This window comes from Anolis carolinensis, chromosome 1 (assembly GCF_035594765.1).
Source record: "Anolis carolinensis isolate JA03-04 chromosome 1, rAnoCar3.1.pri, whole genome shotgun sequence".
Lineage (NCBI taxonomy): Eukaryota > Metazoa > Chordata > Lepidosauria > Squamata > Dactyloidae > Anolis > Anolis carolinensis.
In genome coordinates, this window is record NC_085841.1 from 225,487,160 (window position 1) to 225,616,883 (window position 129,724).

At 40.8% G+C, this 129,724-nt stretch overlaps 1 protein-coding gene across 1 annotated transcript; it reads right to left on the bottom strand.

Moving 5' to 3' along the window:
• Positions 1 to 3,182: 3,182 nt before the first annotated feature.
• Positions 3,183 to 120,124, bottom strand: kif5c (kinesin family member 5C). Its single transcript, XM_003224979.4, has 26 exons — positions 119,707 to 120,124; positions 94,832 to 94,922; positions 85,454 to 85,527; positions 74,682 to 74,786; positions 68,969 to 69,017; positions 68,228 to 68,283; positions 63,190 to 63,277; positions 61,674 to 61,798; positions 51,797 to 51,901; positions 43,728 to 43,876; positions 41,854 to 42,002; positions 37,204 to 37,379; positions 35,346 to 35,414; positions 32,287 to 32,493; positions 29,142 to 29,288; positions 26,596 to 26,784; positions 26,350 to 26,467; positions 24,850 to 24,926; positions 23,316 to 23,425; positions 22,782 to 22,883; positions 20,844 to 20,904; positions 17,235 to 17,306; positions 16,287 to 16,391; positions 14,961 to 15,177; positions 12,870 to 12,968; positions 3,183 to 9,486 (listed from the first exon to the last, which is right to left on the bottom strand). Exons 1-25 carry the CDS (start codon positions 119,830 to 119,832, stop codon positions 12,877 to 12,879), a joined length of 2,859 nt encoding a protein of 952 aa, XP_003225027.1. The 5' UTR covers positions 119,833 to 120,124; the 3' UTR covers positions 3,183 to 9,486; positions 12,870 to 12,876.
• Positions 120,125 to 129,724: the final 9,600 nt, after the last annotated feature.

Here is a 129,724-nt window from a genome sequence, read left to right on the forward strand (position 1 = left end):
TCTATAGAGAAAAAGATTAGTCTGGCATGACTTGCTTTTGAGAAATCCATGTGTTTAAAAAAAAATATTTTTATTAAAGAGGTGTTCAAGTGGAGGAGGTAAAAAGCTTCACCCTTGGCAAAGCTGAAAAAAGTGATGGGGGAGGGGGGGGGAAACAGGGAAAGAAAAGGAAAATAAAGGAAAAGAGAAGTGCTTCCTTTCTTCTTTATAGTGGGGTCAATGGCCATGTCTCTTGTGTCATTATTTGCTCATCTGTAATCTCTTTAGTCTACTCTTACACTATTTAAATTAGGATCTTTAGCTTATTTTCTTTCATCCATTCTCTGAGAGGGGACCAGTCTGTTCTGTTTCTGATCTTACTCTGTGATTTGGCTATCAGGGAGGCCAGTTGGTCTATATTTATGATATCCATGAAATCCATATTGACTTTTAATTATTACAACATTCCTTTCTAAGTGATTGCTGACTGCCTCCTTAATGATCTGCTCCAGAATCTTTCCTGATATTTATATCAAGCTGACTGGACGGTAATTGCTTGGGTCCTCCTTTTTCCTCTTCTTGAAACATTTGCCTCCTCCAGTCTTCTGGGATTTCTCCTGTTCTCCAAGAATTCTCAAAGATTATTGCCAGTGATTCTGAAATTAATTCTGCTAGTTCCTTCAATACTCTTGGATGTAGTTCATCTGGCCCTGGAGACTTGAATTCATTTAGAGTAACCAGCTATTCCTGGACCACTTCTTTACCTATTTTGAGTTATATTTCCCCTATGATCTCATCCACTCCTTATTGCTTCAGTTGAAAATTGATTTCTTTTTGTGAGAAGACTGAGGCAAAGGTGGTGTTGAGCAGCTCAGCCTTTTCCCTGTCCGCATTCCACCATTTTCTCCACGCAGAGGCCCTACAGTTTCCTTGTTCCTCTTTTTTATACTGACATAACTAAATCACCCCTTTTATTGCTTTTAATCTCTCTGGCAAGCCTAGCTCATTTTGCACATTAGCCTTATAACCCCTGTCCTTACATATATTGGTTATTCATTTGAATTCCTCTTTGATGATTTTCCCCTTTTCCATTTCTTGTGCATGTCTTAGCTCAGTTAAAAGTTCTTTGGACATCCATTCTAGTTTCTTTACACTTCACTTTTTTTCTCCTTGCTGGCACTGCAATTATGCCTTCAGTATCTCACTTTTAAGAAACTCCCATCCATCATCATTAGCTCCCTTTTCTTTTAGTATTCCTGAGAAAGCAGCATGGTTTCTACCTCTTCATTAACTGGACAGAACCAGGCAGTTGCCCTGTTAATCAAAACAGAACTACTGTAACCGTGTTAGTATTGTGAGGGATGAGAAATCATACCACAGGCAACAAAAATCTGGATCAAGGTCAGGCCATGTAAATGTGCAAGAAATGATGATGGTGATCTAGAGTGGGGTACTCCATATCAGTGCCACCAAAATCCATATGGCCAGCCGCAGAGTTACCCAAGGGCTGGAGATTGTCCACACTGTATGCTCCCCAAGTCAGACAAATGGCTGAATGGTGTCCTGTCCAGATGGTGTCTGCACAGCCCAGTAAATTAGTAATGGTTCAGTGCTCCTTAACCTTCCCTCACAGTCTGAGAATAGCAGCGACCAACAGGCATTAATGTGTTGGTGGTGCAGCATCCTATGTCGCTGCTGTCCCAGTTGACACATAGAGCCCTGCCAGAAGTGAGGCTGTATCATGTGATGGGCAGTGTGGATCTCTGTGAGTCAATTCCACCCCAACCCACAAACAGATACTAAAAATGAGAGAAGAAAGCCTTTGTTAATACAAATAGATTTTTAAAAACACTTTCTAACATGTGTCTGTCCTCAAGACTCCTGGAATGACATATATGTGGGAGAAAGGGTGGGGTTAGGGTTTAGTCGTGGCGTTTGTGGAGATACTGGGCTGCTTTAATGATTGTGCATTCATCATTCCCTAGACTATGCAGATTCCTTTTTATACCTTCGCTGCAAATGTTTCATACCGGTATGTGTCACCATCAAACAGAGACAGGCAACAAATGAATGAGTGAAAACCCTGCTTTATCTCATTCGTCTCCCAGTGCAAGGTTAAGAGATTTAGGCAAGTATTACAGGAACATGGGAAAAGAGAACAACGAGGTCATTAGATATATGGTATAACAAACCCACTATTCACCCCACCCATGTTATTTTAATATTTGCTTAAATCTCTTAACCTTGTACTTGGAGGGAACAAAATGTTCCTTTAAGTCAACAGTAAAGAACCTCCATATTAGTCTCTGTTAATCTCATGATCTGATCCAAGAGATAAAGTTCAGGTAACTGAAACTAATTTAATTAAACGATTTCACAGTTCGTGCTGTTTGTGATAAGAAACTAATTTCCCAGTTGCCAAAATGTAACATTATCAAATTGATTTTCAAAGTCTCTGCAAAGTCCTAATGTGTTGCTTGAATATTGGGGAAGACAGATCTAATCCTGCCTCTTTTCAGCAGAAGAAATTCACCAGGGGTGTAAAGTTTGTTTGGCTTTTCCAAATATGAAGGCTTTCATTCATAGTCTCCTTATATCTGGTTGTGATGGCTGCTAAGCAAAGATTACCATTCAAAAGGTTGGTAGTCTTGAGCTTTGTGCAACTTGCAGATTCCCACAGAAGACCTCAGTTACATAGAGCTTGTCTTGGGATTCTAACTGTATGAAAGAGAAACAAGCCAGGAAAACCATATACTAGATCAATTGTTCCCAACCATTTTTTGACCATGGACTACTTGATCAGGGACCACTTTGACCAGGGATCACTTTCCAACATTAGTATCAAAAGGGTTATGAATCAATTTTGGTCAACTTTTTAATTTGGTTATTTGAATCGCCGATTCAGAAAATTGCATTGGAAGACCACATCAGCTCTAGTTTCTGATACAGAACATATGCCATCCAGTAGTCGCCATTTCCTCGCCCACAGAAAACCATATTTAATAATAGAGCTGATGTGGTCTATCCAATGCAGTGGTCAGCTCTGTGGAAAGGAGCAGAAATAAAATAATAAAGCGGAAGGAGGTTCGCAGACCAGATTTTCGTTCTCATGGCCCACTTCTGAGCCACGGCCCACAGGTAGAGAACCACTGTGTTAGATGAATGATGATCACTGGTTCCAAACAGGACACAAATGCTATTCATTGGAAAGTTTACTTCCATTTTATTTCCACTTTAACAGTTCTTGGATGATACATCATGCAGTCTGCCAGTGTATCTATACATTTTAATAGATAGTATTTCAGAATCAAGATCAAAAGACTTATCTATGGGGAAGGGAAGGGAGGTCCAGATTTGGTGTTATAGAGTTTGATTTATTCCAACATCGTTTCTAACAGTGGCAGTTTCTCCCCAGGTTGTGTCCATCAGAAAAGTATATCCACGTTTCATTTTTATCCCCCTCAAACAAGCTACGGTACAGATACGTAGATCCCAGAGAGTACACGTCTGGAGTACACATTACACACTTTACAAACTAGACATGTATACTTCTACAGAATGCCTGAATTCCTATTGTTCTTTCTTCTACTATTAAAAGTGTTTCAAAAAATGGCAGACACAGAAGTATTTAGGAGTAAGACACTAACTTGAGAGTGATATGGTGTAAGGGTGCTTAAGACAGACAGTTGTTCAGTGTGTGTTTTAGCTTCATAAAGGCATTAAGTCAAGCTAATTATCAACACACAGGAGAGAACATCATCCTGTAGGCAGATTTTTTAAAAAATTGTGGTGTAAATGGCTAGTTCATATTTGAAAAGCGTTTTTAAATTCCCTTGCCCCAAAGAGGTATGAAGGCAAAAGGCACAGTCCATTACAATCTGCATAACCTCTGTTTCAATGTAGCTTGCCTGGGGAACACACACGCGTAGCACTTTCTAAAACAGAGACAGTTTCTATTCTTTGAGGCCATATGAAATTTAAAGACTAGTTTGAGATGCGTGGTACAGTATGGCCTCGGTACCTGCAGGACTGGTATATAGGTTTTACCTACCCACATCTGACAAAACAGGCCCTCTCTAGGAATTTTCTACATCTTCCAGGTGACTTTATGACATGTTTTCAATGGAAGTCATCACAGAGTTGCTTTAGAGCAGTAGTTCTCAGCCTGTGGGTCTCCAGGTGTTTTGGCCTACAACTCCCAGAAATCCCAGCCAGTTTATCAGCTGTTAGGATTTCTGGGAGTTGTAGACCAAAACATCTGGGGACCCACAGGTTGGGAACCACTGATCTAGAGAACCTAGCAAATTCCCGGAGAATCTGCTAGGCCCTTTAGGTCAGCAATTCCCAAACTGTGTTCCATGGAACCCTAGGTTTCCGCAAAGCACCAAAGGGCTCCTGCAAAAAATAATAAAAAAATAAAATAAAATCTAATTTAAAATAGGTTATAAAATAAAACCACACAAAGCCAACTATTTTATTTACCGCCTTCATAATAGCTATTTTGTACTACAACTTTTGGATTCAGGTATGTAGTTACTGGCTTCACATTTCGACATTGTATTTGTATACATGAGTGATTCATACACAGTCAATTTTTCACGTTGATTCCACATTTCCTTTTTCAATTTTTTTTCTTTCTGGAACAGTTTTGAAATGAAATATGTTTTGGAATATTATTTATAGAATATAAAGCATAAAATTTACTCAAAAGCTAAACATTATATAAATAATTGGAAAAATTTATTTGAATTAGCAAAATTTTCTTTTTTCTTGTCAGGAGCAACTTGAGAAACTGCAAGTCACTCTGGTGTGAGAGAATTGGCCGTCTGCAGGGACGTTGCCCAGGGGATTCCTGGATATTTTGATGTTTTACCTTCCTTGTGGGAGACTTCTCTCATGTCCCAGCATGGAAACATGATGATTAAACAAATCAGGAATAGAATTAGGGTTCCACAGAAAATAAATGCCTTCTGACCAAAAAATGACCAAAAAAGTTTGGGAACCACTGCTGTAGGGCTACTCTGTAATAACTTTCAGTATAAGGTGATCATTTTAATATCAGTCACCATTATGCATGGTTTCCTGTTTCCACCATAGAAACAGAGGAACTGTGGTATTTTGTTATCACAAAGTCAGGTTTATCATAATTTAGACTTCAATTTGGAAGTAAATTTTCTAGTTTCCTACATTTTCAAATAGCGTTCCCCCCAAGTCACTGAGATATGTATGCAGCAAACCTTCAAGGACTATTCAGACTTTATAGACTAATATACTTTAAATTATTTCAGTTTAGCAGATTCAAGACAGTCCATTCTCTCACATTTGCCTGGCAAAATACATCCTTAGCAAACATAGTTTTGATCTTACCTTTTGTCTTAATGGGAAAAATATAAAACAAAATATAAAGTGTACCTGACGATAACTGTTTTGGAAGGTAAGGGAAAAATACAGTGGACAATTTGAAAAACCAACAAAATGTCACACAGAAATTCTCCCTTAAGTAGCATGACATGTTCATTTATCAGATAATGGGTTTAAGTCTTATTTAAAGCAAGATGAAATAATACTTAACATTTTTTAAAAGGCAAGGGAAAAAATCCCTCTAAAATGTCAATCACTTGAAAACAGAATTCTGCTGATTGCATAGCAGAGATGAAATTTCTATTTTAGTGTACAAAAATACTGCAAAAATAGTACTCTAAAAGTATGCTAAAATTGTAATTGAGAAATTAGATTTGGAACTCTGAAGCAAAGAAGTGGCTCTTAGCAGCAAAATAAGACAAAGATGTGAGAACACATTAAAAATCCAGCTTTGTGGACTGTAATGCATCACCCCTTTTGAGCCTTCCAAATTTCAGGAAAACCTGTCTTCTCTGAACCAGGATGGAAAATTCAGTTCTGAGGCGTCAAGCACCAGCTAGATGAACTGACTGGCCGATCAGCAACTAGCTGTTCAGGGCAATTATCCTTAAAGAAGCATTAAAGCTAACTTTTCCACAATGCTTCAGAGACTCGTATGGAAAACGACAAACTTCAAAAGATAAAGGTACCAGAATACATCACTGCACCCAATTCCCATTCATCCTTGTGATGACTGTCCCATGTATAACGTGCTCAGGGGAGTGCATTGATCCTGCTGAATTTTTATTTTGATGGAACACCAAACAATGTAGTAATAGGCAATGGCTGCTCAGCCAGACAAAAAAAATACAAGAAAAAACACTGTACAACATGGTTTGCATTCACCCCTAAGACCTAGGCCCCATCAACACTGCTATATAATGCAGTTTCATAGTGCAGTTTAACTGCACTGAACTGGATTAGATGAGTCTACACCAGCATGGGCAAACTTCGGCCCTTCAGATATTTTCGACTTCAACTGTCACAATTCCTAACAGCCTAGCGGCTGTTAGGAATTGTGACAGTTGAAGTCCAAAACACCTGGAGGGCCGAAGTTTGCCCATGCCTGGTCTACACTGTCATATAGTGCAATTCAATGCAGTTAAACTGCATTCTGAAAATGCATTATATGGCAGTCCAGATGGTGTCCTAGTTTGTATGTTATAATGCTGACTATTTGATTCATTTTTATAACACTGGTATTAGATGCTGTTTTAAATGTAATATTTAGACAATTTCGTATGTAGAATGCTCCCAGTGCGTACGGTTTCTTGAACACTGTTCCACAGAATGCAAACCAAACATAAACAACAAAATCATACCACGTTTCAACGTAGACGTTAAGACCGCTATTTGGAGCAATTCCCAAATAGCGGAAATCATTTCAGGCAGCCTTATTGTAGCTACTACAGCATAGAAACTGGCAATTAAGACCCCTGATGTAGAATCATGATTAACAGGAGGCTTCCTGGCATTTATACATGTAACAAAGTGGTTGGCCATGTTAATTCTAAGTTTGGATATAGCAAATTCACATTTCAGTATACTGGCAGTGCATATACATGTATATTAAAGAGAAAAACAAGATTTACAGACAAAACCCCAAACTCAACAGAATAAATTAAACAAGGATGAGAAATCCTTCATTAAATATATAACAAAAATGTCAACCTCCAACCCCACAAATAGTGCAACTCTTAATAAATTAAACAAAACCTGAATATCTCTGCTACAGTGAGAGCTTCTAAGCAACATTGGGACAAAATGTCTGGAATCAGATCCTGTTTTTTGTCTTTTTTTTTTGCAAAGTATTTGGACCAGATTAATATTTTAATGGATAGCATTATACACACACAAACACATACATTGACTTTATGCGTGTCTATGGTTATTTTCGAGCACTGTGGAGGTTAGCATTCACTCCTGTCACAGATGCCAATCCCAAACTATACCTGGAAGGAAAGAGGGATTTCCTGCACCCCATAGCAAGATGCAAAGAGATTGTCTTGGGGCATCAAAATCTAGACCAGTGGTTCTCAACCTGTGGGTTCACAGGTGTTTTGGCCTACAACTCCCAGAGATCCCAGCCAGTTTACCAGCTGTTGAGATTTCTGGGAATTGAAGGCCAAATCATTTGGGGACCCACAGGTTGAGAACCACTGATCTAGACTATCCCAGTGAAACTCTAAGATATTCTCTTCATATCTATAGCGACACAGCCAGACACTGCCGAGACGCCCCCGACAGCCCTGTTCCCTACTGAGCATGGGATGGCCATGGAGCATGGCTTCAGTATATCTACATTAGGTCCTATGATGGTGGAGATCAATGGCTCAGAACAGTTAGTGGTAGCTCTACACAAGGAGGTATATGCTATGCCAAACCATGTTGAAGTCAAAGCTTATCCACCAAATATGTTTAGAAGCTCCCAAATGTACCATTGACTAATCAATCTATCTATATATACATATAGTCACAGCATCAACCAGGACTGAATGAATGTCAACTCTAATTTTGTCCTTTGAAAACCCATTTTCCTTCAGGACCATACATTTTAATGTGCAGCATAATAAATGTATATGTGAAATATGACAGAAACACAACAGGCATATTTAAATAGCAGATTTATAACCTGCCTACATATTGTATTTTCTCTGGTTATGTTTGCTTTCCACAAAAAGAAAATAACATCCACTGTCTGTCATGAAGAGAGAACTTAAAAGAAGTCTATTAATCTTCCTATTGGTTGAGTGAGCTAAAATTATACTATCCCTGTGCAGACTTGCATATTGATCAGTTCCAGCATATATTGTTATACATTTCAATTTTAAACAAAAAGACACCTTCCATCTTTAACTCCATTTACACTACACACTAAGCATGTATATTTGTTAATGTTGATCACCCTCAAGAGCATTTTTTCATTACTATACATTGCTATCTCAGCTTTCTGGTTTATAGTGGGGTCTTTTGAAATTATAAAGAAATTGAGTTGGGAAGGAAGAGGCGAAACATGGTTTAAACTAGTTTTAATTTAATTTTAATCTGAACCACATTTCTATAGGGTTATTGGCATTTCTGACCAAAGGAACCATGATTATAGATCAAATGCTAAATTATGATATTTGATTATGATGGGATTGCTAAACTTTAATATCTAGAGTAGAGACAAACATCTACAACTGGGGCCAGTTTTTACTCTTCATTGAAAACCAGCAAAAAATGTCTTGGAAGTCTCCTCTGGTTTTCAAGTCCTTCAAAAAAAAAAAAATGAAGTTATGGATAATGCTCAGCTTGTTTTGTGGATTCCTGCGGTGATTTGGGCTGATCTGGGTGACTCTTTTCCCAAAGCAATTTTTACAAAATATTTAAGGAATTTGGGGGCACAGAAGCAGCAAAAAGGGGAATTGGGGGGCAGCAAACTGCCTGCAGGCCACACTTTCCCCATCCCTGACCTAGAGCTATACTAGTAAATTCCTCTACATTCCTAGAGTTTGATGTCTACCAAGTCCAAAGATTTCACCAAGATATAAGAAACGCATCTTTGGGGATTTTTATTTCTGGAAAGCATGTTAGATGGGTTGGGTTTTTTCAAACCATATAACTGCACACATCCTCTAAAATATAAAATAATATGCATATTATACAGGAAGCCAGAAAATCATGATGGAACACAATCAACTGCTTTTGGTGGCACTTGGTTGTTGAATGGTTCATTCTCTGATGCTAGGGTTGTGTGGATGCAACAGAGTCCTTCAGAAGAACAACAAAACAAAGAAGCATCTGTGCCAGGATCAATGCCCCAACCAAACTGGCACAATAGAGTCAAACACGTTCAGTCAGTGGTAGAGATTGAGCAGCAGACTCCTACTGTTAGCCCAGGTGCATGTGTTAGATACACTGTACAGGGTTTTAGAAGAAAAGTTGGGTTTGAGGCACACTTTCTGTACACATAGAGATTCTACAAAGCTGAAAAATTCTGAAACGAGTGCACTGCAGATGGCTATAGGATGCATACAATGAACAGAAGTACAGATCCAATCCGAGGAGGAAAAGATCTAGTGAGCTGATTATGAGTTTCCATATGCGAAATGGAGCCTGGCCTGTCTGGGGAAGAAAAAGTTCAAAATACGTTAATTCCACATCCTGCAAAAGCAATACACACATACTGTAACTCTTAAATAAATTGACGTATTGAAAGCTCTATCTAAATTAACTTCACAGCAGTAGCAGCTGATGGGGTTTACAATGAGGACAACCTTCAATAAGCGAAACAACCTGCATCAAGCTTTCTTTTGTATGTTTTGATAACACAGCCCAAACAAAAAAAATCTTGGTGTCTACATTTTTAAGCTTGTTCCTGGGGTTAATTAGGGCACTGATGCAGAATATTGCATTGAATTGGCTGCATCTAATTTTGTAAATATGGTTATCATGATTTTCTATAGGCAAGCAGATAAGGAGTGGTCTATGGCATATGTTCTGTATCTCAAAAACTAAACCTCATAGGAGAAAATTGGTGTCATTTTTGGAATCAGCAGGTCAAATATATCTTGAAACAGGTCTAACATGTGAGACACCAAAATATGTGTTGGCCAGGAAAAATTAAAAAGACAGCTTTTATCCTTCAACAAAATGATGAAGCATTTTTCCCCCACAAGGAAGCAATCAGAATCTAACATTCCAATAGAATTTCAGCCACCAGTAATTGACAAAAGCAATGAAGCACAGACTGGACAAAGTAACCATGAAAACCCATTGGATGTTGAACTTCTATTGAATGTTGAAATTCCCCTGGAAATCCATTCAGGTCAAAATCAAAGAGATTTAATCTGACAAATGCCTTTGGGAAGGGCATTTTATGGAAATGATACCACCATGGAGGAAACTCTTGAGTGGTTGTAACCCCTAATCTGTTCCTCTTAAAAGAAACATGCAAATAAAAATGTCATTAAAGTCAAGCAGGACAACAAAATTTTCAAGTAATTACTATGAGTTTTTAAAAAAATTAAAGACTTATTAAAGTACACGGGCTAAGTTCCTACGGGATCACTACCATGTATATGTTGAAAAGAAAAAACTCACCATGATTAATCACAATCCTCAGGTTGTGTAATTGGACTAATTAAGGCCAACTATTTTAGACCACTTCCTAAGGGGGTATAACTGCAGGGTGTTTGCAATGTAACACTGGGCTTACTGAATGTTTGCTCCTGGGTGGAAGCTCTTGACTTGCAGCCCATTTGATATTGCAAGTGTTGTCTTCTCTGTTTATCCACATGAAGAAGGAATGAAGCAAGGAAGAAAATAAACTTTTGTAATGGACAGCGTTGCATGAAGGAATGCAAAGGACTATGTGTGAGCATCTACAGGAGGACTGTGACTGCTTATGTTGAAGTTGCTGTGTTAGTATTTTTAAACTCTGATACACAAGAGAAAACTTTGAATCCTTCATTCATTTTGTGTTGCTCAACTTTTGAATATTAAAAGGATTTAGTTTTCTGGTGATCTGCTCACTGACCTGCACGTATACACAAACCAAAAGAAAGACCCCCTTCAATTGGTCTGAGAAACTGACTGGTATACTACTGAGATATTATGAAGACAATATTAGCCTTGAACTAGTAAGAATCCATTAGAATCCCACCCTCAGTTGGGAAGCTCAGTAGATAACCTTGGAAAAGCCACTGTACATTCTTCCTTGACATTTCAGGGATACTAAATAGCAGAGGACCAACAGTTAAGGTTAGCCTATTGGTTTAGAGAATATCAGTTCTGTTCTGATTTTGCAATAAGTATATTGAAGTACACTTTTGTTAAACTAGTTTCAAACAGAATCCAAAAAAATAAGGCTTTTACTTCAAGTGTTTCTTTTTAGCTTGTCACAGTTAGGTTTACAGCTCCATTTATTTTGGGTCTTTTACTATTATTCTTGGGAAACAAATAGCTTCCTTTTATGCCTTTTCAACCCTAGCTAAGTCAAAATAGTTAGCACCATATTAGTCTGTGCCTTGGGGTTTCTCCACCTGTTCTATAGATATGCTGTTGACTCAAACCTTTTCATGCAGATTGTTGTTTTAAGGCACACAAAAGAGATAAACTCATTTCATGTCAGCCTGAAAGATCCTCAAGGAGCACTAGCATAAAGGCTGTTTACAGAGTTTGTGTTACAGGTTCTATCATAAGTTTTCCAGTTTCTTTTCAAGTGCATGTTATTTCATTGGCAAGACCAGAAGATGAAGCAAAGAAATATTGCTGCCAGACAGTCATATGAAAAATATAGCAACCTCTAATCACAGTACAGAAAATATTTTAAAAACACAGCCACCAAAGTCAGAGAATATTTAATAAAGTCAGCTCTTTATACAAATTCACATTTTGTATACAAAACACACAAAGAGAGCGACATTTATCTAACGTGTGCCATCAAGTTGTTTCCTAGTTATAGTTATCCTAAGGCAAATGTATCATGGGATTTTATTGGCAAAATGAGTGGAAATAGTGTGACCTGTCCAAAGTCCCCCCAGAGAGTTTCCATGGCTAAACAGAGATTCAAAACTCCAACACCCAAACTGCAGGCTTTTCTAAAAATGTCCAAAAGAACACAATGAACACATACATAAATCTCTAGTTCTTGCTCTTTTCTGATCATATGGAGTGGATTCAGGTTGGAAAAGCTGATAACATTATTTCAAAATTATCCTTATATGGAGATATGGAGAATTATTATTTTCAAACATCAATAAATTATGTGTAGTTGAGCTTTAATTAAAAAAATTTTTTTCATGTCAGGAGCAACTTGAGTCGCTTCTGGAGTGAGAGAATTAGCCGTCTGCAAGGACGTTGCCCAGGGGACGCCCAGATGTTTTGATGTTTTTACCATCCTTGTCCCCACATGGAGCTGGAGCTGATAGAGGGAGCTCATCCGCACTCTCCCTGGGTGGGATTCGAACCTGGCAGCTTTCAGGTCAGCAACCCAACCTTCAAGTCACTTAGTCCACTACACCATCTGGGGGCTCCAATTTAAAAATATCAAATTGATATAAAATCATAGTTTTTACACCACAGCACAACACGCACACTTGTATGTTAGGAAAATTCAGAGTTTAGGGGGATCATCTGCTTATGATGTTTATTTGAGATGTTAGAAGGGCAGTTTGCTTAAGATTCTTCGATGGTTTTTAAAAATATATCAACAATAACATTATTTGGAAACAGTCATCAAAAATGGATACACATGAATATATTCAGACTAGTATCAGAATAGCATGAATATCCAAAAGTATCCATCTATCGTCAACATTATGATGCATCTACAGCAGCACTGGGAATTTACAGTGGCTCTCAGTCTCTACTCATACCTTCAACCCGCTGACAGAAAACAAAAACAAAAAAACTACCTTCCTTCTTCACATTTTCTATTGAATAGGGGCAATGAGTTGCTAACTTAGAAACACGCACTGAGAACAACAAAATTCCCCTACGCTCACCTTATATTTATTTCATGTTGTGATAATATCCTCCTCCTCGAATGGCATGAATGGCTGTTGGAGAAGATGCTGGATAATGTCCAGGGCGTATTGGCTTGGCTGCAAAGATGATCAGAATTGTTTAGACAAAAGATGTATCGCTTTCCATTTTATTTCAGTACTTATCTGCTACTTTGCCTTCCTGTGAAAAGCTAAGAGTAAACACAAAGTAAAAGTGGAAGGCTCATGAAGTTACTAAATTTATATTGAACATGTTTTGCCATAAACATCAACTATAGATTTTTAGGTCTAGCAGTAAAGTCAATTCGTTTAGAAGACATAAGCAGAAACATCTTCTTTGTGATGGACCTGCATCTGTAGACCATAATCACCATTATCTTGAACTGAAGTCAAGTCTACTGAGCTAGTATTTACTTTGGTATCATTCTCTGAACAAAGACTAGTTCTCTTTCTATAATGTTGGCTGTTCCACCACAAACTGCAGGCGAGGCATAGAGAACTGGCAAGAACACCAGAGAGATGGCAGGGAAAAGTGATAACTCTCCATAATAGTTTTTTTTAATGTCAGGAGTGACTTGAGAAACTGCAAGTTGCTTCTGGAGTGAGAGAATTGGCCATCTGCAAGGACGTTGCCCAGGGGATGCCCGGATGTTTTGATGTTTTACCATCCCTGTGGGAGGCTTCTCTCATGTCCCCGCTTGGAGCTGGAGCTGATAGAGGGGGCTCATCTGCGCTCTCTCTGGATTGGATTTGAAGCAGCAACCTTCAGTTCAGCAACCCACTCTTCAAGTCAGCAGTCTGCTGGCACAAGAGTTTAACCCATTGCGTCACCGGGGGCAAGAAGAGCAGGTGGAAGAGCTTTCGGTCATGTGAACTTTCACCTGCAGCTCGAACTGCTGTATTTTACACACAGGATCTAGAGGATCAACACAACTTAGAGGAGATAACTCCCCCCCCCCCTCCATGCACGAACACACACATTGCACACCCTCAAAACACATATCTAGAGAGCGGAGAAGTCACCCAGAGAAGGTTTTAGGGAACAACACAACAGAAGGAAAGAAAATCTCATTGTGATAATCACACAGTGGGTTTAAGACACCAATTTACTATATAACATATACTAGTTTTACATATTGGAAGACAGCATTCCAATAACATTCACTAGATGTGGTATGCCAATGGTTCTTAACCTTTTCTTTGACAGAGGCTCCCTTTAAATATTTTCTTGTTGCTGAAGAACACCAAGACTTTGGATTTAAGTGTTGATGAGACTGAACTGCTCTCTGCTGGAAAGGAGCAAAGGGAGGAGCAGGTAGAAGTGCAAAGGCTGTCTGGTGCCTTTGTTACTCGGCTGTTCAACCGGCCTCCTCTGTGGTTTAAGTGTTTCTGATCGAAGACTGAATTGCTCCCAGTTGGAAAGGAGGAAAGGGAGATGAAGAGTAAAAGGAAAAGGTTGGATGACTATACTGTCACTCAGCTGTTCAACTGTGATAAGGAATGTGAATGCCCAGCCAGCCAGCCTTTGCCTGGGCTCCTGTCCCATAGCCCCTCTGCTGCAGGAAGAAGATGGGCTGAACAGCCTTCAAGCCTTTGTGGGTCCCCTCTGGGGGTATTGCAGGCCCCAGCGACTGGCCAGACTGTCATGGGACCAATTCCCAGGGCTGAATTTGCAAGCCCTGGATTTGGAGCCATAACATAAACAATCCTGAATGCCTCATGAAAACACCTGGCAGCAGAGCATGGGAACTCGGGGTTGAAAATCTAAACAATTATAATGAGTAGTTTGTGTGGGAATAGTAGAAATGTGAGACAGGGGGTGGGGTTTGGTGATGATATTTACGTGTGATGTTACGTTGCAACCAAGGTGATAAAATTGCTGGTGTGTAAACATTATGTCATTCTCGACTTTTTCCAAGTCAGGTGTTCTTCAATAAAGATTGGTTTTGAGAGCAGCTGTCTTTGATCTGCGTTCATGCTGGTCGTTTGAAGTGAGCGTGACACCAGACCACAGTTAAGAACTGCTGTGCTATGCTTTCCAATAAATGCAGTGCTGTATTTTTCTAATAACTTCTCTCATGCAAGACTTACCAATCTGAGCAGAGTGTGCTCTCCTCGCCATGTTCTTGGCTCTCACTGCCTCTTTAATGCGATCTACCTCCTGCTGGTATCGCTTCCGGTCTCGCATGGCATTTTCTTTGGCTTCCTTCAATGCACTCTCCAAGGCTTTGACTCTCTCTGCTGTAGCCCGAAGTCGTTTCTCCAGTTTAGGAAGCTCACAGCGAAGATCTGCATTATCACGTACCAGCTTTAAAAGATTAAAAATAAGGCTGATGTTTAGCCAAAGGAGAGAGAGGGCGAGTTTAAAGGAATGAATCCCAAAATACAAAAAATATGCTGCTGGTTTATCAGATTATGTTTTTGTTCTGGGGACAAATCTTAACTTGATGGTGTGTTTGATTAATTCCAGTATTTCCACCCTCTTCTTCAGTTTCTCACCCAGATTAAAACTACATCACCAAGTATTGCAATAATAATAATAATAATAATAATAATAAGTCATATATAAGGGGAATAGATTAAATATAACATAATATATTAAAGTTTACTGTTTTCCATATATAAATTTGGTGGATGTCTAAGTTGGAACACAGTTTGTAAGGTGATATGTTTGGGAAAAGATGGAAAACTTGGTTTTTTAAAATATAAAGACAAACATCTTATTATTTGAGACATTTTTATTTCCTTCCTTTTTTAGTTTGAGGACCTTTTGTAACAACAACAACTACTACTACTACTACTACTACTTTATTTTTATACCCCGCCACCATCTCCCCAAAGGGACTAGGGATGGCTTACATATGGTACAAAAAGTCCAACATACAAACATACATAAAAGCAACAATCAATTAAAATAGGACCACCAATAAAATAAAATAAAAACATCATAAAATAAACAATTTGTATAAAACACAATTGCAAATAAGAGAAAAACTTTTTATCCTTTGTATATAAAAAAGAATAATATGCTAACTTTAGGTTTTGATAATCTATAGCTTTGGTTAAGGTGATGAAGACTATGAATAGTATTTAAATTGAAGAAGTTAAGATCTATAAATATCATTAGGTAAGTTGGACATCAATGCTGTTTTGGGGGTCCCTCCCCTTTTTCTCTGCACTCTGTCAATTTTCTTGTTTGTCTACATAGTTTGTTCTCTTTTAATGTCTTAGAAAATGTCTAATTGCTTTTTAAGTAAAGCTGTATACTAATAGCTAGGGAAACTCTTCAGTTAGTTTATATTGTTGACATTAGCTTTTTTTCCCCCATCTACTTTTTCCAAGCTTTCCAATACCATGTTGATCACGTAAGAGCATCTGCCAATATGGGACAACAAGCAACAGCAGTAAGAACCCCACCTGTTTGTGAACCTTTGTAAGTTGTTCAAGATTGTTTTCCAGAAAAGAGATTTTCTGCTTCTGAGCAGCACTTCCACCACCATCATCACTGTCCAGTTCCACACTCTGTGCAGGCAAAGAAACAAAGCATCTAAACACAGGGAAATACATTTTATTTGACCATTTGCTACCAAAATTTCATTTTCCATCTCCCTGACTTTATTTGACCAATTTTTGTCTATTTTCCTGATTATCACTCATAAAAGCTTTTTTTCAAATTACATTATAGCAAATAAAGGTTTTACGACCACATAGATGCCGAAAGATATAAATATTGTGGTTTATTTGTTGTTATTTTACATCAGTGGTACCTCCAGGTGTTTTGCACTTTAATTCCTGAAAGTTGTATCCAATGTTACCAATAACTAGGAATTGGGGGAACTAAATTCCAAAACAGCTGGAGGACCAAAGTTTGGGAATTTTTATTTTACAAAATTGAGTTTCACTATGAGTTCCTTTGAGCACATACAATTAAAGAGAAGAAACATATCTTGAATGTGAACTAACAATTACATCTAGATGGAAACTTCAGTACAATGATGAACGACTGAATATTTTTATTCTTGCTTTAAAGCTTTAATATAATTAACCAAAGCAATGGAATTTCACTGTATTTTTCTTTAAGAAATAGTGTAGCTGAAGCCATGTCATGAAATCACAATATAAATAGATTTTGTGTTCTTCTAATAATAATTAAAATAAAATCTATGCCAAAAATTTCCTTTTTTTGTTTCCCAATTCCCTTACTTTCCGATCAACTTTTTCCCAATCCCCTCCTCTTCTGCTTTGCATTTCAAGGGACTGAATTCCCAGCACTTGGTTTATTTGTATAAAACTAAGATACATTCACACTCTACTGCAATACATAGGTCTCCTATTCTATTGTACAATGTTTGCATCACAACTTACTTTTTTTACTCTGGTGGTGAGATCCTGAACAAAGAGTTTGCGTAAATTATGGAGAGTCTGGAGTTCTCTAGCCTGTAAATATATACATATACATACACATGAATATTTTTTTTAAATACCTTATAGAGATCCATTTCAACTAAGCAATATAAAACTATTATATAAGTACAGTCTTATTATGCAATGGAAATATTTTAAATATGTCATTGTGGCAGTGTGTGTGATGTGAGTTTTCCAGCTGCCTGTTGATTTATGGTGATTCCATGAATTTCATAGGATATTCTTAAGCAATGAATACTCAGATGGTTTTGCCAGTTCTCCTGTCTGAAATATACCTTATGGTTCCTGGTATTTGTTAACTGTTCCTCATTCAAGTACTAACCAGACCTGTCCCTGCTTAGCCTGTAAATCTGATGGGATCTGGTGGCAGATGTCTGACTTGACTATGTTCGTCCACATCTTAGTTTACCTCCAGGTTGAACTACTGTAACACACTCTATGTGAGGCTGCCTTTGAAGACGGCTCAGAAACTGCAGTTAGTATAAAGGTTGGCGGTCAGGTTGTTAACTGGAGTGAATTACAGGAAACGATCAATCTCCCTATTTAAACAGCTTCACTGGCTGCCAATATGTTTCCGGTCTCAATTCAAGGTGCAGGTTATCACCTATAAAGCCCTTAACGGTTTGGGACCTGCCTATCTTCGCGACCGCATCTTCCCCTACGAACCTGTGCGATTTCTAAGATTGTCTGGGGAGGCTCTCCTCTAGCTTCCACCCCCATCAAAAGCGCAGTTGGTGAGGACGAGAGAGAGGGCCTTCTCAGTGGTGGCCTCCAGCTCTGGAACTCTCTCCCCAGGGAGATTAGACTTGCACCCACTTTTCGTGAAGATCTAAAAACGTGGATGTTCCACAGTGCTTTTGATTAGGCAGTTCCCCAGATAATTTTGCCCCCAGCTATGGTCTAAAGTCTAATCCTTCCACTTTACTACTGCTCCCTACCCAGAGATATAGTGCTCTACTTTATACTACCCTCTATTTCTAAATTCGTCATCTGGCTTTTGCACTTTATCCATCAGCCCTGTCCTTGCAACTGACTAGAACTAGTCCTGCCCGTCCTTCAGAAACTGTTTACTATTCAGGCCATTGGTGGTTGTTCGATGGTGTTTTTTACTGTATTATGTTGTGTGTTGTTTTATTTTGTCCTATTATGATGTTGTTATATCAATTTTATTATACTATATTTTAACTATGTTGATTGGGCTTGTTCTCATGTGACCCGCCCAGGTCCCTTTGGGGAGATGGAGGCAGGATACAAAAATAAAGTTGTTGTTGTTGTTGTTGTTATGTTCAAAATGGCAAAACTAATCAATCCCACTATAGTATATATCAATGTGTGACACATTAAATTACTTGGTTCTTTATATTTTAAGGGCACATACTCTGATTTCTTTTCAAATTGTATATTTTATATATTCATACACAATGCACAATTAATAAAACCACAATAAAAGGGGCACCACTCAATTAAAGATCTCTTAGTTGATTAATTTTCATCGATGAATGAACAAATTTAAGCAAAAACAGTAGTTCTAAAGACAAAACTACATTAAAATATTCATGTGAATTCTCTAGCAGGTATTTATGATGTGTGTGAAAGAAAGAGAATGAGAGATAGACTCCCAAAATAGTGCTTGCCATTAAATTAGCTCAAAAATCAGATAATGTAATCTAATCAATCAGAGACACTGGTTACCAACAGCAGTATTAGAAATGAGATAATATTTATAAATGCACTCAATCTATCATGGATCCTTCATTCAATGGATTATCTTTTAAGCTTGGTATTATATAGAAAGACAAAAATAACACAGTATATGGAGTGGAATATACAGCACCATTGATTGTATCTACAAGAACTGATCTCTGATAGAGGAGGCAACTATATAAATTAATGAACATGGTCAGTCTTGACTGTGCTAACCATATTTGGAAGAGCAGAACAAAGTGAATAAGGATCTCTTTCTTTCTTCCTCCCTTGCTATTCCTCTATGGACAAAGGAAAGGATAATATTCTCTGTTCTGATCAGCTCTCTAATGGGTTCCCTGAACCATTGTCTGTGGAACAGGGCCAGAATCTTCCAACACATAGACTCTATTCAGGCATGAGACGGTGTTAGCCTCTTGGCAGGAGACGGGGAAGCAAAATGGGAGAATGTGCCAGATCCTCCATGTGTAAAGGGTGACTGTCGGTTGCACAGAGCCTTTTGTATGCTGAAGTTATCTGGGTAAATCAGAGGTCTGGGTGAGGCGGACGTAACAAAAAATGGGGACATAAATACCATGATTATCTCTGCTCAGCTCCTTATACATATTTTCTACATGCAATCAGAAATACAAGTCATATTCTCATCAATGCTTGGGTGTATAGACTTGGCACTGTGGTCAACCTGTCTGTCTTGATAGTCTTGTTCAAAGATGGCAGACCCTGGAAACGATACACATATCCCTGACTATACATAATCTATTCATGATTCATGAATTTTAGTCAAATTCTATTGTTTCCTGAAGATTAATACTCTAAGGGAAAGTGTTATCTATATATATAAAAGAGTGATGGAATCCTGGCGACCGCCAAAACAACAAAACTAAACACCCCACAAACTTGAAAATTGACAACACAACCCATCATCCATGCCTCTAGGTTGATACAACAAAAAGAAAAGAAAAATAAAGTCCAAATTAGAGGGAGAGGAATAATTGTTTTTATCCAATTGCTGCCAGTTAGAAGGCTAAGCTCCGCCCACTTGATCTACTAGCAACCCACTCACCCAGGGGACAGGTAGAGTTAGGCTTCACTTAGGCCTCTTCCACACTGCCTATAAAATACAGATTATCAGATTTTAACTAGATTAGATGGCAGTGTAGACTCAAGGCCCTTCGACACAGCTATATAACCCATATAATCTTATATTATCTGCTTTAACTGGATTATCTGGACTCCACACCTTTACCCTTTACCTTAACTACCATCAATTCCTCAATACTTTATTTGTCATACCACCATACCTCGCCACAGCAACGCGTGGCCGGGCACAGCTAGTAAAGCAATATAAACCATATGATGAGTATCTTTTTGTTTGACAGAATGCCATAGCTAATGTTCTTCATATTACATGTTAAGCCCATCTGTTGCAATCTCCATCCTATGGAGGGCAGTAGGGAAGTTCACATCATGTAAGACAGTAGTTCCCAACCTGTGATTCACCAGGTGTTTTGGCCTACAACTCCCAGAAATCCAAGCCAATTTACCAGCTGTTAGGATTTCTGGGAGCAGAAGGCCAAAACATCTGGGGACCTACAGGTTGAGAACCATTGATGGAAGACAACCATCACAGTACTTGACCACGCTATTGCCATCTACTTCTCACTTCAGAAGACCTGACTCAAAACTTCACAAATAAAATTGTATACTATTTTTTTAACAAGACCAAGCTACTGGAAGAAGAACAAGAAAACTGTTTCAGAAAACACTTCTAACCACTGCCTTTCAGGATGGACAAAATGTTAGTTTCTTGAAGCTCTTTAAATATAGATTTGATTCAATACATACCACTGTTTCTTCCAGTCCTTTCAGATCATCTCTAGCTTGTTCCCTTTTGTCATTAAGCAATCTAGATCAAACAAAAAATAAGTTGCATTTGTAATAAGGCTCTCAAGAGGGCAAAACTAATTTATACATTACTAAAACTTAGTAGTCATCTTCTAGCACCTGGAACTTCTGCTCCATTGCAAATGCAATCTCAATTAGGGTTGAAGATCTGTTCTTTGGCTGATCCTTCAATGCTTTTTACTTATCATTACAACTATCAAATTTGTAAAGCATAAGACTGAGAAGAGCTAAACTGTTCCCATGTATCCCTGCATTAGTTTTTTTAGCCAGCTGGCAGGCTGATCTCTAAGTAGTTATATTAGCAGATGGTCTGGAAAATGTGAGAGGTGGGCATTCATTCTCCCAGTATTCAAACAAACAAAGAAACAACAACAATACCCAATCCTTCTCTCAAGGAGCAGAACGTTAGAGCATGGAGTGCCCCTGTTCAGGATTGACCTTTTGCAGAAGCATAGTATTGCTAACTCTGCCTGTGATTTCTCTTTTTAAATGGGTAAACACAATACATTCAAATAAATAAATGAAATACAGATTGAGCATTCCCTTATGTGAAATCCAAAATACTACAATATTGTCCACGTGGGTAGCTGAGATAATTCAATGTGCACAAAATTATGAAAAATATTGCCTTCAGGCTATGTCTCTAAGGTATATGTGAAACAGAAATGAATTTTGTGCATAGTATTACTACCCACCTTCTTTATGAAAGTATATGTGAATACAGATATAAACTAACACGGTCTGGATCAAGGATTGTGTGCAAGGTTTTTTGGACGAATGGATTTAAGCACTTTATATGTTTTAAGTTTTGTATATTGTTTTATTTGTTTAATGCCTAATTGTTTTTAATTGCTCTACGTTTTATTCTATTGTATTGTTACTTATTGGCATTGAATCTTGCCAGATTTGTAAGCCTCCTTGAGTCCCCTCGGGTGAGAAAGGCGGGATAGAAATGATATAAATATACACAGATATTCTAAAAAAAAATTAAAATCCCCAACAGTTAAGGTCCCAAGCATTTCAGAGAAGAGATACTCAATCTCTACTGCATTTCTACATGGGATACTCAACCTCTACTGGTTGTACATGAATACACACCATAGATGTTCTGTGGTTGCTCAAGTCTTCACTGGTCCACTTTAGGAGGTGTCTCCTCTACTAAGCCTATTGCTTGCTTTATAACAGCAGTAAACAAGCAAGCAACAGGCATGCTGAAGGAAAGAGCATCACCTGCCTTCTCCTTCTATACAAACAATGCTAAGGTTACTGAGAGGACTTTCCAGAAAGACGGAGATGAGATAAGAGACAGTGTGTTGCAACAATTAGTGGACTGGCCTGGAATTTCTGAGACTTGGGTTCAAATCCAAAGGAAGTTCACTGGGTGACTTAGACCAGTCACTATGTCTCTTCTTAATCTGACCTACCTTTTGTGAGGATAAAAATAAAGAAGAGAGCAGAGCAAGTCACACTGAGCCCCAATGAGGCTAAGTGGGATATACAGGAAATTAAGAGATACAGATATCAATCAACAATTGATACCATGATGCAAAGGACAATAATGAACATCACAGCCTCAACAACTGCCTATGGATACCAGTCCCAGACACCACCTCCACTTTTAAAATACCCTGTTTCAAAATGCAGTAGCCTTTTCCATGCACTTTCTGGACACTGATCCCTCCGTATTTTTGTTTTGTTCTTTGGCTGAGTTTGGCAGAAACAGAACAGGGCATGCATCCCATTTTCATTACATTTCTGCCCAGGACAGGTCAGCCAGGGAAACAAGAGGCCGGCTTGGCCCAGGGAGCCAGGGATGACTACTCTGATGCAGCCCTGTCGGGATGGGAGCTGTCAGTTATAGTATCTTAGTTTATTTACATCAGCTTTTCCAGCTTCTTCTCCCGTTCTTGGTCTTCGATTTTTAATTTTTCATAGTCAGAGCTCAGTTTTTCTTGTTCCAGTTCCAGCTTCTGGTTCATACTGAAAGAAAAAGACCCCAGAATCAAAATGATATTGGATTTTTTTTGTAAAAATAATGCATTTTTGCTGAAACACAGCACAAAAAATGTATAGACTGTCATGCTGGTGTCAGTCCCTTTGATAGCATTACCAGTGCCATTTGCACCCCTGCCCCATACACCACCTTGGTGATGTCACTGGGTACATAGGTAATACCATGGATGTCCTGCACACTCAGAGATTTTAACAGATATGACATACTGCAATTCCTATTTCATATCTGAACATTGTTTATCTAATGGGTGTAAATAAATAATTTCTTTCCTGTGTTCAAATATTCCTTTAATCCCAACCATTTCAATATTGACATTCCCAGAGGCTTGTTAAAGAAAATTATGGAATGTCTTGGGGGGGAAGTGGAAAGCCAACCAGGAGGCACAAGGATATACTTACTCTCTGATTTCATCAATCATTTTCTGCTTCTCCTCAATCTCATCTCTCAGCCGAGACAGCTGCTTCTGGTGAGCTTCCCTGTGACTCTCCATCTGCTGTTCCAATGTCTTCTGTTCACAGATAAGGGAATAAGTGAATAAACAACATGAACCTATCTTTTTAAAAAAAAAAATCACTGAAATTGGATTCTTATTCAAAATATTGTCAACTTGGCTAAGAAGTAGTAAGGGTTCCTCCCCTACCCCCGTCTTTTAAAGCTATCTGACGAGTACAAGCGTGCTTGATCTGTCTTCTTCAGACTGGAGATTCCAGCATGCAGTGCCAGAGGCCAATGAAGTTTTGATGGATTAAAAGCCTCTTTGGATTTTTTTTTAAAAAATTGGATATTAAAAAAAGCTTCTTTGGATTTGCAGCGAGTGATGAACATTAGTCAGCTCCAGTATTAGGAATGTGTATTAATTTGTTGAACTGTATGGCTTGTAGGTCACATGCAGCTTGCAAAAGGCCTTTTGTATAATCCCTGGACTCTTCGCTTCTCCATATTGCATTTTAAAAAAAATGAATAATTGTGCTTCTGGAAAGGCCTAAGCCAGTGGTTCTCAACCTGGGGTCCCCAGATGTTTTTGGCCTTCAACTCCCAGAAATCCTAATAGCTAGTAAACTGGCTGAGATTTCTGGGAGTTGTAGGCCAAAAACATCTGAGGACCCCAGTTGAGAACCACTAGTCTAAGCTAAAACTGGTACCCCACATCTTGTTCCTTTGCCCTCACCATCGCTTTTAACAAAACTAGAAGTGTAGCCTGCAGTCATATTGGAAAGAATAAGGCAAATGCAGCACATTGTCCTTTTTCCGCTCGGGTTATAGAGTACATAACACTCATGATGCTAGAGTGGTAATATGTAGTTTAAGGCCTGGTTTATAGTGCAGTGAATGTTTCAATGCTTTTTTTTTTCATGTTGCACCCACAGTTGACTTGCACTGCACAGATTGCCACAGGGCATCTCTTCACATCTTCACATCCCACGCACTCCATAAAAATATCATGCCATTAAAAAAAAATCTCTAATACATTCCATGTCTTTGCTTTCTTTCATTCATATTTCAGGCCTTGAATACGTGAACATGAATTGGGAAGGGAGATGTTGCATGTTTGTGTGCCCCTTGCTAGCATTGAGTCCAATTATAAAGGCAAAGTGAAATGTACTGCAACTATCCACTGCTCTTTTATACCACAAACCTGTCTCTTCTCTTCATGTTAACATGTGGCACAATGCAATTGCATGAAGCACTGTCACCTATCTCTTTACAATCAAACCAAGACAAGCATGGGCTATCAGATCATAGTGCAATTTCTTAGTACAGGGAGAGATGCATTTGATGTATTGTTTAAAAGTATAGAATTATGTGCACCTCCAAACACAATTTTACCCAACAGATCACTCTTGAGAACTATTCATGATAAAAAAAATAGATCTCATGATAGCAAGGCATGTAGAAACACGGAGCTGGAAGAGACCTTGGTGAATATGTTACCTTCATCTCCTCTGCATCCTGAAGCAAGGTCAAATGTTCCTTCTCTTTATCTTTGACACTGACTTCGTGCATTTTTTCTGTTGACATAAATAGTATAGCTAAGCAACTCTAATTTAACATGATACAATTTTAACAATATACTACCACATTCAGTAAAGATCCTGTGAGTGTATGTGTGTTTCTCTTGGCTTTTTTTTTTTACAGTGGCAGCAAAATAGAAGGGAATCAACTTTCCACAGTGACAGCTGTTTTGAGGAAACAATGTATATTTTGGCCATAGTCCTACCCAATATATTCTTTAAAGAAATAGGGTGGAAAACCATAAGGTACTTAAACTGGATCCCATTGCCTTTGACAGAATTAGCGACCCTTCTCCCTTCTGCAATTCTTGCTAGAAGGACCAAGACCTCAATAACAAGTTTTCACAGTACACAGAGGACGATACGGGAGAATGGGATTGATGAAATATGGATGCAGTTGGACCCAGCTTAAGTAACCAGTTAAATCCTGGATATAACAATCTGTCTACGGTTCCCAACCTCTGGTCCTCAAGGTGTTTTGGACTTCTTGAAGTCGAAATCCCAATCATCTGGAGGATCAAAGGATGGAAACCACTGCTGTATATGATAAGTCATCATTTCCCACATTTTCCCAGCTAATAGCTACTGCTAATTCAGAAGGTAGAAAACATTACAGTTGATTTCTGAGCCCAACTCAGAACATCAGAAGCTGCCCCCAGCATGGATCCCTATAAATTTCGACAAGTAAATGCCAGTAAGCATTGAAAGGTAGGATATAAAGCTAAGGAAGTATACAACTTAACAAACAATTATGTGATGAAACAATGTAGTATTATCACAAATGAACACACCTGTCAGGAACAGTTTCTTAATTTTGCTGCACTGTACCTACTTCCACAGAGTTCACACACAGTTGAGTCAAATGACAGAGGATGCTCAAACAGTGTATTTATTTTACTGGGAACAAACAAGCATGTCCAACACATCTTGCCTGCCCTCAACAACACTGGACTCTGAATTCAGGTTCAGACTAGACTAATTTGAATTTTTTTGAAGATTTTCCTCTTTCCAGGAAAAAGAAAGTGATTGCAGATTCAAATCGGAAGAGAAAAACTTCACCAAAATTCAGCATCCATTGCATGTGGAAGAGAAGAGGAAATCCACACATTCTATGGTTGGTTCTCCACATTTGCAGGTTTAACTTGTGTAAATTTGATTATTTGTGGATTTGATTAATATGTTTTTTCTAGGAATCTCTATTTCGTATAGCATGATTCTGTAGATTCCTAGAGAGAACACTTCTATAAGCATTTGTAGGTCCTCCAGTCAACTTTTGGCTGAAATTGACCATAAAATCATGCTGGGGAACCTAGATATGTGGTCTCTAAGGTACAAAAAAAGTAATATTTGTCACTTTTGCAGGGGTCCTGGACCACTAAGCTGCATAGGAAATATTCCCAAACCTTGAGAACATTAGTACCTTGAGCACGAAGTTTGGCCAGCTCTTCACTAAGTGAGTCCTGTGACTCTTCCAGTTGCCTTCTCTTCTGCTCCATATTCTGCATGTAATCTGTGAGAGACTTGATCTTGGCTTCATGCTTTGAAAGAGATCAAGAAAATAAACAAGGATGCAAAGGGAGATATGTTTAATGAAAAATTGAAGCACGTCTAAAATTAACCAGTGTGAAGGTATGGAGGTGGGAGAAAGAAGATAATAATCAATAACCTGTGAGATGAGAAGCTGGCAACCAGCAAGCTCTCTCTCGCTGGCATTCATCTTCCTATTGCAGTCTATCTGGGCACTCTCCAGTTGCTTGCTACGGTTCACCAGAGATTTCACCTCCGACTTCATCTTACTGATGTAGAGCCGTGCCATGGTGAACTCCTCTTCAATCACTCCATTCACATCTGCTAGCTGAATATGAGAGCAAGTATCACACAACATGTTTACCAATAGATTCTACTTTGTTACTTTAATTGAGATTTATAATTCTGCTAGACTTTTTAAAAATATCAAAGGATAAAAGAGAAAGAAACAAAGGGGGAAATCTGGGCTAGACAAACTAACCAGGTGTTGGGAGGATTTATTTTCTCGAAGCCAATGTCCATAAAATACATGTTCCTACATAACCAAAGTAGTGAGATCTTTTGACAACTGAACAATGCATCATGAAAGTTTATCTTTTCAAGCTTGGTAATAATCAGAATATGCAGAATCCAACCACGTAGACCAGTGATTCTCAACCTGTAGATCCCCAGACCTACAACTCCCAGATATCCCAGCCATGCCTGATACCAAAATTCTGAATCTCCTTCCCAAGAGGGACTTAACTTGGGCAACTCCATGCTCAATATCAGATGCCAAATTATGATTATTTTTTTTGGTTTTGTTAGACATGCTCTGAATGTTTCTGCAAGTTTCTGGACTACCAGAAATGGGGACTAAATTGCTACTTGACTGTGTTCTTCACTGCAAGCATTATATATTGATAATTCATTACAGCCTACATTACATTTTAGTGGATTGCCTTGTTCAGTTTTGTGGTGCTCAAAAGACAAAACAAATGTATTGTGGTATTAGTTCCCATGGGCAGAAAGAGCACTTCAGATGAATCAAGTGTTTTCATTTGGAGTTTCCTCTTCCGTTGCACAACGTGTAATGTATAAACTCCAATGCTCTCTGGATTTTTCATCTGAAAGTGGTCCCTGCTCAAAATAAAACTAGCTTTCAATGCTGTAAATCTGTCTTGTGTTCATTACCACTTCTAAGCTGATTATCACAGCAGGAGCAGAGACGTTGAAGAAAATGCAAAGAAAACATTACATTAATCAAATTATGACTGTATTGGCAGTGCTGAAGGTAAGAATGTTTGTCCTACTACTTGTAAGACTGGAAAAGGCTCAAAACCCATGTATTCTAAACTGCTACAGCCCAATATATTTTTGTTATGATTGCATAAATGTTATGCATAAATGTATAACTCAATCTTCTAATTACTAATACAGGATCTATATATAGATAGACAATACCGTGGCTGCGAGTTTCTTGAGAGAGTCAAGCTATGAATCACACACAATTACTTAATTCATACCAATGTAGATACTATCTAGAATCCACCTGCTGTCCTTCCAGTGACAGGCTAAGACCTTTTTATTCAGACAGACTTTCAAAGATGGAGGGTTTTAAGATCAAGTCAGGGGGTGCTTGGCTCTTAGCTCTGAATCACTTTTAAGGATTTTAATTATTTATAACAATATTAATATTTAATTCTAATTTTAATGTTTGTATTTCTGGGCTTTAAATTTTATTGAATTGGTTGTATTGCAAGCTGCTTTGAGTCTCGTTTGTAGGGAGAAAAAGTCGAGTATAAATATACAGAATAATAATAATAATAACCTATTTTATATAAAATGAATTTCAACCTTATAAAAATGTTTAAGGTAAAGGTAAAGGCTTTCTCCTGACATTAAGTCTAGTTGTGCCCGACTCTGGGGGTTGGTGCCCATCTCAATTTCTAAGCCTAAGAGCCGGCGTTGTCCGTAGACACTTCCAAGGTCATGTGGTCGGCATGACTGAAAGGAGCTTTTAAGCAGAGGCTGGATGGCCATCTGTCAGGGGTGCTTTGAATGCAATTTTCCTGCTTCTTGGCAAGGGATTGGACTGGATGGCCCATGAGGTGTCTTCCAACTCTATAATTCTATGAGTGCTGTTACCTTCTCGCTGGAGTGGTACCTATTGATCTGCTCACATTTGCATGTCTTTGAACTGCTAGGTTGGCAGAAGCTGGAGCTCACCCCGCTTCCTGGATATGAACTGCTGACCTTTTGGTCAGCATGTTCAGCAGTTCAGTGGTTTAATCCACTGCGCCATTGGGTGAAACTTTAGTTCAACTTTATAATCCATTCGTGTATATACGAAGTGTTGCCTGGATGTCGAAGGGGCTGCTGTCCCCCTGCTTTTCCTTTTCCTCCTCTCATACCTTCTTCACCCCTTCCCCTCCTTCTCCCTTTCTTTTCCTTCTTTTTCTCTTTTCCTCCTCCTTTCCTCTCCCCTTTCTCCCTTTCTATAGCTCTGAGAGGGCCTACCTCACAACATCTTCCATGGTAACACGGCTCTCTTTGTGACTCCTTCCTTCCTTCCCCTGATACACATGTCACCTTTCCCAGTGATGCCACAGAGGGACACTTCACCTGGCAATATCCTTTGTAGTAGAGACAGACATAGACATACTTTAACTTTTATATAGAGAGATTTTAAAATATCCAACGCACCGTTTTAACATCATTGGTACCAATAATTCCTCCAATCTCTCCCAGGTCCTTAAGCAGTAAATTCAAGATTTCAGTAGCTCTCTTTTTCTGGTGATTACTGAGCTCCTGCAGTTGTCCCAGTTCTCTTTGCGTCGTGCTCAGGGCAGACTGCAAAACAAAGCATGGGTAGCATTAACCACCAACTCCAACTTTGTCAAACAGTGATCACCTTTTTTTTTTTACAACAACAGGGTTTTCCATCACGATGCTAGTAGTTATTCCAGCATACATTAAAAGTTAAATTCATCTGCCTGAACCCTCAAGGGTATAAACAGTCACAGTCAATCCTACAAAACAGCCCCATGTTTATCACAAATTTTAATTCAGAACATGTACATTAATTCATATCTGTACTTCTATACAGTAGAGTCTCACTTATCCAACCTTCAACAATACGTTTTGTATTATCCAATGCAGTCTGCGTTCACGGGATTGAACTTTTTATGGATTTAACTTCCAACAATCTTGCTACTGTAAGCTCATTTTATGCAATTCTATCTTTATTTGCAGTCAATTTTTAGTAGTCAATGTTTTTGTAGTCAATGTTTTCAATACATTGCAATATTTTGGTGCTAAATTCGTAAATACAGTAATTACTATATAACGTTACCATATATTGAATTGTGTATTTAACTGCTTTTTCTGTGGATTTGTTGTAAACATGATGTCTTAGTGCTTAATTTGTAAAATCATAACGTAATTTGATGTTTAATAGGCTTTTCCTTAATCTCTCCTTATTATCCAACATTTTCACTTATCCAATATTCTGCCGGCCTGGCCCGTTTATGTTGGATAAGTGAGACTCTACTGTACTTGTAAGTTGTGATTTTGGTTCTTGTTTTGTTTTATTGTGGTTGTTGCTAATAGATTCATTTTCTTTTGTCCCTCTCAATGTGCAGATCTCTTTCTCGAATCTCTTCTGCAGACTGGAAATAGACTGAGCATCAAAGCTATACCCATCTGTGTCTGTATTTTATTAGGTATGGCATCTGATTTTATACTTTCGGTGCCCTCCTGTAGGAGTTATTCCTAGCACCAATGTTTCCAGTTTTTCCAGGCTCAAGTTTTGGAGATGCTTATTTTGGAATCCCTGCAGGCGATTTTAAAATTGTACTTCCCTAAAGAAGGCCATTAAGTATTTCTAGGCTGAAATCTGTTGGGTTTTTTTAAGAATAAGGCTACCTTTTTAAACACTCTGACACATTGACTCTTTTCTATATCCCTTCTGTTGGGTGTTACTGCCCTCTTGGTTTTTTTGCACTATTTCTAAAACAAAAACTTGTTAATAATTCCTATTTCGAGATTTTTTTTGTGTCATGAGCGACTTACCTCTGGTGTGACAGAATTGACCAGGGGACGCCTGGATGTTTGATGTTTTACCATCCTGTGGGAGGCTTTTCTCATGTCCCTGTATGAGGAGCTAGAACTGACAGATGGGAGCTCAACCCGCTCCCCGGATTCAAACTGCCAACCTTTCAGTCAGCAGTCCTGCCAGCACAAGGGTTTAAGCAAGTGGTTCTCAGCCTGGGGTCCCTAAATGTTTTTGACTTTCAACTCCCAGAAATCCTAACAGCTGGTAAACTGGCTGGGATTTCTGGGAGTTGCAGGCCAAAAACATCTGGGGACCCTAGGTTGAGAACCACTGGTTTAACCCATAGTATCACAGGGGGCTTCTAGATGATCATTTATAATTTCTACTTTTAGATGATTGAACCAGTTTTGCATTGCAGTTATGTTTCAGTGTCATCCCTTTTTTATTCTACTGACAGTTTTATCTCTATGTACACTGAAAATCTGGCTTACATATTTCAAAACAATCAACTAAACTGGGAACGTAGGCATTTTCATTTCTTTTTGGTTTGTACTATTATGGGATGCAATAGAGGTGATGTGTTCAGGAACACATAACTGCTGGAGAAGAAACTATTGAAGACAATATTCATTTTCTACATACTTCCCACATTTCTACACCATTCTTTATTAGAAAGGGGGGGGGGGGGACTACTGTATGCTTAATAAGAATAGAACATAGTCACCAGTTCTTTTTTATAGAATATCAGTATGAAACAAGAATACAAACAACCATAGTGCAAAGAACAAAAAAAATACTTGAACTGAAATGTCAAGGAAAATATAAAGGTCTCTGCCAAGTGCCAAAAAGACCACAATGGCAAGGGCATTTGCTAACAAGCATGAAGATACATGGATCAACTAGTACTTAGGTGGCATTGTAAGTCAAGCTTAATGAAATTCTCGTTAACCATTTTTTCAGCAAAGAAAAAAATCCTTCCCTATTCTTTTTCCTTGTATTTTTTCTATCTCTGTGTTACACTCTAGGTAAAGTTAAAGGTTTCCCCTTGTCATTAGGTCTAGTCATATCCGACTGTGGTGGTTGGTGCTCATTTGCATTTTTAAGCCAAAGAGCCGGTGTTGTCTGTAGACATCTCCAAGGGTATGTGGCCGGCATGACTGCATGGAGCGCTGTTACCTTCCCCCCAAAGCGGTACCTATTGATCTACTCACATTTGCATGCTTTCAAACCACTAGGTTGGCAGAAGCTGGGGCTAACAGAAGGAGCTCCCTGGGTTCCAATCGCTGACCTTTTGATCAGCAAGTTCAGCAGCTCAGCAGTTTAACCCATTGCACCCCTAGGGTTCCCTCATGTTATACTCTACATGGGCACAAAAAATAAGCCCCATTCTCCAATGAAACACATAGAATACTTCCTTCTCGTATCAGCTCTGGCAAGACATACTTAAACAAATAAGATATAGAAAGAGACACACAATTTCAAGATTCAGAACAAGGACAGGAAGGTCAAAGCAAAATAACAACATAACTTCCATATTCTAATGCTGCAAAAAATGTTTGACTATTTACAACCAATGCATAGCAGCTTGCTAAAACATAAATTTCAATCACCCCAACTGCTCTGAATGTTTGGCTTGTGCCATGTAAAAATAACTCCTTTTATTTAGTTCTGTGCTTACTCATTAGCACAGGGATAAGCAGGCATACCAATGCATCCATGCATTTGCACACACAAACATTCACACTAGAGAAAGAGAGACAAAAAGAGAGATCAAAATGATTAAATGGTTCCTACTGTTTTTTGCGCAAGTTCCTCTGCCAGCTGTTCATTAGATCTCAACTTGTCCTCCACTTCTTGTGACTTCTGGTCATAATTAACTGCCAATTCCTCCAGAGCCTGAAGGACTTCTTTCACTTCTTCTTTAGCAGCTTCATTCTCAATCTGGAGGCGGGTGAGTTCCTCTTGGATCTTCTCATAATCCCTTCTTGTGGAGGCCAAGAGCTGCAAAGAGACAGGCGCATTATAGTACAATAATGCCTGGGTTAGAAGACAAACCAAGGTGAAATAGCCAAAAATATTTAAAATGGCCAGAAGGTGGCAAATGATATGCAGATTGAGTATCTCTTATGCAAAATGCTTCAGAACCAGAAGTGTTTTGGATTTTTTTTTCAAATTTTGGAATATCGATATTTTTATATATGCACATAATGAGATATCTTGAAACCAAATTTAAGCATGAAATTAATTTGTTTCATCGTACCTTATACACATAGGGTGAAGGTAATTTTATACAGTTTTTAAAATACTTTGGTGCATGAAAACAGGTCTCTGTACACTGAACCATTAGAAAAATGGTGTCACTATCTTAGAAATATATGTGGAAAATTTTGGATTTTGGAGTATTTCTGATTAGAGATAAGGGATGCTTAACTTGTACAGCAATGTTGAAATGGGTTTGTGAAACATGAAAAGATGGTTCTTTCAGTGAAGCAGTACAATGAAGAAAAGATGCAAAAAAGGATTATTAGTTTCCTCCATAAAAAGTCTTCTAAACCTGCTTCTTTGCAGCATTTGTTTATTTATCAATATGTATATGTATATGCGGCATCAACTTATTGCCTTTGTAAAGCAGCCCTGAGTCCCCTTCAGGGTAAGAAAGGTGGGGTACAAGTGTGGTAAATAAATCTATACACATAATAAAAGTGAAAATGTGTATGTGTGTATGTGGCAGGGGTGTCTGCAGTGCTGGGGAGCCACCAAAGCCCTCCCTCCACTGACATTGCAGGTTACAGTGTGCACCACATCCCAGGGTGCCTTTCTCTCTCCATTGGTGTGGAATTTGCATGACCCCGTCCACTGTCTCTCCCTTAACCCTTTCCTATTCTTTTCTATGGCACACAGCAATTGAACAAACTAGAGAGAGAGGTTTGGGGAGAATTCACCATGATTTATAGGAGTTGTAGGGACTGAAATGTATAGTTCACCTGCCATCTAAGGGCACTCTGAACCCTACCAATGACTGACCTGGAATTAACTTGGCACACAGACCCAACACAATCAACTTTGCATACTGGGGGACTTTGGGGTGACTGACCTTGGCATTACAGAGTTATAGTTATAGTTCACCCATATTCAGAGAGCAATTAACCCAGCCAACATAGGGTCTGCACCAAACTTGTCACACAGACCCAACATGGCTAACTTAAGGGTGATTGGCCCACAGTTTTGGGAACTGCAGTTCACCCACATCCTTATGCATTTTCTAATGGGAGCATTCATAAAAAACAAAAGGAAAGATTGGTTTTTTTCTAATAACACCCCAAAACAAACAATGCCTTTTTGAAATAACCCGGGCACCGCCGGGTCCCCAAGCTAGTAAATAAATAAACAAAAGAAAACATAATTGGTAAATCTACAAGAAACTGTAATCGAAGCCTTAGAACAAGAATGCTAACATAGTTCTTAATTAAAAGCCCAACAAATGTGCAAACAAGAGAAAGCAGAAATATACATTACATTTAAATACTCTAATCAACATTACAGCAGCAAACCAAATCAAATTCAATCTATTTAGTTTAGCAACATGTTTACACAATAGTAGCAACTTTAGAGGATCTCAATACTATTATTCAGCACTTCGCTCAGCAGTCAAACAATTTGGTCTGAACTATGAACTTCTCCTGCTGAACCCCTTCTGAACCATGAATCCCTCCTGAACAATGAGGCTGGTTGGTTTTGTTAGCCATTTTCTTCCCCATATCTAAAACTGACCTTGGATTGACGTTTTCGGATTGTGTGATTTTAACTGTCTTTACTTGCAATGTTTTAATCTGTTTTTACTTGGGATGTTTTAAATGCTATGGGTTGGCCATTTTTAACATTATGATCATTGTTCATATATTATGTTGTAAACCGCTTTGGGTCCCCTAGGGGAGGAAGGCAGTATATAAATGGTGTAAATAAACAAATACATAAATAAGCACTGTTTTCAAGTAAGCAGTATTGTTTTAGTATGAACATTTTTTTTAAAAAAAGTAAAGGGAGAAAATCCAAATGTTATTTTTGTGGTAAGAGGGCATTCTGTACCCGCTTGTCACTGGACACAGCAAGTGTAGTGAAACAGGACTATGCTATTTCTTTTTTGCAAAGTAAGCCATAATCATTACCCAACAATTTCATTATGCTTAAAGCAAGGGTAGCTACTCCTTGTGCTACAACTATTAAAATGCTGTTTGGCCAACATTTCAAGTTTTTTTAATTGTGTCAGAAGCGACTTGAGAACATACTGCAAGTCACTTCTGGTGTGAGAGAACTGGCCATCTACAAAGACACTGCCCAGGGGACGAACGGATGTGTTAGCTGGGAGGCTTCTCTCATGTCACCGCAAGCTAGAGCTAACAGATGGGAGCTCACCCCCATCTTCGGGATTTGAACCAGCAACCTTCAGGTCAGCAGTTCAGCCGGCTCAAGGGTTTAACCCATTGCACCACCACCGCCCCTAACATTTCAAGGTAAATCAACCTGATCCACACATTCCAGGCCAACTCATGGACCAAAGTAGTCCATTTCTGTATTGACATATCCAACTTTTGCAATTCTGTTTTCAGCTACAACAACTTACCCAAATGCATACAATCTCCATATTTTTAAGATTTTTGAAAACAAATTGGAAAAGACACATTAAAACATTTTTTCTAAAAAAATATATCTCGAAATGGGGTGGAATTGACTTATAGATTAACGCAAAACCAAAACACACTGAAAATTGCTCAACCTGTGTATCTGTACAACTACAAATAGGAGAATTCACCAACGCCATCACAATTGTCTTCATTATTTGCACTCCTATTTACCTCATCTTGATCCAACATCTGTTGCTTTAGTTTCTCAGCCAACTGACTCTGTTGATTGATCTCATCATCCTGTGACAGAAAAAGAAAGTTTCACTTTATATTTCTGCTATATTTTCACTTGAAACAAATACAAAAAGCAGCTGATATATTTTCTAGCTGATTTTAATTTGTTGAACAAAGAAGATATCCAGGAACAGTTCAATTGTGAGAACATGCACCTGCAATCTCCAGTGGTATAGCCCAATGCTTCTCAAGCTATTTGGTGTGTGTGTGTGGGGGGGGGGGGCAATGTTTTTTTCTTGTGCTAGGGAACAGCACTATATTCATGCCAATTGGCTAGTTGTTTTTTTTATATCTTAAAAGCTTACCAGGGAGTGACAGTCAAAGGCTCAGTGACTGGCACTGCTGAATGGACCATCACTTTGAATAGCATGGTAGATAGTCCACACACTGTTTTATAACCACAGTGAGAATGAGGCTTCAGATCAACATCATAATCTATAGTTCTTATGCAAACTGTCTAGCTACTACTACTGTCAAAGTCAGTGGTTCCCAACCTGTGGGCCCCCAGATGTTTTGGCCTACAATTCCCAGAAATCCCAGCCAGTTTACCAGCTGTTAGGATTTCTGGGAGTTGAAGGCCAAAACATCTGGGGACCCACAAGTTGAGAACCACTGGTCTAGGTATCATAGAACATGAAGAATCCTCTTTATTCTTAATGTAAAACAAAGTAGAAGCTTCGTTTAAAGAGGAAAGTCAAGTGAAAGCCTGTGTTTATATTATTTAAACCCCGTGTTGCCCTTGAAGTAAGCAATTGTTTACTATGTTATAACACATATACCTATTATTTGTTCGTTCCTTATATAACAGCAGTGAAGAACATGTTACTTGCCTGTAACTGTGGTTATCTGAGTGGTCATCTGTGCCCTCACATAAATGGGTCTCACTTCTGTACAGACCCACACATGTTCCAGAGATAAACAGCTTTTGGCAGGAACCCTGACCCTTTCAGGCACAAATATGAATAGCACCAAGAGCTGTTCCCCCTCAGTTCTGCTATCTGTGGATAATAAGCCAGACCTGCAGAAAGAGAGTGGGGAGGGAGGGTTGTGTGAGGGCAGTGATGACCACTGGGAGAACCACAGTTACAGACAGACAATCTGTTGTTGTTCTTTGTGTTCTCCATGCCTCACGCAAATGGATGATTAGCTAGCTTACCATACAGGAGAATCAGTTGAGGACCAGTGACAGCACTGCACTTCCAAGGAATGGTTCAACCCAAGCTCTACTATAGTGTTGGAAAAGATTGAAGACTGAGTCCCAGTACAGGAAGTTCCCAAGTTACAAACAACTTATAGTTAAAAAGGGGGTGAAACAACAAGAAGTGAGAGGGATCTACCCCTCAGAAAGGAAATTCACTCCTGAAAGAGTTATCATGGGGAAAGGAGGCTTCCACTCAAGCTTTATCACCAATTCTTGTTTCCAAAACAAGCCAAATTTTTCAAAATCCAATTATCACAGGGATAGAAAATGAGGTGGAATCTTCTGAACAGGAGCATTGATAGCAAAACGAACCAGGCATGGGCAAACTTTGTCCCTCCAGGTGCTTTGGACTTCCAACTCCCATAAATCCTAACAGCATTCTGTGTGTGTATCTACGCAGGTGCAAGACTCATTTGTGTCAGGCACAGAGACCACAAAGAAAAACCCAAGCTCGCCAGGTTTTACAATATAGATTTTAAATCATCTACTGTTTGAGGCATGGGGTGATATTACTGATTGTAAAAATATTATTTGTACACAAGACTACATCAATGTCCGACAAAGAACAATTCAAAGGAAATTGTTTATAGATACCTTATCATCCAACTGTCTATAGAGACTGGTGATCTCGTCCTCAAATTTCCGCTTTTCCTCCGCTGAAATACTGGCAACAACAGGCATAATGTTATCGATGATGGGTGTGTTGTCGCATGGCTCCAAGTTCTTTTGGTCCTTAGCACTGATCTGCTCATCCTCAGGAACAGCCTCTCCTGCAGACATATCACATTTCAATAGAATCTGTCTTAAATTTGGGAATTCATTGAGCACATTTCCAAAGACATTTTGAGAGCTTAGTCTACAGCAGGCATGACCTTCTCATTTTTGCTGTCCTCTCATCATAAAGACACAGTGGTCTTATGCAGAAAGGACAGGGGAGGAAGGCATGCAGCAGCTGAGAGCCCTGTTGAGTGCTCTCAGCTACTACATGTCTCGCCCTCCTCCCGACATAAGCAGCCATCCTTATGCTGAGAGGACAGCCCAAAGAAGGTACAAAGTAGCTGAGAGCCCTCTAGAGCACTCTTGGCCATCACCTGTCTTGCCCCACTTCCGGCATAATGCCGGTAAAACAGCCCGAAGATTAGGGAAGGAGGATCAGGGCAGTCGCCGCATGTCTCGTTTTCCTCCCAGCATGAGGATGGGGTGAGCAGCCCATCTCACCCAGTGCGTGCCTGGCCACTCTTCCTCCTGGCTGGCCCTCTTGGTCGGTCCCACAATGCAACCCCAAGGCAAAAATGTTTGCCATGCCTGATCTACAGGAATTGTCTTTATAGGTCACCATATCTCAAAATGTCATGAAATCAGATTTAAATTCAGTTCACCATAAGGATCGCAGTTAAGTTGTCAGAATTATTTACTGCTGGGATATAAAACATACTTTGGAAATTGCCCCTTAACCAACCACAAATTCACAACACATAAGATTATTGTATTGTAAATTCCTGACACTATACAAATATTTTTCATCTAATAAGATGCCACCGGGGAAATTTCATTGTGCTAATAAAGTAAGATCACATTTATTGTGCTAATAAAGTAAGATCACTGTGATCTGAGTCTCCAGAGGCAACAATGGAAAATACATCACCCAGTAACTGGCTAAAAGAAGCAGATGACTACAAACAATTCAGGAAGAATGAAAAGAAGGTAATTAGAAAAAAATGGATTTCTTTATTTTATTTTACATTTACACAAAACAAATAAAGGAACAAATATAACCAGTGAAGTGTAATGTGTGGTAATGACTAGCAAGGAAACTGAACTGACAGGAGAATATCTTTGTCTCCTAAAATCTAATTTTTGAACTCTGGTACTAAATCACATGTATACAATATAACTATAATAACTAAGCATTTAATGTTTGCTCTGATAATGAGCATCATTTATCTTTATGATCACAAACTCACTTAACAGACCTAGCAACAAAATAGAAAGTAATTTTAAACTGACTTGCAATTATCTACTATGAAATGCATTTGCTATGATTTTTTCCAAAAAAATTTTTTTTTCCACCAACCCTTTTCAGTTTTCAGGTGTGCTTTAGGTGTGCACATTCTGAGAGCCACTTTCATATTGATATCTTATATTTTACATCTCATATTTACAGTAGAGCCCCGGTCATCCGAGATAAAGGGGCAGGCCCAATCTCGGATGACCAAACGGCTCGGATAGGGCGAGGGCTCACTGAGGGACACCCCCCCCCCGGATCTCCCCCAGCCAGAACCCCCCTCCAGCAACGGCCCAGCCAAGGAAAACCCACGGCACGCTCCTCACCTCTCGGAGGGACAGGCCTTTCTGGAGCAAGGGCCTGTCCCTCCGAGAATGGTGGGAGCGCTCCATGGATCTCCCTCGGCCAGGCCCTCGCCAGAGGAAATTCCTTCGTTCCTTATAGAATCATAGAGTTGGAAGAGACCTCAAGGGCCATCCAGTCCAACCCCCTGCAAAAAGCAGGAAAATCTCATTCAAAGCACCCCGACAGTTGGCCATCCAGCCTCTGCTTAAAAGCTTCCAAAGAAGGAGCCTCCACCACTTCCTGGGGGAGAGAGTTCCACTGCCGAACAGCCCTCACAGTCAGGAAGTTCTTCCTGATGTTCAGGTGGAATCTCCTTTCCTGTAGTTTGAAACCATTGTTCCGCGTCCTAGTCTGCAGGACAGCAGCAAACAAGCTTGCTCCCTCCTCCTTATAACTTCCCCTCACATATTTGTACATAGCTATCATGTCTCCTCTCAGCCTTCTCTTCTGCAGGCTAAACATACCCAGTCCTTTAAGCCGCTCCTCATAGGGCTTGTTCTCCAGACCCTTGATAATTTTAGTTGTCCTCCTCTGGACGCTTTCCAGCTTGTCAACATCTCCCCTTGCCCTCGCCCCCTGGGAAGCAGCCCACGAGCATCGCTGCCTAGCAGCGTTTGTAGGGTGCCTCCCAAGGGGCAAGGGTTCAACCCAGGTTAAGCAACTCATGAGCACCGCTGCAGCTGCGATCGCAGGCGCTTCCAGGGCGCTTCCTCCTCCCTCTCCCTCTCCCTCTCTTGAGCTCCCTTTGCTCAAGAGAAGGAGAGGGAGGGGAAAGGGCGCCCCCGGCGGTGCCTCGGATAATACAGAGCCCCAGTTAACAGGCTCGGTTTACCGGGGCTCTACTGTAAATAGTATTTATTTACTGCTTATGCACTTTATGAGGCCTGATCGTCCATCTTCCCTATGGGGTCTATTTTACTTGTGTTTTTAATCCATTTTTTTTTTAAATTATTTCTAGTGTGTTGAGTTTTTATGATTGCATTTGGCATTGAATGTTTGCCTTTTGCTTTGGAAGCCACCCTGAGTCCCTTCAGGGAGAAAGTACAGTAGAGCCTCGCTTATCCATCATAAACTGGCGGGCAGAATGCTGGATAAGCGAAACTGATGGGTAACAGGGTGGGTACTCGCTCACCAACCCTCCCAGCACCGGGACCTGGCAGGGTGAGTGAGTGAGTGAGAGAGAGAACAAGCGAGCGAGGGAGGGCCTTTGCCGCCCTCTTTCGCTCACCCGCCTCCGCCCTCCATCGGCTCCTTCACCACGTTGGGTCCCGGCAGCACCAGGGCCTGGCCTGGCAAAGGAGTGAACGAGCAAGGGAGAGCCTTTGCTGCCCTCCCTCGCTCGCTCGCCTCCGTCCTTCGCTCACTCACCCGGCTGGGTTCCGGCAGCACCGGGACCCGGTGGAGTGAGTGAGTGAGAGAGTGGGGGGGGGGGATTTGCCTCGGATAATAGGGAGTGTCAGATAAACGGAACTCAGATAAGCAGGGCTCTACTGTATTATTATTATTATTATTATTATTATTATTATTATTATTATTATATTGTTGTTGCTGTTGTTGTTATTGTGTATTCCTACATGGCCGGGGGTTGGAATGGATACCCTTGTGGTCCCTTCCAATCCCAAGACTTTAGAATCCCATACTTAATCCTACAAAATTCCAATGTAAATGTTCAATTTTTTAAAAAAAATGAATTGCTCCCCCCTTTTCTTGGCAAATTATCAACTCAATTCATGTTGTTTATTCGTTCAGTCGCTTCCAACTCTTCGTGATCTCATGGACCAGCCCACGTCAGAACGCCCCGTCAGCCGTTGCCACCCCCAGCTCCTTCAAGGACTCAATAACATAATTGATTTTAATTTATTAGTTAATTTTGCAGCTTTGGTATAAGTTAGCATTCAAAGCCATTTGTATGGTAGCTATGTCTGAGCTTCAAAATATACTAAACAACAAGTGAATCGTATCTAATTCCATTCATGTGTTTTGTTTACTTTTGTTCTGTATTTTCCTGGAAAGATCATTTATGTACTTACAATGAAGCAGTTTCTGAATTATAGCAGTAGCTGTAAAGTTTGTTTATCTGTTCAGAAGAACAAGCCAATTTGCAGAACCATGGATTGCAAGCAAATTTCAACCCATATATTTCTGATTTTAGTTTGTTGGAAGACTGCAAACTATAGTTTGCCAGTTCAGACACCATGCCAAACAATAATTTAGTTTCCTTATCCATAGTTCAGCATATCGTTTGCACCCGAGTTTACTGTATAGTGTAGGATGCCACACCAGCAGTTTCAAAACCAACAGTTCATGATTTGTGTGTGTGTGTGTGTGTGTGTCAGAAGCATCTTGAGAAACAGCAAGTTGCTTCTGGTGTGAGAGAATTGGCCCTCTGCAAGGATGTTGCCCAGGGGACGTCCAGATGTTTTGATGTTTTTATCATCCTTGTAGGAGGCTTCTCTCATGTCCCCGCATGGAGCTAGAGCTGACAAAGGGAGATCATCTGTGCTCCCCCTGGGTGGATTTGAACCGGTATCCTTCAAGTCAGCAACCCAACCTTCAAGTCATCAGTCCTGCCAGCACAAGGGTTTAACCCACTGCACCACTGTTGCATCAACTCCAACGGTTCATGATGCCAAGAATATTATTAATATTAGCACAGACATCTCATCTTGTTTTAAACCAGAATTTCCTATTATGTCCAAACTGAAAAGCTTCAATTTAAACCTTGCTAACTGGCTTAGGTATGAAGTAATTCATCACTGTAACAATGCTTTGCCTAATCAGGAAAGTTCATTGTAATTTATTTGCAGTGGTATTGCAATTATTTGGCAATCTCCCTTTTTAATTTAAGAGCTCGACAGCTGCCTAGTCATTAACAGTGGGTCATGATTTCTTACCATTTCTCCACCTGTTTAGCTCCATCTCCAGATGCTGGATAACATTCTTCAGTGTCTTGTTTTTTTCCTTCTCCTTCTCATATTTTTTCTTCCATTCTTCAGCAGTCAACTCAAGATTCACTGAGACAGTATTCTTAATAGTCTTGGCTCTATGCAGGGAAAAACCAAACAAGCACTAATTGAGTGTCCATAACATTTTACAACAATTTTTTTGTTGTAAGTTTACTGTTGTTACTGTGCATCATCGTGTATTATTTTGATGTGTTTGTACTCATTTGAGACATTGAATGTTTGCCTTTTTGTTTTGTGTCTGTAAACCACTCTGGGTCCCTTTGGGGAAAGAGGGTGGTCTAGAAATTTATTATTATTATTATTATTATTATTATTATTATTATTATTATTATTATTATTATTGCAAACAAAAAAAGCCGCCCCGTTTCTTAGTCATGGACTTGGTATGTTTTTATTACAAAATGCAAACCAAAAATATTTCACTCCTATCCCTACTGAGAAATAGATCCCACTGGATTCAATGCAAATACTTCTAAATGCCCCTGCATTAGAATGTAACAGCAGTGAATTTTGCCTTCAGAAAAGGATATGAATAACATCTTTTTCCCAATATGTTTTTATTGTAAACATAGGTAGAATAATATCAAAATCTATCACCATTTCAATATATATATCAAATGTTATTTTCTTAGTATTCTTAACCTTGCTCTAGTAGCTGCTTTCAGTGTTTTGGCTTGTGAACACAATGGGCATACACAGACATATACACACACTCACTCTCACACATTCATTCGTCCTTGAATGCATTGCTTTGGCTGCATATACCATAGCCCACATTAGCCAAGGCTGTGCTGATTTAGTCTGGTCCAAAATAGATCTGCCTACCAAATGCAAATCTCATATTTTGATGTTGAACGCAAAAAGAAAGGGCATTGTCAACAAATAAGAAAATTGGTATGATAATGCAACTGTATTCTGCTTATCTAATCAGAAAGTGGCTCATATGTTAAACCTTTAAAGTGATCTTCATCTTCTGCCCTGTCAAAATACATTCTCAAAGTACTTCCAATTTTAATGCTGTCTCGAAAATCATAAAGAGAAGTCTTTGTGCTCAGGAAGTTTTAGGTATGTTTAGATATACTGTATTTGTATATCTGATTCACACATTTATTGTGAGGACAGCTATTCACATCAACATTGTCCCTGGAAGATCAATAGAGCCACATTAGGCTCCAAGCCAGGAAACCACTGGTGCATAAAATTAATCACAAAGCAAATTCTTTTGCTGTATGTGCAATTTTATTCTTGAGTGCTTTTGAGAAGAACTGTTGCAATATCGCTGTTGTTTGCTGGCAGAAGGCTTCAGATCTAACCCCAGCAATCTTTTCTTATCCAAATTCGATTTATTACCTTTATTTCCTCCCAGTACACTCTCAGTTCATATGAACAATTTCCTTATAATCATTTTCAGTTTGGATTTCTCACTAATACTCTTAGTGAAAGAATGGAGCATATATTCTAACAGCAATAAAATTTCTAAGCCTTGATTAGTGCAGATTATCCTTAAAAAGATGTATAGCACTGCTATATGCGTATTTATTTTAAGAATTAAGTCCCATTGAGCTTGATGAGGCTTACTTTAAGGTAAACATTTACAATTGCTTAGTCAATTTAGTTTTAAGAAATCAAAACAGGCAATTATTAAGACATTAAGTGTTGCTACACATAAGCATGATGTTTCATTTTTATTGAAAGCCATGCCAACATGTAAATCTAATTTTTTTTTAGTCAACTTGGTCAAAATCCAATAATCATGATAAATAACAGATGTAATCTCCTTAGAAACAGACATGTTGGCTTACCTTTGTCCAAACATTAGAGTGGATTTGGTTTCTGCTTCATTGAAAATGGATGGGGAACAACAGATGACAATGGTGGTCCTACAATTCCCACCTAAAGAATCCTGAAGAATCCGGGTCATTTTGCTGTCTCGATATGGGACGTGCGTTTTCTGATTAAGAGATGTGAGACAGGTTTTTTAAATACCACAATATATAATTCAGAATTCAATCAATCTCAAAGACATAAGACTGTTTTCAAATTTCTAAGATGAGTATGCAACATTTAGATAAAATACACTGCTCTTAGTCTTTGTACTGCCAATTGCTATATAGCTGATCGGACATGAAGGTGAAAGTGGATCCAGTCAACAGTAAGCATATTTTCTTATCACTTGGCAAACAGGAGAAATGAAAATAGAATAGTCATCAACATTGTTGGACATGAAACGGATATTATTTTGTCTTACGCATTAAATCTCAGTTACATGAAACACAACCAAAAGAAAGCTTAGAAAATGAAGAGCCCTATGATGTAAGCAGTGCAACCAGCAGGACACTTGGCCTCCATCTACATTGCATTTTATGGATAAAGTGGACTGATATGATGCAGTTCAATGCAGTTAAACTACATTATATGAGTCTAAATTACATTATATGGCAGTGTAGATAGGGTCATGGATTTTGTAACACTGGGCTTTTGGGAAGCTGGAAATTATTAGCTAAAATGACTACTCATATTTTCTGGCGTATAAGATGACTGGGAATATAAGACGACTCCCAACTTTTCCAGTTAAAATATAGAGTTTGGGATATACTCGCCATATAAGACTAATCCTCTTCCAGTGCACACCACATAAAAAGACTATCAGAGTGATAGCTCAAACACGCCTCTTTCACCCATCTGGCCCACCCTTGTATCCTATTACCTTACCTCCTTCTCTGCCTCTCAGATCTCGCACATACATGCCTGCGTTGCTTCACTGCAGTCCTCAGGAGCAAGATCTGAGAGGCAAAGAAGGATAATAGGATACAAGGGCGGGCCAGACGGGTGAAAGAGGCATGTTTTTCTGGGAACAGCGGCGCTCTATCTCTTTTTTCCATAGTCTGCGCGTCCTGGATGCCTGCAGCTTGCTCCACCCTTCACTTACACCTTCCTAGTGAGGCGCCCCCTCACCTTGTCATCAGGACTACATTAAGTCACTTCTTTCCACAAATCCTGGTGAGTGGATTTTCTTCTACCGTACTTGTACAGCGCTGCCCTTGCTGCTTTCATACGGTCGCCTCATATGGTGGGGATGCAGCCAAGGCTGTTTTTGGGCTCCCCCACCATATGCGGCAACTGCAGATTCCCCAGTCTGGCTCAGAAGTTTCAGCACCCTCCCTATAAGACAACACACAGCATATAAGATGCCCCCTGACTTTTGAGAAGATTTTCCTGGGTTAAAAAGTAATCTTTTATCTCTAACAATTGTCAAAATGTCTTCTAATTACACTTGTAACACAGCAAGAGACCACTCTTTTTCCAATGTAGCATTTTTGTTGCTTATTTATAGTAACACAAATATGTCCTCACTAAAGGGAGAAATTTGACATGATTAAATGCTGCTTCATTATGCTAAGCAGAGGATGGCATCCATGTCAGAAGGGCGCTTAATCCATCCAAAGGTTTAATATGAAGTTTCTGTCCAAGGTGCTGAACTGTATCCCAAAGTTTGGATCGAAATGCACAAAGTAGATTTGTCAGTCCACTGACATGGAAAGCACCAGCTGTCCAACACGCATGAGAAGGACAGGTTGCTTACCTGTAACCGTGTTTCTTTGAGTGTACTCTGTGAATTCACACTAATGGAGAGACTGCGCCTGCGCAGGTTCCAACGGAAACTCTTCCCAAGCTAAAGTTTAAATTTTTGGCGGTAGCCACGCCCCCCGTCCCCAGAGGGCATATAAGGCGGCCCTGGGCGCCTGCTCTCCAGTTCCTGCGCCGCCAAGGCAACGAGAAAGGAAGAGGGTTTGCCAGAGGGGAAGGAAGAGCGGGCTTGTGTGAATTCACAGAGTACACTCGAAGAAACACGGTTACAGGTAAGCAACCTGTCCTTTTTCTTCGTGTACTCTGTGAATGCACACCAATGGAGACTAGCACGCTTAGGTCCCGGATGGTGGGACAAGGCAAACCTTAATCACAAGTTGATGTCCAAACACATCTTTATTAAACATAAATAACATGCCCCGAAGGACCCGTATAGTAACACAAGCATCATGCCAAGAGAGGAACTTGGTAGGACACCAAATAAACAATTTCAAACATGAGGAAAAAACAAGTACTGTGCATTATCTCCGAAGGGGAGAGAAGGAGAAGTACATAAGGCACAATGGTTCAGGAAAACAGTGCAAATTAGAACATAGATATGGCACAACGAGATGGCCAAACACGGGGACATCTGGTAAGAAAGAACCATTGAGGAGGGACCCTCCAGGGGGCCGAGTGGTAGGTAAGTTTCGAGGATAAATTCCTCAGGACAAACAGGAGGACAAAACCGATCTAGCAAAGGCTGAGTCTTTTAAGGCTTTTTGGTCTATTCTATAGTGAGAGACAAAAGTAAGGGGGTTAGACCAGATCGCCGCCTTACAAATAGAGTCTAGCGGGATGCCCCTCAAAAAGGCAGTTGATGTGGAAAGACCTCTCATCGAACGCGGGCGAACGGACGAGGGAGGTGGACGTTTAGCCAGTTCGTAGGCAAGTTCAATGGCCTGAGCAATCCAGTGAGATAACCTTTGCGAAGAAATAGGATTACCCAGCTTATCTGGGGCATGGGCTATAAAGAGTCTTTGAGTCTTACGAATGTCCTTGGTGCGGTCCCGATAGAAGAGAAGAGCCCTACGGACGTCGAGGAGATGCAGCCTCCGTTCCAGAGGAGACGAGGGGTTCGGAAAGAAAGCGGGGAGGACAATGTCCTGGTTAAGGTGAAAAGCCGAGACCACCTTGGGGAGGAAGGTGATGTCCGGGCGGAGAACGGCTCGGTCGTGATGAAAGCGAAGATAAGGTTCATCAACCCTAAGGGCCGCCAGCTCCGAGGGTCTGCGAGCCGAAGTTATGGCCACCAGGAAAACTACTTTCCAAGAAAGTAGGCGCAGGTCGGTAGATGCTAGAGGCTCGAAAGGAGAGGAAGTTAGCTGGGAGAGCACGAGCTCGAGGTTCCAGCCTGGCGTAGGTGGCTGGGAGGGCGGACGGATGTTGTTGTACCCCTTTAAGAAGGTTTTCACAAGATGGTCAGAGAATAAAGACGGTCTACCATGTTGCTGGAAACACCAGGAAAGAGCAGCCAGATAAGACTTCATAGAGGAAAGCGAAAGCTCCTGATCTGCAAGAGTCATAAGAAAGTCCAAGACTATCGGTACCGAGGTCGGAAAAACAGCGATGTCCCGGGACCGGAGAAAAGCACGGAAGCGGGAGATTTTATAAGTGTATGACCTGGTTGTAGCCGGCTTGTGGGCCGCCCGGAGGATCTCCTGCAGGTTTTGCGGGAGGGAGGTCAGGCGAGAATTCTCCATGCAGTGAGATGTAGAGAGGGGAGATCCGGGTGCAGGATCTGACCGTTTTCTCTGGATAAGAGGTGTGGCAGAAGAGGTAGAGTGAGAAAGTTCATTTTGGAGAGGTGGAGAAGAGCCGGATACCAAGGCTGTCGAGGCCAAGCTGGTGTTATCAGGATCACCGATGTCGAAATCGACCGGAGTCTCTGGAGGACCTTCGGTATCAGGGGGAACGGCGGAAAGAGGTAGATCGGTTCCGACGACCAGTCCAGAAGGAAAGCGTCTCCCAGACAGCCCGGAAAGGAGGCCGGAGGAAGTCTCGCGCCGTATCGAGGTAGTTGCGCGTTCTGGGGAGAGGCAAAGAGGTCCAGAGTGGGGAATCCCCACTTTCGGAAGAGAGAGAGAAGAGTCTCGGGATCGAGCATCCACTCGTGGGAGGAACTCGTCATCCTGCTGAGGGCGTCCGCCAAGTCGTTTTGGATCCCGGGAAGATGGACTGCCAGGATCTGTACGTTGCGGCTTATGCACCAGGACCACAGCTGAGAGGAAAGGAGCATCAGCTTCCTCGAACCCGTGCCACCCTGTTTGTTGATGTAGAAGACTGCCACTGTGTTGTCCGATTGAACGAGGACAGACTTCTGGGAGATCAGGTGGGAGAAGGCTTTCAGAGCTTTGAGGATAGCGAGAAGTTCGAGAAAGTTTATGTGATTGGTCCTTTCGGAACGAGACCAAAGACCTTGTATGGTGAGACTGCCCAGGTGGGCTCCCCAGCCGTAACTGGAGGAGTCCGTGGTCACGGTGACCGAAGGAGAAGGCTGGTGAAACGGGAGGCCCTTGCAAACGTTGGAGAGGGACTTCCACCAGCGGAGCGAGCGACGAACATGGAGCGGGATGGAGAGAAACCTCGAGTTGGGGTGGCGGGATGGTTTGAAGACGTCTATAAACCAACGCTGCAGGGTGCGAAGATGGAGCCTGGCAAACGGGGTCGTGAGGACAGTGGAGGCCATGTGGCCCAGGAGTACTTGGATGGACCGGGCTCGAACTCTCCGGTTGGTTTCGCAGAGGGAGATTTGATGCCGAAGGGCGAGAAACCTGTCGAGAGGGAGGGAGACAGTTTGAGAGAGTGAGCTGAACAGGGTGCCGATGAAGCGGATCTTGTTCGACGGAATAAGGTGAGATTTGTCGAGATTTAACTGGAGACCGAGAGAGTCGAGAAGAGTGAGGGTAACGTCGACGTGGCGACGGAGGAGGACAGGGTCAGGCCCGACCAGAAGCCAATCGTCCAGATATGGAAAAACTGTGATCCCTTGGAGTCTGAGGTGGGCAGCCACGACAGCGACGACTTTGGTGAAAACCCTTGGGGCTGTGACGAGGCCGAAGGGTAAAACGGTGAACTGGTAGGTCTGGTCGAGGACTTTGAAGCAAAGGAAGCGCCTGTGGCTTTTTCGAATCGCCACGTGGAAATAAGCGTCTCGTAAATCTATGGAGACGAAGTAGTCTCCGCGCTGAAGCATGGGAAGGATGGAAGCGATGGATACCATTCTGAATTTTGTAGGGCGTATAAACGTATTGAGCACGCGCAAGTCCAAAATGGGGCGGAGCCCCCCTCCCCTCTTCGGGACCGTGAAGTACCTGGAGAAGAAGTTTTGATGGTCCTGTACTGATGGAGAAGGCCGAATAGCCCCTTTGGCGAGAAGGGTGTCGATTTCGGCGAGAATTTCCTGAGAAGGGTTGGATAAAAGGATTTGCCCTGTGGGCGGGAGCTCTTCGAACTCCAAGGCATAACCGTCTCGAACAATTTGGAGAACCCAGGCATCCGAAGTAATAGACTCCCACTGATGGAAGAAAGGAGCCAGGCGATCTGAAAAGAGGCCGTGAGGTTGATGTAGCAGAGGGGAGGGCTGCGGAGGAGTGGGTCCTGCATCGATACCGGAGGTAGAGACCCGACAAGGAGAAATGGCGTCAGGAGCGCCGATGAGGCTGGCCGGAGGTAGGAGTAGTACGGCCGCGCTGCTTCTGAGGATGAGCAGGCCGGCAAGGTTGTTGACGGTTCTGGTTATTCGAAACCGAGGGACGCCTGAAGGGCTGGTGTCGGTAAGAAGGAGGCGGAAATCGACGAAAGCGTTGTGGAAACCATTTGGTACGGTGAGTTTGAGGCTGGTCCCCACATTTGGTGGCCAGGACCTTAAAATCATGGTTAGTTTTGAGTTTATCGTCGGTGCCGGAATTAAAGAGACCCAAGGCGTCGAACGGAAGGTCTTCAATAACTTGTCTGGAGGAAGAAGACAGGCCCGACGATCTCAGCCAGGCGTGACGGCGGATGGCAATGGCGTGGGCGATCATCTTACCGGCCATGTCGCCTGTATGTTTTGCCATCTGAATTTGATGATGGGCTAGGGAGTCAGCCTCTTGCTGAAGAGTAGACAACACCGAACGGTCCTCGTCAGACAGCTTTGAGAAGAAGGGTTGAGCTTTCTCCCAAAGGATTTGCTGGTATGCACCCATACAGGCCCCGTAGTTCGCCATTCTGCAAAGTAGAAGGGCCCCAGAATAGAGCTTTCGGCCCACCGCGTCAAACCTTTTGCCCTCTCTATCCGCAGGAGTATTAGACTCACGACCGGAGGTCTGAGAAGCTTTGACGACCATAGAATTCGGGTCGGTATGGTGTTTTAGCCACTCTAAGGCATCGTCATCGGTGCGGTACCAGGATTCGATCCTTTTTGAGGTAGGAGGGATCGAGGAAGGAGTTTTCCAGGATGCCTGGATGACGTCCAGAAGGTCAGGTAAGAACGGAAGCAGCGTGGCCAGGGGGGCTTGGGCTTGGACCCGCTTGAAAACCGGATCAGACACCGCCTTAGAAGTTTGTTTGATCTCTAGACCTAGAGCATCGGCCATTCTCACCATTTGGTCCGAAAAGGCCCGAATATTGTCTGTGGGTGAGGGAGGATCCACCTCGTATGCATCATGAGGAGGAGAGAGGTCGAGGCCGAGAGACACCACCGAGGCTGAGAGAGCGGAGTCAGGGCGATCGATATCGATCTCATCGTCCTCAGCCCCTTGGGGGGACTGAGGGGGAGATGAAAGCACAGTCTCTGGGGGAGGCAAGGCCTCAAGAGCAGGAGCCATCTGAGCCCGAGTTTCTTTGGAGGCCGAAGCTTGGGCAGCTCGAGCCAAGCGGGTGGTTTGTCTACCCCGTTCCGGTGTCGAGGTCGGGGGAAAAAGCTGCTGGCGTGATGGATGATGCGCGGCAGCAGGTCGAGGCGACGGCACCCTGACCACTGTTTGGGTGGAGTGGTGGGGTGAATCCTGAAGTTCGCCATCAGACAGAACTCGAGGAGAGGGTTGACGAGGCCGCTGTGCAGGAGCGATCGGAGAGGATCTCCTAGAAGAAGTCGCCGAAGAAGAAGGGACGTCTTTTTTAGAAGAGGCAGAAGAAGAGGAGCGTTGAGTCGCTCTCTTTTTAGCAGGCGGCTGTTTAGAAGGAACCCTTAGAGATTTTCCCGGCGTCGGAGGGACCATTGCCGAATCGGACTGGGTCCGACGAGCTTCCTCGTGGGCTCTCTTAAAGGCGATTTTCATCGCGGAGGTTGATGGAGGAGACCCAAGGTGGGATCGAATCGAAGACACAGAGGCCACCGAGCTCGACGTCGAGGAGGGGCCAAGTCTGCCAGAACGAGTCGACATGGTGACCGTGGTGAGCGTGCACGGCGGTTTGACGGGCTTAGCCGTTTTGGAGGCCCTAGACGCCCTCGACGAAACTGAAGAGGCCTTAGCAGCCGGTGCCGACATCGGTCTCAGGTTCGACGTCGACGACGTGCCCGATGTCGACGGAGTGGGCTCAGGGGCGAGCGACTTCTCGTAGAGCGCTGCTCTGAGTCTCGCGGCTCTATTTTTCCTTGCCTGAGCCGTTAGGGCTAGGCAAAAACGGCAGGTACCGATGACATGGGCCTCTCCCAGACAGAAGAGGCACTTGGCGTGGCCGTCGGAGTCAAGAATTTTAGCGGCACACTGAGTGCAGCGTTTGAAGTGAGTAGTAGACATGAGAATCCGAAGTGAACCTTGCGGCGGAAAAAAAGGAACTGGAGAGCGGGCGCCCAGGGCCGCCTTATATGCCCTCTGGGGACGGGGGGCGTGGCTACCGCCAAAAATTTAAACTTTAGCTTGGGAAGAGTTTCCGTTGGAACCTGCGCAGGCGCAGTCTCTCCATTAGTGTGCATTCACAGAGTACACGAAGAAAAAGCAGCTCCTCCTAGCAGGTCTCGCTATTTCAACCACAATGAGAACATACAAACACAATGTTCCATGCTGACCTATGTAATATGTTACCACCTTTAAGAAGATAATATTTATTTATTTATTTATTTATTGCATGTAAATATAATAATATCCTGAGGCAGTATGCAAACTTCAGGACGGCAGGTGTGTGTGTGTGTGATTTTTCGTTCCAAATACAGCTTACAATGCAAGCCTGTGCAGTAGCAACTGGAAAACTCAGGAAAGAATCCAATTCACCAAATTATTAGGCTTTCAAAACCTCTTAAAAGAAAATGGGGATTACTTACCGTTCCTTCTGCCAATGCTGAGATCACATTGCCCAAAGCAGACAATGACTTGTTAATATTTTTAGCTTCGTCAAGAACAGAGCCCTCTGCCCCAGTTTTGCTGACCTGCCAAAAAGAGTAGTTACTGGTTGGACCCTTGGAGATGGTTACAAGAGGAAAGTAGCACTTAAAAGACACTCTCTTCATTTTACCCAACACAGAAAAGTAATCAGCCTGCAAAACATTTCCATATCACCTTTTCTTTGTTTTCTAAGTGAATACAATATATATTTCTTTCATTGATAGCATGGGATTCCCACTGAAAGCGTCCTATCCAGGTAGTTCACAAGCCTGGATCTGCTTAACAACATTTCATGGACTTTGAAATAATATTTCGTACATCGAATGCTCTTTTTTTAATAAACAGAAGAAACAGCCAGTATGTTAAAAGTCAAGAGATGAACATATTTTTAAGTGAGTTGCTTAGACAGTGTGGCACAAAGCTGCTGCCTGTGTAATAAACAAGAAAACAAACAAACATGCTCTGCCAATCCAGGCATGTGGAACTCAAAATAAATAAAACTGACAACTACCAAGGAGAATCAAAATCTTGGACCTTAATGCCAGAAAGTAGGAGGTGCTGGCAAATAATGACTGGCGTGCTGTTAATAATGGTGGCCAAAGTCCAGCTTATGTCATCACAACCCACTTTGGGAGGTTTTGTGGCGGCCAGAATTCTGTCTGACTATGTAGCTTCCAAAATCTCTCCCAATCCCCTGTCTTCAAAGTATCAGTTCCCAAAATATGGCAATTTCTACATTGGTGAACAATAGAAGGAACAGTAAAGAAGGACACACAGCAATAATGTCATCCTCAGGGATCTCCCAAGGACCTCTTGTCCTGTCATGATGCTTTCATGATGCATCCATCAAGGTACTTTGTGCTTTTCTTGAATGGCAGGGGGTTGAAATAGATGGCCCATGTGGTCTCTTCCAATTCTATAATTCTATGAAAATAGCTGCACGTGTCTCTCCTGCTCCTCCTTATCTCCATCAATATAAAAATGGGTATCTTGCGACAAAGGGGGCTGACATACTGACAATATAGGTTTTGAATAGCTGCATCCAAAAATATATTTTGGTGTAGGATCCGAAGCAATTATTATTAGTAGAAAACTTTATTTGGAAACAAAAAATTTAGAATAATCAATTAAAAAAGAAAATATCAGAATATTGTAGTGCGCCTCATAAAACTCACTTATCAAACTCTGCTGGGGAAATTTAAAATAATGAATTCAATTCTAGCTACCACTCATGCCTCTATTCTCTTCAAAAGCCGTAACAATAATCCTTAAAAGCGGGGGAAAACCAAAAATAGACAAAATGATACAGCTCTGCCAAGGTTATATAGCTTCCACCCATTTCAGTAACATTATATTATCAAGGGGAAACGGGAGAGAGTAATACAAGAGACAACTGCAACGGTATTATATACTCATTGTTCCGTCCCCCAGGACGATGGTTTACCTTACCTATTGGTCGTTTGTTTGTTTTCCCTCCTTTGCATCTTGTTTCAGCCTCTGGCTGCAAAGCCCAGGAAAAGTGGCTTGGAATCTGCAAAAGCTGGCTGCAGTTTTCTTTGCAGTGATTGGTCAAAGAGTGCAACATCTTAGGACCGCCCTTTTTACCAGGGTCTAGTCTCCATTTTGGAGCTTCATTCTGGCTATAGTTTTCCAACGTGCTGGAGCTGTGCAAGGCTAACTGGGACAAATCATCCTCAAAACCAGGCCAATCTAAGCCTATCCAAATTAGATAAGTATTGAATTATATTGATCTGGAATAGGAAATCTAGTTAGAGGAGCAGAGTTATTCCATCGCTTCTAGAACTAATCTTTGCTGTAAAGATAGGGAAGGAAAGAGTTTCTCCTTCTAATATAGGCAGCGTGATTAGGGTATAGTGGTTTTATAATCACTTTTGCCTTCTGGAACCAGGGATAATTCTGTGACTAAAACCTATAGAAATTTGTTTCATCTTCTGCAACTTTAAGATCTGTGCCAGGTTTACAACCTTGTATGAATAAACATCCTTTTTTGAAGTTATCCAGACTCAGTCGTTCAATATCTATAGGACAGCTTATAGGGATTTGCAGTTCGCCCGGATAAAGGACAGCACGTTTCAGTTTTATAGTTTTTTATTGTCCGGCGGACGGCACAGTTTTGAGGTAGATCAGCGGTTTTTCCGCTTCAGCTAGCTTGCACGGCCATAGAGACTTTGATTTTGTTGGTCTGTTGCAGTGAAAGCTTGCTGCCAGGCCGAAAGGCAAGTGAGAGAGTGGGGCTCCATTCCTTCAGCCTCTGCAGTATCCTGCTCTTCAGCTCGCGTGTGTGCGCGTAGCCCTGCGGCTGTTTCGGCAATTGCACGGCTGTGCAAAACCCAGCAGTAGGTCCTGGAGGTGGTGAGTCCAGAAGCACTCGGCCGGGACAGTCGCCTGGCGGTGGTGACCTGCCTCATCGTCCTGCGGTGGTGACCTGCCTCATCGTCCTGCGGTGGTGACCTGCCTCATCGTCCTGCGGTGGTGACCTGCCTCATCGTCCTGCGGTGGTGACCTGCTTCATCGTCCTGCGGTGGTGACCTGCCTCATTGACCTGCGGCGGTGACCTGTCTCATCATCCTGCGGTGGTGACCTGCCTCATTGACCTGCGGTGGTGACCTGTCTCATCGTCCTGCGGTGGTGACCTCCCTTCACAGCGGGGAGGAGGCGTCTCTTCTCTCCTCCTTTCCAAAGCCAGCCTCGGTGCTCCTTCGGCGGCAGGCCTCGAGCCGCGGAGCACAAGGTGCTTGAAAATTTGGCGAAGTCGCCATTTTGGCAGTTTACGTCACTCGGGCAAGGGAGGTATCAAGTGGCAAGTTGCTGTCAGTTGGCATTTTGCAGCTTGCCTACCAAAGTTTGGCGCCAAAGGTCACAATCTTTGTAAAGTATAGTTACTTAGTGATATATATTGCTATGGTTAAGTGCTGTGAATTGTATTATATATTGAATTTGCTTTTATTGTAAATTTACTTGCAGGTATATTGCATTTGCCTTTGTTGTAAATTTACTTGCTATTAAGAATACATAATGTCTATGCAATTTCAAGATGATACAGATGGCGTACCTCCTTCTGAGGCTGAAAGTAGGAATGAAAGGCCCCAAAGGATAAAGCACCCTTCAGCCAAAATGCTAGCCCATCTAATAGACGAAAAGGAGCTCCTCCATGTGAGGTTAGGTTCGGCATGGGAGCGCATCACAACATTAATGGACAGAATAGAGAGCTTGGGTATCACAAGGGTGCCAGCCATATTACAGACAGACCTCGAAGAAGCCTTCTGTCTTTGGAGGGGTTTAGTGTCTAAGATAGTCCAGGTCCTCGAGCGCATTAACGCCAAGGATTCAGAGTTAGAAATAGGGAGTGTTTTAGCTGACACTAATGAGAAAGAAAATAGGGTGAGGGCAATCCTAGCTTCCTTATGCAGCCATGAGACCAATCTTTTAAAATCACCTGCTGTGGCACTTAGTCTTAAGTCCAACCGCTCTAGCCAGGTATCTAAACTAAGGGAGCGTGCATCGTCTAAACACAGCCACTCTAGCAAGTCTTCTGCTGCTGGGAGTGCCATCTCTTCCCTAGCTGCCTTGCACATTAAGGAGGCTGCACGTCTGGAGCTAAAGAGCAAGGTAGCGGGGGCGGAGGCTGATGCTAAGACAGCTGATCTCACCCTTCCCTTTAAAGAAGAAGAGCAACGACTGCAAATAGAACAGGCCCGTAGACAAAGCGAAATGCAAATGGAACAGGCCCGTAGACAAAGCGAAATGCAAATGGAACAGGCCCAAAGACAAAGCGAAATGCAAATAGAACAGGCCCGTAGACAAAGCGAAATGCAAATAGAACAGGCTCGTATAGAGATGCTTAGAATAAAGATGGATGCCGCAGCCAAAAGGGTAAGGGCTGAGACTTTGGCCAAGGCCCTAATTGAGCCACTCACAGAAGAAAATGTAAGCCAGTTACCAATACAGGACCCTTCTGCCAAAGTGTTTGCGCACCTTGGCAGCATGTACAGCCAGTTTTCGGATGAGGAACAGGGAGACTTCTCTCCTTACCCAGAGCAGGGCCCCAAAGTCACTTTTGAGTTTCCTGCAGAGCAGAGCGTCATAGCGGGGAGCTCACCCTTGCTCGAGCTACCTGTGCCTCCTGCTAAAACCCTAGGTCAGTCAATCAGGGCCTCAAGGCCGAGTGCTAGTTGGCCCCTACAGACAGCTGCACAGGGAACCATCGATTCGTCAGTGGTCGATGTCATCCCTCCAAGAGGCCAAAGGTTGACGCAAGGTACACGGTGGGAGTCCACTCCACAACAGCAAACTCCTCAATTGTTCCCTTCGACGCCGGAGTCCCAGCTTGTCTCCATCATCAGAAGTCCCAGAAGAGATCTTAAGGACAAGGGTGTCGAAAAGTTTTCGGACAAGCCTGAGGAATTTCTTCTCTGGAAGGCCACCTTCCAGAGAGCAATCAGAGACTTAAAGTTATTGCCTGAGGAAGAACTGACTCTTCTGGCTGCATGGTTGGGCCCAGCCTCATCCTCACAAGTTAAGAAGATCTACGCAGCCCACGTAGCCGATCCCGACAAAGCCCTGGAAAAGGCCTGGGCCAGGTTGCAGCAGAGGTATGGGGCCAGTACAGAGATTGAAGCATCTCTTATGGACAAGCTCCAAAGGTTCCCAGCTTTAAAACTCAAAGACTTCAAACTCTTGTGGGACCTCAGCGATCTCCTTGCGGAATTAGAGTCGGCCAAGGAGAATCCAGAACTGCCCGGTTTGAAGTGCCTCGATCAGCACCTGTCCCAGAGGCAGATCTTGACCAAGCTGCCCTTCACTTTGCAAGAACGCTGGGGACAGGAGGTCTTCAACTACAAGGAGGCCCACTCCCAGGCATACCCTCCATTTTCTCATTTGGTCCAGTTCATCACCAGGGCAGCCAGAGAAAGGAATGATCCACAGACGGGCCTCCCCACCTTATACCAAGGGACCCAGCCAGAGAAGGCACCTGAAGTGGACAAGAAACCACCTAGAGAGGCCAATAGACCTGTCAGCGTAAAGGCAGTCGAAACTCAACACAAGACTGACGAACCCAGGTTGGAGGTAAAAGAGTTGCTTTGCCCTATTCACCAAAAGCCTCACAGCTTGGCCAACTGCAGGGAGTTTAGTAGAAAGACATACAAAGAAAGGCAACAGCTAGTTCAAAAGCAGGGAATTTGCTTTAGATGCTGTGGAGCAACTCCACACTTTGCATCCAACTGCAAAGAAAACATCAAGTGTGAGAAATGCAACAGCCTCAAGCATTGCACCGCAATGCACAACTCCAATATCATCTCCCACCCCAAAGAGAACGCTTCACCAAAAGAAAAGTCAGCAGTCGAAGACACCGACAAGCCAGCCGCACCAGAGATGCAGGTGGAAGTTTCAGCAGTCGCCTGTACAGAGCTGTGTTCTGACTCGCACCAGTACAGAGTTTGTCATCCTATCTGCCTAGCGGATGTATATTCAGCCAAGAGCCCTTGGCTTAGAAAGAGACTCTATGTGGCCCTGGATTCACAGAGCGACGCCTCCCTGGCTACTCCAGAGTTCTTCCGCATGTTTGACCTTAAAACCAAGATGGTCGACTACACTATGACTACGTGTGCAGGAAAAAAGAAGTTGCAGGGTCGCATAGCATCTGGCTTTGTTGTCTCCTCTTGCGACCAGAAGAGACAGTTCAAGTTGCCAGACCTGATTGAGTGTTCCTCCATCCCTCGGAACAAAAAACAAATTGTAACTAGAGAAGTTGTGGAGGCTCATCCACATTTGCGACGGTTAAAGAATGCTATACCAGCCTTTCGGCCAGATGTGGACATTGCCCTTTTGCTTGGCTCGGACTGCCCGAGCTTGTTCTGTGTGAACGACCAAGTTAAAGGACCTCCAGGTGCACCTATCGCGCAACAATTGCCATTAGGCTGGACAGTCATAGGCCCAGTGTGCATAAACAAGATGCACCCACCATCGTCGTTGGACTCCAATCAAGCACAGGTGCTTAAAGGTGGACGTCCTACACTTGTGCGCAGTTGCCTAAGTCACATCTCGGTCTACTGCCAAGCAATAACTCCAGAGTATTCCTCCATCTTCAAAGTCTCTGAGAGAGACGAAGCCATAGCGCTCTCGAAAGATGAGCAAAGATTTTCGGACATTATGAATGCTCAAGTCTCACGAAGTACAGAGGGAAATTGGGTAGCTCCTTTGCCCTTTAAGTCAGATAAGCCCACTTCGCCAAACAATAGACACATGGCAGGGAAAAGACTCTGGTCCCTAAAGAAAAGAATCCATCATCAGGGTAGAACTCTAACTGAGGCAGCCCTTAGAAACGAAGGTCTGTGGGTAGTTAATGCCAAAAGGTTGGTCAACAGTTGTATTTTCAAATGTGTTAAATGCAGGCGCCTTAGGCGAAACTGTCAAAGTCAGTTGATGGCAGAACTACCTCAGGATAGGACTTTGACAGACCCACCCTTTTCCCATGTGGGAATCGATGTGTTTGGTCCTTGGGAGGTTGTCACTAGGAAAACCAGGGGTGGTGTTGTAAATAACAAAAGATGTGCGGTTTTGTTTACTTGTTTGTCAGTACGAGCTGTCCATATAGAGGTTGCAGAGGGAATGGACACTTCATCATTCATAAACGCATTGAAAAGGTTCATAGCCCTCAGAGGGCCAATTAAGTCAATTCGATCGGACTGTGGCACCAATTTTGCATGTGCAGACCTTAGCCAACCACTTCTGGAAGAGGTGGAAGGCCGAATACTTAAGCCAGCTTCCAACCAGAAGACTCTGGCAAACCCCAGAGGACAATTTCAAGGTGGGAAACCTTGTGTTGCTAAAGGACAAAGACTTGCCCCGCTATGCCTGGCCTATGGGCATTATACTAAAGACCTTTCCTTGCCCTGACGGTAAGGTTAGAAAAGTTCAGGTAAAGACTCATAGTAAGGACAAAATGTCTGTCCTGGACAGACCAACCAGCAATTTCGTGTTGCCTGTCCAAAGTGTGTAAGTTTTATACTGTTTTATTGTTGTGTATACAAAGGTGTTTGTATGTTTTTGATTGGTAAATTCCCACATCCTGGGAATTTAGCGGGGAGTGTTCCGTCCCCCAGGACGATGGTTTACCTTACCTATTGGTCGTTTGTTTGTTTTCCCTCCTTTGCATCTTGTTTCAGCCTCTGGCTGCAAAGCCCAGGAAAAGTGGCTTGGAATCTGCAAAAGCTGGCTGCAGTTTTCTTTGCAGTGATTGGTCAAAGAGTGCAACATCTTAGGACCGCCCTTTTTACCAGGGTCTAGTCTCCATTTTGGAGCTTCATTCTGGCTATAGTTTTCCAACGTGCTGGAGCTGTGCAAGGCTAACTGGGACAAATCATCCTCAAAACCAGGCCAATCTAAGCCTATCCAAATTAGATAAGTATTGAATTATATTGATCTGGAATAGGAAATCTAGTTAGAGGAGCAGAGTTATTCCATCGCTTCTAGAACTAATCTTTGCTGTAAAGATAGGGAAGGAAAGAGTTTCTCCTTCTAATATAGGCAGCGTGATTAGGGTATAGTGGTTTTATAATCACTTTTGCCTTCTGGAACCAGGGATAATTCTGTGACTAAAACCTATAGAAATTTGTTTCATCTTCTGCAACTTTAAGATCTGTGCCAGGTTTACAACCTTGTATGAATAAACATCCTTTTTTGAAGTTATCCAGACTCAGTCGTTCAATATCTATAGGACAGCTTATAGGGATTTGCAGTTCGCCCGGATAAAGGACAGCACGTTTCAGTTTTATAGTTTTTTATTGTCCGGCGGACGGCACACTCATTGTTTTGTAACATTTATATTCCACTTTTCTTCTAAGCTCAAGATATTGCTCCTTCCCATTTTTCCCTCTCAGCAGCCCATAATTTATCTACAGTACAGGGTCATAGGAGTTTGAGACCACTTTGATTATTATGGCTCCATCTTATGAAAGCTTTGGATTTGTAGTTTAGTGAAGTTCTTAGAGTTGTCTGTTAAGTTGCCTGCTGCATGGCCCATGAACTACAGCAAATCAACAAGATTGCAGAACTAAAGTGCTAGTAAAAGTAAAGGTTTTCCCCTGACATTGTCTAGTCGTGTCCGACTCTGGGGGTTAGCGCTCATCTCCATTTCTCAGTTGAAGAGCCGGTGTTGTCCACAGATGCCTCCAAGGTCATGTGGCCAGCATTACTGCACGAAGCACCATTACCTTCCCACCAGAGCAGTACTATTGATCTACTCACATTTGCATGTTTTTGAACTGCTAGGTTGGCAGAAGCTGGGGCTAACTGCAGGAACTCACCCTGCTACCCGGATTCAAATCACCGACCTTTCAGTCAGCAAGTTCAGCAACTCTGTGGTTTTACTCGCTGCACCACCCGGGGGCTCTAACTAAAGTGCTATCAAATGGCTATAACTATGTAATGTAGATACAGCCACTGTGATATGATAAATACAGCTAAGGTATTATGAGCAACCCAAGATCACCCAGTGGCCTTCATAGCTGAGTAATTTTGGTCTTCCTAGAATAAATTAGAAGAACCCTATATACTCATGTATGTCTAGAAATTTGAATCAAAAATCAACCCCACAAAATCTAAGTCAACTTACCCATGGGTTAATAAGAGTACTATCCCTTAACTCTCATCTAAAAAAGGAGCCAACCTCTTTTCCGATTAGAATAACAAAAGGCAAATGTTTAGTCTACCTTGGGAGAACCTAAAAGAAGTTCTGACCGCTCTACTCTCTCTGCTGTGGTCCTGTTTCTGGACTTTTTGAAAGTCTGGGTGGGAAAATAGGAGCAGTGGTGGAAGACACATGCCCCTTCTACATTGCCATACAACCCAGATTATCAAAGCAGGTAATCCGCATTATCTGCTTTGAACTGAATTATGTGAGCCTACTCTGCCATATAATCCAGTTCAAAGCAGATAATCTGGATTTTATACAGCAGTATAGAAGGGGCCACGGGGCCCCTGGTGGCACAGTGTGTTAAAGTGCTGAGCTGCTGAACTTGCGGACCAAAAGGTGCCAGGTTCAAATCCCGGGAGCGGAATAAGCGTCCGCTGTTAGCCCCAGCTCCTGCCAACCTAGCAGTTCGAAAACATGCAAATGTGAGTAGATCAATAGGTGGGAAGGTAACAGCGCTCCATGCAGTCATGCCAGTCACATGACCTTGGAGGTGTCTACGGATAGTGCCAGCTCTTTGGCTTAGAAATGGAGATGAGCACCAACCCCCAGAGTCGGTCACAACTGGACTTAACGTCAGTGGAAAACCTTTACCTTTATAGAAGGGGTCACAGTTGGACCTCTGAGGAGGCATTGGTTCTTTGCCTTCTCCATGGAATGACCCTTGACTTATCCACGGATCATATAAAAATCCATAATTTTGCCCCCAAAACCTGCCTTTGAGTAACACATGAGATGAGTACACACAATAAAATGCCCTACATGCTCGTTTGGATCTTGTGAATGAAATCAATATTGTTTTCTGATTTTTGATTCTGTCATCACTTCACTTTATAGCTCTAGCAGTCACAGATTGCTCTGAAGAATAACTCAGAGCTGTTAGAATAATTCAAAGTGATTTCTTTAATATCTCAACCAACACTACAAAGCATTCTCACAAATGGCACAAAATGTATCTCAGGTAATTGTTTTAATCTCAGAGTAAGCATTGAAACGCAACAGTTTCAAATTAAATATGCATGCCGTTGGATTCTTAAAATGACTACCATCATAAACCACTGAAAAATCAATACTTTTATGTAGAACAGCAACACAGTCATTACCTTTTCACTCCCAGCCAAATCTACCAGATAAAGCTTTCCACTGAGTTTTTTTTCAGTTTCAACATTCTCTTGCTTGATGTTAATTAGGAAAATACTATGACTTCTAGAACTGTGTTCATTCATGTCTATGAAAAAAAATCCAACACATTAGTAATGCTTTGAAAAAAATCTCTAAAGATTAATGCCTTATTAATGACTAACTTTGGAATTCATTCAACATTCAACAAAGCTGATGAAACAACCAAAATATCTGTAAAGAGAACTTGAACCGAACATGGGAGACTCCATAGTGGAGATTATGTTGGCCAGGACTACACTCTTTTTTTCTCCAGAACAAGTAATGTGGCTTGAATGAGGACAGGAGGTCAAAATGGATTCAAAATAGAAAATGTGGATTAAACAAATGCAAGGAAGGAGAGCTTTTGAAGTTTAACTTAATGGAAAGACTCACACACAGAGAGTAACAGCATAAAGTTAAACAAATATATACAGTAGATATATGGTGCAACACAAATGTTGAGTAATCTCTGCCCAGAATCATTCCTGACTCGCCAATGCTTAATGCCATCAACCATAGCAATGAGCACATATTTGCTGAGATTTTGGTTATAACTGTCAGAATGTAAAGCTCCTTCAGCATCTCTGTGCAGACAATGGAGGCAGCCAGACATCATGTATATGTATGTATGTGAGTATGTGTCAATTTGACCGTCATCGTCCCCATATACCTTGCAGTCAATCACTAACTGGCCTGCAAACCACTGTAGAATAGGAAATGGCTTGCATGAGGATATACGTGAGCTTGAATAATAACAAAAAGGATTTGGTTCCTAATAAGAATGTTTCTTGGGAGTTAATGTATCTCCAGTGCAATGCAGCATTTATGACTGTTCTAGCCAACATGTTCCTGCTCTGGAGTGTGACAGCAATGAAGTGATACAAGCGAGGAGAGAAGGGAAAGGAGGAATTGCTTCCTCCTTTCACCCATCCTTTCTCCTTCGCGGTGACCAGAGTCATTTTCATATCTGCAAGGCCTAAAATGACACGGCAAGATAGGTACCATCCTCTGGCCTCAGGCAGCCTGAGCCTGGGAAAACCATTAACTGTCCTTGGCCCACGTTAACCTGAATCAGCTCCATGCATCATGTAGCTGCCATGGAGCTGGTTCACTCTCAATCCCTTTCAGGTCAAAGCATCAGTGAAGATGCATCCAGAGATATGCCTTGTCACCAATCACAACCAAGACAGAAATTCATTCAACATGTTACAAATTTAAAGACAAAAATGTGGTCTCATTTTAGTTTATTAATCATAATTTTAAAAATTTCTTTCAAGTCACAAAAACTAATTATTTTACATTACGTTGCAGGGATTTGAAGCATAAGTATAAAGTTGAAAAGAGTAATCAAGTAAATGAGATAATTGTACCTTTTTGGTATCATAGCAGTTTGTGCAACACCAATATACTTAGTATGGCAGATGTTTTTATTTTAAGTAGAAGTGCAAAAATGCTTACTTGTAACAGCTACATGGCGATTGGTTTTCCCTTCATCAATGACATCCATAACTTCTTCAGGGCTAGACACAAATCTCTCTGTACAGCCCTAGAAATGTAAGATATATTATTTGTCAGAAATTGTGGAAGAAGCAACACAACAAATCCAACACAATATCAGTACCTGCAGTTAACAGTTTCATCAAAGATCAGGGCCAAATTTCTGTTTTCAAGCTGAAAACTATAGATGCCGCTATTGAACCATGGTCTGGGACAACCAAACGAAGCAGGACGTAGACTGATAGAATTTTGCCAGGAAAACTCTCTGTGCATAACAAACACTCTCTTCCAACAACCGAAAAGATGGCTTTATACATCGACTTCACCAGATGGTCAACACCGAAATCAGATTGACTACATCCTTTGCAGCCAAAGGTGGCAGACATCCATCCAGTCAGTGAAAACAAGACCTGGAGCTGACTGTAGTTCAGATCACAAACTTCTTATTGCAAAATTTAGAATCAGACTAAAGAGAATGGGGAAGATACACAGACCAATTAGATATGATCTCACAAATATTCCTAGTGAATATGCAGTGGAGGTGAAGAATAGATTTCAGGGACTAAATTTAATAAATAGAGTCCCAGAAGAACTATGGACAGAAGTCCACAACATTGTTCAGGAGGCAGCAACAAAGTACGTCCCAAAGAAAAAGAAAACCAAGAAGGCAATATGGTTGTCTGCTGAGATACTGGAAGTAGCCCAAGAAAGAAGGAAGGCAAAAGGAAACAGTGATAGGGGGAGATATGCACAACTAAACATTCAATTCCAGAGGTTAGCCAGGAGAGACAAGGAACTATTTTTGAACAAGCAATGCATGGAAGTGGAAGAAGACAACAGAATAGGAAGGACAAGAGACCTCTTCCAGAAAATCAGAAACATCAGAGGCAAAGTTCAGGCAAAAATGGGCATGATCAAAAACAAAGATGGCAGGGATCTAACAGAAGCTGAAGAGATCAAGAAAAGGTGGCGAGACTATACAGAAGATCTGTATAGGAAGGATAATAATATAGAGGATAGCTTTGACAGTGTGGTGAGTGAATTAGAACCAGACATCCTGAGGAGTGAGGTTGAATGGGCCTTAAGAAGCATTGCTAACAACAAGGCAGCAGGAGACGACGGGATCCCAGCTGAGTTGTTTAAAATCTTGGAAGATGATGCTGTCAAGGTAATGCATGCCATATGCCAGCAAATATGGAAAACACAAGATTGGCCATCAGATTGGAAAAAATCAATTTATATCCCCATACCAAAAAAGGGAAACGCTAAAGAATGCTCAAACTTCTGTACAGTGGCACTTATTTCCCATGCCAGTAAGGTAATGCTCAAGATCCTGCAAGGCAGACTCCAGCAATACATGGAGCGAGAGTTGCCAGATGTCCAAGCTGGGTTCAGAAAAGGCAGAGGAACAAGAGACCAAATTGCCAATATCCGCTGGATAATGGAGGAAGCCAGGGAGTTTCAGAAAAACATCTACTTCTGCTTTATTGACTATTCTAAAGCCTTTGACTGTGTGGATCATAATAAACTATGGCATGTTCTTGATGGTATGGGGATACCAAGTCACCTTGTCTGTCTCCTGAGAAATCTGTATAAAGACCAAGTTGCCACAGTAAGAACAGATCACGGAACAACAGACTGGTTCAAGATTGGGAAAGGAGTACGGCAGGGCTGCATACTTTCACCCTACCTATTCAACTTGTATGCAGAACACATCATGTGATGTGCGGGGCTTGACGATTCCAAGGCGAGAGTTAAAATTGCTGGAAGAAACATTAACAACCTTAGGTATGCAGATGATACCACTCTGATGGCCGAAAGTGAGGAAGAGCTAAGGAGCCTTATCACCAGGGTGAAAGAAGAAAGTGCAAAAGCTGGGTTGCAGTTAAACATCAAGAAAACCAAGATCATGGCAACTACACCTATTGATAACTGGCAAATAGAAGGAGAAAACGTGGAGGCAGTGACAGATTTTATATTTCTAGGCGTGAAGATCATTGCAGATGCAGACTGCAGCCAGGAAATCAGAAGACGTTTACTTCTTGGGAGGAGAACAATGGCCAATCTTGATAAAATAGTGAAGAGCAGAGACATCACACTGGCAACGAAGGTCCGCATAGTCAAAGCAATGGTATTCCCCATAGTAACTTATGGTTGCGAGAGCTGGACCATAAGGAAGGCTGAACGAAGGAAGATAGACGCTTTTGAACTTTGGTACGGGAGGAAAATCCTGAGTGCGCCTTGAACCGCAAGAAGATCCAACCAGTCCATCATCCAGGAAATAATGCCTGGCTGCTCACTGGAGGGAAGGATATTAGCGGCAAAGTTGAAGTATTTTGGCCACATCATGAGAAGACAGGAAAGCTTGGAAAAGATCATGATGCTGGGGGAAATGGAAGGAAAAAGGAAGAGAGGCCGACCAAGGGCGAGATAGATGGATGGTATCCTTGACGTGACTGGCTTGACCTTGAAGGAACTGGGGGCGGCGATGGCCAACAGGGAGCTCTGGCGTGGACTGGTCCATGAGGTCATGAAGAGTCGGAAGCGACTATGCGAATGAGCAGCAGCATTGAACCATATACTGTATCAGATAACTGAGAGTCACATTTAAATAGTTCGTTCCAAAAGGACGTAAAACAAAAACATTTACCAGATACTGTACTTTTGCTGTGAAATTGGTATGATAAACACTCACTCATCAAAATCAATGTAATGGGTTTAGGAAAGAACAAAAGCACCAGGATGGTGAGATGATGAAATCTGCACTGCTTCTGAATCAGATGTTTCAAAGGAATCACAGACCACTACTGGAAAGCACTGGACTGTTCTATGAAGAGAGAGTTTTTAGCAACTCCAGAAATTTCTGCTGTTGATGAACTCAGGCATGGGCAATTTTTTTGCCCTGGTCTGAATTGCAGGCCCAGCCAGGAGGGCTGGGCCAGGAGGGAGGGCAGGCAGGCCCAGGAGGAGGCGGGGAGAGGATGGGGACAGACCTTGGAGGTGTGGGGAGGAGCAAGAGCGGGTCCTCCTCAGGTTGTCCTCCCAGCATAAGGATGGAGCTGTTTGCCCCTTCCTTATGCTGGGAGGAGTGTAAGACACATGACAGCTGTCCTCCCGGCATAAGGACACGGCCATTCGCCCCGTTCTTGTGCCAAGAGGAGGGCAAGACAGGCAGCAGTGGGGAGCACTCCAAAGTCCCCTCAGCAGGCAACAGGCTGAGGGGGCTTTGGAGCCTTCCCCTGGCTCTCCCAGCCTAGAGAGGTAGTGTTCCAACTCATTCCCAGGCTGAAAGGAGTAGGAGACAAGCTGTTGCCAGAGATCTCTCCAGAAGTAGCCTGCGTTCCCTTCCACACTTTCCTCCTCCTGAGGAGATGGCAGTCTGCCACTTTCCCAGGTGGAGAAGAGGAGGGGACAGGCCATTGCTGCCTGGCAGCAGCCTGTCTCGCTCTTGACATTCTTCTCTGCCTGGGGAAGAGAGAGGCCCACCACTCTCACAGGCAGAGAAGAGGAGGAGGAGGGGACAGGCTGTTGCCAAAGATCTCTCTGGAAGTGGCCTGCCTTTCCCTCCTCACTCTTCTCCACTTGGGGATACGGTGGACCACTGCTTTCCTAGGCAGAGAAGAGGAGGAGGAGACAGGCTGTTACCGAAGATCTCTCTGGCAGCAATCTGTCTTCCCCTCCGCACTCTTCTCTGCCTGGGGAGATGGCAACCCATTGCATTCCCAGGAGGGGAGGAGGAGGAGACACATGGTTGGTGAGAGCTCCAGGGAGCTCTCGCCAGCCACATGTTTTTGCATCGGCCCTTCTTTCAGCATGCTGAGAGGAGGGCCCTGACAAATGGGGGCCAGACCTCAGACCCCAAAGGCTCACGTCCAGCCCAAGGGCCTGGTTTTGTCCTGCCTGCTTTAATTAAAATGAATTAAAATGGTCAATCTGGCCCACTCACTAGAAATATTCTTAATTTTATTAACATATTGTAATTTACTTGCAGGTGAGTTGTAGATCAAGATATCAAGTTAATATGTGTGTGTGTGTTTGTGTATGTTTACTATGTGAGAGAGATTCTAACGGAATTGGAAATAACACAAATATTTTCTTTAAGTATTCATTCAAGGGAATATTAAAGATGTAGGATTTCTTTTATATGCATTAAATATAAATGAATTGCTAAATTTCACTGGGATGATATAAAATGAAACAATTTTAAGGGGAAGGAAAGAGCCAAAAATTATTAAAGTCCTTTAATATTTCAGAAAGGCAATGCTTAAATGTAAAGATAATTGTGGTTAGAACTCTTAACTATAGCCATTTATTCCATTTCATCCTCCAGAGTTAAGAAATGGGGCTACAAAGTGGAGTCCACGAAATGCAAGTGTGGAGAAGAGCAAGCCACAGACCACTTACTACAATGTAGTCTGAGCCCTGCCACATGCACAATGGAAGACCTTCTCACAGCAACACCAGAGGCACTCCAAGTGGCCAGCTACTGGTCAAAGGACACTTAGTATAATGCCAAGTTTTTAAACTTTGTGTTTTAAAATACATTACAACTGTAAACTCAGTTTTGCTCCTGATGCGATAAATAAATATCTTTGAGAGTTGAAGTGCCTATCTAAGTAAGAATAACACGTTGAAAAACAGAGTAATAACTAATAACAATAAAAAATAATTCAAAACAGGTAGCATGTTGTTACAACTGCTTAGGAATGGTTATGGAATCTAATTAGGAAAACATGTCAAAAGTATAAGCAAATAATTTTTCTTTCAGAAGAGAGGATGTTGGGGAAAATGCTGTGAAGAACTGAAAATTGTTTGCTTGGGGAGGATGAGTTAATTTAAATGTATCCCACTATTTTATTTTTGTAGAATTTTTATGTTTTGCATTCTGGTGGTTTAACATTACAAATGCTTCTTAGGAAATAGAAGCAACACAGCTTAGTTTTGATTGTACTTAAAATGAAAGTATTAAAACAAATTGTAAATGAAAAATTGCTTTTACCTTGACATATGGGACTCTGTTCTTGTCTTCATGAACTGCAAGGTTTGTCTTTGAAACTAAAAACACAAAGATAGTATATAAATCTGATGAGCAGCAAGACTAATTCAAACAGATACTCCTATAGAAGAAATCAGTTATTTAATTTCCACAAACCTTACCCAAATATGGTACCAAGAGTATCATGATTTATTGAATGGCACTGATTTGATCAATCATGGTATTCTTGGTACAGTACGATATTTAGTGAAGCTCAAAATCTATGTTGCAGGATGGAGCAAGGCAGAAAAGCCAGGCTAAGGTTTTTTTTTTTAAATTGTACTTTAATTAGTCATTAGTGAAGTTCATGTTTCAGTGTGTTTCTCATTCCTCTTGCTGATTCCGTCCCGACTGTATCACACCCCTATAAGGAGACACCCCATTTGACCCTTTCCCTTCTTCAGAAACCCAGTAACAAGGCAAAAACCTTCTTATGTTAAACTGAGAAGTGATAAATTACATCTCCTGTAAGTAAAACAGCTCATTGTTACAAAATGTAACTGGTTAAGTCACTCACTCCAAGTAATTAATTATATGCTGCACAGGGATATTATTCCAGGCAGATATTCAAATTCAAATATTTCAGAACTAGTCTTTCTGTTGTAAAGGCTCTTTCGATTTTTCAATTAATCTCATAAACGAAACTCACTATGGTTATTAGAGCTTAGCTGTAGGGTTTTTCTTAAGATAAGAAATCCTCCTTACCATCCAGCAAATCCCTTATTTTGTCCAAGTAAATCTCAAAGTAGGACACCTAAACAAATGAAAACACATTGTCGTTAACATAGCTGTTTGGAAGAGGCTGGAACACTAACAAGTATATGCTACTGTTTAAGAAAGCACTTTTGCATTCATACCATAGCTATGAATCAAATGTTTTAAAAAAGAAGTGTACAAATCCTTTAAGAGTACAAGTGTGTGTGTTTTTTTTAAAACTGACAGGGAAAAGGAAAATCGAGATAGGAAATTCAAATGCATAGCCATGTTTACTTAGGGCAGGACTTCCTAAATTTTTTCACCCGTGACCCCTTTCCATTCAAGAATTTTTTATTTGACCCTAGAGATATAAAATAGGTATAATAAGCAAACATTTACTGATATCAAATCAGCATTTGCAAGGCTTGGTTTTGTGTGTGTCAGGAGTGTCTTGAGAAACTGTGAGAAAATTGGTCGTCTGCAGGGACGTTGCCCAGGGGACACCCGGGTGTTTTGGATGTTTTACCATCCATGTGGGAGGCTTCTCTCATGTCCCAGCATGGAGCTGGAGCTAACAGAGGGAGCTCATTCGCGCTCTTCCCGAGTTGGATTTGAACCGGCAACATTCAGGTCAACAACCCAACCTTCAAGTCAGCAATCTGCCAGCACAAGGGTTTAATCCACTGCAACACCGGGGGCTCCTAAGGCTAAACAGGCTGATTCTCCTTTTTGCAGAATAGAGCTGAAGCGTCTTCTGCAGAATCCACTGTAAACACGGCACGTTGTTGCGTACAGATTTGTGTAACTGGGTGATGTTCAGAAACCTCTTACTGTTGCCAAATTTCGTGATCCCAACTTTGAGCTAAGCGGTCCCTATTTGGGATCAGGATCCATAGTTTAAGAAGTGGGCTAGATCCTGTGGGTTCCCAGATGTTATGGCCTTCAACTCCCAGAAATCCTAACAACTGGTAAATTGGCTGGGATTTCTGGGAATTGTAAGCCAAAACATCTGGGGACCCACAGGTTGAGAATCACTGGCTTAGAGACTGAAGAAGAAGGTTGCACAAACTTTCACAGAGTAACTTTGTGTCTACATTCGCCAAATAAAACATATCTCGAACCAGCCGCAAGCAATCCAGTCAATAGACAGCCAAATCTGTAGCAGAAGTGCTTCTTTCAGCCTTTTAACCAGGAAGCTCTAGAGTGACCCATTGGTGTTTTGAATGTGTGAACAGCTGGATCGGAATAAATCTAATGTGAGACATTGTCCACCATTGTTTCACCAGCCAAAAGTAGCTGCCCAACAGAGTGTTGTTGTCAGTATAATTTTTGGTAATCATGTCGCTGAGTGCCCTGTTGAAACTTCACCAGAAGTGATATCGCCAGTAAATATCTGTTAGGGAACTATGTTTGTGAAACAGCTGCTGCAGAAGCAGCTGAAAAGAGGACAGGCTGATATTCCCAGGACAACAGACTGACTGGTTGTATGAACTGCAAAAATGCTTCAAGGTACTTCCACACCAGTTCATGTGGACTCCCCATGGCATATTTGGGAAAGCAGAAATGAAAAATTTTTCCAGAACAAAAACAGAGCTTGGAAGTTTACTGAATGGAGAACATGCTACATTCTTCACCTACTGAGCAGTGCATTCCTATTCCCAAGACTGTAACAGTGTAGTGAGAGTTGCTGTACTACTTTTACACTTATACTGTCATTATGTCCACACCTTTCCTCTCCAAGAATTTTTCTAAAAGCCCAATGGTGGCTTCAGTTGCTTTCCACAAAATTACAACTTTTTTACATTTAACAGTCATGTACAGTTTCTTCTCAAGTACAATATCACTCATAGGAGTGCTAACAGTATTTCCAGGAAAATGCAGCTAGTGTTACATTACAGATAGTGCTACATTGCAAAATGTTGTATCTAAGATCTAAAAAAATAAGAGTCAGGCAAAGAAATAAAATTTGGGACCTACTAAGCTCAAAGCATATGATAAAGACCAGTACTCTAAATATGGACATTTGTCTCCTTTTGGAGGATGGGACTGTGCAACTGTATTTATAACACATCTAAGCTGCCTCCAAATCTTTGATTCCACATTTTAAAACTGCATTTCATGGCTAAACAAACTTCAACTGTGACAATATTTTATCCAGGCATCATGTGACTGTTTGGTGGAATTTCCCACATCACAGCCAGAATGCCATGTTTTCAAATGGCAACTCTCTTGTGTAATCAACTTGAACAATAATTCAGTATCACTCAAGTGCATTTGCTGTCACAGCAATATGAAACAAAGTCAATTGTTATTGCTGCATCACATAGGAGGAAAACGGAAAGGAACTGAATAGACTTGTAACAAATATTTTTCTTTCTCTTTTGAAGTTTTGTTTTATTCTTGTACTCTGATGGGGTAGAATAAATATTGTAAAGGTATTTTACAATATTTACAAAAAGAGGTATCACTGGAGTATCTAAAGATCCCTATAGAAGTATCCTCTCTGAAATGTGTGTGTGTGTGTGGTTTTTCTACTTTCATGGGAGTCCTACCACTGTAACCCCAGCAAATGTGGAGGGCTGACTGTAACTGGAGAATATCTGCCAATAGATTTGATGTGATAGTGTGTTTAAAACAACTTGTCATCCCTTACATAACACCTGGGTGCTTACATCAAATACTTGTACGTCGGATGTATGAAACGTTTACGAACTACAATGGCCATGAAGCAGCCGCTCATACTGGAATCTGTAGCTTGGAGCTAAGCCTTAACATGTTAAACACATGTACCATTTTCCAGGTATAAAGTATCTTCTGATCCTCGTGTTAAACTTGAGACTACATGCTAATTGTGGCTGGCATTGTTCATCATAGTAAGCAGAAACAGAATACTTCTGGAAACATGGAAAGGTGAAGGGAACTCACAAAGCAAGTGGTTCTCACAAAATGGAAATATCTGAGGAAATGTGAATAAGATGATAGGCTCATCCTAAGGCAGTGGTTCTCAACCAGTGGGTCCCCAGATGTTTCAGCCTTCAACTCCCAGAAGTCCTAACAGCTGGTAAACTGGCTGGAATTTCTGGGAGTTGTAGGCCAAAACACCTGGGAACCCACAGGTTCAGAAGCACTGTACAAAGCAATGACACACTCCCAACCCTAACCTAACAGAAGGCTGACAATGTCAGTTTTACATCTAGGGAGTGTGGCACATACACATGAACTGCCTGGATACATTGCTTCAAATGATGTAACCACCAAGCCTTCTGAAAGTCTTTCCAGCTGTTTTGTAGATATACGAGGGCTATCCAGAAAGTAGGCTACGTTTTGGATTTTAAAAAGGACAAAGTATAGGACAAATCATTTACCATATGCAGCTGAAAGACACATCCCAAAACTACAATCTCATGTAATCCCCATTTAAATTTAGCCACGTTTTTTATAGATAAATGAGTTTGAAAAGTACTGCACCAGTAAATTCCATGCTTGTGTCCTCAGCTCTTCCCCTTCTCCCTTCCTGCAGCGTAGCCAAAACGCTGCACTGCCAGCCACACCCCCATTGTTGGAAACGGAGGAGAGAGGCAGCAAATACTGGTGCAGTACTTTTCAAACTCATTTATCTATAAGAAACGTGGCTAAATTTAAATGGGGATTACATGAGATTGTAGTTTTGGCATGTGTCTTTCAGCTGCATATGGTAAATGATTTATCCTATACTTTGTCCTTTTAAAAATCCAAAACGTAGCCTACTTTCTGGATAGCCCTCGTATATTTGAATTACAAGAATTGTTAAAACAATATGTCTATCTCACCCACTTACGAGCTATGGCAAAAAAGTAATGAGACTGATTTTCTTTTATTCATGAGTTTTATTTTATGTTCAAATCAAGGCTATCCTCTTCAAAGTAGTTCCCTTGGGCAGCTACACAGCGATGAAGCTGTTGTTTCCATTGTTTGTAGCAGTGCTGGAAGGCTTCTCCTGGAATGCGCTTCAGCTCATTAGATATTCTCTTCTGCATATTATCCAAAGTACCAAAACGGTGCCTTTTCAGATGATTTTTGAGCTGGGGACTGAGATCTGGCAAACTGGCAGGGGAACCAAAGGAATGCTTTTTCTGCCAAAAAAAATCATTGATGGAGGCAAACAACATTGATGGTGTTGTCACAATTTTTGAGGTGCAGCATAAAAGAGCACACAATGTCTGGTTGCATACATGCCACCTTATTCCTGAGCCATTCAATGCCTTCCCGATAAAAAGTTTGATTGACACTTTGTCTTCGAGGCACACATTCCTTGTGGACTGACTGCCAAAAAAACCAAACAAATGACCATCGATTTGATTTTCGATTTGCTCATTCTCACTTTCTTCGGATGGGGAGTTTGCAGTGTGCCACTCCAACTTTGTCATTTGGTCTCTGGGTTGTACTTGAAAATCCATGAGTCAACACCTGTGACTGAAGAATTCTGGTTCCCTCTCAAGATGGTTCAGAAGATCACTACACACATCCCTCTGATTCGCCTTCTGCTCAGTTATAAGGTTTTTTGAAACCATGTCCTTTCTGCTGTCAATTTTGTAACGCACCTCACAAACACAACTTCATATCCAATGCTCTCAACAACTGCATTGAAACTCTAGCAAATTCAAACTTGTACTGAGTTTACAGCAGGGGTAACCTAATTGCCATGTGAAGGTGGAGGTAGCAGCATTGTTGGGTTGGGCACAGCATTGTCAGTCTCATTGCTTTTTTGCTGTATTTGTATACATACATACACAACATAACACATTTAGCCTATGTCAGCTAAGCTGATACTAGCACCTTGCTTTTCAGTGAGTACAAGTAATGTTTCTAAGAAGTGAAAATATGCAGAAGTCACGATTTCATGCCAGCTTTGATGAGTTATGACATAACTCAACTAACCAAGCAAAGCAGTAAAAATAATGGAGCCTATTTCACAAATTATTTGTGGATAAGCAGCATCATTAATCCATCAAAACACAATTTTTGTTTTTGTTGTTAATATTTTAAATATGTGTTGACGCAGCATCTAATTACCTCAATGCTATGCCAATTGAAGAAAAAGCTATGGGCCGGGTACAAAGCTAATCCTGCCATAAGAGCCATATTTGGCTCAATAGCTCACTCCAGGATTATCTGACAGCCTCTTAAAGCTTTTAAATACAGCCGGTGTTAAGATGTACTAAGCTCTTAAGTCTTGATCATATCATTATGACTGACATGTAACAACTTTCTTTTCACAGCAAAATGCAGAGTGAACCAGTTCTGAACTAGATTGTTAAAAGGAAGACTGTTTAGTAGACTTTGATAAATTGGATTGCTACTGTTTTCAAATACATGCACATTCTTTGATGCTACTGCTTGAGTGACATATCTGTAAGTTATCTTTGGGCAAGAATAACTTCCTCCAACACACACAAATGTATTTCCAATTATAAAATGCCAATGTTTATAAAAATTTTCATCCTCTACCAAAGAACTCTTTGCAGAGGGGCAATGGGGCAGAATGTTACCCAAAGCACTGAAATTTTGGCAGGTTAGATTTTTTGAACTGAAACATGGTGGATCCAAATGTGTTCTTTGGGAACAGAAAACTCAGCATTCAGTGAGGAAGAAGTGAGAACTTCAGAAAATCATAGCGACTTGACACCATATTCAGCTTTTTTTTTTAACCTGACTGTTATATAACATGTCATTTTGCATTTACCTTTATGTGAAATTCTAGGTTTTCATCCATGGAATAGATGTGATCAAAGATGTCATGTGCAATTCTTGGAATTATCCCCATTAGCTGTGGGTCATGCAACTTCCCCTAAAGATACAAAGATTAACAAAGAGTGAGTTAAGTATATTCTGTCTCTGCAACAGTCTTGTGAGAACAAGGATCTACACATTTGGTACATGGCAAACATTGTTAATTATTTCACCCATTCACAATTCAGATCTAACATCATATTCACCATTTCCTGGGTAGAGAACCTCAGAATTAGAATACCAACTCTCTAATTTACTGGTGTATTTTCAAAGGCAAAGAAACACAAACTCATCCTAGAGAATGAAGAGTCATTGCTATGCACTTTTTTACAGTTCAAAAGCAAATGAAGCTTCCGGGATATATGATAAAGACTGGACTCCCATGTAGATGGAAATTAATGGAAGATGAAACAGTAATAAGTCCACGGGTTGTTCTTTTATCTGGGCATAGGGCCAACAAATGCTGCATGGCCAGTCCTACCGGTAGCATGCACAGTCAGCTTCCTTTTGATTTATTCAAGGCATTTGAAGACGAAAGATCAGAATATTTTTCCTAGTCATATGTCATTTTCCCCTTTTTCCTTTGGAAACAAAATTAGTCAGAATAACGGGAATCCCTTTCTTTCTTAACGAGTATCCCTTTCTTTGCTTTTGTAGCCAAAACATAATGAACACATATTCTGCAGTATACTTGCAAAAAAATCAGAATGGAAATTGCTCTAAGATATTATTAGAGATACAGATTTGTCATTGTCCTGGCTAAAATAAAAAGCTCTGGATCTGACAGTATTATTTGAAAGCTAGGGAAAGACTCTGAAGAACAACAAAGGGTTTCATACCATCAAATTCAATAAACTGAAAGGTAAAGTGTTGTCATGGCTGATTTTAAAAGGATTCATATTAGGACATTTCTCAGTACATGAACTGAAGCCATTACTGCAAGACAAAATCATACTCATACTCTTTCTGTCTTTCATTTCTCTCTCTCTCTCTCTCTCTCTCTCTCACACACACACACACACACACACACACACACCAGGAAAAATCTATTCAAAATATATTACAAAAACATGCTTAAGATGAAAAACATAAGAAAAACAACGTGAAAAGGAGAACACAAGTAATAATCTGAATCACATCTCAAAAGCAGAGGTTGGGGAAACTGTTGACCATCCTTTCAATGTTGGAAATAGCAATCATCTCAAGCCTCCACTAGTTGTTGTTATGTATATAATTCAAATTGCTTACTGTATTGTATATGTGTGTATTGGTATGCAATTTTATCTTAGCTTTTTTAGTGGGAGGGGCTGCAGACCATGTGATCAGAACTGGAATTATTCAGGACTCTAACTCCATTTTAGAAAAGCAGAAGCCATTAGACTTTCAATGTAGAAACTTCAGTTGGAACCGTGTGCCTTTAGAAGACTACAGGAACAGTTCAGTTTAGACTTCAGTAGGAACAGTATGCTTAGAGACTTCACTGGACTTTCAGACTAAACAGAGACTTATTAGACTCTCAAAACAGAGAGATGCTTTGGACTATGGACTATTGATTCTAAGAAAGATGCCCTGTGTTACTTACACAGAGTGTCACAGACAGAACGCCACCAGATAAGATTCAACACAGTTTATTAAAGATACAGAACCAAAAATGCCCGTAAAAGACAAAGGGCTAGGCAAACACTCGCCTTCAATATGAAAAGATACTAAAAAAACGGTTCAAAAGATAAACCGGATTAAACGGGAGTTTAATCCGGGTCAAACCAAAAATGCTTACTTCAGCCTGGCACTTTAAACAAACAAAAGCTGGTAAACAAAGATTCAATGTAAAGTAAATAACTGGCAGCAGATTCCTCTCTGCTACTCAACAGCTGTGGTTGAATAACAAAGTTGTTACTCCTCCGTGCAGCGAGCGAACTCCGGGTCCAAACACATCAATCAGGGCAGGAAGCGGTCAGCGGGGTCCCAATCCGGTCCAAGGTCGAAGGCCAGGTACAAACGTCTTTAGTTCTCCAGTTCCACCGATAATCACAGAAAGGGTAGTCCGAGGTCGTAGTCAGTCAGTCAGTCCAGCGTCAATCCAGAGTAGGCAATTAATGTCCGTCAAAAAGACGACGGAGGTCCAAGCTATTAAGATTAAACACAAGTTGCACAGGAAAAGCCCACACAGTTCCTCCCGCCGTCTATGCCCAGTGTCCTTGGTAACTTACGTATTCAGCAAACGAATCACACCTGTCTTCAGGAAATTCCCAACAAGAGCCCAAGCGTTCGTCCAGATTACCTTGCCCAACGCAATTAGCCATTGATCCTAAACCCAATTTTATGCCAGTTCATAACTCCTCATCGCTGTCAGCTGCTATCCTAATTCCAGATGCCTCCTCCTCATCATCCTCATCAGAGCTAAAACACCTTTGACTACGCCCCACAGCATTCCCAGCTGTGGATCCCGTCCCATCCCTCCAGCTCGTCCACGGGTCTAATCCTGCAACCCCCCAGTCGCCTCCCATACTATCATTGCCGGTGGCACCCAAATCCTCCCTCACACGAGTCCATTCCATATCATCCTCCTCTGAGCTAACCATCTCTTCCTCCATTCCCTCGGTAAAACCCTCAAAGGAGTCTTCGTCAGTTGGTTCTGCAAATAAGTCCCGCAGCCGTTTCCTTTCTCGCTCCTCAAGAGAGTCTGACTCCCGAGGAGTCTTACGACCACGTCTCCCAGTATCGGAGCCATAAGGCTCAACCATAACACAGAGAGACTACTTCAAATCCTACTTTAACTGAATTCATAAGCAAAGTACCTGTATGCTGAATACATGAAGTTTGTGAGTAAACCAACTATGTTACTTTTAAAGAAGTCTGCTTTATTTTTGTCTCTTGAGAGCATGATTTAAAAGAAAGATATTTTAAGGGAGAGTGGGTGTATTTTTGGGCAACTAAAAGAACACTTCTGAGACTCTGCTATATATGTATGCGTGTTTTGTTCATTTACATATCTTTGTCCCTAACAGAACAAAGAGATATCTAAGTTTATCAGTCTAACAGCTGAGAAACCTGATTGCCTTGCATAAATGCCATTTCCCCAAAAATGGCATCATTTTTCGAAGGTTTGTGACTTTTAACAAGGTCATGCCTTTCCAAAGATCATAAAATCTCCAAAAGGTTCTGGAGATTTCCATTTTTCAAAATCAAGGATGTTCCATAGTCCTTAAGGCCCATTCCCACCACCTACCTTTTGGTTCTCTAGACCTCATAATCCTATTTTCTATTTTCTGACTCACGTATACGTTTATTTCAGGTACAAGCCGAGGGAAAGTATTGTGATCAAAAGTATGTATACTGATGTGACCCATCGATAAGTTGAGGGTCATTCCACAGAGAGGGGAAAGCACCAGCACCACTTTAGGAGTCCAGCCACCACCTCCATTTTCCCTCCCAGGTATTCAAAAGGGCGAGAAGTGGTGCCGGACAGAGAGAGTTGAAGGGCTGGTACTTCTTTTAGGTTCTCCTAGGATGGACTAAGCTCTCGTGTTTCACCACTCTACTCAGAAATAGATTCTTTTTCTATAGGAGCCAGGATACAATATTCACATTGATCCAGGAATAAGTCAAAACAGGATTTTGGGATGATTTTTTTGACTAAAATTTCTAGATGTTTACATGAGTGCATAGTATTTGGTGAGGGCAAAAATGCAGTTGGAGTGGATTTAAAAGAAAATGGGAAAGGGCTCAGACAACGCCCACATCTTCTCCCCTGGTAGCCCAATATTACTTCTATAAGGGTCAGCTACTACGTCTCTACATTATTTGGTTGTTAAAATATTGTACTATTTTGCAATACATGTTTGATGAGGAATCATGAGTAAATATATTAGTTTTCTGTTTCTTTCACAAACAAGGAAGATAACAAATCTGTCCGTTTTCATTATGGTTATCAGTTACAGTTCTCTTCAAACATGACATGCTGCACCAAAGCACAACACAACTAGATGGGCAGCGCCAATCAGAGGGAAATTAAACCTGAAAACCAGGAGATTATGCAGAGCTGCCTGACTCAAGAATTCTCTGTAGTTTCTTCAATCCTTCCTTTCTTTGCTGTATTCTACTGCTGTATAGGGGGAAAAAGTTGGACTGAGTTTACTCTTAAATTGTTCCCATTGATGCAGGTTCTTTGTAATCAAATGTAAATCTTCTTTAATAAGACTCAAGACTGTTTTGAGTTTTTGTTGATAGCTTCTTGCTCTAAATTCATCAGGCTATCTTCTTTAAACAAAGCCTTTAACTGTCACAACAAGGCAACATTACACACACACACACACACACACACACACACACACACACACACACACACATATATATATATATATATATATATATATATATATATATATATCTGTTCAGTTTTCAATGATACTATAAAACTGTGCTGACAGAACCAAGTAGAGATTTTTGAGCTTTCTCCATATTCTGGTAGATCTTTTGCTTACTCTTTACTGAATGTATAGAAGGCAAAGGTTTGTGGGTAAGTGCTGATTGATTATCAGGTTAATCTGGTCTCATCTGATTTTATTTGACCTACAGTTAAATGTTCATGCTGCCTAGGTTAAGTTGATCATATCTGGCTTAGGTTACAATGGAGCATTGGTATCTGCTGGGGTTTGGTTCAAGACCTTCCATCCTGTGAATACCAAAATCCATGGATGTTCAAGTCCCATTATATACAATGATGTACTAAACAACATCCCTCATATATAATGGGGAAATGTTTAATTTTTTCTAAACTATTTTCAAGCTGTAGATCAGTGGTTCTCAACCTGTGGATTCTCCGGTGTTTTGGCCTACAACTCCCAGAAATCCAAGCCAATTTACCAGGGAGTTGAAGGCCAAAACATCTGGGGACCCACAGGTTGAGAACCACTGCTGTAGATGGTTGAATCTGCAGAATCCATGGATATGGAGGGCTGACTGTACTATCAAACATGGGCTAATGAAGATGGTAGAGGTTTGCAGAATTTTATACTGTTTAGGGTTGCTGAGCACCCACAGCTATATTGCCTATACTGTATTGCCATAAAATATGTTTGACTTTACATTTTTCTTTGTCAAAAATATTGGCAGGAGGGAAGGATTTGGGATGATACAGCCTTCCAAGATGGATATGGAAGAATTGCTGCTTTAGAAGACCTCAAAAGCAGCTTGCCTCTGCTATAGAGGATCTGACATTGAATATTTAGAAGCTTCTTCGTGTTGGAAGCTCTAGTGAAATCTTCAACTAAAAAGGACTTTATTTTAAGGAATTCATGAACATCTCTCCCCATCCTGCTGCCACCCACCCTCCAAAAGGTAGGTTTAATAGTATTAAAATGAAAGTCTAGAATTAAAAGGAGGATTAATAAAGATCTAGTGTGGGCTGGGTGCTGTGTTTAAAGCCTCGTAAGACGACGAATCACATAACAAGAGGCAGCTAACACTCCCCTCTTTTCCTACAATAATCCAGCCCCGTAATTCTGGTTCTAAATTGGCTTTTCAAGAGATTTTCCCTCCACCAACTCAAGCACCACAGACATTTTGATTTAATTACATTCTGAGCTGGAGGATTATTGTGCCATCCTCCCATCTGCAAAGAAGAAGCGGGTGATCGCACTTGCCTGATCCACCCCCAATCGTATTCTCTAAAAAGGTAGGAAATACTGAGCTAAAGAAGAAATGGCATTTATTCTGTCTTTATGTTAAAGAGTGGAGGTGGAAAAGCTATTGAGAGCCATCAGTATATAATATCAGTACAATAAACAAAAGGCTGCTGTTTGTCTCTTTCTGTTCGGAAAACTGAAATCTTATAATTCCTGTGGATTTTTATCACACCTACAATCCAATTATTCATGGTACACTACTATGATTTGAATAAAAACTTTAAAATGCAAACACGTTTAAACAAAAGCAAACTTTTGTTCTCTTCCAATTCTATGATTTTATGAAACACAATCCATGTTAAAAATCAAAGCACAGACATCGGCAGCTCAGTCCAGACATTCTTTGTCCTAGGAGAGCAGCCCTGGAACCCTTCCATCAATCACACACTCGTATCGTATGGATCTGAGTTTATAAACAGCATATCCATCTAAAACCAGGAGTTTTGCGTTCCCTTTAAAACTGTCATTTCACTGGAAGTACAAGTTTGGGTAGTTGTATATTTAAAGAAAACAGAATGGGGAGAAGCAAGAAACTATGGATTACAAATTGTTAGATCTGTATGCATGTGCTTTAAAATATTTGGCTTTTTATCTTGACTAATCAGATATCATTATGGGTAACTTTAAGACAAGCACACATTAAACATATAAACAAATACTATTTTTTCAGAATTGTAACACAGTATGAATACTTTCATGTGACTTCAGTGTGCAAGCTATAACCTGCAAGGATGGTAGTTATAGATTTTGGAAGGTATCAATGCTAGCCTGAAAGATCATTGGACAAGAAAGTAGTATTTGATCATGGTGCCCTCTGGTGTGTCAATCTTTTTCAAAATAAACTCTTGTTTCAGATAATGTACTGAGCAGTTCTCTTTTTTCGTGTCAGGGCAACTTGAGAAACTGCAAGTGGCTTCTGGTGTGATAGAATTGACTGTCTGCAAGGATGTTGCCCAGGGGATGCCCAGATGTTTGATGTTTTACCATCCTGTGGGAGGCTTCTCTCATGTCCTTGCATGGGAAGCTGGAACTGACAGACGGCAGCTCACCACCACTCCCTGGATTCGAACCACCAACCTTTCGGTCAGCAGTCCTGCCAGGACAAGGGTTTAACCCACTGTGCCACTGGGGGCTCCACTGAGCAGTCCTTAAACTGTATCTTTACAGAGTATGACTTCTATCCTAATGCCAGCTACCAAAAAACAATGACTTCACAATTCCAATTATCACATAGAATTGGGAAAGATTATAAAGACAACACTATTCCTTAAGCATATTCGAAAAGCCTCTGCACTTATTTACTGCTCCAATTGCATTCACAAACACATGCATGCACAGTGTTCCCTCACTTATCGCGGGGGTTAGGTTCCAGGACAACCCGCAATAAGTGAAAATCCGTGAAGTAGGGACGCTATATATTTATACATTATTTTAGTAGTTATACACTATTTTAAGTCTTTATCAACCAATCGTGTATTGATAAATTGCCTCCTTCTCCTTCCGTTGTGGCTTGGGCTCCTTTTCTCTCACTTTGGCTTCTCCTTCCTCCCTTCCTTAGCCTGTAAACTTTAATTTTTTATAATTTATAATATTCTTTTATAGTTTATGAAAAACCGCAAAACAGCGAATCTGCAAAAAACAAACCACGTAGTGAGGGGAACACTGTATACAATTTTTCCAGGGTTGGATATACTGTATATTAAATGTTAAAAAGTCACAAAACACAAACAGAACAAACTGAATTAATTTGAAGTACAACACCCTACTATCTTGAATGTCAACCTCTGCACAAATTCATCTTAGTGGTTGCCTTCCAGGCAACATTCATTTTTAGGAACAGCATTTCATATTTCCTAAAGTTAATTACAGAAGTGAGAGTTTAAATCAAGAAACTAGAATGTATCTGCTCTTTACTGCTTACCATTTTTTTAATGTTACTACCTTTGCTGTAATGATTCCTAAAATGTTATTTATCACAAATCATAATAAGAGGGCATACTCAATCATAATGAGATTTTGGCATGACATTATGAAAACCAACCAGAAATAATTTGGCAAAAAACATTAAACCACAGCAAATAAATGAATAACCAGATTCTATTGTCTGCCTTGTTGACAAGAATTAAGAGCAGCGGCTAAGAGCTTTCTACAGGACTTTACGGCCATAAGTCCCTAGTAAAATCAGCACAATAGGAAGTCGCTTATTGTGACAGATGTGCATTTGGAAGGAAAACAAGCAACTGTGTGACAGATAGGCCCACAGCAAGCAGCCAAAACCAGGCAAAACACTAGCCTGAGTACATTAAAATGTATTAAACAAAGCACACTGAATACACATTGAGAGTAGAGATGTGTGTATTCTTAAAATATTAAGGTTGTGTTGCTTCCTATCTCTATGACATTAACAACAGGGTGTTGTGTTGCATGATTTCAGCTTGAGTTGCATTTTTATTTATCAAAATAAGAAGCGAGGAGCCTTTGAAAGAAGCTTATCAGTCATTGCCAAATGTCTACAAACACAGTCTCCTGCAGTGACCAGAAAAGATATTCTGACAGTGAGCAGGAGGGGAAGCAAACTGGGGGGGAACAAATTTATATAAATCATTAGCAAACTAGAGACACAAAAAGAATGGCAAAAAACGAGTTCATGTGATGCTGCATCTCAGAAATGGTATTGGTTGGAAGAATGGGGCCGCCATAAATTAATAGGCACACAATTTTCTCTCACAGGACTTTAGCACCAAGCATAGAAAGGATACAATTTGCCTCCCTGGAGCAGATAGCAAACAAGATGTATTTTCTGAAGTGCCCAGAGACCTCTTGCTTTCAGGCAACAGAGAGAACAATACACAAATAAAGTTGAGTGTTTTGGGGTAGCAGAACTATGGCAAACACACAGCCATTTATCAATTTTCTCCCTGGGAAAGCCCTGATAAGCTTTGGAAAACAGTATGGAAGCCACTGGATGTACATTGTGAAGAATCAACCGTTGTCTCGGGAGGAAAAGAGTAAAATTACCTTCCGATACGGCAACCTTGTGAAGTGTCCTTGTGACACTGAATTCTAGCCAGTATATCCTTAGACTGTAACCATATGAGCAAGTAGACACTGCAATTTAGTGTTATCCAAACCACATGGGATTAAAAACAAAGTGATTAAAATGATAACCTAAAAGGACCTCATTGGGGGATAAGCTTCCCTCTTTCAGTATAAGATGCTCTTGACCTACAGAACAGTATCTTGTTTAGTATGACTTCAGCCATGCAGATTCAACTTTGGGTTTGGCAGCTGAATTACATTCTGGTGGATGCTATTTCATAGGCTCTATTATATCTCGCTGAAGATGTATAAACCATTCTTCAGAAAAGGAGACGTAATGACACCAAAGAAAAAACAAAGTAAGATTTTTCAGCTGAATCTCTGTCTTCCACTAGATGATCAACAGTGGAAATCCAACACACTACTCAAAAATGAACATATAGTGTATATATTCATGTATAAGTCAACCTCATATATTAGTCAAGGGCAGAGTTTGGGGGCAAAAGTTATGGATTTTGAATTTTTTTTCCATGCCAGAAGCAACTTGAGAAACTGTGAGTCACTTCTGGTGTGAGAGAATTGGCTTCTGCAAGGACATTGCCCAAGGATGCCCAGATGACTGATGTTTTACCATCCTTGTGGGAGGCTTCTCTCATATCCCTGCATGGGGAGCTGGAGCAGACAGTGGGAGCTCGCCCACTCTCCCCGGATTCGAACTGCCAACCTATCAGTCAGCAGCTCTGCCAGCACAAAGGTTTAACCCATTGCGCCACTGGGGACTCCACATGGATTTTGAAGACCCATGGATAGTTTGAGCCCTAAAACTGCCAGAAGAGATTCAACAGCAGAATGAGCTGCCAAAATTTAAGATAATTAAAAATCTGTCTCTTCTGGCAGGCCTACTCAGTCAATTTTAAGTCATGAATTGTAACTTTACATTTTATCAGTATTGATATTTTAATCTTTGCTCTCTGTATTTTAATAAATGTATTTTAGTAGTATTGTGTTTTATCGTATGTTTTTACTACCCTGTCTTAAGTTGTGAGGAAAGGTCCGTAACAAACAAAATTTATGATTATTCTGTTGAAAGGAGAAAGACTCAGTGGTTCCTTTTGTATATGAATTAAGGTAGAAATATAGATAAGTAGTCCAGCTCTACTTTTTCTTGACTTATACAAGAGTATATACAGCATTGGAACCTAAGTATCTTTACTCAGAATAAAATCTGTGAGTGAGGAAAATACTATGAAATGTACAGATATACTGTAAACACACCTAATAGTCTATACAGCCAACCCCTGAGGAACAAGCATTCAACTTACAAATGACTCATAGTTAAGAATGGGGATGAGATAGCAGGAAGTGAGAGAAATCTATCCCTCGGAAGGAAAATTCACTCCTGAAAGAGTTATCATGTGGAAAAGGTGTCTCCACTGAAGCTTTATTGCCAATCCATGTTTACACAACAAGCCACATTTTTAAAAAATCCAGTGAGCATGGGAACTGAAAGTGAGGTGAAATCTTCTGAACAAGCACAATGGAGTGCTAACCCTTCCCTACACTATCCAAAGCTTGTGTGTGTGTGTGTATGGCTGGAGTTACAATTAAAACATATACTTAATGCAACTTCAGAACTAACTTATAGAACCTATCTTGATGATGTGAGTTAAATTTTCCTATGATACTGATGTATCTGTATTTATTGCACCATATGTATTTTTACATTACAAGTGATTTGTAAGCCGCCCCGAGTCCATTTTGAGAGATGGTGGTGGGGTAGAAATAAAGTGTTGTTGTTGTTGTTGTTTGTAACTTGGGAACTGCATGTACACACATACATACACCTGTGCCAAAATTCAAAACACAAAACACTGCATTTTTATTAATAAAACTATTTTCATTTCATTTTGTTTTCTGTTTTAGTAACAGCATTTAATTCAGTGATCTGACTCCATTGTCATTGCTGTCACCACATTTAGGTTTTAAAAATCATTCTTACCTCCATGGTATGTGTTTTTCCTGAAGATGTTTGACCATAAGCAAAAATTGTGCCATTGTAGCCCTCAAGGACATCTAAAAGAGGGAGAAATGAATTAGATTATTTTGGGAATATTAAAATTAAGCCAAGGAAAACAATACAATGCATATCTTCAAGTCAGGAAGGAGAGAGAGGGAGAGAGAGAAAAGAGGAAAATGGGAAATGAAATGCAACTTTGGTAGAAAATGTGCAGATTGTCATGTTGCTAGGATAACATTAAGAGCCAGGATTTCTAGAAAGCCAGATCTAATTTAGATAATAACATCATTTATTCCTTCCTATTACTTTTCTGAATAACTGGATATGGATTTATTCAGAGTAGTCAGTTTGAAAGGTTAAGGAAAGAAGAAAATTATGTGCACTATGGACTCCCTCGTTTTCAAAGGAAATGAATGGGCACATGATCTGATATTTATCTGATATTTATCTACTACTTTTTATCCAGTTGACATTGTGTTATATGCCTTTGTCTTCTTGTTTAATTGAGGATGGCAGGGTTGTATTCTGTTAAAAAAAAGTTTGGATGCAGGCTAGTTATTATTTTAGCGTAGACCATAAGATCTCCTCTTTCCGAAAAACACAACATATATGCTCATAAGTGGAGAAAATGCTAATGGAAATTCCTTCAAACAAGCAGATGTCAAACAATGTGTTGTCAACACATGTTATGATAACATGTGTTACTGAATTATAAGCATATGACACTTTCTCTTTGAGCATCGTTATTTCCATGTAACCAAAACAGTCGACAACTACATTTTATTTCACAAGTTGCAAACATTCACAGAAATTTGAGAATGTAACACTGCTAAAGATTTTAACATCTGAGAAGTCCATTTTCATTTAACTTCAGTGACTTTGGGTGACGCACACATTATATAACCTAAAGGAATTTCAAAAACAGAAATGTAACAACAAAAATGCATTTTAAATGCATAGTTTTGCTAATGCACTTAACCAGAGTTGTTATTATCCATCTCTAAAACAAAAGATGTTCATCGTTCCAAGTCTTGAGCAAAGCTGACAGCTAGATGTACTTCACAAAGCCGGAAAAACAGAAAACCTGTTCAAGTGCTAACCACTCTGGTTCAGATTGCTTAAAGGGGAATTTGCCTGCATCTATGGAGCTGTCCAGAGGAATAGTGCTGACTGGAGTATCTTAAACAATGACTCAGATATGTGCTTTCATGAACATGGGATTTTGGTTGCTTCCACTGAAGCCAGCATAGATTGATAACAGAAATAAAGTGAGATTTTTGCTACTAGAGAAGAATATGGTTGTTCCTCTTACCATTTAATGCCACTTGTACAAAAATAGGAACAAATAAAGCTCATAGAGTAGTACAATATCCAGTACAGTCTCCAAAAAAACCCAGAAAGAGCAACCTGAAAAATTTGTTCCTGTTTCTTCCACATTCATGCATTGTTACATTGACAAGAATAGTAACAACGTGGCTCCTGAAACAAGGTGATCTCAATATTATATACATACAAGGGTTTAACTTAAAATGATCTGCACAACATATCAGAATGGACATTCCTGGGATTGGACCCCAACTTACATTCTGGCATTGCATTCAAACAATTATTACACTTGGGCTTTTTACCTATTGTCCAGTTCCTTTTGGTTTTCCCAAGAAGTCTTGACTCTCCCTGAACCTAAAATTTTCTCACAACCAATGAGATTATGTCCCCCAAATATAAAGAATTAGGGGAACATACCCAAAGACACACTCCTTTCTTCAAAGTAAGGTATTTCCTTAAATGTTTTATGAGCTTTCTTCATTATGTTTTTGTATCCCCATTTAGCGAATTAGGAGAACGTTAAAGCAAGCACCCCCCCCCTAAAATATTTCCCATTGCTACACTCCCTCCCCACAAACATCCAGTTACAGAACCAGATTTTATTCAGCAAAGAAGATGAGGGCTAGAAAATCCTGAGATGGAGAAGGCAGACCTGAATACAGTGAGGATAAGAGAGTGAGGACAAGATGAGGAAGGATATGGAGAACAGGAGAGATCAGAAGGAGTGGAGAAGGTGAAAGGACTGGGTGGTTGTGTAGGTGGGTGTACAAAGGAAATGAAAAGTCTAAATGGGAAAGAATAGAGAATCAAAGGCCATGAACAGGACATGAAAGAGATGGGTGAAGTCAAGGACCTTGATAAAGCTGGAGGGAAAGGTCAGAAGAAGTTTTGGCGACTCCCATTTCTTCACATTACTTTTTGCTGTGGTTTACTTGGGGGGGTGGACTCACTCACATTCCCTCTACTCATTTGTGAAGATTTACAATGGGAAAAGAGAGGTCAAGTAACTGGTGGAAAGGACTTTATGAGCAATCCTGGGCTGGCCATACAGACAGGGTTTTGCCTTAGGCCACCAGGATCTTCCTTGAGTTAAGGGAGACCCTCAGCTGGGTGTATATTATGTGTGTGCGTGTGCGTGTGTATTTCTGCTGCTGCTTCTTTTTGCTTGTATGCAACCTAACCTATTGACCTAATACCCAATACATTTGACCTACTGTCCCATTCGCAGAAGTGGGCACAGTCACAGCCCCTTAACCCATAGCTACAGCAGAGTATCACTTATCCAACATAAATGGGCTGGCTGAACGTTGGATAAGCGAAAATGTTGGATAATAGGAGGTATTAAGGAAAAGCCTATTAAACATCAAATTACGTTATGATTTATCAAATTAGGCACCAAAACATCATATTTTACAACTAATTGACAGAAAAAGCAGTTCAATACATGGTAACGTTATGTAGTAATTACTATATTTATGAATTTAGCACCAAAACATCACAATGTATTGAAAACATTGACTAAACAAATTGACTATAAATAAATATAGACTTGCATAAAATGAACTTACAGTAACAACATTGTCAGAAATTAAATCCATAAAAAGTTCAATCCTTGCTTCCTAGAGAAACAGCTGTGGATCCAGGCGGGAGGCATACTGTGTTGGATAATCCAAAATGTTGGATAAGCCAATGTTGGATAAGTGAGACTCTACTGTAATTCCATCAAATATATTTAACCATACTATCATATGCTCCATTGAAGCTGTAAACTAAACCACAGTCATAATATCATATAACTTCGAAATGATAACTTGATCTTGACCCAGTAAGTTCACAATCACAAATTCCAAAGAGGTCAGTGTCTTGAAGGCAGTATTACACATGTGAATGTTCAAAGAAGTGGGCAGTTTAAAATGCCTATGGCTACTGGCTTGATCTGTTCACACTGAATCTTCATCTGCTCAATGTTTTGGAAAAGAATCAATATAAATCTCAAAGTCTATATAAACCAAACTATTTCTAATCTTTATAATAAGCTCACTTATCTTCCTCAAAAAAGGGGGAGAAATTCAAAACAAACTAAAAGGAGGCAACACTGAAATTAATTTCTTCTGATATTTCTTCCCATTTCCAGTAAAAATTTATTTCTTCCATCAGGGGAGAGGGTTTTTTTAAAAAAAAACTGGGAAAAATACTAATCTCATTAGGCTATAGAGCCTTATATTATTAAATTCTAAAAGTAGCCAAGTTTTCACAGACTCTTTGTCCATTAATTGAATAATTTGCCTCACCTGACTAGCTGAATAGTAAAAACGCAGGTAAGGAATTGCCAATCTACTCCATTGTATTGTATTTATACTCTGATGTACGATAAATTATGCAGTACAACCAAATTTCCATGGACTCAATATTCTCAAGTTTCCATTTGCTCATACTCCCAAAAAATATTTTCCCCGGAAGTGTTTGTGGACCTCTCTAGGTACTTCAGCGTAATTCTATGGTGTCCTTCAAACCCAAGGATGAACAAAATATTCAGTTTGCTAATATCAGTGGTATTAGGTATCCACATAGGATCTTGGAATGTATCGAACTATTCAACAGTGGAATATGCTGCCTTGGAATGTGATGGAGTCTCCTTCTGTTGAGGCTTTGAAAAAGAGCCTGGATGTCCATCTGTTAGAAATGCTTCGACTGTGTATTCAAAGAGGACTGGATGGTCCTCTATTCTGAGCCCCCGGTGGTGCAGCAGATTAAACCACAGAGCTGCTGAACTTGCTGACTCAAAGGTCAGCAGTTCGAATCCGGGGAGTGGGGCGAGCTCCCGCTGTTAACCCCAGCTTCTACCAATCGAGCAGTTCAAAAGCATGCAAATGTGAGTAGATCAATAGGTATCGCTCCGGTGGGATGGTAATGGTGCCCCATGCATTAATGCTGGCCACATGACCTAGGAGGTGTCTATGGACAATGCCAACTCTTCAGCTTAGAAATGGAGATGAGCACCAACCCCCAGAGTCGGACACAACTAGACTTAATGTCAGGAGAAAACCTTTAACTTTACCCTAATTAGGAAAAAAATAAATGCAACACAACACCTTCGACAACAATGTTCACAAGTTGGAAATAAAAGATTGGATATAAACTTGCTTATATATATACAGTGTTCCCTCACTACTTTGTGGATCGCTTTTCGCGGATTCGCTCTTTCGCAGTTTTTCAATAAACTCTAAAAGACTATAATAAATCATAAAAATTTACCATTTACAACCTAAGGAAGGGTGGAAGAAGAAGCTAAAGGGAGAGAAAAGGAGCCCAAGCGGCAACGTGAGGAGAAGGAGGCGATTTATCAACACATGGTTGGTTGATAAAGACTTAAAATACCGGTAGCGTATAACTACTAAAATAATGTATAAATATTAAAATAAATATAGTGTCCCTACTTCGCGGATTTTTACTTATTGCGGGTGGTCCTGGAACCTAACCCCTGCAATAAGTGAGGGAACACGGTGTATGTATGTATGTATGTATGTATGTATGTATGTATGTATGTATGTATATACACACACACACACAAGAATATATATATTTGAACCTTTCTCTGTGACAGATTAAGGTAAAGTCACCATGTAGTACTTCTACTTGCCTTTATTCATTCATAGAGACTGTCCTTATTCCATAATATTTTTCAATATATGTGGAATACCCATTATTGAATCACTGCATGCCACAGCAAGGTCACTAGTGAATAGATTTAAGAGATGTTTTTGTCCTGTATGCGTATGCCATTAAGATGAGGAGAGGGGTTTAATCTGACCTCGCTGGCAAATAGCTCTATTATCAATACAAATAGGATTAGGAAAAGAGAACATGCCTGTTTTGTCTTCTTTCAGAATCTGAAACGGGGCAAAATGTTCTATTTTCCATTGACTAAATATTTGTGCAGACTAGAAGCATCCTTCCAGCAAGGATCACCTCTTCTTTGTCACATACTTTAAGTCATAAAAAACACATCTTATGTATAGGGCAGTTTGATCTGAATAAAAATATTAGGAAGACACAAATATGCATTTTTAAAGCTCAGACATCCTGCCCATCAATACATTCTACTGCAAAAATCTGCATTTTATTATCAAATAGTGCCAAGCATAAATAAACTAAATGTGGCTGTCAATAGTTTATTCTTTGTGGATTGAGGATCATCCGGTAGCTATTTATTCCAGTGAAATCATTAAAATATCATTTTGCCTTTATCTAAGGTTCCAGATGTCCCTTGTAAACGGATACAATAAAAAAAAAAAGAAACATGTTCATCCGGCTGCCTATATTGTCAGTTTCTCATTTCCATGCACTCCAGCAACACCATCTAGTAACCATGGTGCTTAATTCCATTCAGTCAGCAAGATTCAGCTGATACAACAGCCATTTCCCTACACAGAAAATGGACCAGAGCCTTTTATTCTTCTAACAACAAACAACCAGTGCAAGAAAGAGAGAGAGAGAAGCAGGGGAAGTAATTTATAGGAGACTGACTGCTATTGAGGCTGCAAAAATCAATGTTAACATATTCCAAAGGAGGAGTTGCTAAGCTCCCCTACCAAGGCCTCCATGACTCGCCTCCTACAAAATTCATCTTTAATTCCTTGGGTATTTGAATAAAGAAGTGAAATAAATTGTATGCAATCTTTAGGAAGACGGGGAGGAGAGCACATATTGCTCATCCCTGTGCTTTTCTGGTATGAATCCCCAAATTCAAGAGAAAAGGTCAATGTAGTAATGCTATCAGGATCTATATTAATGGACAAATTAATTACTAAACAAGAACAATGGCCTCCACAATGAGCAGGTTTTGAAAACTATGTTTGTAGTTCTAAACTACAGTTGCACAATAAATACCTAAGACTAAGTTGCCAGTGTAAACATATGAAGACATAATATTATTCATTTTTAACAAAAATAATAAAATAATTGCTGGTTATTCTAATAAGATTAATAGCTATTGTAAGAAAATAGTGGCTGAACGAGGAAACTTTAGATGGAAATATATAGCCAAAGCAATAGCTACACTTGAGCCAGATTATGGTCAAAGTTGGGGGGTGCTGACAAATATGAACAGATTAAAAAGTAAAGACTTCAGACTGGCAATTGACTCCTTTTTAAGTGTCCTATCATTAGCTCCTTGGAGATGATAGAAAAAATTCTACTGCTTTCTAATTCTATTATACAAAAAGATTATTCTAGGAATACTAGACAGTGGGCCCTTGATCTCTATTGTGTTTGATACGAAACTCCATGAGATGCTCAAGTCTCATTATGTACAATGACAAAGTATAATGTTTCCCTTACACATAATGGCAAAAATCAAGGTTTTCCTTTTTTTTGGATTTTAAAAAATATTTTCAAGCTGGGGATGGTTGCATCCAGAATGCAGAGGGCCATTGGCTAAAGGCAATTTTCAAGAAATGTTGCAAATACTTATTTCAAAAATATTCGTCCATCACATTTACACATTTTAGAGCAGGCATGAGCAGGATACACAGGAGAGGCTCCTGGAGGGAAAGGTTATATATTTCTATGGTTTTCCTTTCAATTGCTTGGAAGCTTTGGTGCTTTTTAAAAAGGGATTCTAATCACACAGGAACTCTAACGTGCACCTTTTTTGGTCAAATTACGAAGAGGGCTCTTTTTGCTGGACCTGTTCCGACTTACAAAGAAAACTTACAGACCCTATCTTACTTGTAACTTGGGGAGTGCCTGACATTGTTTGTAAAGAGACAATGCATAAGCAAAAAAGATTAAGTGTCCAGCACACAGTTCATTTCCTCTACAGCATATGCCGTGAGTTTGTTACCGTTCGGTGAAAATGTAACCGAACATAGTAATATCTGGAATATCAGAAACCTAAGCCTTTCTGCCTGCAAAAGTGCTGTACTGCTGAGCTACCGTTTTGGAAGTCAAAGACAGGGCAAAATGCAAAGAATATGCACTATTTCTTCCTCCACGTTCACTCTAACACAGAAATAAAAAACAAATCCCTGCTCAGTTCCCAAAAATATCTCAACAGCTCCCATATTTCACTGTAAGTGTGATATCTGCAAGTTCAGTACTTAAATATCAACATAGGCAAAGAAAACAATGGCAAACACTTATTTATAAAAAAAAACACAATACCTTAAAATTGCTGAAAAACAAATAATAATAATAATAATAATAATAATAATAATAATAATAATAATAATAATAATAACTATTTTTATACTCCGCCTCCATCTCCTCTAAAGGATTCGGGGCGGCTCACATGGGGCCAAGCCCAAGTAATCACAATAAAACAAGATAAAATGCATACGTAACACATTATACACTCCATTTATACACTGGATATCATATACTCCACTTGCCCCATTTTCAACAGACCTCACAACCTCTGAGGTTGCCTGCCACAAACAAATTTTTCTAAAAATGCTAGAAACTATTACTTGTCACAGATATAAATTTTAATCCCACTGTTTACTTTTGAGATTTAACTTCGTTATATCACTGAATCATGGAATAACAGAATCATAGAGTTGGAAGAGACCTCACAGGCCATCCAGTCCAATCCGCTGCCAAGAAGCAGGAAATCACATTCAAAACACCCCCAACAGATGGCCATCCAGCCTCTGCTTAAAAGCCTCTAAAGAAGGAGCCTCCACCACACTCTGGGGCAGAGAGTTCCACTGCTGAACAGCTCTCACAGTGAGGAAGTTCTTCCTTTCCTGTAGTTTGAAGCCATTGATCCACATCCTAGTCTGCAGGGCAGCAGCAAACAAGCTCCCTTCCTCCTCCCTATGACTTCCCCTCACATATTTATCCATGGCTATCATGTCCCTCTCAGCCTTCTCTTCTGCAAGCTAAACATGCCCAACTCTTTCAGCCGCTCCTCGTAGGGCTTGTTCTCCAGACCCTTGATCATTTTAGTCACCCTCTTCTGGACACATTCCAGCTTGTCAACATCTCCTTTCAATTGCGGTGCCCAGAATTGGATACAGTATTCCAGGTGTGGTCTGACCAAGGCAGAATAGAGGGGTAGCTTGTCTTCCCTGGATCTAGACTCTAGACTCCGATTTATGCAGGCCAAAATCCCATTGGCTTTTTTAGCCGCTGCATCACATTGTTGGCTCATGTTTAACTGGTTTTGCACTAAGACTCCAAGATCCTTCTCACACATACTGCTGTCGAGCCAGGCGTCCCCCATTCTGTATCTTTGCATTTCGTTTTTTCTGCCTAAGTGGAGTATCTTGCAGTTGTCCCTGTTGAACTTCATTTTGTTAGCTTCGGTCCATCTCTCTAATCTGTTAAGATCGTTTTGAATTCTGCTCCGGTCTTCTGGAGTATTGGCGATCCCTTCCAATTTGGTGTTGTCTGCAAACCTGATGATCGTGTCTTCTAACCCTTCATCTAAGTCATTAATAAAGATATTGAACAGAACCGGGCCCAGGACGGAACCCTGCTTATCGCACTCCACTTGTCACTTCTTTCCAGGATGAAGAGGAAGCATTGGTGAGCACCCTTTGGGTTTGTTCACTTTGCCAATTACAGATCCACCTAACTATAGTTGTTCCTAGCCCACATTTGACTAGTTTGTTTGCCAGAAGGTCATGGGGGACCTTGTCGAAGGCCTTACTGAAATTGAGATATGCTACATCCATGGCATTCCCTGCATCTACCCAACTTGTAACTATCGAAAAAAGAGATCAGATTTGTTTTTGATAAATCTGTGTTGACAACTAAGTGATGACCGCATTCCTTTCTAAGTGTTATCCTTATCAACCAAGTATTTTTGACATTACTTTAAACCAGTAGTTCTCAACCTGGGGGTCCCCAGATGTTTTTGGTCTTGGACTCCCAGAAATACTAACAGCTAGTAAACTGGCTGGGATTTCTGGGAGTTGGAGGCATCACTGCTTTAAACATTTCATCTTCTACTAGTCAGAAAAGGTTTTCTACCCAATCTCCATTTTCGCTCCACCACATGTAATAGATTCATTAAACATTGCTTACCTTTAACAATCTGCTTGGCACAAGCATTGTAGACCTGTTCCTGGGATGTATTGGGTGGTAACACTCTATCAAAGACATAGGGCTTTCCTTGCTGAAATTTTTTTAAAAGAAAAGGGTTATTAGCGAGACAAAATCAGAATGTTTATGTTCAACCAAACCTCCCTCCAGTGAATGCTCATGACAACTACAACATAAGTACCACAATCTCTGGTCATGAAATAAAGCCAAGGGGGTCTTTGACTCCCTCCCAGCTCTAATTCAAACAAGATTCTCTTATCTATTACACAATAAAAGTAAAAATGTATATGTGTGTGTGGCTGGGGTGTCCATTTACACAGAGAAGCTCCTGCCTTCACAAACAGCTATAGCTCCCACTACTCAGGAGACACCAATGGCTCTCCCTCCAATGATATTGCAGGTTATAGTGAGTGCCATGAACATGTCCAAGAGTCTGCCAATGTCCTCCACAAACACCATACTGCCCACCACCCAACTGAACGCTTTCATATGGGGATCATTGCTTCCTAAATTTTATGTGTTTCCTCCACCACAGATACACCCGTGTTTCTGACTCTCTCAATTGGTGTAGAATTTGAATGACCCCGTCCACTACCTCTCCCTTAACCCTTTCCTATTCTTTTCTATGGCACACAGCAAACAGAGGAATTGATCAGCAACTGAACATACTAGAGAGGTTTAGGGAGAATTCAGCATGATTTATATGAGTTGTAGGTACTGAGATGTATAGTTCATCTGCAATCTAAGAGCACTTTGAACTCCACCAACGATGGACCTGTAACTGACTTGGCACACAGAAACCCCATGACTAACAAAAAATACTGGATGTCTTTGGAGGAATTTATAAGAGTTGCAGTTCACCTCCCTCCAGAGCGCATTATGAACTCAAACATTTGGACCAAACTTGGCATGCATACCCGATATGCCCAAATTTGAATACTGATGGGTTTTGAGGGGAATTCGCCTGAATGTTTGAGGTTGTAGGTACTGGGATTTATAGTTTACCTGCAATCAATCAGCACTCTAAACTCTACCAATTGGACAAAACTTGGCACACAGAGCCTCCATGATCAGCAAAAAATACTGGAGGTCTTTGGGGAAAATTCACCTTGATATGGGGGAGTTGTAGTTCACCTAATAATAATAATAATAAACTTTATTTATACCCCGCCACCATCTCCCCAACGGGGACTCGGGGCGGCTTACATGGGGCCATGCCCAGAACAATACAATATAACAAAATATAACAGAACAACAAATAATAACACATTAAACAACACAATAAAAGAAAATATACACTACATTAAACAAGATCAAAAGAACAATAAAACCAAGGGCGGAGAGAACTGTGAACCCAAACACAGATGGATCTGGACCAAACTTGGCACACACACCTGATTTGCTGAAATTTGATGACTAGAGGGGTTTTTTTTTGGGGGGGGGGTTGACCTTCCTTTCTAAGAGTTGTAATTCACCCACTACCAGGGAAACGGTGACCTCCACCAATGATGGAATTGGTCCATGCTTGGCACACAGAATCCCCATGACTAACTCAATCTACTGGAGGGGTTTGAGAAGACTGACTCACCATAGTGGGAGTTGTAGTTTACCCTATAGCCAAAGGACACACGGAATCCACTGATGATGCATCTAGAGGAAACTTGCCCAACATAACAAACATTAAGTACTGATGGAGCTTCTCGGAGTTAACCTGGCATGATGTGAGTTGTAATTCACCCACAACCTTGTACATTTTGTACAGTTAAAAATTGACTTTTCCAAATAACCCAGGCAACACTGGATACCAAAGCTAGTAGCAAATAAAGACAAAGCCAACACTCTGGCCCTACAGCTATCCCTAGCTTAATATCAAAATACAGCCCACTAAAGAAAAAACCTAGATAAAGTATTGACTTCATCCAATTTTTTTTAAAAAGCAACTGTTAGTCCTACTCACATTTACAGTGGACTCTCTCCTTTCCATCAACTCTTTTCTACATGATGATCTTTCTCTTTACGCCTTAGTAATTCATGTAGCAAATAAGAGCAAATCAAGCCTGAAGTCTCCCTAGAAGCCAAGATAATTAAACTGGGATTGTCCTACTTTAACTATGTCATGAGAAGACTCTATTCATTAAAAAAAGGTAAAGGTTTCCCCTGACATTAAGTCCAGTCATGTCTGACTCTGGGGGTTGGTGCTCATCTCCATTTCTAAGCCGAAGAGCCGGCGTTGTCCGTAGACATCTCCTAGGTCATATGGCTGGCATGAATGCATGGAGGGCCTTCACCTTCCTGCCAGAGTGGTACCTACTGATCTACTCACATTGGCATGTTTTCGAACAGCTAGGTTGGCAGAAACTGGGGCTAAAAGTGGGAGCTCACTCCGCTCCCTGGATTCGAACCACTGACCTTTCAGCCAGCAAGTTCAGCAGCTCAGCGGTTTAACCAAAAATTACTCACAAAAGGTGCAAGACCCAATTTCAATGGCAAATATTTTATCCATAACATTTACAGACAAAGCCTTATTTGCAGTGCTATCAAGGTCTGATGACTGCAAAACTTTTTAACTTAATATAAAAACGGACATAACCTAACCTTGTATCAATTCATATCACATGTTGCCTTCAGACAAAGATTTAGTTCAGTGACCACTAAATGTTTAGTCCACTGAGATTTTGACATTTACTTCCTTTGACAAGCCTAAGCAGGTAGTTTAAAGCTGAATGGATATATATGAATTGTGAACTGTCATATATCATGCAAGAGCAAAGTTTCTCTATGTTGCCCAAACAGGGGAAACTATATTTTGTCTGGTCTTTCCCAGGGTTTTGGCCTACAACCCACAGAAATCCCAGCCAGTTTACCAGCTGTTAGGATTTCTGGGAGTTGAAGACCTAAACATATGAGGACCCCAGGTTGAGAGAACCACTGCTTTATATCCTTTGGTATATAGTCACACTCATCCAGCAACAAGAAGAGCCCTTTAAAACTGAGGTAAGCATGCAATCTATCATAACTGTAGTCTCAATTCTGTAGCTGAAAGTATGGATTTTTATATTGAACTGAAAATGCTATGAGTCAAGCAACTTAAAAAAGAACTGAGAAAATATCAATTCTTTCAAAACAAAAGACTAGCTCATTCATTTTCAAAAGTTTATAGAAGAAGAATCATTATGTTATTTCTACTCTGCAGTCCTGGGGCAATACAAAGGTTTTCTTCACATAATGTGGATCGAAAATTGCAACCTTGAGATTTTAAAAATCTTACTGTGCTTCTCCTTCCCCTGACACCAATCTTTTGATCATTATTTGTTTTTACATTTTCAAATAATTGTTAATTAACATTCATATTATCTTAGGACTACCACTCCTGTTTTTCACTCTCCTCTCTTTTTTCACACTGGCCTGTAAGTCTGATCATGTTTTGCTTCTTTCAGTTCACTGGCTACTTTAATCACTTTTCTTCTTGTTTTTTGGCCTTTCAGTTTATTCCTTCTATACATAGCTCCCTTAACAGCTTTGTCCTTACCCTTCACTTTAATTTTCGGATTTTTTATGTCTTCCCTCATTTACGTATGCTCTCATTGGTGTCTATGTGTGTTTGGAATACAGTGTTCCCTCACTTATCGCAGGGGTTAGGTTCCAGGACCACCCGCAATAAGTGAAAATCTGCAAAGTAGGGACACTATATTTATTTTAATATTTATACATTATTTTAATAGTTATACACTATTTTAAGTCTTTATCAACCAATTGTGTGTTGATAAATCGTCTCCTTCTCCTCCTGTTGCCGCTTGGGTTCCTTTCTCCTCCCTTCGGTTTCTCCTTCCTCCCTTCCTTAGGCTGTAAATTGTACTTTTTATGATTTATAATAGTCTTTTAGCGTTTATTGAAAAACCGCAAAACAGTCAATCCGTGAAAAGTGAACCGCGAAGTAGTAAGGGAACACTGTATAGAGTTGTGAAGACTATATGGTCCTTTCATTACTTTTCATCCTTGCATTTATTGCAATTCGCCTATATTTTATTTCGCCATCTGCTCCTCTCCCTTGCATATAATTTTATCTTCCTGATGTGTTGTATGATTTACTGTAGATATGTGAATAGCTTTTAAAGAAAATTAAGTACCATAACCCGGTGGCGCATCGGATTAAACTTTTGAGCTGCTGAACTTGCAGGCCGAAAGGTCAGTGGTTCGAATCCAGAAAGCGGAATGAGCTCCTGCTGTTAGCCCCAGCTCCTGCCAACCTAGCAGTTCGAAAACATGCAAATGTGAGTAGATCAATTGGTACCGCTCCAGCGGGAATGTAACAGCACTCCATGCAGTCATGCTGGCCACATGAAAAATACCAGTTCTGAGCCACATTGAAGCCGCACAAGGATGCCCTGAGCTAGCTCTACAGTGAAACACCAGCCTGACAACCCAACAATGCTGAAACTGCATCGGGTCAGGATTCCAGCACCTCAATCCCCTGAGAAAACCAAGGAAATCTCTCCCTACCAATGCTGCCTGTTCTTCTATTCCTGTTTTTTCTCATTCAGTGAGCAAAGCAGCTTGGGAGGAGTGAGTCCCTCCTCTCCGCCAAAGCTACAAGGCTCACTTAATAACAAATAAACAGGGAGGGAAGTTCAGGCAACAAGAGTAAGGGAAGGGAGTGAGAAGGGACTCTCATCCCATTTCTCTGACATGCCGGATCATGGGTTGGCTATGGGAACACAAGCGTGGATAGGGATTTGGGATCTAAGATGCTGTCTCCACTGCTCCCAAATGGGGAATGATTCAATTGCTGGAGCAATATTTGGACCTTCTTGGTGTATTTTTAACCCAGGGTCCACTTTCACTAAATGGCTTAACCCAAGTTAAATTGCATTAGCCTGTGTGTGTGTTTTATGGATATACCAGGCTAATGCGATCCCCACACTGCATTATATGGCAGTGTAAATGCAGCCCAAAGGAATATGACAGCAGGGATTTTTTTGACTGCTCTCGCTCCTCTTTATTCTAGAAAATAGGAGAAAGTCCAGAAAGCAGCAAAAACAGACATGATCCTGTACACAAGTCCCTTGTTTTAAAACCTAAAGCTCCCACTTCACCACCTGCCATTTTGTACAAGGCAGTGGGTTAAACCATTGAGCTGCTGAACTTGCTGACCAAAAGGTCAGTGATTTGAATCCAGGGAGCGAGGTGAGCTCCTGCTGTTAGCTCGAGCTTCTGCCAATCTAGCAGATTGAAAACATCCAAATATGAGTAGATCAATAGGTACTGCTCCAGCAGGAAGGTAATGGTGCTCCCTGCCGGCCAAATGACCTTGGAGGAGTCTATGGACAACGTCAGCTCTTCAGCTAAGAAATGGAGATGAGCACCAACCCACAGAGTCAGACATGACTAGACTTAATGTCACGGGAAAACCTTTACCTTTACCCTAAATAGGAAAAATAAATAAATGCAACAACACACATTCGACAACAATGTTCACAAGTTGGAAATAAATGATTGGATATAAACTTGCTTATTTATATATACAGTATGTGTATATGTATATATATATATATATATATATGGACCTAACGTCATGGGAAACCTTTACATTTACCATATATATATGTGTGTGTGTGTATATATATATATATATAAGCTCTGGTAAAAAAAATTCTCTGTGACTCACGTAGAGCACTAGCTATGGAAAAATACTGCATTTTAATCTTCTAGCTAAATCTAGGTGATTAATGCTGGAAAGATAAAATGGAGCACAAACCCTCAAGCAGCTACACCAAGGTAACGGCAACAACCATCATTAAACTACGGCCAACACTCCCTTCAGGGTGTTCGCACATTAGGTTTCCATGAAAACTGTGTCATCTCTTAGACACAGCTCCCTACCTGGAGGCTGCGATGAACTACAAGAATTCATTTACTGAATGTGCATATTCCACTTTGCAAATGCAACTCATTACATAAAATGCTATCCACTACCAGCAATCCTTGGCCCCGAGGCCTTCATAAAAGAGACAAACAAAATGCATTAACTAAAAACCACATCACATTCAGAGATTTTCCGGTGACCTTTTACTATTAATCATTTCTACTGTGCTAAACTGCATGCTGGCAAAGAAGCAAGCTTTCGACAAAATCCAGCCAAGCGCATTTGTCAGATTTTATCTGCTACAGTAAACAATAACTATAGCAGGGTGGGCAATCGGGGAAAGTCTGGGGAGAATTTTCTCCCTCAAAGGATCTTCCAGAAGTCTCAAAACCACCAAAAACATATTAAAAAGTAACACAAAGCAACCTGAAAGTGACAGAAGTTTACATCTGGTTTTGAAAAGTGGCATTTTTTAAATGCTAAACAGAGCTACTTTTAGCAGGAACTCCCTGCATAGGCTCCAACAAGTGCTTTTCTGCTGTTCCTCCCCCCTGCCAAACATCACAATTTAGCATCCCTTGCTGCTTCTCATTCTATTAAAATAAAATAAAAACACACCCCTTTCTTGTATTTCATGCAAAAGGCTCAAGGAAAAACTTGTTTTCACTGTAATTATCAGAACTGGTTGTACTTTTCTGCTCATACCACATAACATTGATATGTGTGTGTGTTTTAAAAGTGAGGCCTACAAGAGACAATATTTGTGGAGTTTTTTTTTGTACATACCAGGAGACACTGCTTAAGTTGAAAACAAAAATAAGAAGAGATTAACCATTGCTCTGCACAGACCAATATCAGGTGTATTCAGGGTGTCATGGTGGATATCACCAACAAATGGGTTTATTGTTATTATTATTCCATTCTGAAGTAGAATAGTTTTGTTTATTTATTTATTTATTTATTTATTTATTTATTTATTTATATCCCCTCCCTTCTCACCCCAAAGGGGACTCAGCGCGGCTTACAAGTAGGCAACAATTTGATGCTGCATAAACAGACATATAAATAAAGACATAGTCTCACTTATCCAACATAAACAGGACGGCAGAACATTGGATAAGTGAAAATGTTGGATAATAAGGAGGGATTAAGGGAAAGCCTATTGAAGGGCCACCATTGAGAAGGACCTGTCTCTCGTCCCCTCCAGTTGCGCCTGCGAAGAGGCAGGACCGAGAGTAGCCCCCCCCCCCCCCCAAGAAGATCTTAACCTCCACTGTGGTTCATAGACGGAGATACGTTTGGACAGGTAAGCTGTTTTCTTCTTAGAAAAGAGGAATGTCCCAAGCCATAAGGTACCTAAATTCAAGAAACTGATGCTCATAGTTCTCACAGGTGTATTGACCTGGCATTTCTTGGACTCAGACCCCCTTTCATTTTCTATCTTCTGCTTGTGTGCTGGCACTGAACCATTGTGACGGAGTTATAGTAACAAAACTACAGCATGGAAGGTCTTGCACAGTTCAGATAGCAGAAGCAAAGAGGTACTGCTGAGACAGGATTTTCAGCGTTGACTGATATGCTGCCTATGTCTCCTTTATGTCGACGCCCCAGAACAAACTATGAGTAAGATCAAAATGGTTACAGCATAAGTGGATTTCTTTTCCTCTTCATGCTATGACTGGAGGATTTCATTAATGTGATCTCATTTATTCTTTATCAGGAATGGACTATTATCAACTATCTTTTTAAAAGAAGGCACCTTCTACTGAAAATATTGTTTCTCATCTACCTCCCCACTATTGTGCTTCACATGCTGTTAGACATTATGTTACTTTTTCAAGACCCCCAAATCAATTATCGTTTCAACAGCCTCTCATTGATTTCTTTTGTCGCCTCTTCCCATTTCGTTCTAATCTCACCCACTGCGTTTCAGTCTTCCCTCCTGCCATGTCATTTTCAGTCCATGGCCAGTTCCCTCATTTATGGAGGGGGAAAAAATCAATATTCTAAATCAGGGAAAGCGGTAGCAATCCAGCTGAGCAGCACAAAGCATCGTCAGCAATAGCTAAATAACTGAGCCAGGTCACTGGTGGCTTGAATTGTAACCCAGAAGAATACTAGTCAGCAGGATACCTGCTTCTAAAAGGAAGAGGAGGAGGAAATCCATGCAATTCTATTTATGAGAACATCGCTAATGATCTTCCACAGCTCCCTGGAATACACATGTTTTGCACAGCTGAAAGATTTGTTCTATTTTGTATCATACCGAATATTCTTCCTAAGCAAAGCCGAATTCTTAATGAGAACAGTGCCTTTTCCCCCAGGCCAGCAGTACGACATTGGAAAGGGCTGGAAACCATCTCCTTTCTCACCTATCTCTCATGGGACATCTCCTATCACCTCTTCTTGGCAGTCCCTCAAAGACTAACAATTAATTGGATTCTGACATTACAGCTGCTCTCCAATAATCAGTCGGCATCAACCCAGTGAAAAGGGTCACCGTAGGTCACTGTAGGTCAGAAATCACTTGAAGGCACACAACAACATCAACATGCACTACCTTGGGCATCCATAATGGTATGCGTATGCTCACTCACATACAAACAACACACCAATATTTGGGGGATTTGTCCTACTGTGTTTAATTTCCAATTCAGATGTAATGAACAAGATGCTTGCAACCACTTCTATGGCTAAAAATTAAATTAAATTTGTTTTGCAAGTATGAAAGATAACAAAACTATTTCTGCCATTGAACCTTTTTTTATTTACTACTAGGATTAGTCATAAAAGCTGTAGTGCTTTCAAGTCTAAAGCCCCTCTTTTAAGCTTAGAGGTACCTCAAGGAGAAAAAAGATCATGTATTCCCCAATGGAGGAGTCTCTGATCTGAATAATATATTGCCTCTTTGAAGAGGAGGTGCATTACATGAAATATGTGTAGAATTCATAGCAATGAGGGTTTTTAGAGGGTTACTAAGACCCCTCCTCTTCAATAAGGACCAAGATTTTGCCATAGCAGAGTGAAGCTGAATGATGCTCTACCACTAAGGATTGATTCCACAGCCCAACAAAAATAATTCTTGGTGTCTTGGTTTTTAGGTCTGTTCTAGGAGCTATTTGGGGCATTGATTCTGAAAACTGCATTGGATAGATCACATCAGCTCTAGTTTCTTAGGTATGGTTATCATAGTTTCTATGGCAAGCAGTTGGGAACTGGAATATGGAATCTGTTCTGTACTGCAAAAATTAGATCTGACAGGAGAAAACTGTTGCCATTTCTGGAATCAGCAGGTCAAATATATCCAGAAACAGATCTAACATTTGAGGCACCAAAATATGTGTTGGCCAGTGTTATATGAGTAAAGAACTTACCCCATAACTTACCTACTGACCATTATGTACTCTAATAAACTACACATATTCTAACACTAATGCCCCTGCTTCATGAGGACACATTTGGCCACTGTATCACATCTGCTTTCTGGTTCTCTGTCAGTATCACACTACATTCCAATAACTCCTTCCATTATTCATATCCACCCACCCCAGCCTTAGGCAACATCTTTTCCCCTACGTTTGCCCCACAATGATTATAATTAAAACTGAACTTGTCACTTTATGATCACACCACACGTTTAGCATTTCTATGGCGGGTCATATAGTCGGCTCATAAAAGTCTATCCTAGGAACTAGGTTACTTTATGCATCTGAAGAAGTAGACTTAGGGCCCTTCCAGACAGGCCCTCTATCCCAGGATCTGATCCCAGGTTTTCTGCTTTAAATTGGATTATATGAGTCCGCACTTCCAGATAATCTGGGATAAACAGAAAACCTGGGATAAGATCCTGGGATATAGGGCCTGTCTGGAAGGGCCCTAAGTCTATGAGAGCTTATGCTACAACTGATTTCTCTCAGTTGGTGTTATGGTGCTACAAGATCCCTTTACATATGGTTATCCTGCAACAGTGGATCCCCAGATGTTTTGGCCTTTAACTCCCAGAAAACCTAACAGCTGGTAAACTGCCTGGGATTTCTGTGAGTTTTAGGCCAAAGCACTGGGGACCCACAGGCTGAGAACCACTGTTTTATATAAAGAAAACAAACTTCCTTTGCTATGAAGAAATACATAGATGATAGCAAATTTTGTTGGTGTATCTAAGGAGCTATATCTAGCACTACAATAGACAAGGTAGACCCGGCTAGGTGCAGAGGGACTTTAATCTTGGTCCCTCTCAACACTAACACTCCCCATGGTTTTTGGGCTCAGCCCTGGCTATTCTCACAAGACAAACTGGAATTATTCCTTCCTTGTCATGATTCATGAGATGAAAATGCCAAGATGAGACTGTTGCTTAGTACTAAGAAAAGCAATGTGCCAGCTGCTTGAGTGCACCATGAAGAGCAGAATATTTTACACACTGAAAGAAAGTGAGAATGATGATAACACTGTAGCTTTGAAAGTGCCCAAGAAAGCACTAAAAATCACCTTCCTACAGATTACTGCAGGAGGAACTGCATTATGATGATCACTGTGTGGGCTCATTAGACCACAAGAGAACAACATAAAAGCCAGGCTATGAACACTTCTTTGGGGACAGGGGAACATTACTCATACATTATTATTATTAAGCGCGGACAGCCTCTTTGCCATAGATATTGTGCAACTTCTATTACAAGTAGATAATTATTGGAAGAGACCTTCCAGCTATTATAGTACAACCTCGTACCCGCAGGACTGGTACCCACAGTTTCACTTACTTGCATATAGCAAAGTATGTCCTCTAAGAAAGAGTGTTCCCCCCTATATGACAATTGCTAGTAATGAGGTACCTAGATTTTTAAAATGACTATAGTTCTATAGCTCATTATACCCTACTCACATGGTCTAAGGCAGTGGTTCTCAACCTGTGTTTGGTCTACAACTCCAAGAAATCCCAGCTAGTTTACCAGCTGTTACCATTGCTCTAAGGTCTACAACTTTTGAAATTAAATAATAAGACAAGATACACTGTTTTGAGATATCTTCCGTTGATCTTTGATGCAGGCTACACAGATTCACCACATACATAGTAAATTCCTATAATTCTAGTGCTGCTCCAGATATCGAGGGCATGAATATCAACAAAGAATCTAGGAATTATGAGGTGGCTAGTCAAATTAGCAGAAAAATTGATGTCACGTGCTTGGCTGAACAGAGAGGAAATGACAAAGGATACTTCAATGGAAAGCTGGTCCCACAGATCTTTTTTCTACATAAGATACACAACCATCTCACTTAAAGCTGTAGAATAATATATTACGATTTCTGGTAGATTTTGGTAACCAGTGGCGCAGTGGGTTAAACCGCTGAGCTGCTGAACTTGGTGACCAAAAAGTCGGCGGTTTGAATCCAGGGAACAGGGCAAGCTCCTGCTGTTAGCCCCAAGCTTTTACAAATTAACAGTTTGAAAACATGCAAATATTAATAGATCAATAAGCACCACTCCGGGGGAAGGTAATGGCACTCCATGCAGTCATGCCAGCCACATGACCTTGGAGGTGTCTATGGACAACGCCGGCTCTATGGCTTAGAAATGGAGATGAGCACCAACCCCCAGGGGTGGACATGACTAGACTTAATGTCAGGGGAAATCCTTTACCTATACCTACCTTGGCTAGCTATGGGTGACTGATCATTGCACTATGTTGTAAAAAGAAATAAATAAGGTACACTTTTTAAAATGTAAAAATAAAAAATTTAACTTGTTCAGTTGAAAAAAATAAACATCTAATATGAATGTAATTTTATTTTCAATTTCAATGTACTGCAGTAATCTAAATGCATGCCTCAGGTAAAACAGTTTAGAATCATTATTTTAGAATAGTAAAACAGTTTGTTTAGGGGTTAGGTGTTTTTTGTTTTTGTTTTTTGTTTTATTACTTGATAAAGACTGTACACAAGTAACTTTATAAAGAATCTTAATACAAAGCCATTCTGGATTTGACTTTTGGGCTTTTCCAGCAGGATGAAGTCCATCGAAGAAAGGAAAAGGAATCAAAAACTTTGAATAAATCTTGGATACATTGAAACATTCTTAATTTATCAAACAGCACTGCATTTGTCACAATATAAATCTTTGCAAAGTTAGACAAAGAATCAATAAAACAAAAGCAAGTATGTTTTATATCAGTGGTTCTCAACCTGTGGGTCCCCAGATGTTTTGACCTTCAGCTCCCAGAAATCCTAACAGCTGGTAAACTGCCTGGGATTTCTGTGAGTTTTAGGCCAAAGCACTGGGGACTCACAGGCTGAGAACCACTGTTTTATATAAAGAAAACAAACTTCCTTTGCTATGAAGAAATACATAGATGATAGCAAATTTTGTTCATATTTCAAAGTTTTAGAAAGACTATTAGATAAAAGTAGTCAAACTATTGACAACCGCAATAGTAAAAAATAAATATGGATAATTCTTTGACAGAACCATTCAAATCCAACACTTCCTTTTGCCTGTTTTTCCAACTGTGACACCACTTCACAGTGAGCTCGTTTGCTAAATTAAGGCTAGGAACTCAGTGTTCCATATGTCTACAGTTGCTAAATTTGGCAGTTTAATTAGAATTGTGCGAAAAATGAAAAGAAATAGGAGGTTTTGGTTTCCAGCAAAGACCATGAAACAAGGATATATATTCCAAGTCTTCGAATCTCCGAAAGCAACAACAAAAGAAATAAGCACATAATTCCCAAGGGTTGATTCTAAAACCCAACCATTACCAAGGTCATAATCTGAAAAATTAATGCACTGGGTGACTTACTAATGACAATTCACAGCATGAAAGCTACACAGATCAACCCTTGAATATTGTTTCATCAATGACCATGTTTTCAACTTTAGGTGCAAAACACCAATCCCTTCCTAACCCCTGTTCCAAGAAAACAGTGTACATTTGTTTGAAACTGAGACACCAGTAAATAATTCACATGAATTCACTTGTTCTTTATTTATGATGAGTTGTCGGGATGATTTAGATATATTCTGTTCTTCTATACAGTGACACCATAAGACATAAATTACATTTCTTAGGGTTCCTATTGAATCTAGGAATTACAAAGTTGTGACAGTAACAAAGGTATGCTCTATCCTTTCCTTTCCTTTCCTTTCCAGTGTGGATTTTCCTAAGTCTTGACATCCTTTGAAAGCCATGTAAGGCTTTAGGATGGTATTAATCCGTGGATTAAGAAAAATAGTAACAATAAAGCTTGCTATTTAGCCTAATCCAGCTCACTAATTACGTTGTTTTCTCCACTTTCTCTCCTATGTATTATGGTTTATGTTTTCAGTTCATTGTGATGTCAAAGGTTTTCATAGCCGGAATCACTGGGTTGCTGTTAATTTTCTAGGCTGAATGGCCATATTCCAGAAGTATTCTCTCCTGTTTCATCCACATCTATGGCAGGTATCCTCAGAGGTTGTGAGGTTGTGAGACCTCACAATCTATAAGGATGCCTGCCACAGATGTGGGTGAAACGTCAGTAGAGTATGCTTCTGGAACATGGCCATACAGCCCAGAAAACTCACAACAACTCAGTTTCAGTTCATTGTTACCTGGTTTGAGCGTCTTTGGGGAGATAAAGCAGGATATAAAATAGAAGGAGGAGGAGAAGAAGGAGGAGGAGGAGGAGAAGAAACAGGATATGTTTACTCACTCAAGCACCCTTCAATAAGAAAGCTATGTAAATCAGTACTTCAGAATATTTGTATGGAAATCATAGAAAAGAAAGGAAGAAAAAGATAGTGTTTTGCTAATGACCAAAGCAACTTCAACATGTTAAACTTTGTTTTTCATTTATTTAGTGTAATAGTTAACGTGAAAAGTTGCTAACCTATCAAAACTGCTTTTTATCAAGATAGTGGCATCACAAAAGAAATCACATCCCAATGTCAAGAATATGTGTCAGCCTATTTTTGTTTTGATGTTACGCTTTCTTGTTCTAGTAAACTTAACAATGGATATCTTTCTGACAATGAAATGAAATGAACCTTTGAGATTGGAAAGCCAAATTCTTGATTTTAAAGAAACATGCCCTAAACATTCTGGTCTGTAATTTGGTGGGCAACTTGATACCATTCAGATGTTTTTCACTGTGATTCCCCACAGTCCCAACCAGTATAGCCAATAGTTAAAAGGGATGAGCAGCAAACCCTCTGGAAAAGCATTAGTGGCTCACTCTTATTCCATAACACAGCGTTTCTCAATCTGGGGGTCGGGACCCTGGGGAGGGGTCGCGACCCTGGGGAGGGGTCGCGAGGGAAGTTTCAGAGGGGTTGCCAAAGGCCATCAGAAAACACATATTTCTAATGGTCTCAGGAACCCAAATCCCTCCAGTACTTTCTATTGGTCATAGGGTTCTGTGTGGGAAGTTTGGCCCAATTCTATCATTGGTGGGGTTCAAGGGGGTCTTTGATTGTAAATGAATTATAAATCCCAGCAACTACAACTCCCAAATATCAAGGTCTATTTTCCCCAAACTCTGCCAGTGTTCACATTTGGGCATATTGAGTATTCATGCCAAGTTTGGTCCAGATCCACAGTGATCTCTGGATATAGGTGAACTACAACTCCCAAACCCAAGGTCAATGCCCACCAAGTCCTTCCAGTATTTTCTGGTGGTCATGGGATTTCTGTGTACCAAGAGTGGTTCAATTCCATCATTGGTGGAGTTCAGAATGCTCTTTGATTGTAGGTGAACTATAAATCCCAACAACTACAACTCCCAAATGACAAAATCAATCTTCCCCAACCCCACCAGTATTTAAAATTCGGCGTATTGGATATTTGTGCCAAAACTGATCCAGTAAATGAAAAAAATCCTATATATCAGATACTTACATTAGGATTCATAACAGTAACAAAATTACAGCTATGAAGTATCAACAAAAATAATTTTATGGTTGGGGTTCACCACAACATGAGGAACCTCATTAAGGGGTCGCAGCATTAGAAAGGTTAAGAACCACTGCTATAACACCAGATTTAAGGTACAAGACAGCCAAAGTTTAACACTTTCACATTTCATCTACTTCTCAAATCTCTCTCACTGTGATCAGCAGAACAGGAACACAATTTACCTTGGCTGGATCATTCCCTCATGTGCTCATGCAAACAGAAAGCCTGTCATAGCAATGCAAAATCCCTGCAGCACATTCCTTTTTATTGGATTTAAATCAACACAGTGCAAAAGCCAGCAGCTCTGAGGCTGAACAGAGGAATGCGTACTTCATAGCCTGTCAGAAGGAGCCATCAAACAGACCAGTGCTACACTGTTGTCCAAGGACACTGCCAGCACTGCAGTGGCACAAATATTTTAAAAATCCCATTGTCCAAATGTTTCTCTTCGTTTTCTGTTTTGAAGGACATATGCAGAAGCAGGGCGACGTCTGCCTCACTCCTAAAAATGTTTCATGAGATCTTTAATCTTTTCACTTTTCTCTTCCCGCTGGTTTTTATCTTGGCTGAATATGGTACTGCCTTTAGTTAATATTTTATGACTGTGTTTGATTTGTTTACAAATATTTATATATTGCTTAGATCCAAATATATATATGAAATGCACATCAATAAAACATGTTCATGAATACATAGCAGATAAATTAACATACACTCTTTATATGACCCAAGAAACAAAGATAAACAGTGAAGGCTGGCAGAAATAACTATGGCCAGAATCCTCTATGTCAGTTTTGAATGCAAAAGATAGAATAATGAACTTGTGACTGTTTTATTCACAATTCCTGCACACTATGTAAGGACCATGAAAGTCTCCTTATTTTCTTTTACAGGGAAGCAACTGCTGTGATCTAAAAGACTCTGTTCCCCTGTTAATCAAGAGGCTGCTGACTGAGAGTGTTCTTCCCCAATCCATCACATGGGTAATCTCCAATTTAAGAGGCAATGGCAATGAGGTCCTGCTTCTGCCTGTTACACGAGAGATTGCTCATGGGAGGAGATCTAAAAGGGAGTGAACTGCTTCCCAAGTAACAGGTGAACATGCCCCTGGGGATTGCAGCAGCTACATCCCGGTAACTGGGGACTGGAGGTGTTAGATTGGGATTTAATGCACAGCACCATAATTATGGTACACATATGTAAATCCCATATGTCAAAATCTTAGAATAGTTGGAGTATAACAGATTTCAAAGCAAAAGCACTTAATCCAGTACAGTGATTCCCAACCTTTGGAACTTCAGGTGTTTTGGACTTCAGCTCCCACAATTCCTAACAGCTGATTAGCTGGCTAGGATTTCTGGGAGTTGAAGTCCAAAACACCTGGAGGCCCAAAATTGTGAGCCACTGATCTACTAGGTGCCTCCAAATTTAAAGTTCTGCTCCACACAACTGCTCATCAAAAACCAGGAGTATCTAACAGTACCAGGTCAACTTCTCCAGATATTCTGAAAGACTCAACAGGTCAACAAGGAAGACACTAGCAGTCTCTCGGGAAATCAAACTGTTTAGGAAACACAACATTAAATACATCAATATATTGTATATTGCCTAGAAAACTCTGGTTACTGGGCAGTTTAAAGGAGCAATAAATAAACATAAAGTTGGTGTCAGAGTACTGATTCAGCCCAGTAGTCCATCGTACTAGGAAAAAACATGCTTTCAGCAGCAGCCACTTTATAGGAACCCTTGCCAACAAAAGAATTTTTATTTAACTCAGCCAAGCAGAAAGCAGAAAATTTATGTTGACTTCAACAGCAACTTTTGCCAATCTTGTGTCTTCCAAATGGTTTAGAGTACAATTCCTATAATTCCGGGTATTAACTGTGTTGTCTGGAGATGATGGCAGCTAAAATGCAATAATGGTATAGTATCAAGTTGGGTGGAGATTATAGTTTTGGTGTGAAGCATAAAAATGCTTCTAGTTAATTTTGCAGAGGACAATACTTAACTTGCCAGAAAACAGCCAAATGTGAAAAAATATGTATTTCTAAATAGTGTTAGTAAAAGCCAGTGTGATATAATCGTTTTTGTACTGGACTACAGCACTGGGAAACCATTTGAGCAAAGAGACCCATTGGGTGACCTTTGTCACAGCCTCCGATGGCCTAGGGGATAAAAGCCTTGTGACTTGAAGGTTGGGTTGCTTACTTGAAGGCTGCCAGGTTCGAATTCCACCCAGGGTGAGTGTGGATGAGCTCCCTCTATCAGCTCCAGCTCCATGCGGGGACATGAGAGAAGCCTCCCACAAGGAGCGTCTCTGGGCAACGTCCTTGCAGACAGCCAATTCTCTCACTCCAGAAGCAACTCTGGTTGCTCCTGACATGGAAAAAAAATAAAACCCTTTGTCAAGCCATAGATCACTCAGAAGAAGACAAGGACAAACCCTTTCTATATAAATTCTGATGAGAAGACCCTGTGATAGGGTTGACATAGCGCAGTGGTCCTCAACCTGTGCATCCCCGGATGTTTTGACCTTCAACTCCCAGAAAACTTAGCAGCTGGTTAAATGGCTGGGATTTCTGGGAGTTGTAGGCCAAAACACCTAGGGACCCACAGGTTGAGAACCACTGTTCTAAGATTTCCCAAGAATCTTAACTGGACCAAATAGAGACAAAGGTGGACAAGGTAGAGCAAAATACAACCCTCCTTAAACTATCTGAGAATTTTTTCCTCAAACCATTATAGGAGAGGGCTTTCCTGACTTTAGGACCAAAGAATAGAAATTATGTCGGTTTCCCATCACATGGCGTTTGTTCAAAAAGAGGGTGACACTAGTATTCTAAGCATAGGTATTTAACCTTGATGGAAGCTGATAAATGTCTGGAAGCAGTAGGAGTACAACCTGGATAGCTGGATTATCCTAGCAGTAACATAGTGGCCTCTGGTGGCACAGTGCATTAAAGCGCTGAGCTGCTGAACTTGCGGACCAAAAGGTGCCAGGTTCAAATCCCGGGAGCAGAATGAGCACCCGCTGTTAGCCCCAGCTCCTGCCAACCTAGCAGTTCGAAAACATGCAAATGTGAGTAGATCAATAGGTACTGCTCTGGCAGGAAGGTAACGGCGCTCCATGCAGTCATGCCAGCCACATGACCTTGGAGGTGTCTAAGGACAACGCCAGCTCTTCAGCTTAGAAATGGAGATGAGCACCAACCCCCAGAGTCCGTCACGACTGGACTTAATGTCAGGGGAAAACCTTTACCTTTACCTAACGTAGGGGAGAAGAAGTGGGACCTTCTGTCAGAAATATTGCAAATTAACAGTGTATTTTTTAATTACAAAAATGATGTACAGACACCGAAAGAGTTAAAATGTTGCAATGACTAAGCAAAACCAGTAGGGTAATATAAGCAGGTGTGCCTGTGAGTTACTTGCTCCTCCTGTGAGAAGAACTCCTCCTGTGTAAAGACTTCCTTTTGTATAAAGAATGTCTCTGTGTAAAGAGTGCTGTGTGTTTGACTACTCCAAGGAGAAAGCTGCTTCAGTTTGAAGTTGGTATGTTCTTTATCTACATGAAAGAGAAGCCCAGCGTGAAGGCAAGATGCTGAAGCAAAGATATAACAAGGAAGTATAAAGAATTTTGTTTATGTTATGGAAACCTTGTTTTTGTAACCATATTATTTTTCTACAAGAAAAGCCTCCGAAGGAAGATAACAAAAGTCTGTGTATGTTTTTATTTCGTCTTAGACTGGCTACTGGTTCTTGGTCACGCTGCTGCTACTAAATAAGCTACTCTGCTGTATACTTTTATGGTAAAGGTCTTTTGTTATTAAGCCCATTCACCAAACACCTTCTTCATGGGTTCACTCAAGTTATGGAATGACACTCCTAGAAATGAATGCCTAAACACATACTGTACATACCTGTATAAAAGTTGACCTCATGTATAAATTGAGGGCAAAATTATGGATTTAGATATGAGCTGGGGATAAGGGAAAAAAATTCATGCTGCCTTGAAAGGGGAGCAGACATTTCTTCCTCTTTTTTTGGTGAGAATTAAGATACAGTGATGAAGATTAAGATATAGTGGGCCCCCCCAGTGGCACAGCAGATTAAACAGCTGAGCTGTTGAACTTGCTGACCAAAAGGTCAGCGGTTCGAATCTGGGGAGTGGGGTGAGCTCTCGCTGTTAGCCCCAGCTTCTACCATCCTAGCAATTCAAAAACATGCAAATGTGAGTAGATCAATGGGTACCGCTCCAGTGGGAAGGTAACAGCACTCCATGCAGTCATGCCGGCCACATAACCTTGGAGATGTCTACAGACAATGCCAGCTCTTTGGCTTAGAAATTTAGATGAGCACCAACCCCCAGAGTCGGACAGAACTAGACAATGTCAGGGGAAAACTTTCACCCAAGATACAGCACTTACAGTGACTTGTGGATAAGTCAACCCAGGTGTTCTGAGTCTATTTTTTTTTATTTAAATGTCTAGTTGTATACATAAGTATATGTATTTTGATGACAGTAGGTGGAGGAAGGATCCTCTAGAGAACAATCACCACCATGCTAGGTCAAACCAACTATTTACCTTCAGCAAGATTGCACAGGAAAATGCTGTCTAAGTTTCTGAATCAATATATTTCCATCAGCTCAGCAATGTCTCCCTAACAAAGCCTTAGCCATTGTCACAGGGAGACTCACAAACCTGACATGCAGCATTTAGCAGTTTCTGAACTCAAATTCTTTTTATGCCTTGTGGTCATCATTTGTCTTGAAAGTGGTGTTGTTTCAGTGCCTCTCAGACACACTATTTTTAATACTTTTGATATGCTTGATATGTTTTAATGGTTTGAAAGACTATTTTAATTGATATGTATATGTTTTTTACAGTTTTATAATATTGTGCTTTACTGATATTGTTATTGTCTAAATCTGGCATTGAATTATTGCCATAGTTTGTAAGCTCCACCCCCACCCCTTCAAGGGTGAGAAGGAAGGGGTGTAAGTACAGTAAATAAATAATAAATACTTTCCCACAAAGTTAGAGTGAGGCTAAAGAGCTCCCGAAATGAGGATGGAGATTTAAAATCAAAAGGACCAATGGTTGCTAAAGTAACAAGAGGACTGATCCTTGATTTAGTACAGTGGTATCCAGAGAATGTTCTTCCCCCTGGGCTTGTACATCTAGGATCCTAGATATCCATAAGTATTTCTGATACATCCTAATTCACTGAGGTCCATCAGCCCTCACTAACAAAACATGACCACCACCACCCCATACACACAGCATAAACGTGTGCATCACCAGAAATGTTTGTTTGGTTGCATGCTGCAAGTCATCAATGCCTTAAATAGTTTTCTAAGATCTACATAGATACTCACAGGAACACCTCAGCAAGTGAGAGTCCAAAAGTGGTAGGCTAAAACCTGGAACCTCAAGCAATGGCTGATACCAAATGAGAGACTCCCTCCTGGGCACACAGAAGACGGGGCGACTTGGAAAGCGCTGAACAGACTGAGCTCTGGCACCACGAGATGCAGAGCCGACCTTAAGAAATGGGGTTACAAAGTGGAGTCCACAACATGCAAGTGTGGAGAAGAGCAAACCACAGACCACCTGGCAGTGATAATAGGCACTGCCAGTCTGATAAATACTTTGATAATACTTGACAAATAACTTCAGTGGCAGGAGGTTATGGATATCTTTAAATGGTGCTAGCTGTAAGTTTTATAAATTGTTTTATTTGATGTTAATCAAATATCATATCGGGATATGATGTTTTAACTGATTATGTATTGCAGTCGGATATATTTATATGAATTTTATATGTTGTACGCTGCATTGAACACCACTCACAGAAGAAAAGCGGGATAGCAATGAATAATAATAATAATAATAATAATAATAATAATAATAATAATAATAATATTACAATGCAGCCTGAGCCACATGCATAATGGAGGACCTTCTTATAGTAACATCACAGGCACTCCAAGTAGCCAGCTTCTGGTCAAAGGACATTTAATATAACACCAAGTCTTTAACTTTGTGTTTTTAAATGCATTACAACTGTACCCTTGGTTAGCTTCTGACACAATCAATAAATAAAAACCAGAAGTGTCAATAGTAAGCACCACAGAAAAACTGATCTACTATTAGCAATCTTCTAATTATATTTTCAATTCCTTGAAATCCAGTTAGATAAACTGAGAGTGGTGGGGGATGCTTGCTTTATTCATGAGCACAGTAATGGGTCATTCACAAAGCAAGGGCAAAGTAACCACGAATCCCCATAAAGCCAGACGTCCCTGAAGCTGAGACTATAAGGAGAAAGAATTAATCAAAGTCCTTTATTCTACCTAGCACATCACAGACAAAGGAAAAAATGCACCCCCCAGTGCAGGCTAATATTGATAACAAACTGGAGAACTGACAAGGAGAGGATACTCATTTAAGACAAGATACTTCTCTATACTGCAGCAAAAAAGAAAAAGGAAAAACAGACAGCAGCCAACTAAAAAGCATTTATGGGCAAAATACACAAACGTTGCTTCCATCTGCTGCAGAGACTGCAGCCTGGCAAGCTTTGAACTCAGTCGGTGCTGCAAAAAATGCAGGAACTGCAAAGCCCAGCTGGGTTGGTGAGGGGGAGTTGAGATGGAGGTGGGAATTCCTCCACCTCCGATATTCCCTCTGCAATTCCTTGTCAATCAAAGCAATGCACCAGGGTGGAGGGAGGCAGCGAGGGCGCAAATGAGCATGCCCAGTGATCCAGATTACATCAGCTTGATCAATGCCGGGGATTGGAAGGCTGCTGCAGCAGCAGTCAGGGCAGGCAGCTGGAAGAGTCAATTGGGGTTGACTCAATTCAATTCCCCGCCACTGCCATTCTCTGTTGCGGTGAGGAGAACAGGCACCCGGCCAAGGGGGACCTGATAGGGCAGGCCTCTCTCTCTGCAGGAGGATGAAGATCACGGTGTCACTCTGGAATTGTATGGTCTGGACTGGAGGCACAGGGGCTTAAATCAGAATTGTGCATCCAGTGGGATTTACTCCCAGGTTAACTACATAATAAAGCACTAACTGTAGCAATTCACCCATGGGACTGAAGACCGAAAAAACAGCATTCCTGAGGACACAGCTTTGCAATAGAATGAATGCCAGAAACTTTTGTCTCATAAAAATGTGACCAATCTTTGCATGGGTCCCAGTTTACGAACCCCACATTTACAGTCTAAGGATTTAGAAATTCTTGACTTCTTAGCCCCAGAATCTACCCATTTCATTTACCCTTACGGATAAGATTCCAGGTATCTATTGGCATGCATTACGTGCCCTCCCCAAAATGCTTGTCCCATGGTGAATGCTTGTCTTGAAAATGAACCACATACCATTGTATTTATGTATGTCCAACATAGGCCCACACCTCCACTGGGAAATGACTTTATATGTACATGCTATGTATATGTGAGTGTGTGTGTGTATGTGTGTGCGTGTGTGTGTGTGTATATATATATATATGCATACATATTATACACACACACACATATATACATATGTGTGTGTGTGTGTGTGTGTATGAATGAGTGTTGGAACCTGCCTCAAGCTGTGCGGAGAGGTGGATTACAAATACATGTATTATCATCATCATCATCATCATCACTATTGTAATTGTGTAAGCTCACATGTACATTCCCCACACCCAACAGGGCCACAACTCTGTAGTCCACCCTTTCCATCCCAGTCTCACCAAGGGTCTTAACAGCATCATATCACATCACAGTATGAAGCCTTCACCCCAACTCTGAATACTAAGGAAGGGGGGAAAGGTGACAAAGAATACTTCAACCTTTGTGTTGTCAAAGGCTTTCATAGTCAGAATCACTGGGTTGCTGAGAGTATTCCTGGACTGTATGGCCATGTTCCAGAAGCATTGTCTCCTGACGTTCCGCCCACATCTCTCGCAGGCATCCTCAGAGGTGGTGAGGTCTGTTGAAAACTAGGCCAGTGAGGTTTATATATCTGTGGAAAGTCCAGAGTGGGAGAAAGATCTCTTGTCTGTTGGAGCAAGTGTGAATGCTTCAATTAATCACTTTGATTAGCATTGAACTGCCTTGCAGCTTCAAGGCCTGGCTGCTTCCTGCCTGGGGGAATCCTTTGTTGGGAGGTGTTAGCTTGCCCTGATTAATTCATGTCTAAAATTCCTCTGAGTGTTGTTCTTTATTTACTCTCCTGATTTTAGGGATTTTTAAATACTGGTAGCCAAATTGTTTACTGTCCAGGACAGTAAATAAAGAACAGACATGAAACAATCAGGGCCAGCTAACACCTCTCAACAAAGGATTCCCCTAGTCAGGAAGCAGCCAAGCCTTGAAGCTGCAAGGCTTTTAATGCTAATCATGATGATTAATTGCAACATCCACACCTTCCTCACACAGACAAGACTTCTTTCTCCCACCCTGGACCTTCCACCGATATATAAACCTCCCTTGTCTAGTTTACAATATACCTGACAACCTCTGAGGATGCCTGCCATAGATGTGGGTGAAAACTTCAGGAGGGAATGCTTCTGGCACATTGCCATACAGCCCGAAAAACTCACAGCGACCCAGTGATTCCAGCCATGAAAGCCTTCGACAACACTTCAACCTTTGTTTTTCCACATCAGGGTGATAATGATCTTTATTTATATAGCATCATCCAGTGTGGCTGGTGTTTTACAGAACCAAAACTAGAGGGCCACCTTCCTACAAACGTTTACTTTGGGGCAAATCCCATTGAATGTCATGAATTTAATCAGACTGAGCCAACAATGCAGAGATGTAGCATGACAAGAAGCAGCCAGGCTTTGAAGCTGCAAGGCCATTCAGTGCTAATCAAGGTGGCCAGTGGCAACATTCACACTTGCCTCAAACAGACAAGAATTCTATCTCCCACCCTGGACTTCCCACAGATAATAATAATAATAATAATAATAATAATAATAATAATAATAATAATAATAATACACAGTCCTAGACACTTCGGAAGTGTTCGACTTGTGATTTTGTGATACGAAATCCAGCATATCTATCTTGTTTGATGTGTCATAATAAAATAATAATAACTTTCTTTTTATATCCCGACCCACCTCCCTGAAGGAACCTGGGGTGGCTCACATGGGCACCAAGCCCAGGATACACACAATAAAATACAATCACATAAAGATCTTTTAAAACATAAACATAAAATAATAAAACATATAACGCATTAAAACTAGTCAAGCGCAGAGAACACTGGGGGCAAGGCAAATGTTGTCTGTGTATAACAGCATTTGTTGACTTTCTACAGATACAGTAGAGTCTCACTTATCCAACATAAACGGGCCGGCAGAATTTTGGATAAGCGAATATGTTGGATAATAAGGAGGGATCAAGGAAAAGCCTATTAAACATCAAATTAGGTTATGATTTTACAAATTAAGCACCAAAACATCATGTTATACAACAAATTTGACAGAAAAAGTAGTTCAATACGCAGTAATGCTATGTAGTAATTACTGTATTTACAAATTTAGCACCAAAATATCACGATGTATTGAAAACATTGACTACAAAAATGCATTGGATAATCCAAAACGTTGGATAAGCGAGTGTTGGATAAGTGAGACTCTACTGTATATAAACCCCACTAGACCTCGACAACCTCTGAGGATAGGTGTGGGCGAAAACGTCAGGAAAGAAATGCTTCTGGAACATGGCCATACAGCCCGGAAAACTCACAGCAACCCAGTGATTCCAGCCATGAAAGCCTTGGATAACAGAGTCATCCGACTTTGGCTGCAATCCTCCCCCTTGGGCTGCCTTCGTCCTTGGCTGGGAGGTGAAAGGCTCCCCCCAAAAGAGACCCACCCACTCACTCACTCAAAGCCCCCTCCATTCCCCTCGAAGGAAGGCAAGCCAGGGCTGGGAACAATGGGCGGAGGGAGGAAGGGCTCACAAAGGGGACACCAACCCACAAAAGGAGAGGGATGCTGGGGAAGGGGAGGGAAGGGGAGCGGGGGAGAGGGATCCAGGGGCGCCTTACCCCGACCACGACGGTGTCCTCGCCTTTGAATTTGGAGACGAATTTGTCCCCGCGGAGGATCTCGGATTCATTGAGGGGACGGAACCGGCACATGACTTTGATGCTGCACTCCGCCGGGTCCGCCATGGCAGCAGGAGAAGGGGAAGAGAGGGAGGGAGGGGGTAAGGATGCGGAGGGAGAATAGAAGGGGAAGGAGAAGAGGAGGAGGATGCTCCCGCTGGCTTCGCTCCCCTTGGAGGCTGCGGGGTTCTCTTCTTTTGTGGGGGGGTCCCCTGCCCCTCTGGCTTCCTTGCTCCCCTCCCGCCTTCTCCCTCAGCCCTTGGCAGGCTCTCCTGCCTCCGCCACCATCCTGCTGCCTCCCCGCCGGCGGAGCACCTCCTCTCTCTCTCTTTCCCTCCTCAGCCTCCTCTCCTGCTCCGCCTCCATCCAGGGCTTTGTGACTTCACCGCATTACATCAACCCTCCTCCTCCTCCCGAAATACACCCTGGGAGCTGTCCTTCCTCCCGCCACCTAGAGGGGGGGATAGAGAGCAGCGGAGAAGGTCAGTGCAGGTCTTGACTAGCTGAGAGTTTTCCAGGGTGTATGGCCATGTTCCAGAAGCATTCTCTCCTGACGTTTTGCCCACATCTATGGCAGGCATCCTCAGAGATTGTGAGGTCTGTTGGAAACTAGGCAAGTGGGGTTTATATATCTGTAGAAGGCCCAGGGTGGGAGAAAGAACTCTTGTCTGTTGGAGGCAGGTGTGGATGTTGTAATTAATCACCTTAATTAGCGTAGTGGACTAAAGCCTCGCGACCTGAAGGTTGCGTAGCTGACCTGAAAGCTGCCTGGTTCGAATCCCACCCGGGGGAGAGTGCGGATGAGCTCCCTCTATCAGCTCCAGCTCCATGCGGGGACACGAGAGAAGCCTCCCACAAGGATGGTAAAAACATGAAAAAACATCCGGGCGTGCCCTGGGCAGCGTCCTTGCAGACGGCCAATTCTCTCACTCCAGAAGCGACTCAAGCGACTCAAGTTGCTCCTGACACGAAAAAAAACACAAAAAACCCCTTGATTAGCAGCTTCGAGGTCTGGCTGCTTCCTGCCTGGAGGAATCCTTTGTTGGGAGGTGTTAGCTTGCCCTGATTGTTTCATGTCTAGAATTCCCTGTTTTCTGAGCATTGTTCTTTATTTACTGTCCTGATTGTAGATATTTTTTTAAATAGGTAAAGGTAAAGGTTTCCCCTGACGTTAAGTCCAGTCGTGTCCGACTCTGGGGGGTTGGTGTTCATCTCCATTTCTAAGCCGAAGAGCCGGTATTGTCCGTAGACACCTCTAAGGTCATGTGGCCGGCATGACTGCATGGAGCGCCGTTACCTTCCTGCCAGAGCAGTACCTATTGATCTACTCACATTGGCATGTTTTCGAACTGCTAGGTTGGCAGGAGCTGGGGCTAACAGTGGGCGCTCATTCCGCTCCCGCGATTTGAACCTGGGACCTTTCGGTCTGCAAGTTCAGGAGCTCAGCGCTTCAACACACTGCGCCACCACCAGGGGCCCGACATATTATAATAGTTAATAATATCAGTGAACCACCAATACAGTTCTGTCATCTACTTACTTAGGCGACCCGTCGTAGTTCGAGAATGATTGTCTTCCATCTTGGGGGTGTGTCTGTAGATGGCTAAAGAGCCCAGTTGTTGATTGGGTGAGCGCATGACTAGGACATCTAGAAATGGCAGTTTTCCTTATTTTTTTTTTCCATGATGAATTGTATGTTTGGGTGGATGCTGACGGTAAACTGGCTGGGTTTTCTGGGAGTTGAAGTCCAAAACACCTGGAGAGTCAAAGGCCTTGAATAAATCTATCGCCTTTTCAGGAATTGCCTTACTCTACTACATATGGATTTATTTCTCCAAGTAGAACAATGCAGCATAGAAGGCAGCAAGCAATATACAGTAGAGTCTCACTTATCCAACACTTGCTTATCCAATGTTCTGGATTATCCAACGCATTTTTGGAGTCAATGTTTTCAATATATTGTGATATTTTGGTGCTAAATTCGTAAATACAGTAATTACTACATAGCATTACTGCGTATTGAACTACTTTTTCTGTCAAATTTGTTGTATAACATGATGTCTTGGTGCTTAATTTGTAAAATCATAACCTAATTTGATGTTTAAAAGGCTTTTCCTTAATCCCTCCTTATTATCCAACATATTCACTTATCCAACATTCTGCCGGCCCGTTTATGTTGGATAAGTGAGACTCTACTGTAATATCCTTTTTAAAAATGTAATTTATAATATTGCATTTATTAATTCGCTATCGCCGTCATGGTAGTCAGATGATTGCCTACTTCATTTCATTGTCATTCGAATGAATCCTACAAAGGAGTCTCCAGGCAGGAAGCAGCCAGGATTTGAAGCTGCAAGGCTATTCAATGCTAATCAAGCTGGCCAATTGCAACCTTCACGCTTGCTTCCAACAGACAAGAGTTCTTTCTCCCATCCTGGACCTTCCACAGATATATAAACCCCACTTGCCTAGTTTTCAACAAACCTTACAACTTCTGAAGATGCCTGCCATAGATGTGGATGAAACGTCAGGAGAGAATGCTTCTGGAACATGGCCATACAGCCCGTAAAGCTTACAGCAACCCAATCTAGTCTGTGTTTTAATTTCATTGTTTGGTAAAGATGTAATTCCAAATAGGCAAAATTAGTAATGATCTGCCTGCCAATAGTGATGTCTCTGTGTCTTAAAGAATAGTTTAGGGTCCCTGGATACAACCAAAAGAATCTCTATCCAAATCATATCTGTTTGGCAATGCTACAAACGGAGTTGCTTATGCATTTTAGGCAGACGCAAATATCAATTTTTCATACAAACCTGTCTGTTTTACATATTGGATTATTTAAAAAACCAAACCTGAGCTATAATAAATATATTTGATGTCTACTTTTGTTAGGATGCGTGTTTATCTCTTCATTGCTGCATTTTCAAACCCGTCACAGAAATGTCTGTGTTAACAATTAAGAGAGGGAATGATACAGATATTATTACATATCTGTTTTCTAACCTGGGAAATCACTGTTAAGATTCAATTTAAACTACATTCCTACATCCCCTTACTTGGAGGTAAGCCCCACTGAATTTAATGAATTTCATGAGATTTATCTTGAGCAGGTACACTTGAGATGCAGCAAGATTTTCTTTAGATGTACATTTCACTAAGGATCTCAAAGATGTCACCCGTTTGTGACAGATTCTTGCTTCTGCCTGATACCTCTTGTTGATTTACTGTTCATTGCAGGCTCCTTTTACAGTTACTTTGTTCTTCTTGTTGTGTTATTAAAATGATTTATTTTAAGTATTCTTAGGCCAAGGAAAAACGCTATAAATTAACCCTCTCTCTTGAGTCATTTTACTTTTTCAGTAGAAAAAGGCAACGTCTTAGATTGAAGCATTGATTCTGCTCTTACTCTTGATCCTGTGCATGCTTCCTTGGAAGCAAGTCCAATTTAGCTTGACACCACTTTAACTGCCATGCTGCAATGCTTTGAATTTGGTGAGACACCAGCACAGAAAATTAAAGTTCTTGTAAAACTACAACTTCCATGATCTCACAGCAGAGTCATGGCAGTTAAAATAGTATCTAACTGCATTGATTTTAAAATGTAGATACACCTTAAGATTAGGGTGAAGGTTTTCCCCAGAATTTAAGTCTAGTCATGTCCAACTTTGGGCGTTGGTACTCATCTCCATTTCTAAGCCGATGAGACAGCATTGTCCATAGACACTTCCAAGGTCATGTGGCCGGTATGACCTTCCCGCCGGAGTGGTATCTGTTGATCTAATCGCATTTGCATATTTTCGAACTGCTAGGTTGGCAGAAGCTGGGGCTAACAGCGGGAGCTCATCCTGCTCCCCGGATTCAAACCCCTGACTTTTCGGTCAGCAAGTTCAGCAGCTCAGCATTTTAACCCACTGCGCCACTGGGGGCTCCAGCTTTAGATTACCATTAGGTAATAAGATGCCTGGGCTCCTCCAAATTTTGTTGGACTCTTTTATCTCTCCCAGTTTGCCCAATTTGCTATGCTAGCTAGGCCTGCTGTGAGTTACAGTGTAATAACATCTGGAACGTATCCTGATTTCCACTTTAGTGGCAATAAGACATTAGGGAATACTCAAAACATGCTTAGTGTAAATAGCTAAAGATATAATTCCTAGCAATCAATAATGCTTTGGCTCCAGCTGTATGCTATACTTTGTTTGCTAAAATGAAAAGCAAAGTCTATTACTCATAAGAATCACCTGATATTATATAATGGAAAAATATTACTTTTTAAAATTTCATTTGAATCCCTATTCTTTGTCCAGATTTTCTGTAACCTTCATAGTCTCTTTCATTTTGGCAAATTATAATACTTTAGTGCCACTTTAACTGCCATGGCTCAATCCCATGGAATACTGGGATTTAGTTTGGGAAGCCGCTAGACTTTCGTAATAGAGAATTCTTGATGCATCACAAAACTAAAAGTCCATGGAGTCATGGGCAATTAAAATTGGCATCAAAGTGATACAATTACCTAGTGCAAAAGAGATCAACATTAATTGTTGCCTTTTTTCGTGTCAGGAGCAACTTCTGGAGAGAATTGGCCATCTGCAAGGGCGTTGCCCACGGGATGCCCGGATGTTTTGATGTTTTTACCATTCTTGTGGGAGACTCTCTCATGCCCCCACATGGAGCTGGTGCTGATAGAGGGAGCTCATCTGCACTCTCCCCGGGTGGGATTCGAACCTGGCAGCTTTCAGGTCAGCAACCCAACCTTCAAGTCACTTAGTCCACTACGCCATCTGGGGGCTCCATTGTTGCCTATAAGAAGGTCATGGAAAATATTTCCAGGGAAATATTGACCACGATCTTTTAGCCTGCCATTGCAGTATCATTACTGTAACATTTCTGAGATAGTTCTGGGTTTTATATTGTAAGTCCATCTCTTTTATACTCATCGTCCTTTGTCTTGTATACTTGAGGTGGGGATGCTTTGACAGCTCCCATTCATGTTACTGTTGGTGGGCCCAAAGATTCCTCAAAATAACATTTTTAATCAAATATTTGAATAATCAAATCTTCAAAGGTCAAAACCACAAATGTGGAGGGACAACTGCATACTCTGTACATGATGCCCCTTGAGATAAAGCTCTGCTAGTAAATTCCAGGTGCGGAGGCTTGCTACTCAATTGCTGGAAGAAAGACATTCTGTGATTAATCACGAAGATTACCTAAAATCTATTACATTTTCAGATGTGTTTTATTGCTTCTGGAATGAGGAAGGCATATTCTCTGTCTTAGTCTATTCCTATAGTATTATTCATGTTTTGAATTAAATTAAATTGGCCAGTAATATGAATTATTTACAACAAGCTCTCCATGAACATGAACAATTGGGAAAAGGTCCTTAAGTTCAGATCTGGTTCAACCAAAGAATATACCTCCCAAGAACATAAGAGCTGTGTACATACAGTAGAGTCTCACTTATGCAACATAAACGGGTCAGCAGAATAAGTGAAAATGTTGGATAATAAGGAGGGATTAAGGAAAAGCCTATTAAACGTCAAATTACGTTATTTTACAAATTAAGCACCAAAACATGTTTTACAACAAATCGACAGAAAAAGCAGTTCAGTGCATAGAAACGTTATGTCATAATTACTGTATTTACAAATTTAGCACCAAAACATCGCAATGTATTGAAAACATTGACTACAAAAACATTGGCTACTAACAAATTGGCAACAAATAAAATTGCATAAAATGAACTTACAGTAACACTGTTGAAAATTAAATCAGTAAAAAGTTCAGTCCTTGCTGCCTAGAGAACAGCTGTGGATCCAGGTGGGAGGCAGACTGCATTGGATAATCCTGAACGTTGGATAGGCGAATGTTGGATAAGTGAGACTCTACTGTATTATTAACCTCCTATATGCAAGGATGTTAAGGAGAAAACTGTTGGGCGCATGGGCTTATTAACAAAAGACCCTCCCATAAATGCACAGCAGAGTAACTTATTAGCATCAGCTTGACCCAGCACCAGTAGACAAAAGTGATAAAAAGAACAAAAACACACAGACCAATGTTATCTCTTACTTAGGAGGCTTTTCTTTGTATGGTTGCACTATTTACAAAAACAAGGTTTCCATAACACAAAGTTCTTTATACTTCCTTCTTTGCTTTCATGGTCTTCTTTCTCATTCAGATTAACAGTTTTGATCTCACAGAGCCTCCTCTCACACCAAACTTATACAGCAGCTTCACATAGTAGTTTTACACACAGCAGCCTTCACACTGGAGCTTCACACACGGTCTTCAACCTAAGGCTTCTCTCACCGAAGCTTCTCACACTCGGGTCTTCTCTCACACTGTGGCCTACTCTCACACTGAGGCCTACTAATCTACAGGCACACCTGCTTATATTGTACTACAGCTTTTGCTGAGTTATTGCATCCATTTAAGCCTTTCAGTGCTTGACTCACATTTCTGTAATTAAAAATACCTCGTTAATTTTTTATATTTCTGACAAAAACATAATGGAAGTCATGTATAGATAGATGGTGATGCACAAACACAGAGAATAAATTAGCGATTTCTTAGAACGTAGGTACTTTATAGATAGGGCTGCAGAATTTGCAGCCTTCCAGATGGTGGTGGTCTGTAACTCCCATTCTGTCAATTGCAGATCAACATCAACTGTAGGTACATGTCCTCATTTCTGCTATATACAAAGACACTATTGCTGGTTTCCTGCAGTAAAGCAAACATGATATAGTCTTACACAAAAAGGCTTCCAGGTAGGCAATTTGTTACCTGTCAAGTGGCCTTATTTTACAAATCGTAATGCTGTTTGTCCAAAATACGTTTTCTTCCAAAAACCTTGTCTCAATAATACAGAACATAAATACCATTAATCCATAGCTAGGAAGTTTAAAGGTAATTTGCACATTGTGTATATACTCTGTCCTGAGTATCCATGGATTCTACATCCAAGGATCCAACTATCGAGGCCTTCAAAATATTTATATATATTAAAAGCAAACCTTCACTTTGCCACTGTATATAAGGAGCACCGTTTTACTACACCATAGGATTTGAGCATTCATGGATTTTGGTTTCCATGGGAAGCTTTGGAACCAAGGCCCAGCGGATACCAAGGGCCCACAATGTATATGCTCATGAATCAAATTGATTTAGACAAGCAAGACAGCATTTGGGGCAAACAGCCATTACATTTTTCCCTGGCTGCACTTTCCTTTAAAAAATCTAACCATTGAAGAATTACTAGCCACTGAAAACACTGGTTGGGCTAAAGGGGCTGACTTCCTTTTAATTAGTTTCTCTCTAATTAAATTCAATTATAAGATCCTATAACTGGTTCCTATGGGCTTTATAGTACATCTGCTGATTATTTCCCATATTTGATAGCATCTCTGATGGACTCTTCTCTCCGAACCATGACTATACTCAAACCATGTTGTTCTTCTCTTACAGAAGGCCCTTCTTACTATATTCTTAGCTCTGAGTGAACATAAGTAGCTGCTTTATAAGTGCATTAGCGTATATAGCCCAGTATTTTCCATACTGCCTAGCAGTGGTTCTCCAGTGTTTCAAACCAGTTTTTTCCAGTCTCATGTCAAGATGTACAATATGATCTGAGGAGTTCAATCACTAAGCAATGGTCCTGCCAAGGTATATTAGTGGTTAGACTAGGAGTATAAAATACAACACCTATGTTACATATTTGGATTGTTACAAGAATTTTTCAGCTGGGCTCAAATGTAATTCATTTAGAATATTTTTCCATTGTCCAAAACGGAAACTAGATCAAACATCATGGTACTTTTTAGTTAATAGAGCCCTTTCCTTACAGTCTTTCTCAGTAATAGGTGGATAAAATAATAAAAAGGTCACTTTTCATTGCTTAAAAAGGACCCAGTATTCTCTTTGGAGGCTAGCTTTGAGAAAAGCAGAAATGAATCCAACTTGACACTCTTAATCTCTTTTAAATAATACATGTAGAACATTTCCCCACATGCCCAAACAACCTTCCTCCCCATCTGATGTTTCGGTCTCCAACTACCAGAAGCCCTGGCCAGCTTGTTCAATGGTCAGGAATTCTGGGAGCTGAAGTACAAAATACATGAAAGGCCACAGGTCGAAAAGGCCTGCTAAGAAATAGAGGACAAACATATTATACCTACCTGAACACAGGTTGTCTGTCATGAGGAAAAAAATTCATGTTCCTTCCCACTGTATCTTGGGAGTGGAACCTAAGTGTACTCAGATAGGCCCAACTGGAGTAAACTCACAAAATTCGTGAAATCTATGCAAATGTTGACTTTCTAAACCCGCCGATTGGTGGATGTGCTCAAATTGAGATGAGTAATTAAATTTAGCCCTCTCCTGCTGCACTGATTAGACTTGGGACAATGACCTTGTAAGTCCCACATGTATTTTGGATTGCTTTTGAGTGCCTTCAAATTACAGTAGAGTCTCACTTATCCAAGCTAAAGGGGCCGACAGAAGCTTGGATAAGCGAATATCTTGGATAATAAGGAGGGATTAAGGTAAAGCCTATTAAACATCAAATTAGGTTATGGTTTTACAAATTAAGCACCAAAACATCATGTTATACAACAAATTTGACAGAAAAAGTAGTTCAATACGCAGTTATGTTGAAATTACTGTATTTACGAATTTAGCACCAAAATATCATGATATATTGAAAACACTGACTACAAAAATGGCTTGGATAATCCAGAAACTTGGATAAGCGAGGCTTGGATAAGTGAGACTCTACTGTATTTGACTTATGGTGTGCCTAAGATGGCCCTATCAAAGGGTTTTCTTGGCAAGATTTGTTCAGAGAATAGTCTGACTTTGCTCCCCTCCAAGGAGGAAGTGTTCAAGAACATCAAGTGAGTGTTCATGACCAACCAAGGATTCAAATGCTAGTATCTGAAGTCATTGTCCACCACTCCAACCACTACACAAAGTTGACTCTCACATGGAGCTATACAATTGATGACTGGCTGTTTTATTCATCACAATATAGAAATATCTGAAAATATGTGAATAAAATGGTAGGCTCACCCTAAGGTCATCTGTTTGCAATACAACAATATGCAACTATTATTGTCTGACTTCCCAGTTAAAACAGTTGCATAATACTACATAGGAAGTCACTTCTATAGGCCTTTCAGTACACTTTAGCCATGTTCAAATGTGGTACTTTATAAACAAATCTTCTCATAGAAGATTCCTATGAGAAATTAGATGTACCAGTGGCTACTATCTTAAACTCATTTATATAAGAGCATGAGGAAGTCAATAGAAGTAACTGAAAATAGTTGTCAGATGAAATAATTTTAATTCTTTCATTTTCTGAAATCCTTTAAAACCTCCAGAATGTTAAAAGAAACCCCACTATTTACTCCCAAGAGGGAGAATTTTCACTGGTTCTCTATTACTTCTTAAATCTTCAGGAAATGCTGATAGCCAAGAAGCAAAGAGGCTCGATGCGTTTTACTTTAGAAGAAGTAAAGATTCTTTATAGATCTGAGGGAAGTATATCAATGATATGGTATACACACACGATTTATACCTTTTGAAAAAAGAAGTACAACATAAAAAATTAAGTTTGAATGTAAAGAAACAAAATCCAGATGTTATTTGCTATTTTACAGTATGTACAGTTTCACTTCAAAATATAAATTCAGAAAGATACGTCGAATAAAATCAGGATTTTTGTAGAGTCCTTTCCCGCTTAGATAATAATCAAGTACTAAAATGTCCATTCAGATGATTCTGCAAATGCAGGTCTAGCGTAAGTTACAGCTATGAGGTAGGGATTGCTTGTGCAATATGCACTTAATGCACATCAAGTACAAATGAAGGAAAACTCACCCTTTTTGGAAAGTTTCAAGCCCCAATCCAGACACTGACACATGCAACAATGTGCTGCCTGCAGAGTTT

What these genes read in the sequence shown, in the direction of transcription:
- kif5c (XM_003224979.4), bottom strand. Translation starts at nt 119,832, where the DNA reads ATGGCGGACCCGGCGGAGTGCAGCATCAAAGTCATGTGCCGGTTCCGT. An exon ending in CAGCATTGGCAGAAGGAACG is followed by an intron (nt 43,877 to 51,796) that starts GTAAGTAATCCC and finishes TCTCTTAATCAG; the next exon opens with AAAACGCACGTCCCATATCG. An exon ending in TTACAAAGGTTCACAAACAG is followed by an intron (nt 15,178 to 16,286) that starts GTGGGGTTCTTA and finishes AATCTTTTAAAG; the next exon opens with CTGGTACGTGATAATGCAGA.